Raw genomic sequence first — 142,269 nt, forward strand, 5'->3', positions numbered from 1 at the left:
CTTTGAGGATCTGGACCTTACTGTCCTGAGATGCCCTGGGGGTCATCCAGTTTGCAGCCATTCAGCATTCGGAATCTAGACTTGGTATTTCCTAAAATGTTCAGGCCCACCTGATAGCGATGAACGGGTCTAAGCTACGGAGGTGCTTGCATTGAGGATGCAGAGACGGAAAATGTTTATCAGAGCTCTGATCCGTCAAACTGTTACCTGGGAGATGTGAGGAAACTGGGACATTTCAACCAGATTCCCCCAGAACTAGCGGCTGCTGGAATAGATGTAGGTGAAATTTTGCTAGAAAGCTTTCCCCACCATTTAAAAACAAATACCTCCATACCATTGCATGAGTTGGGCAGAAGATGCTGAAGGTATATGGGCATCTCTGTGCTTGCCCACTTTTCCACAACATACTTTCTCTCTTCCTCTGCACCTTCCCCACTGTTGCTTTGAATTAACTTAACTACTACTGTAACTTACTAGAGTTGGTTTAAAATATTTCATCAAACCTTTTGGGGCAGAGGGTGAAAAATATCTTTTTGACCAAAGCAGTTTTTTTCTCTGTTTTGGTTGAAATTTTCTCCTTTTTTTTTTTTTTTTTGGAAATAAAACACTGAAATTTTGGGGGAGAGGGCTTTGGTAAAAATGTTTGGCTTTTTAAAAAAAAAACAGGAAATTTTATACTGGAAACAGTTTTCAAAAAGTGAATTTTTTCAGGTTTTATTTTTTCATTGAAACGTTCACAGGAAATTAAAAATACCCACAACCGTCCACGTTATTTTGCAAGTTTTCCACCAAAATAATTGGCATTTTTTAACCAGCACTAGAACCTGCACAGAGGGCCAGATTTCCAAGGGCTCAGCTCTCATTGGACCACATGCAGGCATATTTTCAGAATTGCTCAGCACCCAATGTTCACCCAACATACTGAGCAATTCTGAAAATCTTTTTTAGGTGCCTGAATAAGAGGTGAGGCCCAAATCCCCAGAAATATTTAGGCACCAAATTCCTATTGAAATCAATGGGAATTAGGGGCTGAAAGATCTTTGAGGATCTGAACATGAGCTCTTTAGAAAAAATGGCCTACAGACAGTACTGTTACACGCTCACCTCATCTGTTGTGCTACAGTGAGTAGTCTTTTGCTTATGCCCCAGATGTTCTTTACCCTTCCAGAGAATTTTAGTTTGTTTGCAGCTGGCCATTGTTACTACAACCAGACTCATTAATTTTCTTTAAATCACCTGCACCCCCCAGCCGGTTTGCATCAGTATTTCGGCGGCTAGGGAATAAAAACAGTGGTGCTGATTGTGTGCTAAGTGGAGGAGAAATACATCAAGCACTTGGGGTTGGATGAAAGCCAGCATGTTTTCATCCCTTGTTAAACTTTGCCCTCTTGTGCTGCTGCCCTCTGTCATAACACTGAAGGAATGTTGTCTCTCGCATTGGTGCATTCACTAGCTCTGCAAATGAGCTCTACCTAGATGTACCTGGCACCAGGTACATTGGGAAGCTGTATTGTACCTGCTTATATCTAGTCTGTTCATCTAACTGGTACGCTCAGTGCCTCAGCGGATGTGTTCTGCCTTGTCTGACCTGCTCCATTTCTGTGGCCCACCAGGTGTGTTCTAAACTCACCTGTTTTCAGAGTGGTAGCCTTGTTAGTCTGTATCAGCAGAAAGAATGAGGAGGACTTGTGGCACCTCAGAGACTAACAAATTTATTTGGGCATAAGCTTTCTTGGGCTAAAGCCCACTTCATCAGATGCATGCAGTGGAAAATACAGTAGGAAGATTATATGTATATACAGAGAACATGAAAAAACAGGGGTTGCCATACCAACTCTTAATGAGACCAGTTGATTAAGGTGGGCTATTATCAGCAGGAGAAAAAAAACTTTTGTAGTGATAATCAGGATGGCCCATTTCAAGCAGTTGACAAGAAGGTGTGAGTAACAGTAGGGGGAAAATTAGCATGGGGAAATAGTTTTTAGTCAGTGTAAAGACTCATCCATTCCCAGTCTTTATTCAAGCCTAATTTAGTGGTGTCCAGTTTGCAGATTAATTCCAGCTCTGCTGCTTCTCGTTGGAGTCTGTTTTTGAAGTTTTTTGTTGAATAATTGCGACTTTTAGGTCTGTAATTGAGTGACCAGGGAGGTTGAAGTGTTCTCCGACTGGTTTTTGAATGTTATAATTCTTATAATATAATGTTATAATGTTATAAACTCACCTGGTACATTCAGAAGTTGCATTCTAACTGGATAGATGGTACCTGGTAGACTTGATATTGCAGCAGGGACATTCTACCTGCGTGGAGCTCCCTATATTCAGCAGTCCTGCTGATACAGTTTACAGCGGGTCCCTGGTGCAGATGGTACATTCAGAAGCACTCAAGTGCTAAAGTTTGCTGGCAACTTAATTGCTGACTGGGGTTCACTTGGCCTGTGCAAATCAAAGGACATTTAAAGAAGGAGAGGGAGCCCGAGTGAGTAAGACTGAGGCAACAGCAAGTGTAAAGCATTAGTCATTACGAAGGCTGACCCTGCTTGTTCTTTTCTCTTTGCAGAACCCACATGGCCCTCCTCCCGGAGCTGTCGTTGCCAGGATGGGCCATCGTGGCCCTATGCTGTCCTTGAGGCTGAGGTAGTAGATTGAATAGTTGTGGAGTCCTACCCTCCCTTTGAGCTAACTATACAATCTACTGTCTTTCCTAAGGAGACAGTCAGGTCATCACACAACCACCCCACTGCTGCAGTGGAGTCGCAGCCGAGCGTGGACGCACCCCTGCGCCAGGTCGGGGCTGTGGAGCAGAGCAAGCCTCTGTACTGCTCTGTGGAGGTGAGGTAGTAGGTTGTATAGTTTGGTGGGAGGGATTTCATCCCATTTCAGGTGATAACTATACAGTCTATTGCCTTCCTTAAAGAGCAGCAAAACGGCTTGAGGAATGGCTCAGCCACAGAGCTCCAGGGACAATACCTCTTTCCAACAAGGGCTTCAAACCAGGATGTGAACAACTCATCAATGTTCTTCTCATGCGGTATCCAGGGTCTTGTCATTCTGGGCCTATCACTGATCTCAGGCACGGGAACAGAAAGCCATCTGCTTCAAAATTAATGCCCATTCATCCATTTTAAAAGCGTAAGGTGCCGGGGCAGCGAAAGCATAGGTTAGGGGGTGCATTACTATTCGATGGAGTCATCAGGTGCATGTGTTTTGAGCTCACTCTTTTCCAGGAGATGGGACCAAGCTCAGAAGCTTTTGAACTCCTGACTCCAACTCACTGTTCCCCAGAATTCTGGGGTGTTTGGATACACTGTTCTGCTCTAGGCCTGTTATAGAAAGTTTATGACTGGACCCAAAGTTAGGGTTTGGATCTGGGCATCTAATTTCAGCCTTTCATACAACTGTGCCCAGCTGTGAATGTTGGGTCTGGATCTGGATCCAGTTCCAAACTTAGCTAGTGCTTTGAGAGCACTGGGGACTGTTCTGGTTTGGCCTGCAGGCCCCAACTCGCAGAGTTCGGAGCTTGGATTTGGATCCAAGGGTGTGCCTTGACTGGGGTTTAATTTTCTGTGTCCCATCTCAAGTGAATATAGGATGCGTTTTGTCCTGTATTTCAGCACTATTAATTCAAGGGAATCCTGTACGGTGAGACTGCATTATTTTGTGCCATGAATATAATGCTGTGAAGGGAACTGCCCCTTGTCCGTTATTTGTTTTTTGTAGTTTCTTTTTATTGCCTTGAAACAGAGGTGGTAGGCGAAGTAGGACCTTCACACATAAAGCAACATGTTTCAACCTATTCATGATCTTAGCAGCATAGGAATTGCCAGACTGGATCAGACCCAAGGGTCGTCCAGTCCAGTCCAGTATCCCATCTCCAACACTGGCCAACATCAGATGCTTGAGACAAAGGTATAAGCACGCAGAGTAGTAAATGTGGAATAATCTGCTCCCAATGAAAGTCTCACCCTGGTCTCTAATAGTTAGAGACTGAATTAAGCTCTGAAGCACAAGGTTTAGTATTCCTTCCAAAAAACCCACTGTAATTAATTATGATGATTCTCACTATCCACATAATTGTCCCATCCCATTTTGAATCTTGGTAAGTTCTTGGCTTCAGTGCCAGTAGGCTGGTGTTCAGAGCTAAATGGACTCTAATAACTTAGAGTAGAGTTGAGCAAATAACCGATTTTTTGGTTTGTTGGCTGAAACCAAAAAAATTGTTCTGGGTCGTATGAAATGTTACTTTCAACACAGAACTATTCCCCCCCTTTCTGAGGTTGTTACATTTTCCAGTGTTTTTTACCCTTTAATTTTTTTTAAACCAAGCTAGCTACATTAACCTTTCCAAATGAAAAGTCGAAACATTTCTGTTAAAACCCAGTCAGAATGGAGCACTTTGACTTTTCAGAAAAATGTTTGGTGTCGTTTTTTAATCAGCTAAACCTGTTAGCTGAAGTCAACCCGAATTAATTGATAGCCTTGGATGCCACAAATCTGAATTTTTCAGTGAATGAACTGTTTGACTGAAACATTTCACCCAGCTGTAGCTCAGCTGGATAGCTGGCTGACAGTAGTTTGGGAGATAAATGACAACACAGATAATAAGCTGGGCACCCGCTGTATTTTCAGGTGGTGTCATAAAAGCTGACTCAGAAACAAAGGTTACAATGAGGGAATCAGAATGTAAATAGAAGCAACCATCAGATAAAACCCAGGCTAAGAGCTTGAAGGAAGCTCCAGCTGTTTGGTTTGAATCCTTCCTCCACACACCTAGGTTCTTGGTTGGGGAACAGATGCTGTTTAAAGCCACAAGGATATTCACTAGCCCACAAGAACACCTGCTGTTCGTTATTTGTAGTGATGTTCGACATTTGGTTTTGAATTAGTTGGAGAATTTCACTGAAATTTTGAATTCTAATAAAATATGAAAAGTAGGGATGCAGATTTTTACCTCCGCTCTTTTCCCCCCGTTCTGTGTTTTTCAGCTTGCTCTAGTAATTTGGTCTTTATTATTTGTCTGTTTAAAAATCAGTCCTCCAATCAGAGCAGAAACAATACCGTGTGACTGCGGTGACCAGTCACTCACTGCGAATAATCCCCGTGAACGGACTCATAGGCTGGGTTGGGTTTGTTTCAATCTATCCACCAAATCCTTATGAATAAAGCTCATTGGTGGAAAACAGGAACAGGACACAAGTGGTCACTGTTTTTATTTGCAATTGCTCAGCTCTACCAGGAGGTGAATGGCTGGGGAAAGTGAAGCACAAAGTAGTTGGAGCAACAGCTAGGCCTTATCCCCACGGGGGGGATTTGCTCTGAGTGCAAAAAAGGGCTGCTGGGCAAAGCCCTAGGCTAGAGGCTGTTTGCACTGATAGCATTCACCTGTTCTACACTGCACCAGAAGACATCACAACTTACAGCGGTTTAACCTGTTTACTAAAGGGGTTTGCCTGAGTGACTAGCCTAGGATGGCTGCAGGCGGGGCCGATTGGAGTCTTGTGTCTCTAGGAAGGGATGAAAAAAGCATGAGCCTTAAGGGGAGCCAAAAATGGGCCTCCATGAGTCCAAGGTTTCCTGCGCTCCTAAGTGAGTTGTACGTGGCTGCCAGAGCTCACCCTGCTCTCCATGGTGTGGGTGCGTGAGGACGTACCCATCTCCTGCCTCAGGCTCCCTGCGGGTGCCACCTGCTAGTCCTTTGGGCCAGCTCACAGTGGCAGGGCACTTCCGCCTCAGCCTCTCTGGGGCACAGGGGTCCTGCCTGATGAATGTCCCGGAGGCCACTTCACCGGTGCCTTGCTGCAGGCAGCCCCGCTCCGACTGGCGGTCACCATAGCAAGCGCTGTCTCCCCTGGAAGAGGAGCGAAGAGCCTGGAACGTTAGGCAGGGACTCGCCGAGCCCCAGAGCGCGGGGAGGAGGAGCGGGAGGGAGAGTGGAGCTGCTGGCCGTTAACAAAAGGGGTTGTGTTCGAAGGCTCCAGCTGCCATAGCAACATGGCTGAGGAGAAAGAGGCCGAGCTGCCCCATTCTGCAGCCTGCAGCGCAACTTGGGGAGCCGAACGCAGGCAACGAGAAGCGGTTAGTCTCCAGGATCAGGGGAGCCTGAGGCAGCGTGTCCCCGCTGCCCACAAGGCCTGGCTGTACTGGGGCGTCTGGCTCGGACGGTCGGTACGTTGGCGTCTCCCAGCCTGGTGTGGGACCCCGCTCCTGACTGACTAGCTCTGCCTCACCCCATCTCAGCAGGCTGGGGCCTGAGTGCAGTATTCTTCAGCATCCTCCCTCTGCACCCCCATGCCATTTCCCTGCCTCAGGGATGGAGCTGTGAGCTTCCCCTGCAGTGTCCTTCATCACCCTCCCCTAACCTCCCTCCTCTGGGAGTTGTGACCTGCAAACCTGTCCCTCATACTATCCCACTACCTTTAGGCCTGACCTGGGGCCTTTAAACCATACACATACTCCCCCTTTAAACCACACACGCTACCCCATGGAATTACCTGGGGCTTTACAGCCTCGCTGCTTTCTGCCTTGCTCTCAGTTTGGTCCCCTGGGAAATGACCTGGGATCTGACGTCCCAGTAGTGTGCATCCCTGTAACTATCTCGCCACCCTGAAGAATCACTTGTCATTCTGAGCACCTCAACCTAGTCTAGCCCCTTCTTCATCCCCTAGAAATTAATCTCTGCAAACCAGTGTTTGGGATGGTCGGTGACCTAAGAGCCTCATGGGGTTGCAGCCTGCTCCCCGTGCAATGATCTTATTTATTAACTTGTTAAAGGCTGGTGCATCACCTTTGCCAAGTGGCCATCTTCAAAGTCTCACCTAGGATTCCAGATAAATTTGGAATTAAAGAAACAAACAAAAAACACTTTATCTTCAGTATTGCCAAGCATTCAAAAATGGAACTATCCCCTTCTTCTCCCTGCAAAAACCATCAGATTACCTTTTAAATCATGATCCTAAAAGTAGACAAACAGTGTGTGTGTAGGGGCCGGGGGGTTGTTTTCAGGTTTCTGAGCCTTTGAGGTTCACTTTTCCAAGAAAAACCAACTATCACAAGTGTTAGCAACACTGAATCATGTTAGAAAAAATTAAGACCCTAGAATTATATAGAGAGGTTCGGGATACAATTGGGAGAGTTAGCAATGCTGTGGTTCTCTGGTAAGTGGACAGCCCTGTACTCTGATGCCTTGGTCTAGGTCTGGCAAACCTAACAGGGTTACCCAATGTTATTTATTTGGTTCTTTTGCTGATTTGCAGGGGTTTTATACCACATCTTTAGCCTTGCCCTATGCACAGATTAAAGGTTATAGGCCTGAAAGGCTCTTCCTGGTTTACCCCTCTCTAGTAGCATCTGGGCAACACCCTGGTACTTTTACCATAAGAAAATTGTAATAGCTAAATCTGTATTTTGAGGGAGGTCTCACTGCAAATAGGCCAAGGCTAGATTTTGTATTGGACACGGCTCAGCAGCTGCTCTGTGGGCACTTAGCCTGCACTGACGCCCCGTACAAACCAGGTCACTTGGGCACCAGCGTATTTTTAGCTGATACTTAAATACCTCTGATATTTCTGATTAAATAAAGCACTCAAGTCTCTGTAGGTTTGTTCAGCAATTTACTTCGAAGTGGTCCAGTTTCCGCTTGTATCTGAACCACTGCCATCTGCTGGCCACAGCATAGAACAGCTGGTGCCCATGAGTGACCTGAAAACCCCCCTCAGGCGCCTTCCTGTTATGTAACTGGAGTTTTTGATATAGGCTAGTTTTCTCTTTCTTTAATATCTCGCTCAGTGCAGCATGAACAGAGCAAAGCAGGGCTCAGAAGGATCAGGAAAAGCAAAAGCCTAAATAACAACATTTACTTACCCATATCACACACATCATATAGGCTATTATACATTTAACAGCTTTCAGCTTCACACCATAAAGTGCAATGAAGCTGATCCACTATTCCTGTTTGCAAAGCTGCTCTGGTTTAAATGTACAGTCAAACTGCTGCCGGGGGAGGGTGGAATTTGCATGTAACGTCTTTGTTTATTTTAAAGACACACACACACACAAAACTTTGGCTGTAGCACTCTGGAGTTGTGTAATTCCTTTGCTGCTGGACCACTCCCTAGGTCTTAAAGTGCTGCCATAAACATGTCGTGGGAGCAATACAAAGTCCTCCATTGCAGGAGCCTAGAGCTCCATAGTACCATAGGCAATAATGTAACGGAGGCCCTGATTCTGAAATGCAGGACAAAGGGCTGATCCAAAGTACTACTGTTTTTTAGAGCTTCATTTTAAAATTAATTTTAACATAAACTAATGAACCATTTACTTGTAAATTCTCAGAAAATCCATTCTGTACTCCAAGAGCGAGTCCTCTGTTATGCTGAGTAGGGTACAGAGTGTTCTTTGTACATAGCAAAGTGGCTGCATCCCAGTTTGTGGTGAAAAACTCAGCTCACCTTTAACTATGGACCGGTGAGCAGCATGGCCATAAGACACGACAGATGTACACACAGTTGTGACTATACTGAGAGGAAGGATGGGCCAAGGGTTAGGTCGCTAGGCTGGGATGTGGGAGTCCTGGATTCAATTCCCTGCTCTGTCACAGACTCCCTGAGTGACCTTGGGCACGTCACTTAGGTCCTCAAAGGAATTTAAGTGCCTAACTCCCACTGATTTCAGTGAGTGATATCTAGGAGTGAAGCACCTAAATATCTTTGAGGATCCGGGCCTTTGTCCCTCTGTAGCTCAGTTCCCCTCCAGGAACAGAGGATAATAGCACTGCCTTACTTCACGGAGGGGGGGCTGTGAGGAGAAATACATTAAAAGATTGTGAGATGCTCACAAATGGTGGGAACAGAGGCCATAGAAAGGGATAGACAGAAGGTCAGTTACATCAGTGGGTCTCAACCAGGGGTATATGTACCCCTGGGGGTACGTAGAGGTCTTCCAGGGGGTACATCAACTCGTCTAGCTATTTGTCTAGTTTTACAACAGGCTACATAAAAAGCACTAGTGAAGTCAGTACAAACTAAAATTTCACAGTCAATTATTTGTTTACATGGCTCTGTATACTATACACTGAAATGTCAGTACAGTATTTATATTCCAATTTATTTATTGTATAATTATATGGTAAAAATGAGGAAGTCAGCCATTTTTCAGTAATAGCGTGCTGTGACACTTTTGTATTTTTATGTCTGATTTTGTAAGGAAGTAGTTTTTAAGTGAGGTGAAACTTGGGGGGTACGCAAGACAAATCTGACCCCTGAAAGGGGTACAGTAGTCTGGAAAGGTTGAGAGTGACTGAGTTACATGTTGTGCACACCCCCATTCTCATAATGCTCGGGGATCCTGAAGGAAATGAACAAGGGACTTTGCCTCATTCCTAGCACTACTGCAAAGGGATGGACCACAGAAGCCATTTCTCTCTCCATTAAGAAAACAGCCAAGAGAGTCTTTCACACGCATGTTACCAAGCTCCCAGCCGCAGGACTCCATCCGCCACTCAGTGAAACATGGTACGCTCCAGCGTGATGGTTTCAGAACAGCGTTTATTGAGAGCAGGACCTCATGGGGTATTGGAAACAGTGTCCCTTGTAGCTAAGGGGTTACAGGATTCACGTCAGTCCCCACCTCATCTGTTAGCAAAACCAAGGGATGCTATGGGTGCTAAAAGGTTCGTATCAAGTGTCATCTTCCACTGGATCTTAACTAGACCACCTGAGGCTTGTCGTGTAGTTAACACACCTTTCTTGGAAACGTAAGATACATGGAGCAGACACGCAGAGGGGAAACAAACGTTAATGACATATATAGTGAAAGCTGCTCTATGGTAAGTCATGCTTCCAGTGGATAGCCCCTAGCAGAATGTGCTTTGAGCTTCATCACGCCACCTAATATTTGCTGGGTCAGGTTCCACTGTGCGTATAAGATACATACACCATAGGCCAAGATCTGTATCTAACTTTAATTACGTTGTACGCTTCAGGCACTCAAGAGAAGCTAGTCTAACGACATACCACAAGATACAGACGATGCCCACAGGAGGTTTATAATGAGCCACCCCCTCCTCTCTAGTGCAGAAGTATTTTTTCCCCATGCACAACAAAATAAGAGCCTTGCCACATGGAGTAACTCTGGAATGGGATGCATGCAATGGACTGAGCAAAACTGATGAGCAGGGTTCATTTCCTGGCTCTCCTGAAGGGGCATGTGCACTGTAGACATAGTTGGTGGAGGAAGCGAGAGGAGTTTAGATAGGGTTGTACCATCCATGTCTCTGCACTGCCTTTCATATAGGATTTGTAGGAAAGGACCTCATAGTCCTACAAGGATAGTAGATCATTCATCGTTTCCAGTGAGGAGGAGGGCCATGAAGCTCTGAGCCTCCAGACTGGTGGGGATCCAGGATCTTCAGTATGAAGGAGTCCCATCTCTGAGTCAGACTGGAGTAGGAATTATGGAGCTTCAGGTTAGAGTTAGAGCTCGGGGAGGAAGAGGCACCAAGGAATTTCCCCTCTCTTCACCCAGCTGCTCCTGCCCCTTCGACAGATGAGCTGGGCACTTAAAACTTAGCTACCCCCCTTATATTGGTATCCAGGGATAGTGGGGTCTCAGCGGTGCTAGTGTAACAGAATGGCCACTGCGGTTTGCCAGGCACCACTGAGTATAACTGGATTGGAGTGGACTTAGCCAGCGGCAAGAAGGCCCAGTAGGGGGTCTTCACCTGATTGATATGCCCCACATGCAGCAGAGCAGCGGGACAATCAGTACTGGAGGAGAGTTTGAGGATAGGAGCACAGGGGGTCGAGGCAGACCCTTCAGAGGAGAAGACCTGTCAGCAGGGGCGCGGCCAGTAGGAACAGAGAGAACTCCAGAAAGTTGCTGGTGGCTGAACCATTGAGCTGGTCCAAGTCTTTCTTTGTGGGGCCCGTCATCAGCTCTTCGGTCTCTCTGGCACCTGTGTGCAGAAAGGAAGGAAACCTGGAGTCAAAGCGGAAGCCACAGGCAAAGGACCGGCCCAGTTCACACTGCTCCCTCTGCGACATGCTGCCACATGGGCACGGATGATGCATAGCGCAGGACAGCAGCACAGAGCTCCTCAGAAGGCAAGACACAGCTCGTGACTGCTCGTGGGTTAGTGGGCAACAGGCCAAATCCATGCTCATGCTTCATGAACCAGGCAGCTCAGACAGCCCCTGATAATGTTAGGGGACACAGTGCAGGGGAAGGTGCGGGGAAGGGAATCGGTGCTGTGTGGGGGAGGAGTTTGAGGGCCAGTCTCCTATTGTTTCCTGCCAAGTGCATTTATGTTTCTTTGTCTATGTCCTTTACGTCCAAGACGGGACAGACAGACTCACTCCACAGCTGCCTTACCTGACAGGGCGGACTGGACATTGAGGCTGTGTCTCCCTGCGGCCTTGGAAGGTGGTAATAAGTGCAGGAGGGAGGTCACCTTAGCAGTGGCGGGTGTTGACTTTAGGGCAGGTGGGGGCTGCTTGGTATCGTCCAAGCTCAGATCGGTTTCTGGAGTCGTAAGGCTGAAGGATGGAGGTGGCTCTGAGGAGAGGGCTGGCTCAGCTCTCACGGAGGCTGCATCAGACTCCTTCAAGTCTCCCTCCATTTCTGGAGAGGCAGTCGGGCTGAGGGTTGACTCCAGGTCTAGCAAGAGCACAGCCTCCATGGTCACCAATGGGGCACCAGTCTCCTCAGAGTCCACTTGCATTTCTGGAGATGTTTTAAGGTTCAGGTCTGAGGTGGGCTCTACGGAGGATGTTGGCCCAGTAGCCTTGGTGGGGTGGGGCCTTGCTGTTCGGGTGGGTGGTGGGCTTCTGTTCATGGTGGTGCTGGCAGGTGCTGGCCTTGTGGTGGGATTTGGCCTTTTTGTGGTGGTGGTGGTGGTGGGTGCTGGCCTTAGGCTAGTGGTGGTGGTCGGGCTCGTGGGGGTGGGTGCTGGCCTTAGGCTAGTGGTGGTGGTCGGGCTCGTGGGGGTGGGTGCTGGCCTTAGGCTAGTGGTGGTGGTCGGGCTCGTGGGGGTGGGTGCTGGCCTTAGGCTAGTGGTGGTGGTCGGGCTCGTGGGGGTGGGTGCTGGCCTTAGGCTAGTGGTGGTGGTCGGGCTCGTGGGAGTGGTGTCAGTGGCGAGAGCTGGCCTAGTGGTGAGGTTTGGCCTTGTTGTCCTAGAGGATGTAGAGGCCTCTTCTGAGTCTACACTGGGTTCTGATGAGAGACAAAGAGGGCTGTGGGTTACCACCAGCTTCACTTGGAGCTCCAGTCCCCCGAGCAGTGCCAATGAAAACCCAGCAAAGGAGAGCTGGAGAAAGCAGGGGCAGGTGCTTTCACTAGGCTCTCGGGGAAACACACCCCACCTCTCTGCCCCTTGGTGGGAACTGAGCTTAGCAGGTAGCCCACTGGATGCAGGGACACCCTTTTTTCCGGGCACGTCCCAAGATTTCATTTGTTTTCAGACCTGATGTAGGAAAACGCCACCCCTCTAGAATGGTACTTCCTGGCAGCAGGGGTCCAGGTGGTTGCTATTGGGATAGGAAGCCTTTCCCATATGTCACCAGCATGAACATGGCCCAGGTTGAAAGACAGTGAGTCGTTCCTGTTTTCTGGTGGCTGAACAGTGGAACGAGCTGGGGGAGCTCCCAGTGGACAGAGCTTCCGCCATGCACAGGTGTCTGCAGCAGAGACGCGAAGGACTGCATGGGCTGCAGAATGTGAAAATGACCTACCCCAAGGAGTGGGTGGGGGGGTCCCATCAGATCAGGACGAGGCACATGGGCAAGGCAGCGTGTGTGAGGGAAGCTTGCTCTGTTGCTGCCTAGGCTATGCCTGCTCTGTAGATAAACACAGGACTCCAGTCCCAGGTCGGCCAATCCAGCTCCTTTTTGACAGTACTAATATACACTTACAAAAAGCAGATTCACCTCCAGGGAAAGCCCTGGAATCCCAACCCTGAGACCTAGGAAAACTTTGCCGGCAGGGCTGAGGAAGTGCTGGGTTCCCCACATACAGCCAGATTCTACCCCCTTACTCCTGGACTAGCACCTCATTCAGAAGCTAACCCCACTGCTTTCAGGGGGATTGTCTCATGGGTGGAACCTGCCCCCCCCCCAGTTTTCTGGCTCGTCCAGTGGAGACACTGGCTCCTCTAGTTCCCTTCACGTACCGCAGATTGAATTCCTACACGTATAGCCCTCAGGGCACTTGGAGCACGGAGGTCCTTCCTTGTACGGCTTGCGACCTCTCACGTTGCCACTGGAAGCAGAATATGCCGATGAAAAGAGAACAGCCCATGACAACAGAGAGGACTAATCCCCTCCCCATCTCAAAAAGGAGGGAGATTTTTAATTCAAATCAGATCTTGCCAAGATATAAATCAAGGGTCATTAAAAAAGCCGGGGGAGCTTTGACTGTGCTACTAATGGCACCTGGGCTTACGAACACTGTCTAGAGGCCTGAGCCTGAGCCCGGGAGCCTTTCCATTCACTTCAGCCGTGTTTTGGATCAGGCCCTTAATAATTATTACAGCTGCTCAAAAAATGACCCCTCAGTTTCCTGAACATTCATCGTTTTATTTTGCCTTTTTCCATTAAAATTTCCATGTATATTTCCATAGGGTTTACCAGACTGGGAACACTCTGATCAGCTCTGATAGTTAGCCCTTGTATTTATACAGCCCTGTCGACAGAGGACCTCAAAGACCCCTATACACATCCGTGAAGTACATTGATGTAAATCTTCACGAGGAACTCCATGGAGTCAGTGGCATGACACCAGACTGAGAGCAGAATCAAGCTCATTTTCTCCATATCACAGCTGGGGAATATGAGGCACAGAGAAGTTAACAGCCAAATTCTCCTCCTAGTGACACTGGTATAAACCCAGGGTGCCTCCGTTGACCTGTGGAGCAACTTTAGATTTACAGCCCTGTAACTATGTGGCTTTTCATGACCCACCCAAGGACGCACGGTCCATGGCAGCACCACAGATAGAGCCGAGGACTCCTCTGTCCCAGACCTGAGCTGGATTTACAAGATCGGCCTCTCTTTGTTGCCACAGGAAAATGACAAGAAAGGGCTTTCTTGGGATTGGCTTCCACGTGTTACCTGAAAGCAAGGTAAGCAGAGCCTGGGGGAGGATTTTCCTTCTCAGCCCAGGGGTGAAGGTTACGATAAGTAGATGTGACAGGGCCCGGATGGAACCAGAGCAGCCCTTGGTAAGCGCGCACTCACGGGGGATCGTAGTTGCAGACCAGCAGGTAGAGGTCAGGGTCTTCGACGCCATGCAGGGTTTTACAGAACTGCATCCCACAGCCAACCCGCTCACTGTTTGCCCAGACCACCTGAAGCAAGGGAGGAAGAGAGAAGGGTTACGTCTGTCCGCACAAGGCAGGAAGAGCACAGATGGGAGACCATGAGACACCCTGCCTGTGAGAAGAGGTTTAGACGATGAGTGTGTATGCCATATGCGTCAGCTCAGTCATCACCAGGATTTTCTCCCCTGACCTCCAGAGCTAAAGCATGAACCACTACAGCTTGGGCTAAAGGACCAACTCCCCGAACTAGCAGACTCATGGACTCTGTGCATGAAGGTCACACCATTTCAGAGTTACATCTAAGCGGAGTCAGGCCTTGTTAGTGCTTGGATGAGAGACCCCCATCAACAATTCTTCTCTGTCGAGCTGGACACAACCCACATGCTCCTGAATTACGGTGCTGTTCATAATCCAGATCTGAATTTTGGAAGAGGCCCCTGTCTTTTACTAAGCCAAATGAAAAGTCCAGATCCAAATGTCCCGGAGTAGTGGAGAGTTTAAAACATGGAGCTTGACCTGGATCCTAATTCTGAGGCCAGAGCCCATCTGCGACAGGGACTTGAAAGCCACACCAGGCTCGCTGAGTGACCAAACGGTGCAACGTTAAAATACACAAATGACGTTAAAGACTTTTTTTTCCCCAAAGGGAAACTGTTCAGCAGGCCTGTAATGATCACAGCAGCTCATGATGCCCACACAATTGAGGCATCCACACCAGGCTCGCTGAGTGACCAAACGGTGCAGCATTAAAATACACAAATGACTTTAAAGACTTATTTTCCCCTAAAGGGAAACTGTTCAGCAGGCCTGTTATGATCACAGCAGCTCATGATGCCCACACAATTGAGGCATCCATGCTGAATAAGAATCAGTTCTATCCTGGCCAGCTGAGATTCTTATACTGGGCCCATCACCATGGTATTGAAGCTTCTAAACAATATTTCTACGGTGGGTCAAGTCCCAAGCACAACTCCCTCCCAGGAATCCAGCCCCTCATGCCCTGTAGCCAGATACCTGGGTGTAGTGGCCACACATCTGTCCTACGGTGCACTTGGACGTGGTCAGGTTGTAATGCTCGTGCTCGTTGTACCACTGCTCCAAGGCCATTTCCACGTCCATCTCGTCTGTAATGGCAAAGAGGTTCTCACCCCGCCGGCCCCGCTCCTTGTTGTGGCCCCAGATGCACTTCGCTGCATAGGCTTTAGCAAAGGCTTCCAGGTCGGGGGCCCAGCTCTGAAACAAACACAAAGCTGCCACCATCACAAAGCATGAGGCCGGGTCAAGAATTGTCCATCTGGATCGAGTCCTTCCTCACATGGATGAAACGCTCTGACACGCTGAGAGACACACAGCCTATCCCCTATCCAGTGGGGCCCGAGGTTAGAACCTAGACTCCTGGGTTCTGTTCCCAAGCACTGGTAAAGGCTATGGCTCTCACATTTTCCATCTAGATTAATTGATAAGATTAAAGATTAAGGGCCCTGATCCTGCAATTGAATCTGTTACCAAAGCCTTTGTGCCCAAGCAGAGTCTCCTGGGGGCTCCGTGCAGACATAGTGACATGACACTTTCCACAAGGCTGCGGATCTGTCGAAGCACAGTTGTACCAGCTCTGTGGTACAGAAGCAAAACGTGGGTGCTGAGTGAGTCTGAAGACCCCCAGAGGGACACTTCCGATTCTTATCATGTTTGTCGGCAGGTCCATATTACATAGTAGGACAAGATCAGAAATGAGGATATTCAAAGCTCAACCCTGCACCTGCCAGCGCTGGCTCGGTTTCAGCAGTTTTCTTGGTGTGTGTGGATTATTACAATGGAAGACCAATGAATTCCAAAGTGTGTTTACCAACAAACACCGCTACAAGGGATCACATGGGCGTCAAAAGCTTTGGTTGCGCCATAAGATTGCCAGTAATAGGCACAGACTGAATATCCAGCCAGACCACCTTGAGGATCTAGCCAGAGATTGATCTGGGTGGCGCTTAATCTGCAAGGAGGCCGTGTTCCTGGGATTTGCCATGATGATAATGATGGAGTCCCCCTTAGGGATAAAAGAAAAGGAGTACTTGTGGCACCTTAGAGACTAACCAGTTTATTTGAGCATGAGCTTTCGTGAGCTACAGCTCACTTCATCAGATACATACCGTGGAAACTGTCTGCTGCAGTTTCCACGGTATGTATCTGATGAAGTGAGCTGTAGCTCACGAAAGCTCATGCTCAAATAAACTGGTTAGTCTCTAAGGTGCCACAAGTACTCCTTTTCTTTTTGCGAATACAGACTAACACGGCTGTTACTCTGAAACCCCTTAGGGATGCAACTGCTGAATTGGGGTTTTAGGATGGGGTTTTAAAGGGAACCCAAGGGCATTAGCTGCTCAAATTCCAGTGAAATTCATTGGAACTCAGTATCTAACCTCCTTAGGTTCCTTAGAACATACCAGCCTAAGGCAAATGTGAATATAAAACACTGGTTGTCAATGGACAGTAATAAAATAGCAGCCGCTCTACAGCCGCTTCCATCCCTGGATCTCAAAGCACCCCTACCCAGTTAGGAATTATCCCTGTTTTACCAAAGGGGAAACTGAGGCAATGAGCAGTGTGGTGACATTCAATGTCACAGGGCAAAAAGCTGGGAATGGAACCCAGAAGATCTGGGTCCCTTGGTGGAACCGCTGACTGCAATGAACAGGACAAACTGTGGGAATGCATGGAGAGAGGGACATGCCCAGTTCAACAGCTGTGTAAGGCCAGAGAACAGGAGCCAGCGCACACATCTGGTAACCTCATCATTTAAACTTGACCGGAGACTCAGTCTGACATCTGCCTCCCAAGTGATCCCTCCAGTGCCCGGACTGACAACAGCTTCTTGTCCAGCTGAGCTCCCCTGGGCTCCATATCCTACCTAGTGGCGGTTGCTAGGTAAGAGAGGGAGATGTTTTTGCATAAGAGAAGCATTAAAGGGAACACGAAGATACAGCTGCTTGGACTTTCTTTACATTATTTAAAGGAGGCAGCAGCTTCTCTGAAATCCAACCAGCAGAGATAGCAGGGCAGGTGGGAGGAGAACCCAGACGTACAAGCCCACTGAAAGATCATGAAAATCAAAGGATGGAGCAATGGGTGAGGAAGGTGGGTTTATCACCTGATGGGGGCAGGAGTGGGGTGTGATCCAGTGGGGAAACCCTCAGTATTTTGCGAGGAAGGTGATTACCTTAGTTGGTGTGAGGACGATTGGACGATTCCTGGTTCACTGATTCTTATGTGTCAGAGCCCAAGGGTAGGCAGCAAGGATCACAGAAGATGCAGCCTCTGTTCTCCCAAGTGGCTCTCTGCTTACTTATAAGGGGGCGGCGGCAGGGGAGAGGGGTGTCTGATGTGGCTTTGGAAAGAGGGTTGGCTGCAGGTCTTGGTGTGGGGGCTCATTATCCCCTCCCTGTAGCAGGGAGCTGGGTTCCATAAGCAGAGAACTAACCTCTGTGTTATTTGCTTCATTAAAAAACATAAGGGTTTGGTCTGCATATGTCCATTGTATAACCATTTCCATGGTAACCACTTCTGCTGTCCCAAACACAAGCATCGGGTGACTGCCGATGGGCAGTTAGCTACCGGAGTAGGTGAACTCAGAAGCTGAGATCTGCTTCTTCTGAAAGGAAAACGTCCTTGGAAATCCAGAAGAGCAATGCAGACACCCGGAGTTTAATCAGAGACTCACGGGATTGTTTCTAAACTGAACGGCTTACAAAAGTTTACCATGGAGAAGCTGCTGCTGCTGGCCATCAGGTCTTTTAAGTTCTATAATAGTAAATGTAGCACGGGTGATAAACTGTTCATGGTAAACTCAGGACAAAGGCAAGACTCTTGAGTAAACCACAGTCAAGATCAATACATTTTTCAGGACAGGATCTGAGTTAGAATCAGTGTCAAGGCGGAATGTGCTACAAAGCAGTCAAATCTGGCTTCAAGCCTTTATTTAAAACAAATAGGATTGAATGTTCTTATTGTCATATGCCTAAGTCATCATTCCATTTTTACAATAAGCAGCAGCATACTTCATTAAGCAATTTTCAAAATTGCTTAAATGAGTTAAGAGTTTGTCCAAGAGCTTGATTTCTAAAGCGCACTAATGTGTTGAGTGTTAATTGGTCTGTATAAAGGCCCCACTGGTGCACACTAAAGTTTCCCTTGTGCACTTTAATGTTTCAGACAGCACTGTATGGCTGGCTGTCGTATCCGACAATGACATCACACATTCTCAAGTGGCTGTACAGTCCAACCCTTGAGGAGCAAGATTGTAAACAGATGTCACATAAGAATGTGCAGGGTCCCACTGAGGACTTGGCAAGATGCTTGACCCTTTTTTTGATCCATTTTTCATGTATGTCTTCCCCATAGTGTTTACTGCCTTTATGGATAGTTGCTCTCCATTCAGGTCTGGCCTTGGCTTTGAAATTATCAATATTTATGTCAATGAAGGTCAGATTCTACTTCATAATGTCTTTGAAGCATTTTCATTCACCACCCCTCTTGTGCTTTCCAAGTTTCAACTCGTCCCAGAAAAATTTTCTGGGGAATCTATCATTACCCAAACAGCACTGGGGAATCTATCATTACCCAAACAGCACTGCATTAAAGTGCACCAGCAGGGTCAATTAATGTGCAGCACGCTAGTGTGTTTTAGAAATCACACCCCAGTAGAGCACATTACTTAAGCCTCATTTTAAAAAAATGAATTAAGCACTTAGGAGGCTAAGTCCCTTTGACTTTCACTGAGATTTAGACTCCTAAGTCCCTTTTGAAAATGGGACTTAGGTGCTTTTTAAAAATTTCACCCCTGAACTAAAATAGTGTCAAATTAACTTGGGTTCTGTCTACACAAAACGAGTTTAGTTAAATCAGTGCAAACTGTGTGTGCTGGCAAGGCCTAAAACAACCAGGTCATGATTAGAGGTGAGGGCAGAGGAGGGTAGTTTTCTTGTCCTGTGAATATTTTTGAGATATTGAAAAATTTTCCTCTCCCGAAAATAGGATGAAAATCAAAATCCCAACAATTTTCACAAACCAAAAATCCTCCCAAAAAAATTGGTTTGGGTCAATGGAACCATTTCGTTTTTATAATTTTGAAACATTTTGTTTCAATTCTGACCTTTTAAAAATCTTCTTTTAACTTGAAATTTACTAAAATTTCAAAATGAACATTTGTTTCAAATTGAAAAAATGAAAACTTTTCCCACCAAAATATTTTGGCATCACAAGAGTCATCAAAATTGATCCTGTTTCGTGAACAGTTTTGGTTTTGACAAATTGACATTTTTCAGTGCTCATCAAAAAATCTCCAACCGACTGTAGTCATGATAAAGAACCCGCTGCAAATTTGTCTTTAGCCAAAGAGGTAATGCAGTCCAAATATCAACACCTTGCACTTTATGTAGTACTTTCCCTCTTCAAAACACTTTACAAATAATAAGTAATTCATCAGATATGGAGAGACATCTTACTCAAATCAAGGGGTCTAATACAAGAAGCAGCATCTCCTTATGGTTAGAGCAGGGACAGAAAGAATGAGGCTCTATTTGTAGCTTAGACAAACTATATGACCTTGGGCATATTGCTTCTTCATGCGTTAGATTTTCCCATCTATAAAATGGGGATAGTACTTTTTTGCCAGACCTACCCCACAGAGGTGTTGTGAGAAGGAACATACACGAGCACCTTGGATGAAAGATGGCCAATCTTAAGATACTCATACAGCCAAAATCAATGGTTGACGTTCAATTTTATATTCCATCCTATAGACAAAAGAGTCTATCAGTAATCACAAGTATTTATCAATGAAGTGCAACACTAAGAAGAATTCTCCAAGCTCAGTTGGGATTTTGTCACTCTGGCTGGTGAATTTAAGTTTTGGTTATTTGTTCATTGCAAGTTTGTTTACTACAGCCATGATATTTACGACACATGGTGTGTAGCCCAGTCATTGCTACAGGAGGAAAAAAGAAACAATTTTTACACTGGATCTCCAGCTAGAGTCAATCACATTTATGAACTTAAACTTTCAAAGTACATTTCATAACAAGGTTTCAGAGTAGCAGCCATGTTAGTCTGTATTCGCAAAAAGAAAAGGAGTACTTGTGGCACCTTAGAGACTAACCAATTTGAGCATAAGCTTTCGTGAGCTACAGCTCACTTCATCGGATGCATCCGATGAAGTGAGCTGTAGCTCACGAAAGCTTATGCTCAAATAAATTGGTTAGTCTCTAAGGTGTCACAAGTACTCCTTTTCTTTTTTCATAACAAGGGATGCTCTTATTTTAAGAAGTGTAGGAGACCCTCCGCTATTCAATAAGATGCAGGATTCCCTTTCTATCATACAGGAGACCTCCAGACATGCCACACCTTCCTGTCATATAGAACAGTGTTTCTCAATCTTTTGGATACCAGGCTTGCTGCCAGGCTTTGATACCGGCTTGCTGCCTTAATGAACTATATGAGTGAAATCTGAGGGACTGGCACCAGTTCATGGACCAGTCACTGAGAAACACTGATCTTGAAGACCCCAGATATGACTGCAATCAGACCCTGGGTTTCCCATGGAACACTTACCATTTTCAGCATGTCTGCAGCAGGAGGGGAGACCTGGGAGCGGAATTGGTTGTGCATCTCCACAATCAACCTCTTGTCATCATCTGTAAGGGACGAGCTCAGCTCCGCAGCTGTGAGCAATAGGAGAAGGGGAGGAAGCCCAGAGCTCAGCATTGTGGCAGTCGGTCTCTGGCTTTAGCAGCCCATGCCTCTGGCAGACAGATTTAAAGCACTTCCCGAAACAAGGAACACCCAAAGCCTGAGATTAGGGGAGGAAATTTATCTCTTTATTATAATACATTTCAGAGCCACAGGGAACACACCCATGTAATGTCATTGATGAAAAAGGAATGTTGCTTAAGGGGCCAATGAGTGAGCAATGCCCACTCCTTGAGAGCTATCGTGTGTGAAATCCTGGTATTAATTTTTTCCACAATCGTAGGAGCTCCGTTTTGGGGCCCTGCTACTGCTGTAATTTCAGTTTTAAACATTAATATAACACTTTGTGATGTGCTGTAATTACTTATGTTTATACTCCTCCCCTTTCCTTCCAGAGGATCCCCAAATGTTTTCCAAATGGAAACACCGGCTACAGTCAGGGATCATTTCACCTACCAATGAAATGCAGCCACCTCTGGGGCAGAACACGGCAGCTGTTTAACAGCAAGCAGCAACAGTACACATGCAGAAATTGTAATTCTAGGTCAGAGCGGGGTCCCAGCCATCTTGTCCATTATCATGTCTTAGAGCGGCCAGCACCTAAGGAAGGTGCAGTGGGCAGTTATGGAATAACCTTCCCCACAGAAAGTTTCTTCCTGGCCCTCATCAGTTAAACTTATGCCCTTAAGCAGGAGAGCTTATAGCCCTTCAGCAGGAGAGCTTATAGCCCTTCCCAAACTTTTTGGGTTGGATAGGAAGTGAGAAAAACCTTATGAAACTGCATACGGAGGGGTGGTAAGGGAGAGTAGTAATAGCTCTATGTCTTTCATCACTATAGAATTTTGACAGGTTTCCTTGTCCCGCATCATGGCATTGTGCCAATCAGAACTCCCTATTACACTTCATGGCCCCGCCTTTTGCCCACCGCCTTTTGCCCACCCCCTTTTTGGCCCTATGGTTTTGCAAGTCCCTCCTACTCTTTCCGACCTTTCCAGGGCCCCTAGGTATCATTTTTGGAGATGTGCATTTTTGGTGCTGTCGGCCATTTTGAAAAGAATAGGGTGTTTTTTGAAAACTGTATTTAATTTTTCCTTACTGGAAGCAGTATAAATAAAGAATTTATGTCCTTTCCTCATTTTAAGAAGGAAACTTGCTTTTTGCAGTGAGTGCTATTCTAAATACAGCTGACAAAACAATTGCACAATTTTAATAACAGAGGAATTAAAGGAGAACTGTTAATATATATCCATTTAACACACACACACGTTCCCTCCCACCTTGCTTTTTTTCCTACCCTGAACACAGAAATGCCAACCTTGCTCTGGGACATTTAGGGATGTTTATGAAAAAAGTAGGAAGGAATTAGGGAAGTTACTTGGACCTCAGTCTCCTCCATTCCCTCCTGTCCATGTCTATGGCCAAGGGGGGAGGCCTGATAGCTCAGTGGTTTGAGCATTGACCTGCTAAACCCAGTGTTGTGAGTTCAATCCTTGAGGGGGTCATTTAGGGATCTGGGCCAAAAATTGGGAATTGGTCCTGCTTTGAGCAGGGGGTTGGACTAGATGACCTCCTGAGGTCCCTTCCAACCCTGATATTCTATTCTATGTCTGCTTGGATCCACCACCCAAGGCCCAGGCTGTGTGTTGTGCTCTGACTGCCCCATGTGGACTCCCAGGTGCTGGAACTTGTGGTTTGGGCAGGGTATCCAGCAGCACCCCAACCCATTCAAAATCGCCATGGCTCATCTACTAGCAACAATGATTTTTTTGGCAGGGTCAGCTGCAGCTGTTGGCAAATTTTAAACTGATCAAGGGCGGCTTCTCAACTCCAGGATCCCACCCACAGTTGTTCTTTTTGGAACCAACGTTGGTAGCACTGAGGTGCTGCAAAACAAGCACCAAGCTCCCACCCCTGTGCTGACAAGCTCGTCTCCTGCAGGGCCCATTAGGTAAGTGTGAGAGGAATGTGGCTTTCTTGTATTCAAATGCTTCAATATAGAAATGCATTGTGCAACTGTAATAAACCCATGGATCATTAGGAACAAATAATTTTGTTACATAACATATGAGATATAAAACGCACAGTGGGGTTTGTGGGTCTGATCTGACTTCAGTGGGTTCTGGATCAGGCCCAACGGCTACCGTTTCCAAAAGAAAACAAGGGCATCAGGCACCCTGATCCCACTGAAAATCAACAGGAGTTGGGCCTCAAACACCTTAGGCTCCTTTGAAAATACCAGCCTCTGGGTAACATTTTCAAAAGCACCTAAGTGACTTAGGAGCCTAAATCCAATTTTCAAAAGCTACTTTGCTTTTACTGATATAGCTATCTATGTCAGCTGATTTTTTGCTGACACAGATATACCAACAACAGCCCTTGTGCGGTTGCCACTTTAACCACAGTAGTAGAGGTAAGGCTGCAAAGCTTAAGTGTAGACAAGACTTGAGGAGACTAAATCACTTTTGCAATTGAGATTTAGGCTCAAATCATTTACACATTTTTGAAAATGTTACCCATGTGTAACGACAAAATATTGTCAGACCATCAGATATTTAATGCTGTATGCTGACTGTTGTCAACCTACCCAGCATACGCAGATCTCTATTATACCCTCCTCCACCACTTCTGCCACCATAGCATAGGCACTGACCCCATGAAAAAAATCGCCTCCCGCCCGCTGGCAGCCCCACCAATCAGTGCCTTCCCCTCCCGCCCTACTGTGATCAGCTGTTCCGCAGTGTGCAGATGCTGGAGGGGAGGGGAAGGAGCAGGGGTGGGAAGAGGTGGGGTAGGGGCAGATCAGGGGCGGGAAGAGGTGGTGTGGGGCTTGGAGGAAGGGGTGGAGAGGGGGCGGGCCCCAGGGCGGAGCAGGGGTCAAGCACCCCCCAGGAACCAAAAAGTCGGGGCCTCTACGCTATAGCTTAAGTATAGTCACAAAACCACAGCTCTTGCTCACGACATTGTTTCTTTAATAAAAAAAGAAAAATCCACATTGGGGGAAAAGGTGCATCAATGTTTGTATTTAAATGCAAAAAGTAAAAACAATTTTTAAATTCTTCTTACATACAAAGCTGATTTATTTACACTCTTTACAGGCTTTTCCCAAGTATTTACAAACTTTGCAATATATTAAATTATAATCATCCATAAAATTCCCTGCATATTTACATTCTTTAACAGCCACTTGAATGTACAGTGTACATAATTCAACAGTCTTTATGCATATATCTATAGAATAGTTTGCCCAGCATACCCCTGAGTCTTTGTAATAATGTCACAATTAACCATATTACTCCCCATTTCCCACTACACAAAGAGAGAACATTAAAAATAAATCAATGCTCCTCTGTTGGAATTTGCACAGCAAAAGGAAAGGCCAGCACTTCTCATGTTTAACTCAACACGACAGTCCCTCAATCCTTTAAGACACCTATTTTCAGGTATTCCAGAAGAGGAGAAGAGATAGCTCTTGATAGTAAATATACAAAGAGAAGAAAGCTGAATTCTCTGAGCGGTGAAAGGTTTCTGTTCATTGGTTGCAAGGCTGCTGGAATTGCTCATTACTTGTGCTCTGATCCTGGAAAGTGCTGAGTTCCCTTATTTCCCAATGAATTAACAAGGAGCCAAGGGCGCCGCAGCACACTACAGGATCGGAGCCGATCCTGCAACCCTTCCTCATGACAGCAGTCCCACTGCAGTGAGGCAGGTCTACCTGCGTGAGAAAGGGTGGTAGGCTCGTCTTCCTCATACCGTGTAGCGCGGTTACCATCCAAATCACTATTAACTTGATTTTCTTCCCCGTTCCTCTAAGGCTGTATCTAACGCTGCAATCAGAGGTGGGACTGCAGCTTGGGTAGCCATATCCATGCCAGCTTTAACCTGGCTGGCTCAGCTAAAAAGAGCAGTGAAGGCCTGGTGGCACGGACTTCAACGTGAGCTCTACAAGCCCACCTGACATCCTGGGTATGTACTTGCATTGCTAGCCCGTGCTGAGGTCCATGCCGCCACGTCTTCACCACGTCAACCCAAGCTGCAATTAGCGTAGACATACGCCAAGACAAAGTGCACCATACGGCACACCCAGTGCCTCCCCTCCCATCTGGAGAGTGGGCACTTTGCAACAGCTGTTGAGGGAGGGGCTGGTACATGCACCAAAAGCCATCTGACTCCAGTAGGATCTTACCCTAGAAAACTCTCCAGGGCTTTGCAATGGGAGTCAGAGATTCAGATTTGCAGCACTGCACAATTCTTGTTAAAAATCAATGGGAACTGGATGTCCAGATCCCTCTTGTTTCCCACTGTTGAAATTAGGAAAGTAGTCAGACTCCTTTCTCCTGCATTCAATTACCCTGAGTTCAGAAACCAGAGAGATTGAGATAGACAGTCAGTGTCTTGGATTATCGGAGACAGGCCTTAAACCAGCCTCTGCAAAGTTCTGCCTGCCCCCTTCCCTGGAGCAGGTAGTCTTTCCTTACAGGTGAGTAAAATACGACAGTTTCGTTATCTCTGGTCATTATGGGCAAGGGCAAGTGAGCAAGTTGTGCGCCTTGACTGGTGAATTTTCACAGCAGCTTTGCAAGGCCATGGCATTCAAGGAGGTACAAGTCCATCTCCAGGCTCATACACGAAGCATTTAGGCACGCAGTGAATTTCAAAAGAGGGATGAACTAGGTGAATGGGGTTGGGCCCCAGTAGAGAGTAGGGCAAGGTGTGCAACTAGCCGCACACAGGGTCTGTTTAAGACATGTTGTACGCAGAAGGGCCCACAAATGTCGGGCAACGCTGGAGGCCACTGACACCCGTGACGTAATATACAGCATCAACGACCTGATCCACTTGCTAAGATGCCTCAGTAACTGAGAAGATGGCCAGGTTGCTCCACTCTGTTACAAACTCCAGAGCCATAGGAGCCGGCTGGCTGTTTGGGGCAACATTCAACCCTTTCTCTACTAAGTCCTCGGTTTGGGGAGATTGCAAGAATAGAATTGCCCTTCCCCACCTCTCAAGCCTGTTACTGCCTTTGGAAATGCTGCTGCCTTTCTGGTTGGGAGAAGTTGTGCCCCCAAGACACAAACGGGGTAGTGGGTGGGATGGGACCAGTTCTTGCCGGCAGTCATCAGACTATCTAGCCTGGAAAGAGTTGACTAGGAGCATGCTGCATCTCAGCCTCACCAGCCTCATTCTCCTTTGGCCTTATCCACACAAGAGTTCAAACCCTGACAGCCATGCCTGTACTGAATCACAGCAAAGTGCTAACGCTATTTCCCTGGCTGCCAGAGACAGAAACCACGCTACAGACTAGGGCTTTGTACTCTAGTGCTGATGGGGCCACATTTGATTCTTCAGTATCTTAAGAAGCAGAGTAAAATCAGCCTCCTCCTGTTTTGGTTTAGCAGCTAAGTCTGCCTTTAATGTCTTACAGCTCTTGGAAGCAGAGGAGAAAGCATACTGGAAGTGTAAAAACAAATGATGTAAATTCCAAAGGCAGTGAGGTTTGGACATGTGAGCACTGTGTCTCCTAGACACAGCTCTGGAAACTTAAGCAGAGACCAAAAGTGCACTTGGAAAGCAGATTTGCAATCAGGACAGATTCCCCATCCTCTGGCCAACTGGCGTAACGCTCTGCTAGTGGTGTTTGAGCTGGGGAGGAGCCATTTTTATGGGTGCACGTCTGTAGAGTAGACATAAACCAGCTTTAGAACCCACTGCTTGTTAGAGAGCCTGACAGCTGATTGTCCTAGTGGCTGATTTCTTGTCCTTCCATAAAGCCAGGGAGCCGCATTGGCAGTGACGGGGGTCACAAAACACAGGCATTTAACCGACTACTGGCAATTTTCTCTGCAACTTTTTATGAATCACATTCACGGACACTTAGAAGCAATAGCAACACTAACTCACTCATGATCTTAACACCGAGTCCAATACAGCCCCTGTGCGTGTCTCTCATTGAATGCTCAATAAAAACGGAGCGAGACAGAGGGAAACCTGGGAGCTGATGAGGTAACCTTGTTAGCCTCCAAATGTAAATTGAGAAGCTGCCAAACTGTAAATAGCATCGGTCCCTAATTTGTGCGTTTAGGGCATGATCTGTCTGCCATTGAAATCAAGGGTAACTTGCACAGGATCCAGTCCTTCAGAGGGCTACACGTGTGTGAGAGCGTAGGGTGTGCACACAATCACTAGTATAAAACCCACCAACAAAAATTAGCAAACAATAATACTGGGAGTTGTACTACCCTAATTCCCAGTGATATTTTGCGACCAATTAAATTAGACCTTTATTGGTCAAAGCCAACTAAAATCACCCCCACCCTCTCACGTTCTACTCAACCTGTTTTGTCTTTTCCCTCTTTAGGGACTGATTCTGCAAACACCCCCCCAGAGTAACTCATTAACATTATGCATGTAGGGAAGTGTTTGCGGATCGTGCCCTTGGATTATAAATTCTTTTGGGACAGTAACTTTCTTCTGTTTTAGCTTTGTAGAGCACCCAGCAAAATGAGGCTCTGATCTGGACTGGAACCTCTAAGCATTACTGTAACAATTAATACCAGCAGCAGCTTCACACCCATTTTCCAGCTGTTAAAAACTTGCAAGAGGGTGGAGGGAAATTGTTCCACTCCGTTCTTTTAATTGACCTAAAGATGTTTACAAATGAAAAGATTCTTGTGCCTCATAACATGATTAACTTGCTTCAAAACAAAAGAGGCTCTCACGATACCATACAAACAAGTGAGAGAGTATGTCCTGAACCGCAGCCCAGGGCTATGACTTCAGTCTGACACATCTGTAAGCCATCGTCCACAGCAGGAACAAAGACCCATAGGATCAGGCTTGGGAGGAACGGCTGTAACTGCAGCCGGCACATGATGAAACTGATCCTCTCTAAAGGCACCGGACAGGGGAGCACACAAGCAACAGGAAACCTGCAGAGGAAGCTCGGAAGGGACTCAGGAAAAAAATCAACATTCATTCTGGAGAGAGATGGAGCTTTGGGGTCTGGAAGGAGTTAACACACAAAAGACTGGGGGGAAGAAGGAACTTCCAGGTAAACCAGATCCTAAAAGCTGCCCTCATTTAGGTCCTTCCCATACTGGCCAAGGAAAGCAAGCCAGCACATTTCAAACAAGAGCTGCATAGTATATGCAAGCAAGATTTGTGAGTAAGGTGCTGGTGCCGTTTGCCTCACCAATGTAGACAGGGGCCAAGATTTCAAAGGAAATCAGTGATTCTGGGTGGCCAACTTGAGACACCTCAAGGGAGTCTGATTTTCACAGCGTGGGTGCTCAGCACTGTCTGAGAGTCAGGGGGCTCAAGATCACTAGTCACTTTCGAAAATCTTAACCAGGGGTTTCCAGGTCAGACCCAGGTGGAGCCGTGGGGGGGCACGGGTGGTGCAGTCCACTCATCGATCTGGAAGGGGAAGCTTATGCAGTGCTTCCCCGCACCTCAGCCTGGCTCTCGCCAAAGCTCTTGCACTCTCAGAACCCGGACAGCCAAATTCACGCCAGTATTTTTGTTAGAGGAGGAAAAGAACATAGGGACTATTTATTGGAACCAGCAATGCTCTGAGGCTGCCATAATGCAGAAGAGGCCAATCACAACGAGACGGGGGGGGGCGGGTAAAGGGTTAAACAGCTTCATTTGATACAAGAACGCTGCTGTGTGTGGCAGTCTTTGCAACCGGGCTGTAAGGCCCATTCTTTTCCTGCAGCAGGGAGCCAGGCCTGAGTCTGTGAATGGGGGCTGTGGGGCTCATTCTCCTCCTTGTGGGGCATGGAACTGGGTTGTGATGTGGGGGGAGGAACCATGGAACATGTCAGTCATATGTCCCCTTGACAGAGCTGCCCCAATAGACAGGCCCAATGTTACCTCTCTGGGATGAATGCACCGGAGGGTTTCAGTCACGGTTTCGCCCGCTCTGGGGCTCCCTGTGAAATTCTAACAGTGCAATAGTCACAAAGGACACAAGGAGAAGCTTGTTCTCGGAAATGCATCCCCCTGCACTCAGGAAAACAAACGTGTGCACCCCCAGGGCTTACCTGAGGGGGGCGATCAGTGCAACTGCCTCTCTCCCAAGGTACGTCGGAGGACGGGCAAGTATTACCTCGGGGGCCAGGGAAACGGTTGCTTGAAACACAAGGCCTCCCACATGGTGGGCAAAGCTGCTTCCCCGGGATGTTTCAGCTGCACCAGTTTCATTGCTTTTATACACCCATTTTCTTGTCCCCCTCGTGCATTCTTCTCGCACCGGACTGGACTCCAGCTCTCCCACAGTTCTTAGCTAGAGGATCCATCGCAAATGACTATGGGCTCTGCTCCTCTGGAGTTAAAGCTCATCTTCCAGTAATCCGCGCTGGCATAGCCTTTGGGAAACACAACAGGAAGTAGCATGAGACGGGCCCACGACTGGTTATTGTACTGGACAAGCTCAGACACCACTGTGATAAATATGTAGATGGAAGAGAAGCTGATCAGGGCCTCCATTTTACATCTCTATCACAAGGCAGTACCTTCAGCAGCACCCTGGCAGGGCATCAATCAGAACAGACTCAGAGGGAATGGGGCGAATAAGTCATCCACACCATTTCCTCCAGCATCCTGGCTATTCCTGAGTGGTTTCCTCTCTAAGCAATCACCTAACCTGACCCTGCTCGTCTTCGGCAACGTGACAAGACAATGCTTTAGAAGGGACTTGATATATGCAGAGAAAATGTTAATGACCAAGGCTATGAAACTCCTCTGCCTGCAGGACCTCAAGGGAAAGGAGACTCAAATGATCCTTGGAAATCAGTGGGGGCTTGGCCAAGAAAACAGTGAGAGATCAGGACTTAGGCATGAAGTTACGTAGAGTATCTCAAGGCATTATGCCGCTTCTGCTCCAGGTCATAAACTGAGCCCTCAAAGGGGCTGAGGAGTAATTTTTCTCTCCCACTACATGAGATAGCTTGGCACAGTTGGTTGGGTGCAATTATTTGGTGCTGGAAGTAGATGCTCATCTCTGTCGGAGGCACTTGGTGCAAGACACAATCAGGATCAGGCGCCTGGCCCTGCTTCGGGAGGGGATCACCTAGGTCTACTCACTGCAGCACTGGAACTCACCGAAATCCCCAGCTTCCAGCTCCACCGACAGAGTCCTGCAGTGTCCTCTGCACTCCTTGGAAGGTGCAATATTCAGGGTTAGCTGGCCGCTTCCAACTGCAAACAGGCTGTGCAGTCTGTGGGTCTGTAACAGATGGGAAGGAGGAAAGATATAGAGGAAGGAGCTTCAACACCTCTCCCTGTCCTTTCCGGGCACGGCTCAACCCGGCCAGTGGCTGCTGTTTAGAGGACTATTTATTACGGGGTTATCAATATGAAATCATACCAAATCCAAGGCCCTGAAGGCTGCTGATGCCCCTCTTCAGCTATACAAAGCAGCACAGCCCCACCACTCCTCCGCACTCAAAGGAAAACAAACAAGACAAGGAGGAAAAATGGGCCCAGAGGTGGGAGAGAGAACGGGCAGAGGCCTAGAGTGAGGGGATACACTCAGGAGCACCCATCCCTGATCTGTGCCAACAAAAAATGGGTCGGGAGCTACTGCATTAATCCAACTTCACAATCCTCCTCCTAAGTAGCTATGGGTATGTCTACACTGCAATTAGACACTCCCTGCTGGCCCGGGCCAGCTGACTCAGGCTTGCAGTGCTTGGGGCTGTTTCACTGTGGTGTAGACATTTGGGCTGCAGCCCAAGCTCTGGGACTCTCCCACGTTTAGGATCCTAAAGCCTGGGCTCCAGGGCGAGCCTGAACGCCTACACTGCAACTAAGCCAGCTGACACAGGCCAGCCGCAGGTGTTTAATTGTAGGGTAGACAGACCCCAAGTCAGATCCTTATTTTACATAGAGGGAAACTGAGGCACAGAGCAGTCAAATGACTGGCCCCCAAAGTCACAGTGAGGCAGGAACAAAACCCAGCCATCCCAACTTGCATTCCCTAAGCTTTACTCATCAGACAAGAATCTCCATTTCCCAGTGCGCTTCGGAAAAGCAACTGATTGCACTGGTGGATGAAATGTATTCCTTTGCAGAGCACTGGTGTACAGGCCAAGCGACATGCGAGCACCTCCTGGTACATAGGCCTTACACTGGCTCTCTGCACGTGGGTGACTTTCCTGCATTAAGGCAGTCATGTACCTACACAAAAGAGGAAAGCATACCCCGGGATGGATGTCTCACCTTATTCCCTAACTCTGGGTTGTGAATGAGAAAGCAGCTTTCCAGGGAAATTGCCTTTGGGAACGCCAGCAAAGACAAGGCAGGGAAAAGTTCCTGGAGAATCTGAGTTTTATTCAGGGCTTTGTTCCTATAAAACATATTAAAGAATCACTTTATAATAATGCTTAGCGCTTATATAGCCTCTGTCCAACGTCAAAGGTCTTCGCAAACATTCATCCCTGACACTCCTATGAGGTTGGTAGCTACATATTATTAGTCTCATTTTATAGATGGAGAAACTGAAGCACAGCCAGGTGAAGGCTCTTGCTCCCACAGAGTCATTATCAGAGTTGGGATTAGAACTCATGACTCCCCAGCTCCTAGGCCTGTGCCCAGGTCACACCATTCCCTTACACAGTGATGCATATTTGAACAGGAGGTAGGATACGATGAGTGGGGCTGTAACCCACGAAGGCTTATGCTCTAATAAATTTGTTAGTCTCTAAGGTGCCACAAGTCCTCCTGTTCTTTTTGCGGATACAGACTAACACGGCTGCTACTCTGAAACCTGTAAAAATATGGTGTTGCTTCTAGATGGGACCTTATCATGCTCCTGTACTGTGTCAAAGCCTTGGACAACTGTAGCCCTTTAGCACAGGTCACAGACATGGTCAACACAAGCTGAGGTCCCTGACACACTTTAAGACCCTAGATAGTTACACCTGGAACATAGATGGTTCCTGAAACTCTGATACCCAGGTTTCCTTCGGACTGAGATCAGATTATACCCAAGAAATTGTATCATGCGACCCAAGTTCAGCCTGATCTTACTGTGAGGAACAGCACACAAAGTCCCAGCATGCAATGCTCCAACTTGATCAGAGGAGCCTTCCACATGGCTCAGGATGGAGTATTCTGCATTGAAGCCAGCATAAGAATGTAAGAACGGCCCTACTGGGTCAGACCAAAGGTCCATCTAGCCCAGTATCCTGTCTTCCGACAGTGGCCAATGCCAGGTGCCCAGAGGGAATGAACAGGTAATCCTCAAGTGATCCATCCCCTGTCGCTCATTCCAGCTTCTGGCAAGCAGAGGCTAGGGACACCATCCCTGCCCATCCTGACTAATAGCCATTGATGGACCTATCCTCCATGAACTTATCTAGTGCTTTTTTGAACCCTGTTATGGTCTTGGACATCACAACATCCTCTGGCAAGGAGTTCCACAGGTTTACTGTGTGTTGTGTGAAGAAATACTTTCTTTTTATTTGTTTTAAACCTGCTGCCTATTCATTTCATTTGGTGACCCCTAGTTTTTGTGTTACGAGAAGTAGTAAACACTTCCCTATTTCCTTTTTCCACACCAGTCGTGATTTTATAGACCTCAATCATATCTCCCCAGTCTCCATAGACTGCATTTCAATTAGTGGCAAAGGTGGGCTAAACTCTGCTTTTATCTTTTTTGGCCAATCAGCTTTAACCCTCAGGCTCCTGAGAAGTCATCAATACGTTTTTGAACTGGGCAGAGCTTGGGTACCCCTGGAAAAGGGTGGCATGCAACTTCCATGTGTTTTGTCTCAACTCACCAGGGGAAGGCAAATGGAAACATCTGTCTTGGAAGGCAGCGCCAACGTTCAGCTGAATTTTCTTCTATTGTGATCTCTGTCAATTCCGGGTACTGGGACTGAAAATGCTTCAGTTCATCATAAGACAGATACTGCCCTGTCTTAAACAACAGCAAAAGAGAAAGATCAGCAGAGTTAACCTGGCTATTTTCTCTCCCATTTCCAATTCCTTGCATCACTTCAAACAGGGACAGCCCTCTGGGCTTTGCATTCTAACAGGGAGAGCAATTAACCATTGGAACAATTTATCTAGGGATGTGGTAGGATCTCAATCACTTTAAGTCTCCAAGAAATTATGGGCTTAATGCAGATATCACAGGGTGTGGTTCTCTGATCTGTGTTACACAGATGGTTAAGACTATATGATCACGACGCTCCCTTCTGGTGTTAAAAACATACACATTACCTTGATTAAGAGGGGCTGAGGCCTCTGGAGGTTTTCTGATAATTGTCCTAGATCAGTCACTACCTGGAGGCTTTTAATGGCAGCACAGCAAGAGCAGTTGGCAGGAATCTCAGAACCATTCTGCCTGCAATCTAGTCCCCACCAGTCATGGCACTCTGGAGGAAAAAGAAAAAACAAGCTTTATATCAGGATGAGTCAAATGGAAAGGTAACGGAGTCCAAATTATACACTCATTATCTCCTAACCCAACACAAAATATTGTCAGATTACTGATGACATCCAAGGTTTATTAGCTATTAAAAATAATTAATCGGGCAAGCTTTGTTGGAGTCATCAATGTTGCTTTTAATAGACGCTTTTTCCTTTGGTGTTAGAGAAGGCAGTGAATTGATGTTTTTGGAGACAGGGTCTTGGGGCTGTGCATGGAAGAGCTTTATGGAAATTTCTCTTTGTCTGTAAATCTTTGAGGAATGTGGGCTAGATTATGCCATTACTACAGAAGTTTGGGGAAATCTGATGGGCCTTTATTATTGTGCGACTAAACTGAAACAAATCCACAAAGAAAACGTTTGGATTGCTCTTCCGTTTAAAAGACACCCAGAAGACAAAACTCAGTTGGCAGGTTACAAATGTCCTTACTGGGGTCATTACCACACCTTAGACTATGACAATCAGCTGCCTATTTACTTTTTACCCAGCCCTCAGCTTGGGCAGGTTCCACTTGTGTCCCTAGGCCAGTTTCTATTATGCAGTAGCACAGTGCTGCTAGGACTTGGCTGCAGAGCTTGCAAGGGAATGGTCTGGATTTAAACAAGATAGAAACTCTGCGGATATGTATCTTTTTAAAGCATCAGCATTTTTATTTCTATCTGGTTATGTAATTTTTTTTAAAAGATCAATTTGGGTGCTCAACTCTTAGCAGATCCCAGTCAGAAAGGAGTCTGAGTTATGGGCACGATCTGAGTTATGTCGGATGGATAAATGGGCACAGAGAAGTTAAGGATTAATGCCCCACTGACTTCAATGTTCAGGGGTCCATCCAATTGTAGGATCAGGGTCTCAGCTGGTAAAAGCTATGGTCCTGATTATACAATTTGATCAGTACAGGGAGACCCTCATTTATACCTTCATGGAGTCCCAGTGAAGTCAACAGCACTCCGCATCGGTGCAGGGGACTTCCCACACACATCAGATTGCAGAAGCAGGCAGGGCTGAGTTAAAGCAATACAGAGCCCTACACACACCTCACATGGTGCCCCCCCAGACCTGCTCCCAGCCTGCGGCCCTGCCCCCTCCTTAGCGTGCTAGCACGTTTCAGAGAGAAGACAAATGGAGCACGTCTCTTGGAGCTATTGTTTCATGCCACCTGCAGACTCAGACAGAAATTAGTGACACTTGGATGTGAAGAAACACTTGAAAATGTGATCTAAGAGGGCTGGCAACATTTGTAACAAAAGCAGAGATTCTCATCTCATGTAACTCCAACAGCTGGGATCCCAGGTACAGGCCTACAGTGCCTTCGCTTTAATCCAGACATGTGATTTTCAAAGTCTCCTGGAGGTTTGGATGGCCAGGAACTGGGAGCCCAAATCCTTCAGATGGCTTTAAAACTCACAGCCTAAGTGTTTCTACAGAACGTGCATCCAAACGATTGGAGACTTTTTTAATACTAAAATCAATAAAAAATAAGAAGCTCCCAAATGTGAATGAACGCTGGAGTTATTACATGTAACAGGTTATATCTGGTGGGCATCATACGATGGAAAAGCATTAGATTTGTTTCCTCTACTTTAGCTCCCCTCCTTCCCAACAGTCAAGGAGTAGCTTTACAGAGGTTTACGGTTCATTGAGGGATAACAATATGGGAGGGTTATTTGGAACTATTACATTATTTTTATTCATGCAGGTCCCAGGCTTCAATTCTTTATTACCTGTGAATCTGTAAGGCTTGAACAGGGCATTTCACGTATTACTGCTGATATACGGACTAAGGAGGATCAGGATAGAATTCCTGTTTCTCATTGGAAAACACAGAGTTTTTTGTTAAACAGATATGCAAGTGTAACATTTTTATTCCTAGCAAAAGATCAGTTGCACCCCTCCACATGCATGATGTTTTGACAGAAGAAGCAGCCACTTCAGTGTGCTTTTCCCATCCTCCCAGCTTACAGAAGGAAAAGGGAAAATCTTTGTTTTGTCAGCAGTAGGGAGTGTGAATTTAAAAACGCATCTAGTTGCTGATGGGAAACAAAGACCTGAACGATCTCATTGGAGTAACTGCAGTCACCATTAGCACGGCCAGAGAACAACAAAACATATCTTGGGACTAGACAATGGCAATTCACAATAAAGCAAGGGACATTAAAATAATCTGTTTATCGTGAAATCCTCTAAGCACTGTCCTTAGGTGCTGTAGCCAATTGGTCTGCTGACATTCTACACGAGACCGAGAGCGCAGTAGCCTGCAAGATTGTATGTTAATCAGCTCTCCAGTCCAGAATTTCTCTTTTGAATTAGCATGGGATATTTGCATTCTCAATTGCCCAATTGAAGAGGTTATTTATTTTTGCCACGAATAAGCCATCTAGAGAGCATTCGAGATGGATTCCCAGTGCTGCCGGCAGGGCTGGGTTGGTTTGTTTTTAATTAATCTTTTAGATTTATTGTTGAGGGTGTTAGTCTGCGTAACAGAATGCATGTGACCTGCATGAGAAGTGTGACCGGAGAGGAGGGCCCGGCCTTGCTAGGAAGGGAGGGAGTGATGCAAGGCGAGACTGCACATAGATGGGAGGACAACGCGCCTGTAAGAGCACACAAGGGATTGGAGCAGGCACTTCACAAAGTATTTGTTCTCCATTTCGATCAGACTCCCACATTCCTTTCAGATTATCACTCTGTTCAGCCACCCTGGGGAATCATTGGGGTTGTAAATGAAGCACACTGGGCGTGTGATCTGTTTGTAGATTTAACAGGAAGAGGCATCTTCATATAAACAGGACAGACTGTTACTGTCGGACTACGATTATATCAAGGTCCATTACAATGTAAAGCTGCAAGCGTGCTAAATTATTCCTGTGTAGCCTGATCATGGGATGAGTGGGAGTGGCTGTTGTATTGATATGTCCTACTACACATGTACATTAAGGAGGCAATGGTCAAGCTGAAACTCCCCTCCCCTCCCCTGCTATATTTTCATACAGCCCTCTCGCTTTTTGCGGGAAGGCAACTGACCAATATTGCCTCATTCTCACGTCACACTCCCTGCCTGCGTGTCATATCCACCTCTCGTCTCGTCTTAAATTTATGGTCGGTGCCCTGGAGACCTCCTTTAGTTCTGCAGTTGTACAGAGCCTAGCGCAATGGGGCTCTTATATGCTACTGCTAATGTAAACACACAACGTCTTTTTGAATGTTACTGTGATTAATATAAGAGGGATTTTGGGTCAACATTTCCATGACACAGAACAAGCAGTTCAAGTTATAATCGGTTTAAAATGACCACCCTACCCTCTTTTACATTTCCACAAACTGTCTCAATATTTGGCCCTCTCCTCACCGAGGAATGCAACGGTCTTTAAACCTGCAGATGCACATGGATGTCGAAGCCAATAAGGGCTTGTGTGCAGCACAGCTGGATTGGAAACTAAAAGGTTCTTAACAAGCTTGGCACTGCTGTGCAGAACCCCAGTGAAATCAATGGCAGCCCACTCACATGGATCTGATGGAAAGGCGCCGTGTTGTGGTTTAACATCAGTCAACAGCAGAAGGCTGAGAGACAAGGCCGGAAATCTAGTTCAGGGACCCTGAGCACCATAATGCAGAGAGCTAGGGGCGGCCCCGACTCTGCCGAAAATTTTATGCGTGTGGAAGCAAAGGCAGCTTAGAGCTCAGATAAGTGCTTCAGAAAGTGTAAGTATCAAAATGTTAAGAGCTGACAGTTCACTGGCTAACCTCAGAGTCAGGTGGCCTCTACAAGCTTCCCCTAGTGGCCCACAAAGCACCCAAGACTCAGAAAAGCTCCTTTAGGCAAACCAGTGGCAGTTTACTGTGCGTTGGCCGAAGATGAGTTCTCTGCATTGGAAAACCTGCTCCAAAGTCAATGGGAAGATGCCCATTGACTTCAATGGGCTTTAGATCAGGTCCCAGCTTTTTTGCAGTCACTGTTCTAGATGCTGCCTTTAGAGAAAGGGAGGGCCATCATCATTCATGCTGAATGGAAAAGAGCTCCCTGCACCAAGCAAACACGGCAGTGAGACAGTCACGCAAAGAAGCCTCACAACCTGGTTTCCGACGCATTTTCTTCTGGGTTTCCTGCCTCCTCTCTCTGAACAAGTCCTAGGAAGTCTGAAGAAACAGCACTAAACCCACCTGATCCTGGTTCCACAGGAGTCTTTCCACTGATTTCAATGTGCTTTTGATCAGGCCCTTGAAGAGTGCTGTTCTATATGCTGGGTCTACGTGCTCAATTTTTGTTTTTTTCCTTCTATGGCAATTGTGCTGGTCAGTTTCCAGTAACAACCACCCAATGCTGCAGCCCCCCCTCACAGGATGTGAACTACATTGTCAGAAAGTACCAGAATAGTGGAAATCTGGGTGGGTCGACAGATAAGCCTCAGAGATATGGGTTCCAACCAGCTGTGGAATAAGCGTGACTAATTTTAACCCAAGACTATTCAAAGGTGAATTCAGGCTTGGGGTGGATCCCTACAGGCATGGCAAAATGACTCATCTATCCTGTTGGTTTGAGAGCCAGTGGATGATTTATCTATTCAGACTTTAGGTGCACTGGATGCGATTGAGATGGACATCTGCTGATCCTTCCATAACAACATCTGTGCACAGCTGCTTAAACCACAGGCCTTTCAAAATGGCTTTAATGAGATCCCTGAACAAAGGCAATATTTTGAACAGTCCGACAAATTTCTGAGAGGGTCTCCAGTTTCTGATGATTGCTTGAGGCCCAAGAAATCCTTACTCACATTTGCAGGCCTTTTTCACAAGTACTTTTATGGATGTCAGTGGGCGAGATCACAAGAAAAAGGGGCTATTTTCCCAGACTTTAAGACCAGAAGAGCCATTATGGTCATCTCGTGTGTCCTCCTGCACAGGATTTTTAATTCCTGCACTGAGCCCAATAACTTGTCACTGAGCTAGAACACATCCTTTGGGAAGACATCTGATCTTGCTTTAAAGACTGCAAGCAATGAAGACTCCAACTGCATCCCTTATTATTCCAATGGTCAATTTCCCTCACTGTTACAAATGCACTCCTTGTTTCCAGTTGCTTCAACTTTCAGCCATGGGAGCTTGTTATGTCGTTTTCTGCTAGTTTAACGAGCCCTTCTGGAAGTAGGGATTTGCAGAACGGAGCCCTCAACCTAAAAGTGAGGTCTCTGTTCTAAATGAACCACTATTGCCATGACAGCAAAAGAAAATGTGGCCAAAGTCACAGAAACCTGTCATCATGCTTATGACCAGAATCCTTTATCTGGACAAACTACAGAGTTAAACAACAGCTTCATTAAATCTGCGGAAGGATGCAGGCCTCATCTTGGTGTTGCTAGGCACCCCGTTTCTGGGCCAAGATTGAGCACGGCTAAACAAAGGCTCTCAGTTCCTCTAGCCAGCCCTGACAGCACTTAACTGCCTTTGGCCTCCATTCCAGAGTCATTGTTGTCTCATCTCCCATCTGTGCTTGCTTCTGAGATGCGACCAGCAAATGGCCATGTTAGCACTGCTGCAGACTTCTAACCTCTATGCCCCCTTGAGTGTCTCCCTTGCCCATTTGTAGTGTGTATATTTTTGTTCTGCTGTCTCTACTGCAGTTTCTACATCCTATACCCAATGAATCAGCTTGCGAAGTGCTTTGGGAATCCATCGGGATGACAAGCACTACCTAACTGTAAGATCCTCTAATACAACTCTCTGAAAAGTCTGCTACCTACGCATCTCAAAGCGCTTTACAGATATTAATGAATGAATGCAATTTAGTCTTTGAAGAAAGCTATGATCATCCCTATTTTACAGCTGTGGAAACTAAGATCACTGAGATGAAGCGATTTGCTCAAAATCACACAACAAGACCGTGGCCAAGTCAGGGCCAGAAATCGCATCTTTGCTACAAGGACCATCCTTCCTCCACAAATAAAATGATTCATCGTGATTTTTAAACTAGGCTAAAAATTAACTTGGTCATTTATAATATAAAGTCAGAATGAGACCACATTGGTGCATTAGACATCAGCTGAGTTCAGAAAAGCCTATTTTCACAGGAGTGTTTATTATTACAGTGGAGAGCTAGCTGCACAATAGTTAAGATTGAGATGTCATTTCCGTTTAAACAAAGACTCTTCTTAGTACTCTAAAATCCAGATTGCCTTGAAATTTGGCACGCTTCATGGGGGTGCGTAGTGAACCAAATTTGAGGTCACTTAACCAACGGGTTCCAAAGATACAGCCCCACCACCCCAAATTAACAGCTTATGAAAAAGGCATATTGTTTTTTTGCCCAGACCTAGGGATGAAACCTTGGATCTGAACCTGACACAAGGGTCTCACTCGCTTGAGGGCTACCCCCAGAGCACATGGTACTCACTAGCCCTTGGCGGGGGAACAAAATTCAGAATGTTATTAGCAAGAATTTGGCTCTCCAGTTAGGCTCTGGAATAAGGGTCAAGCGCCAAACAGATCACTGAACATGTGCAGACAGCGAGGCTAAGAGGATTTGTAGGTGGAAAACTTTCACAGCAGCTGGGTAGCTTGAGGGGCTAAGCAGTAAGCCTCTGATCCTGAAGAACTTACCCAGCCAGCGTCAGGTCAAGTCTCATCTCGGTCAGAAATCTGGGAAGGGTGGGAAAGCACATTGCTAAAATCTGGCTGTGTCAGGGTTTTTTTTCATTTTGGGGGAATGTAATCAAAGTACTTTTATAAAAAAAGAAATGAGACACTGTAAAGCTTGCTGGCAGGGGAGGGAGGATTCTGGGAAGTGGAGATTATGGGGATGGACAGTAGGGGCGGTTGGAGGAGGGACACTGGGAAGGGGACAAGAGGGTGAGTGGTAGAGGAACTAAGGGAGAATGGGGGCAGAGATGCCTAAGGGAACCTGACCCTCTCCTCATGTGAGCCAGGTTCTGTTTTATGTTGCGGTGGTGCCTAAGAGAACCAGGCATGGACCCAGACCCCATTCTGTAGGCACTGTACAAACACAGTATAAAGAGATGGCCCCTGCCGAGCGCTCACAATCCTCACCCCTACCTTTGGGTAATTTGGATATAGCTCATCTCCCTTCAAAGCTGGTGGGAAGCATCTACCAAGGGAAACCAACTAACAAAATAGCCTACAGTTTGTTCTGGGTCAAATGGGCCAATGTCTCATGGGTCAAAGTCATGTATTTCACCAATGGGCAAGTGGCTGGTCAAAGAACAACTTTCACTCATAGTTAGAGTGATTGAATAATCATTCTGATCCAACTGAAAATGGGGAAATAAAATCTCCAACTTCATTTGAATGGTTGGATCCACAATTTATGTAAACAAGTGATCAGAATAAGCAGGGCAATTCTGCTGCAACAAATCTGCTAGTTGAAAGATAAAAGTTCTGGCTGGCCGAAAGACCCTTTAAGAAATCCACTCCACCCCCAGCTATGAGCAGGTGACCTGTAAGGCAGCATATACAACTCCAACTCCCAGCACAAATCGGACAGGACAATAACACCACCACTTTGCAATTCTATAGCTGCTTCCATCCAAGGATCACAACACACACATGAAGCTTCACAATAGCCCTGAGAGGCAGGTATCATTCACTGGTGTAGCACATCAGTGCTTCTCACAGAAACCTCCACTAACAAACATACGGGCAGAGGAGGGAGCCAGGGAACAGGAGAGATACTGGCGTCTTCCAAATGCAAAAACATAGCAAGTTTTCTGCATTCCACAATCCCGCAATAACGAGGCGTTCGTTTACCGTCAGCAATTTCAACCAAGCAACTCCACTGCTTGAATGAGGGCCAAAGTAAAGCTGAAAAATACAAAGAATCTACGCCAGCCACCCTTCACTGCAAAGCCAGCCTGACTTTTCCTTTTCCTTTTTTCTTTTTTAAAAAACATGAGCCAACACACATGTCTGCTATTATGTCTCATGAGCTTGCAGCAGCAACAGGATTCAGAGGAAGCCCTGGGGCATAGCGAAGTCGGTGCAAAAGCCGAGTGCCCCATTAGGCAGAAGTGCTTTTCGCTGGGAAGCGAACGAAAATCATCATCTGTCTCTGACCAAGGTTTGTGGCTGACGGTAGACAGGAAGGCTGGTCCAGTGGTCAGTGTGCCAGCCTGGGGCATGAGAGACCCAGGGTCGGTTCCTTCTCCACCAGAAAAAATTCATGCCCCTGAGAGACACAGTTAAGCTGATCTAAGTCTCGGTGTAAATGCTGCTAGGTTGTTTTGTCATGTGGCACCGTCAACCTAGTTACTGCCCCTCGAAGGGGATGGATGTACAGAAAATCTCCTTTTGGCGCTGTATCAAGTATCTACACTATAGTGCTACAATGCAACTATAGCCCTTGTAGTACTGATATACCCTCAACGCCTCAAAGTCCTTCGTCTGTAAAATGGGATAACGATACCACTGCCCTACCTCACAGGGGGCTGGGAGGATAAATGCTGTATGTTAAAGATTGTGAGGCGCTCAGATGTTACAGTAATCAGGGCCATATAAGTCCCATAGACAGACAGACACATCTGTGGGTGGCTGGCCCAGCAAAGGCTGCTCTGGAAAGGGTTAAACTCACAGGGAAGCTGGAACGTGGTTGGGAGCCAAACAAGCCTCAAGCGAAACCGAAGTGGCCAGCCAAAAGACAAACATTGCTGTTGTACTTTCTCCCAACTATTCAGGGCCAGCTAACCACTCCCTCTGTGATCTGTCCCACCACTTAGCACTCAAATGCACCCGAGCAGAGCTCTGCAACATGATAACCACCCCACTTGAGTTACATTTTGTTGCTTAAACATGACAACTGTGGCAAGGCTAATTTTTTATCAGTTTCATGAACAATCTATTTTAACACATTTTTAGACCCCTCTGATCTAGGTGGCTTGGTAGTCTGAGCATGGGACTGGGAGCCAGGAATTCCCAAATTCTAATCTCCAACACTTACTCCGCTCTGTGGCTTGGGGAGAGTCGCAGGGGCTAACGTTTCCACAAGCAGCCTCTGATCTCATGTGCTGCCGGTTTTGTGTGCCCAGCGTGAGACGTCTTGGCCCTGATTTTCAGAAGTGCTGAGTACCTGCAGATCCCATTGATTTCAATCAGGGTATAGGACACTCAGTAAGGATCAGGCCCTAGATAGGGGGAGCTCCTTCTGCCAACATGGGCATTTCATTCAGTTTCATGGCAGAAACACCCAGGAAGATTATTTTACCACAGGAGCAATGATGTAGGACTTGTCTGTTTCATCTCAGGGGTGGCTGCCTTCACACCACACTAAAATGCAGCTGCAAAGCATGTTGAGGGGTGCATTAGTGGACCCGACAGCGGGTAATATTAGTGTAAACACCATTTAGAAAGGGATATAATCCTTGAGGTTTTCTTTAACAATTTGGGGGGCAGAAAGATTTGAGAATAAAGTTCCAACCCACTTAAAATTTAAATACACACAGACAAAAAACCAACCCTTTGTTGAGTCCAAGTGATTCAGGGACAACTTGAGGGCTCCTATGGGAAATGGAGATGGTGGAAAATATTCACTATTCTTTTCATTTTAGTATGCGACCAAAATGTGAAGCAGAAAATAAGCGTCCAAAGAGAAAGTTGTTTCAGGGAGCTGGGCAGCTCAGGAGACCGCAAATGGGCAACGGAACCTTCTCCCTCAAGTTTGCTGGCTCAAGTCCAGCCTGAGTTGTGACTGAAAGTTATTAACATTCCCAGGTGAGCTTCTTGGGGCAGAGACTCGCTTTGTGTTCTGTGTTTGTACAGCACGTAGCACAGCGGGCTCTTGGCCCATGAGTCGGGCTCCTGGGACTGCAGGAATACAACCACAATCTGAAGGTTGTTTGGGGACCTGTGTGAAGTGAGTTTGGCAGGCTGGGTCTCAGGCCATTTCGCAGGCATCCACATCACAAAGACCACCACTAATGGGTCACTGAAAGTGGATTATCCACTTGCCCCTAGAGCTGCTCCCTCCAGGGCAGGTGCGTGGCAGGCAAGCAGGCTGCATGAAGGAGGCTTGAGCTGATGCAGCCCACGCTGCACCTGTTCTCTTGAGAAGGGTTCAGCTATCCACAGCTGTCAATCTGGCATCTAAATTCACATTGAAATGAGAATAAAAATATCAGAAGTATGCAGCTACTTTGATGTGGCGGGGGGGAAGGGAACCCTCTGAGAACCAGCTGGTCAGTCTGTCAAGCTATTTATGTCCCGTCCATTACCATGTATCAGCTCCACATAGGTGCTTTTCCCAGGGGCTATCTGTTTTGACTAAGTGCTTGTATGGCCCCCCATTACCATAGTATGAGTGCCTCACAATCCTTAACATACATCATCATAACACTCCCTGGCGCCTGGCAGCCCCTTGCCTCCATACAGACGCTGCCCATGACAGTGCTAGTTAGATTGGTGGGTTTTGCATGGCTGATGTTTGTCTACCAAGAACTAGACTGAGGCTGTCAGGCCTATTTCGTATAAGGTATGTCCACACTGAACATGGGTCTGAGAGACCAGGGCTTGTGAACTTTGTGTTTCCAAGCCCATGCTTGAACGTCCACACTGCATTGTAAATCTGATCCCTTGGTTAGTATTTTTCTCTGCTCCTTTTGCCTTCCCCTTTAACTGCTTTATTGCTTTCTGCCTCCCGGCAGAGTTTCTCCTTTTGGGCCATTCTTAGCAAAGGCCTAATCTTGCCTTTAGGACCATCACAACCTTCAGTTGTGGAAATCAGTAGGATGACAAACTCAGCATTATGACCTTTCTGTAGTAAGCAATAAGAAAGGCTGGAGCGCTAAGGGAATGTTGCAAGTTTAACCCAAAACAGGCCTCAGAGCTAAACGAATCATAAAAGACAAAGAGGGAAAAACCCACATGGTCATCTACTCTACCCTAGTATTACTACCAGAGCAGTGCACCTTGGGTGGGGCCTATAGATCAGAGCTCCACTGTGCAAGGCACAGTACATACTCGTAGTAAGAAACCCTAAGCCCCCAAAGAACTAAATAGATAAGAAAGTCAATGGGTGGTAGATTATAATCCCCATTTTACAGATGGGGACCTGAGACCCAGAGAGAGAAGTGACTTGCCGAGGTGTCACAGGAAATCTGCAGCATAGCCAGGCTTGAACCCAGATCTCCTGAGTCTCTGTCGAGGGCCTTAACTGTGCCACCTTCCTTCCTCCTTTGCCAGTGCAAGGTCCTTGCAATATATTTTCTAGCATGTGTCTCAGGCAAGCATGTTGCCCAGTTTTAAACGTCCAAAACGATGGTGCTTCTGCTTTGCTGGGAGACTATTCCAGTCTATCCATCTCACTACATTTCCTGATATTTGGCATGTTTCCTTTCTCCTATCTCATTGCTCCAAGTCACACACTCCTCCACTACCCTAAAGGACTCCTCTCCCTCAGTGCTGACATCCTTCCAACACACGTGTTCTGCTATTTTCTCTCCTCGCTGCCCTTTTAGTTACGTCAAGCGCAGCACAGATTTAAAAGAGGCTCCATTGAACTCACGAAGCTATAAGCTTGAAAAAAAATCAGAACCCATCTCAGACACTTGGCCCTTCCACAGAGGTCACTGGCAGAACATTTTAGGCCCCTAAACTGGTTTCCTCTTGGTCAAACTATAGCTATTAACATTTTTTAATGATCAGGGTGCCCAGTATTCCATTTGCCAAGACAAGCAGCAGCTTTCACTCCCTCTTCTTATCTATCCTGCGTGGGAACTGTAGCAAAAGTGACTAACCAAGCTGTGAACTACACTTCCTACAGAAGCACTGGGCAGGAAAGTGGACTGCGCACGTTCACAGGTTCCAGGGAACATCAAGTCAGCTAGATTTTCCCATCGAATTGCCAGGCTGGTAGGGGTCGGAGGTCTGCAGCATGGATCAACTAAGGGTGGTCTCCCAGCTACTGTCTGTGGACACCAGCTACTGTCTGAATTCCCTCTTTATCTCCCAAGCACTCCCTTGTTTTAGCGTCTCTGCACTATTTCTTACACAGCCCCAATCACACTGCGGCACTCTGAAACCGCCGATCACCACCACTGCTCATGTACATGCCACGTCAGCAATCAACATTGGCTGCCCTGGATACACAGCTCTCTCTTCCAAGAGACAGCTCCAACGAGAGATGACATCCCTATTCCTGAAGTGGGCAGAGACACTAAAGCTACCTTGCAGAGCACAAGTCTGGGTGCTCTGGTTACCATATAGGTGGCACACAAAAATAACCTCCCCAAAATGAAACAGTCCCAACAGCACTCGATCTGCAAAGCCTGGGGGGTTATCTTTGACTCCTTGCTTTCCTCCTCTCCTTACCTCTGGGATTTAGTCAAACCACACTGCTTCACCGTCTAGAACAGATTTAAAATCCATGCAAAGTTATGGTACTTGAAAAATTTTAAACAGCTCCTTCTCCCAACTTCCCAGAGTCCCTGGCTTTTCCTATTCCCTTAGGATGCCTTTCCATCTCCTATCATTCACCCCAACATAAAAAGGCTGATCCAGCTCCCACTGAACTCATAGGAAGATGTTCACTGACTTCAACAGAAGCAGAATTGGGACTTCGCCTCCTTCCTAGATATTTCCCACAGTGCCAGGAACCCTTACTGTCCTTTCCCCACTCAAGACAACCGCATACATACAAATTGCAGCATCTGAAAGTGTTTAAAAAGTATTTGGGCATTTTATTAACTAGATCATGTTAAAAAAAATTTAAAACCTAGAACTATCTGCTGTGTTTCTCTTTCTAGCAGAGAAGTCGAGACACGTTTTATGGGCATCAAGGACATTTTTTGCAAGTACACATAGGGAAAGTTAGATAAGCAGGCTACCAGTGCCAGTGTGGAATCAGAGGCCTCTCCTTCACCTCTGTTTTTTTTGCCCATGAAATCCCAATTTGCAAGCTAGGAAATGAATCACCCACATGACCCACCCACATGGGATTCAATCAATAGCCCGTCTAGTGTTTATGTCAACGGAACAGAGAGAGACACTCAGAAAAGGCAGAATGGAGCTGGCATTTCAGAGGGTCTTTTTTAGCTGATACAGGAAGTTCAAAGCCAGATAATGGAACTCGGACACAATGAACCGCCGACGCTAAATATAAACCAACTCAGGGCAAGAACTTGAGCCTTTGCTTTACAATGAGCTGCAAGATGATCACTATCACGCCACCTTCTCAGTTAGAATAACTGAAAAGTTTATTGCCGTTACTGAAGTCTGGAGGAGGGATTTATCAAAATTACCACAGGACCCTACACTACTGCCCACCTATGGTCCCCTGGGTTGGTGGAAATGGACTTAGAATGGAAATGAGAACTCAGCGCAAACTTTTCCATTCCTATTATGTCTATCTAGGCATTTACACTGTGTTCATCACTGTGACATGGACACATCTAATCACGGATTCAGTGCACTAATATCCCATGCATTGAACTGCCATTGACTTCCCTGGGTGTTCTAGGGGTACAAAAGCTGCAGTTATCAAGCCCAGAGTCTCCTCCCAACACGCTAATGGGCAAAGCTTGCCTTTCCCTAAACCAATCAGAACTGCAGGCTGGCATTTCAAACTTCTATTCACAAACACCAGGGTCTTTGATTTGCAAGTGGGAGGTCGCTTTGCTTACCTGAGAATGAAGAGGCAGTGTTTACAGGCAAATCTATCTATCAAGGCCCTCCCCGTACTTCTATCACTGCAATATCTGCGTATCTTACCGAGCCACTTCAAGCAAGGACACCATTTTTATATGCTGGTAGAGGGAAAGTGAACTTCTCTACCAGAGTCTTTGGTACTAGAAGAAGAGAACATGCAAGAAGGATTTGATATAGAAAATTAATAGAGAAGATACACCCTAGCCTAGATCTACACACTGGAAACTGCTTTGGGGAATCTTTTTCAGGCTAACTTCATGCTCTGGCTACTGATAAAAAAACAGATTGCATGTAAATATGGTGCTAGAAACAAGACTGGTACCATCACAGTAAAGTGTTATTAGTTTGGTGGAAAGTGAAACATTCAACGGGCATGTGCAGTTACTGTTCAACTCAGAGTCAATTGTCCTTCCGGCCTCACTACACCTGTTATGCAACAGCAAAGAAATTATTTCCTTACTCTCCAGCATGTACTTCTTGGCAATAGGCAAAGACAGCAGTCGGATGTGACCAACTAGGAAGCCCCAGCCATGGGCTCTGGAGAGTGTGGTTTCAGGTGGCGAAGGGCTATACGGCTGCATCATGAAGTACGCAGTTAGCAAGATTAACCCCAGGGTAAGCAGGCCCTGTGAGAGAAGACAGGCAAGTGATTAATTACACTGAAAGAAGCAGAAGTCTTCAGAATGGAAACTTTCTCCATCCAGGTACGAAGAAGGGTTCTAGTGTCGGAGTTGTGTGTGTTTTAACTTCCGCTGAGACACCTCATTTAAACAGCAATGCTAGTTGCATACAGGTGTAGACTTCTCATTCATTTCCGTTCACTGGAGCTGTATAAGAATGAAGATAATTGGTATTTAAACAAACATCTGCAGACATGGGGGGTTGTTTAACACTTAAGTACTAACGTTCTCCATCAGAAAAGCCAGGGATCTCCATGAACAATTCTAGACTCCTAGTCTCTAATCAGATATTTTGCACTTCCGTAGCACCTTTTATGCAAGGATTTCAAAGCACTTTGCAAGCATTAACCAAGCCTCAAAACACTCTGGTGGAGTTACTTCATTGGTACAATCAGCCAAAATAAGCCCCAAAGAAATCACACTGAGTTGACAGAACTAGGAATACAAATCAGAAGACCCACAGTCTCACTATGTAGCATTGTGTATTCTTGGGAATGACAAAACTGGACTTCTTTTGATGACAAAAAATGCTCTAGAGTCAGTTGTAGAAGAGGACTATAAAATTATATCCAGTTGTATTTTTAATGAGAAATTTCTTATCATTGTAGCAAATATCTGACCACTCCCTACTGGAAATTGTCTCCTTTACCCACCCCCCTACCCAATAGACACTACTTTGAACCTATATAGCACTTTCCCACCATTAAACCTCTTGAGGGTGCATCTCCATTTTACAGATGAGAAAACAGATGCAGACAGGTGCAGGATCAATGGGGACTCAATGTAGGGCTGGAAGAGACCTCACAAGGTCTAGTCCACAAGGTCTAGTCCAGCCCCTGCACTGAGGCAGGACCAAATAACCTCAACCACTGTAACACCTGTTCTTTAAAACCATCAATGAAGGGGATTCCACAACCTCCCTTGGAAGCCTATTTTACTCCTCCGGGAATTCTCTACCACTGCACAATGCAGAATTTTGCAAAATTCCCTGTTTTCCCTGCAGAATTGGGCCTACAGAGCTGCTGGCTGCCAAGATGGGCACCTGGATTCTGCAAAGCCCAGCTCGCAGTGAGCGGAGCACCCAGCCCGGCTGGGCTGGTGGCTGCTCGCTCTGCTTGATCCTCATTCTCCCAGGGACGGGAGAGGGTCCCGAAGACCCAGCTCTGGCAAAGGGTGAGGAAGGGCAGGGCTGCACCATGTCCCCTGGCAGGACAGTAAAGAAGCTGGGGGTAGTAAAGGCTCTGGGGGTGCTGGTGTCTGGGCAGCGGTGTGCCCTGTGGCTAGGCTCTAGGGGGAGAAGGGTGCTGGTGTCTGGGCTCTGGGTGTGCCCACTGCTGGTCTCTGGGCGAACGGGATGCTGGTCTCTGGGCTGGGGGGTGCCCAGTGGATGGAATCTGGAGGGGAAGGAGGTGATAGTGTCAAGGCAGGGGTGCTCCGCGGCTGGGCTCTGCAGAGCCAGGGAGTGCCCCACAGCTGGGCTCTGCGATGAGGGGGGTGCTGATGTCTGGGCGCCGCACAGAGTCCCCTCCAATTCTTTACAACTGGAACTGGGTTGTTGTTGTAAGGATTTCTTTAACTCTCTACTCCTGGGGGAATCTTTTTTGCTGCTGTCTGTATTGTTGACATACTTACTGTATTTTGAAATCAGTTACCAAAATAATTGAAACTGGAGTGATTATATTGTGTTGTTTTGACAAATAAAATATGCAGAATTTTGCAAAATTTTTAATTTTTTGGTGCAGAATTCCCCCAGGAGTACTATTTGTGCTTAACTATTCTTATAGTTAGAAAGTGTTTCCTAATATCTAACCTAAATCTCCCTTACTACTGATGAAGCCCATTACTTCTTGTCCTACCTTCTGCAGATATGGAGATCAATCAATCACTGTCGTCTTAATAACAGCCCTTAACATATTTGAGGACTGTTATCAGGTCCTTCCCTTCACTCTTCTTTTCTCAAAAGTAAACATGCCCACGTGGGTTGTTTTTTTTTTTAAATCTTTCCTCATAAGTCAGGTTTTCTAAACTTTTTAGCATGTTAGTTGCTCTCCTCTAGACTCTCTCCAATTGCCCACAACTTTTTTAAAGTGTGGAACCCAGAATTAGACAGGGTACTCCAGCTAAGGCCTCGGTAGTGTCAAGTAGAACAGAACAATTACCTCCTGTGTTTTACATATGACATTCCTGTTAATACACCCCAGAATATTATCCTTTTTCACAGCTGCATCCCATTGTTGACTCCTAGTCACTCTGTGATCCACTATAACCCACAGATCCTTTCCAGCCGTACTGCCACCTAGCCAGTTATTCCCCATTGTGTAGTTATGCATTTGATTTTTTTCCTTCCTAAGTGAAGTACTTCGCACTTGTCTTTATTGAATTTCACCTTGTTGAATTCAGACCAATTCTCCAATTTAAGGTCATTTTGACTTACCTATCCTTCAAAGAGCTTGCAACGCTTTCAGCTTGGCGTCATCTGTAAATTTTATAAGCATACTCTCTACTCCATATTAATGAAAATATTGACTATTACTGGACCCAGGAAAGGCCCCTGCAGAACCCACTAGTTATGTCCCCCAGATTTTCAGCAAACCATTGATCACTAGTCTTCGAAAAGAGTGTTTCAACCAGTTTGTACCCAGTTTATAGTAATTTAATCTAGACCAGTGGTTCTCAACCAGAGGTACACATACCCCTGGCGATATGCAGAGGTCTTCCAGGGGGTACATCAACTCATCTAGATATTTGCCTTGTTTTACAACAGGCTACATAAAAAGCACTAGCAAAGTCAGTACAAACTACAATTTCATACAGACAATGACTTGTTTATACTGCTCTCTATACTATACACTGAAATGGAAGCACAGTATTTATATTCCAATTGCTTTATTGTATAATTATATGGTAAAAGTGAGAAAGTATGCAATGTTTCAGTAATAGTGTGCTGAGACTTTTGTGTTTTTATGTCTGATTTTGTAAGGAAGTAATTTTTAAGTGTGAAGTGAAACTTCGGGGTACACAAGACAAATCAGACTCCAGAAAGGGGTACAGTAATCTGTAAAGGCTGAGAGCCATTGATCTAGACCATATTTCCCTAGTTTGTTTACGAGAAAGTTATGTTGGGCTGTATCAAAAGCCTTATTAAAATCAAGATACATCATGTCTACAGCTTTCCCCTATCAAACTAGGCCAGTAACCCCATCAAAGTTGGAAATTAGGTTGCTTTGGCATGATTTATTCTTAACAAATCCATGCTGGCTATTACTTATGACTCTATCAGCCTCTAGGTGCTTACAAATTGATTGTTTAACAATTTATTCCAGTATGTTTCCAGGTATCGAAGTTAGGCTGACTGGTTGATAATTCCCTGCCTCCTCTTTGTTCCCCCTTTTAAAGATGAGTACTATGTTTTCCCTCCTCCACTCGGACCTCACCCATCCCCCATGAATTCTCAATAATAATGGCTAATGGTTCCGAGATTGCTTCAGTTAGTTCCTTAAATACCCTAGGATGCATTTCATCAATTCATCAACTAGAATACGTCTAACTTATCTGAATACATCTATTATCCATTCCTTCTTCCTTGTTGTGAATATTAATTGCCTTAAGAATCTGATTACAATTTACTTTAGTGAAGACTGAAGCAAAACAGGCATTAAACCTGCTAGCCTTCTTGATGATATCCATCATTAGAAGACCTACACTTCTCTTTGTCCTTCTCTTGCTTCTAATGTATTTATAGAACCTCTTCTTACTGCCTTTTATGTCCCTTGCTGGGGGACATTTTGTGCCATAGCCTTTCTGATTTTATCCCTACATCCTTGTGCTATTCTCCCATACTCCTCCTTAGCAATCTGTCCGTGTTCCCACTTTTTGTAGGATTCTTTTTTGATTTTCAGGTCATTAAAGAGCTCCTGATAGAGCCACACTGGCCTCTTAGTATTCTTCCTTTCTTTCCTTCTCATTGGGATAGTTTCCCAATTGTGCCTTTATTATTTAATCATGGGGAAATACAAGCCTCAGATGCCATTATGTAGAGGAAGAACATCAAATCCTCAAAAGGCACGTATGTATAAGTGTCAACATCTCCTATCCCTGCAGGTCAGAAAGATGGCTTACCTTGTAGAGAGCCATCAAGAGAGGGTACTGGGGGGGTCCCCTTTGGGGCTCATTCTTTTCCAAGAGCTGCTTGACAAACTTCTCAATGGCTTTTTCTGACATTCCACATTGGTGTCCAGTCTGCCTCACCAGGTCAATGGTCTCCGAAAGCTTGTCATAAATGCTGAGCTCACTGGCAGAAAGCTCCATGGCCACCAGTGAAAAATCCCTGCGAGGGGATTGAACACAGTCAAGCAACAAGAAACCGTCAAAAGCTCCCCATCACCACACACACAGAGCCCAAGGCCACCCTCCACAGAACAGTGCACATCCTCAAGGTTTTAAATTAGAAAGGAAGGCAGCACAGCTGCAAAGCCGGTTGTCACCAAAGAAAGAGAGAGTTCATTCAAACATAAAGGGAGTTCATCTGAGAGCAGTTAGCTGCAGCCCTAAGCTCCTTTGCTGCATCTGTGTCTCCTACAGATCATAAGAAAGAAGAAACTACAGCCTTATGGGTCATGAGATTTAATAAGGATACTAGGCAGAAAATGGAGATAAAAGGCCAGATCCTCAGCTGGTGTAAACGGGTATAGCTTCACTGAAATCCATAGAGCTACATCCATTTGCCCAAGCTGAAGATCTGGCCCATAAAACGTACTGCTCATTGAAGGTCACTGTCAACCTTGGAATATGGAAGACAATAAGCATGTGCATTGGCCACGCTTTCTTCTGTTATAGCTTTAGTGAGTCACTTATTTTAACCAAGCAAATCTTTTGTTCATTAAATCCCTTGTCCCTCTGTCCTCTTCCTTGTTAAAAATAAGTAGCGCAGGTGAGTGAAGGGTCACGATTTTACTATTTAAATTCTTGCAATTTAATTCCAAGGCCAGCTCATTGTTGGGTATTAGCAATACGATATGTGCTAGCTGCAAGCAGGAAGAGTTCACAGTAGTAAGCTCTTCCTTTACGTTTCCTTGCAAGTGATTCACACATATGGCATCTCTATACAATCAAGTACTACAGCGAGAGACTCCTTGCAAATACAACAAAGAGACAAAATGGCTTTTGAGGGCAAAAACAACCAGGAGTTCGGTGGCAGGTGCCACCGGACTCCTCGTTGTTTTTGCGGATACAGACTAACACGACTACCCCTCTGATACCTTTGAGGGCAAATTATTCCCGACCATGGAGTTTAAGCGGGGAAGTTTGTGACATATACAAATCATATGCTACCACTGAAAACTTTTCACATGAGGACCAGCAGGATGTGTGATGAACAGTGATGAACAGCAGGATACGTGAAGGAAATTTATTCCCACAACACTGCCCCTGTCTTTCACAATAGCTGAGCCTTATAACATAAAGATATTAATTATTTGTATTACCCAGTACTTAGGATCCCTAGTCATGGATCGGAACTCCACTGTACTGGACACTGTACAATGGGGATGGGCTGTAGAAAGACATAAGGAAATAAGCCATTTGAGACTGTAACTGTTCCATCATTAGAGACTCACATAAAAACTTATGAATATCCTGCACTGGAGGGGAGGGGACTGGATATAGGGCCTTCCCCTAGCTCTTAATTCTGAGCTTGGAAAATTCTATTATCCACTAGACTAGGGCAACCAAAAATCTATTTAGAGAGAGGAAGTTTAATCACATACAGCCCAGCACGGAGGGTGCTTTCCCACATGTGAAAATCCTAGGTGTACAGATTTTTCAGGCTCACTCCAAGCTGAGAACAGAAACAGGGCTCCTGCCTCACTTTTGTTCTCAACACCACCCAACCGCAGGAGTGGATAGCTTGTCCACCAAGTCATGAAATTCCTCCTCTGGCTCCGCTCTGTCTGATACACTCCCTACAGCATTATTATGAGACCAGTGTACATGGCTAATTATACACGTATTCGCTGACCAATCGCTCAACTCATCCGGTATTTTAAAAACCACAGATCAATTCGGCAGCTTGTCCTGGAGGGCGCAAAGGGCAGTACAACACACAGTGAAAAATATTTTACATAGCAACTCATTTTTGCTAATCCTCCCCCCACAATAAAAAGAAAGATTCAAGAAATCACGTTTCCTTGTTAGGCAACCAAATTTGAAATCTGGTTGTCCTTAAAGAAGTCATCTGAAAATTATGTTTCCTAGCCTTCCAGCTTTAGCAATTAACTAGAAACAAGTGATGACATTTCTACCCTCCATTCCTGCAATATCAGAAACACTAACAAGCAATCTAAAAAAAAAAAAAAAAAGATGGAATGGGATATATGCCACTTTGCTCTGCTTCTTGTCTTATTCCAGTCTTTATTCCTCATGCTAATTTATGACCTGACCAGGCAAATGCTTACTACAAGATGTAATTAGTTCTTACTTTTATGAGTAGCGCTATTGAGTAGTAAGCATTCTGAGTGGGATTTCCATAGGTATTTAGGTGCCTCACTCCCATTGATTTCATGGGAGTTAGGAGCCTAAGCACCTTTGTGAATCCCACCGTACATCCAGGAGCTAGCATGGGGAAGATTGGATTATAGAGTGCAAGCTCTCTAGGAAAGGTACCTTTTCTACCTATGTACTAGATGCTTTACAAACAACTGGCTCTATAAAAATAATATTATTGTACTGACTCTTTCATTTATATAACACACTGATTCACAAAATAAGCAATAGCCAGAGCATCTGCAGAAAATTAAACGGTCTTTGCTCAACTTTAATGATTGTTCCAGTTGCCTTGACACTGGAACCGCAAGCGATGTACTAAATGGATTGAAAGGTCGTTGAGCTTCTCTGTAGCTCCTGTATAGCTCTTTGTATCATTTGCTGAAATGCCAGAGCTCAATCCTGCGAGCCCTCCACATAAAGAATTCCAGTGAATTCAATGAAATCTGTGCACAAAGAGCTTGCAAAATTGAGCGCTTGTTTTGTAGCTGCTGACAGCAATTCCATGCAGCAGCTCATGACAGATATCCTTACAGTAAGTGTCACATAGCGCAAGTTTTCTCCTTTCCCTAGTAGCAGAAGCTCATCAGTGTCAAAAATACTGAGATATGTCCTAAGACTAGCCCCCCTATATGAGTATCCACTATTAGGGAGCATAACTGAGGAAGACACCTACAAATCACATACTAGTATTGAAAACCTTTCACATTTCCTTAGCAAAAGTCAACAGTAATCTGTGTTCCCTACTGGAAAATAAAATACTTGTCTAACGTTGTTTTAAAAATAAACAATGCCTTAAAAATATCCATTATTTACTTTCAGATCAATGCAACATGATTTATGAAATAAGAATGACAGACTAACTCTTCTGCTTAGTTGCTATATACATGTAGGAAATAAATCTTCTATATCTTATACGGCTAAGCCTACTAGAGAAATAACAGTCTTTATGTTTTGTTTCTGGCTTTTATTTATTGGAAAGCCATCAGGTTTACTGTTATTAATTATTACTATTATTTAGTACTTATTTATGGTAGTGAGCCAGTGAGAATCAGGGACCCATTGTGCTAGGTGATGCACAAACACAGCAGCAGGGAAGGTTCCTGAACTAAAGAATTTATAGTTTAAAGCCCCAATCCTGCAAACACTTATGTATGAGATTAAAGTGATTCACACGCAGGTATTTTCAGGATTAGAGGTCTGCTCAGGCCTAACTTTAAAGCCGGACCAGGACTCAAACCCGAGCGGAGGACAACTGACCTAAACCCAACCTGAGAGTGTGGAGAGGTTTTCAGACCCGAACCTGACATTTCACCTTGAGCTTGGGGCTTGGCCTGGTAGCAGCTTCCCACTCCCTATGCCTGGTGCCAGCAATCCATCTCTGGCCACCTCCTGCAGCAGGAGAGGGGGTGTGACTTGTCAGCACACAAGAGCAGCAGCATACGCAGCAGCGCACTGATGTGGCAGCCAACAGGAGCGAGGTACACAGTAGAACAACGCGTCAAGCCCATAATCAGGAAAAGGTGATCAGAGATGACCAGACCTGAGCCAGACAGTTGCAGTCAGGTCCCGTCAGGTTCGGGTTGGGTTGCAAGGTTCTATTCAGGATCATGCCCTTAGGTTCCGATCCTGAAAACATTTAAACATCTGCTCAACTTCATGCATGTGAGCAGTCCCACTGACTTCAACGTGAATGCTTGTGCTGAAAGTTAAGCGTGTGCATAAGTGTTTGCAGAAACTGGGCTAAAGTGGCAATCTATTTTGAAACAGATGTTATTGGATTAAAAATCATTTTTAAAAGACAAGTATCAGAGGGTAGCTGCGTTAGCCTGTATCCACAAAAACAACGAGGAGTCCGGTGGCACCTTAAAGACTAACAGATTTATTTGGGCATAAGCTTTCGTGGGTAAGAAGTGGGTTTTTTACCCATGAAAGCTTATGCCCAAATAAATCTGTTAGTCTTTAAGGTGCCACCAGACTCCTCATTGTTTTTTTTAAAAGACAAGTTTCCTCACCTACATTACTAATAAGACCCAAGATTGTTAAAGCTGAACAAATTTTAAAGATCAAATTTACATTTCACCATTTATGCTGTCAGTTTCCCATCTGTGCCTCACTCTGCATGAGCAATAGAAAAAGAAAGCTAGACCCCATCCTGCACCTGAGTCCGCACAGAGCCCAGTTTAAGACCATGGGGATTTGCATGGGGGCAGGGCTCCAATTGCAGCATCAGAGCCCTTGTGAGCATTTGGCTCTCATGCAATAGCATGCTGGATTGCAAAACACGACAGCAATATGCTGAAAGGCCAAAAACAAAAAACCTAAATATTTGCCTTCAAATTTTGTTCCTTAATTAGATTACTTCTGCTGACACCAGGTTTGCTGGAAATTTTGTATTTTGGTACAATACTGAAATTTTGGACCTTCGTTGCCTGAGGGTACCCCCTTTAAGGGATCACTTCCCTCCCACCCCAGAGCTGCAGTGCAAACACTTGCAGGTTGGTTTGTTATTGCACTAAGGCCAAGGCCTTTTCTCTGCTCCGCACTTCTCATTTTTCCACAGTTGGAGCGCAGCAGGGCTAAGAAGGGAACTAGGACACCCAGCAGCTGGTGCAAGGGCACATGGGCTCCCTGACTGGGATTTGCAGCAAAGGGGCAGGGTGCCCTGGGAATCCGTCTGTACCTCCACTGGCCCAGGTGCACTTGGGCCATCAGGCTCACCCCTCTGCCCTGCCCCCAGCACCTTCACCCCTCCCCCACCCAGGCGCTTCCCGCTTTCTCTCCTCCCCCTTCACTATCCCCATTGCCCTCCCTTGCCCCCTCCAGTAACCCCACCCCTCTGATGCCCCCTTCCCTCCTGCCTCTCTCCATGTCTCTTTACCACCATCCTCGCTCCTGTCCCATCCCCCTTCCTGCACCATTACCCCTCCCCTCTGCCCCATCCCTCCTCCTGCCCCAGTACCCCTCCCCTCTGCCCCATCCCTCCTCGTACCCCTCCCCTCTGCCCCATCCCTCCTCCTGCCCCAGTACCCCTCCCCTCTGCCCCTTCCCCCTCCTGCCCCAGTACCCCTCCCCTCTGCCCCATCCCCCCTCCTGCCCCAGTACCCCTCCCCTCTGCCCCATCCCCCCTCCTGCCCCAGTACCCCTCCCCTCTGCCTCCTGACCCCGCCCGGGGCGCTCCCCTTCTGCCCCCCATGGCCCCGTGACCCCTCACCCCATCCACGCTCAGGCCCGGGTGCTCCTGCCTCCGCCCGGCTGCGGGGACCCGCCCAGCGCTTCCTGCTTCCTGCTGCCGAGGCCGCCGATTGGCCGGGACTCGGGCGCGAGGAGCTGCGCAGCGCCGCCAAGGCTGCCCCGCCCCCAGGGCTCCAGGGCCCCGCCCCCACTGCGCCCTCAGCCCCGCCCCCACCGCGCCTCCCGGCCTCTGCCCCGCCCCCACCACGCCGCACTTGCCCTGGCCCCACTGCTGGCCCCGACCCCTGCGTCGCCCCAGCGCCCCCCCCGCGCCCCTTAGTCCCACCCCTACCACACCCAGGCCCTCGCCCCACTGCCCCCTCTCGCCCCACTGCACCGCGCCCCGCGACACCCCTTCCCCACCGCGCCCTCTGCCCCACTGCACCCCTCGCCCTACTGCGCCTTCTGCCTCTATGCGCTGCACCCCATCCCGCCGTGCCCCTCTGCCCCGCCCCACACCACCCCCGGCCTCACCTCCACCACATCTCACCCGCCCCGCTGCCTCCCCACCCCCTGCCCGGCCACCCACAGCCACCCACCCTCTGCCAGCCACTCGCTGCGCTGCCCACCCCCTTGCCAGTTGCCCTGTCACCCACCCGTCTCCCACCTGTCTGCTCTGCGGGGCTGGTACCGCACCCCCGGGCTTGACCCGGTTTCCGTGATCTACAGGGTTGAGGGTTTGGTTCAATGGCTCTCAGCCCCCCCACTATTGTCCCAGCCCCTCTGCTGCTCTGCCACCCACAGCGCCCCCCACCTAGGTGCTGCCCAGCTGCCTTGGCCACCCACAGCACTCCCTGATTTGCTCTAAGTGCCCTTGCAGGGCCTACCTTCCTTTGCCAAGACTCATCCACAGCTTTGTCAACATGTCCACAGTCACCCTACAGCCTCACCCACTTTCCTCCTGTGCCTTGGCTTTGTCCACACACCGTCTCCCTCCGTAGCGTCTGGCTTCCGCTGCTTAAAGCTGTTACCTCGTTGGCTTCATACAGTTAACAGGAGTGTGGCCAGTGTCTGTTGCTTCTGGCCCATGGCAGTACATTACGCTGAGTGAAACTGAGCAGTCGCTTGCTTCCTTAGTCAGCTTTTGCACCTCTCTGCTGGCAGTGCCCTATGAAAAGTAAGCCCCCTCCTCATTTTTATGTTCAGCCGTGCCCAAACTGTACGAGGCACCGGACAGATTATACAGGACCAGTCCCTGTTGTGATGTGCTTATGGTCGATAGTAAACAACACAGATTCATAGATACTAAGGTCAGAAGGGACCATTATGATCATCTAGTCTGACCTCCTGCACCACTCAGGCCACAGAATCTCACCCACCCACTCCTGCGAAAAACCTCTCACCTATGTCCGAGCTATTGAAGTCCTCAAATCATGGTTTAAAGACTTCAAGGAACAGAGAATCCTCCAGCAAGTGACCAGTGCCCCATGCTACAGAGGAAGGTGAAAAACCTCCAGGGCCTCTTCCAATCTGCCCTGGAGGAAAATTCCTTCCCGACCCCAAATATGGCGATCAACTAAACCCTGAGCATATGGACAAGATTCACCGGCCAGATACTACAGAAAATTCTTTCCTGGGTAAAATTCTTTCCATCGTCCTCAATAGTTAACAATGTTTGTGGAATACCTTCATCACCGGCAGTCCACCCATTTCACGGCGGATAAGACACTTGTTTCAAGAGTTGAAGAATGAACAAATCTAAAATGTTGACATCATTCAAACACATGGGAAAGCCAAGCAGGGCAGTGCCCGTTAATACTATGTGGGGGCATCTGACCAGTACAGACTCTGTGTTTCTGTACAGAGACTGGTCTCAATGACTTCCGGTGGCAATGAGAAAGTATTTCCTTTTATCGGTTTTTAATTTTCCCCTTTTTAAACTGTAGCTTACGGAGAAAGCAGAGGACTCCCTGCGTCCAATGGATAGGGTACTGGACTGGCATTCAGAAAAGCTTGATTCTAATTCTCAGCTGTGCTGCTGGCCTGCTGGGTGTTCTTGCGCAAGTCATTTCATGGCTGTGTGCCTCAGTTTCCCCATCTGTGAAGTGGGCGTAATGATACTGACCTCTTTTGTAAAGCACTGTGAGATTTATAGATGAAAAGTGCTAGTTATTCTGCTTCATTTGGTGCATATTTTATATGCCAATAAGAGTAAATAATAATCCCTTAAACGATGAAAACAGAGAGAATTGGAGAAGTGGCTTTTGGAGACCGAATAGTTGTGCATTTGAACTTTTCTACAATGTTGTTAAAATGTGTCATGAGCTAAGTGCTTGTTCAGTCCAGTTGTGCTCCGCTATTAGGAGCAGCCCGCAAAGTGGTATGGCTGCGGGCACTCAGCTGGTTTGTGGTTGTTTACTAAGATTCTGTCATGCTCTGAAATGGAATTTAATTTTGAAAATTTCTCTGTTACTGGTGAAGTGCTTATAGTAATTCTGAAAGATTTAAAGAGACACAGCTTAAAAAATCAATCATATAGTACAAACAAATAAAATGTCTTTTCCTATGATATTACTATGACCGTGGACCCTGATCCTCCAAACACACATATGCATCACTTTATTTGAGTAGTCCGTTTGACTTCAGTGACTCATGTGTATGTGTTTGCATGATCCAGGCCTTATTTAAAAGTGAAAGAAATGTTAAAATGCAACATACTTGGCATTACTTCTGCTCGTTGTTAACTTTCTTGCATTTCTGTCAGCTTGGAGAATGAAAAATCAATTTGACTTTTGTTTATATTGTAAACAATTCAGTTTTGCTTTCCGGTTTAGGGCTGCAATGTTTTGAAAGTTTGCTAACACATCAGGGGGAGGGATTTTGTTTAAAAATATCTCTTTTTATCAGAATTAATGCCATTGGAGATAAAGTAGTACCATTTTTCTGTGTATGATGTCTTATAAAAGTTTGGCTTTACAGATCTACATTTTGAGCCAAATTCAGGTTATCAGCATCTCTTATACAGCTCAAATATTATGCAGTTGGAATGCATTGTTGTATTTACTACCATCTAATGGAAGAACTGAGGAAAAGCAGCTTTAACTAATTTAATCTTCTTTTGTAGGCAAATAAAGCTGTTTGCTGACCGACTGAAGCAGGAAAAGCGCCATCTTCCGTACATAATCCAAACAAGATTTAGGGTAAGAGAAACCTCTTGTGGGCAGCTTTTGTCTACGTACAGCTGCATGAAGTGAACAGGCGGTCTGGTTTGGCTGATGGACATAGCGATTTTGTTACTTTCATTGTTGATCAGAATTTCAAATGAATTTGGGTTTATACTGTTCAAGGACTTTTAAAATAGAAATAGTACAGATTGGCCCAAATTAAACCTGGATCTGAAGACCCCAGAATATTGCATCCAGAGCTAGAACGGAACTGTGCCGTTAGAGTCTCTCTTTAGTGAATATGTTCCAAAGGCTGATCCTAGTACTAGATAGAATAATATCATTTTATAGTGAAGTGTGATAAGAGAGGCTAGCCTAGAAGAAGAACTATGTAAATTGGATTAAGAAAATACAGTCCTTTTATTATTAGGGCTAAGGGACAGTTGTCTGGCATTAACAGTAAAGGCAACAGAATGCCTCTGTAAGGAAAGGAGTTAGGGCATTAGCCTGGGATTTGAGGTACCTGAGCTCATTTTCCTTCCTCAGCCACAGGTTTTCTGTGTGACCTTGGTCAAGTCCCTTGGGCTCAGATCCTCAAAGTTGTATAGGCATCTAGCTCCCATTGAAATCAACAGGAATTAGGCACCTAAATACCTTTGAGGGTCTGGGCTTTAGTCTCTCTGTGCCTCAGTTCCACATCTGTACAATGGGGCTAATAGCAGTGCCCTGCCTTACAGGTTGCGACGAGGTTAGTCCATTAAAGAGTGTGAATTGCCCAGATACAGCACAAATGCAGGTAGAGTTTAGTGCCACCTAAACAGGAATAGGAATATACCACTTTGGTCAGAGATGAGACAAGCTATGTAAATAAAAGGTTGTTAGAATTGAATAGCAGACCGAGGGCTCAAAGGCAGCCATTGAAGGAATTTGGTATGTGACAGGAAGTGAAAACAGTCAACTCCATTCAGTGTGAATTTAAACTGGTGCATACAATGGAAAAGGGAGGGCTATAACTTCTGATTAGAAGAGAGATTGTTAAAGTCTCGATAATGTTGAGAAAACAGATTATTCAGCCAACGACTTTGCAGGAGGTTCACCCCTTTGCTGTAATAAGTGTCAGGAGACAGGTAAACCTGACATACACAGAGTGTTTTGGTGATTCAGGGGAGATGGAGTTTTGAAATGTTGCAATGCTAACAGAGAGAGACAGCTGGTCAGTGAGACACTGAAACACCTGAGCTCTGACATTGTAAGATGTGATCCTTTGTCTTAATTACAAGATCCTGCCGAACCTGGCTAACCTTTGTTACCCAAACTAGCACTGGTTACAATCTGATACCATTTGTTAATGTGTGATCAGTGGCTCTCTCCATTTGCTAACCAGCTTTGCTTTCTTTGAGATCTTTTTGGTCTTGGTCTATTCTTAGAATATTCACAGTTGTCCTGTAATGTAACTATATTGGTCATTTTCCCCAACTGTAAGCAACAAATGGACAATTCCATTCTGTTAGATCCCTAAACACCCTCTGCCTTTCTGTGAAAGAGCCCCAGCTCCCTTCACTACATTTCAGTAGCTTTGCACAGAACTGACATCACCAATTTGTGTGATAGCATTATGAATAACACACACAAATAAAAAAGAAGCAGAACCATAAATAAGTTAAAATACGCTTTTATTTATAGTGTAGAGACTCATCATGTCTCTACGTTTGGACAGCACCTGGCAAAATGGGGGCCCTGACCTGGCTGAGGCCTCTGGGATATAAATGTTAAATAACACTGATGATGATAATAATTGGCCCCAAACCCATCCAAGCTATTGTTTCCAAGTCTGATACACTGAGATTTTTCAACAAAAATATTTAAATAAATCCCACTGAAGTGCTAGAGGTTACACAAATCCCCCAGCAATATTTAACGCTGCTCTACAATAACACTTAGCTCTTATACACTTAGACCCAGATCTGCAAAGGTACGTAGGCACATGATTCTGAGCTAGGATCTGGTCCTTAACTGTTTGCATCCTTAGCTCTCAAAAGCACAATTATCTACATGATAATTGTAGATTAAACTGTAATTTAAACCGGAATACTAATATTTCTGGTGCTTGTGTCACTCCCAAGTTAATAAGCACAAAATGCACTTAAAAAAAAAAAGCAATTGCATTTGTAAAAAGCTTGCAAAACCTTGCTTTCCCTATACCCAGAATTGTTCTAAGGCAGTGGTTCTCAAACTGCCTTTTTCGCGGACCACTTGAAAATTGCCGAGGGTCTCGGTGGACCACTTAATGATCTTTCCAAATATTGTTTGTACCGTTAGCTAACTATTGTAAAGTGCTTTGGATAAAAGCACTATATTAAAAAAAAACATAATAATAATTAACTTTTTTTGTTCTACAAATAAAAGCACACAACTCATATTTTAATACCAGTAGTCTTACCTTTCTAATGTGATGGATGTGCCCTCTCTCCCCTGCTGCGGCAGTCCCCGAGCTGGGGCTGGGAAGGAGCGGGGGTCTCCCCCGCTGCAGCAGCCACTAAACTGGGGCTGGGAAGGAGGGAGGTCTCTCCCTCGCTCCCCCGCTGCAACAGCCCGCGAGCTGGGGCTGGGAAGGAGGGGGGTCTCTCCCTGGCAGCCACAGCCCTGGAGCTGGGGAAAGTCGCCTCTTTCTCTGGCCACTGCAGCCCTGCACATCCCAAATTCCCTCCCCCCTTCTCACCCCACTGCCCCCTCCCACCTACCCCTTATTCCTCCCAAGGCCACCACCTCACCTTACATGTGCGTCTTCTCCAGGGTCCAGGCACCTAATTAGTGTAGCCACCCCTGCACGGCTCCACTAATTAGGTGGGTGGCCCTTCATTCTCTTGTGTACGGCTACCCAGGCATATACCTTAGAGGGAACTATCTGTGGACCACCTGAATGGAGCTCGCAGACCACTGGTGGTCTGCGGACCACAGTTTGAGAACCTCTGTTCTAGTGCAACAAACCATTACCCTGGAGGTTGTTCCATTGCTCAAACTACCCTCCATTGTTTTTTTTAATCACAATTTTAGTAGCCATTTTTGTAGGGATCCTTTATTGACGACTGGTGTAGTACAGTATGAGACGTAGGCAGGGGCAAAGCTAGATATTATAAACAGGAAGACACTTCAAACTGATGACATACTTTATAAAGTGCAATCGGAAAAATGACTGTAAAAATGAGATTGAGGCATATTGTGTATTCTTTCTGAATTGAATCTGGATCAGATTTTCTCAGTTTACACATTCTGAGTGAAATTCACCACTGTGCAGAGGCGCCTGCACTACTTAAACCCAATTGTGAGATCTCCTGCGATACATTCATAGGCCTTGCGCAGGCCCCCTGCACAAGAGTGAATGTCACCCTCCGAGAGGATTTTTCTGTCTGCTGGCTGCAAAACTCACTCTGAGATCTGAAAATCCGGCGGGGCTCTTTCCGCTTCTTGCATCAGTGGCAGCAGTGGAGGAGCACTGGTCTGATCTCTGAGTGAAAGAAATAACGTTTGCCCACTCATGTTGTAGGCCCAGACACACTGTGGGGATAGGCAATCAGAGAAACAGATTTGCTACGAATGAGACAGATTGCAACTCACGCCCTCATAACGGCGTTTGTTCTGCAACGCTGAAGGGGAATCTGTCGAGTCAGACCTGAGGAGCAGAGATGAAGGTTAAGAGAGGGCCATTTTTATGCTTTCAAGGCTGTATATTTTAATCAAAGCACCGAGTTTCTTAATCATCTGCAACAACCTCTTTTCTTCTTCGGTGGCACTGGTACCTCCACCATCTCAGCTTTTAATCTGTCTTCGTGAGTTTTCAGTGACCTGGCAGGATAAACATGAAACAAATTAGCCAGGTAATTGCCCTGCTGTTTGGAATCTACATCATCATCTGTGGTGGAAAGCTCTAGTAAAGGGCAGGGCTGGGATGTTCAAAGGGTCTGAAAAGAGTTGCATGCCTAACTCCCACAGCAATTCAATGGAATTTGGGCACCTATTCCTTTAGGCTCCATTGAAAATTCCAACCTCAATCAAGCCACAGTCAAAACAAACCTGCTTACGTCAGTCAACCCATAGGGGAGTTAAGCAACATCCTGAGGACTGGAGCCCAGGTTGCGAGCGGTCTCCAGGCAAAACAGTAAATATCTATCTAAAAAAAACCATAACCTACCTCACAACAATGTTGTAAGGATGAATTGGGTTATAAAACACCCTGGAAGTGCTAAGTATTGTATAAAAATTTGTCTTTATTTGGATATGGGCATTAAGTATGGTAAGCATTGTCAGTTTTGCGGTTCACTCGGTTGACAGTGTGTCTGATCTGTTAATTAGTTTTGTGTGGTTTAGCCATTACATCAGATATGAATAAAACAAAGAAAAAAAAAACAGCAGGTAGAATGATGCCTGGCTTGTTGCTTCCAGCTAGCTACCTACTATCTGCACAGCACCCCAGGAGAAGGAGAAATAGCTAAGGTCCTTGGTGCCCTCAGGTTGTGTTATTCTGTGATTGGGAGAAGGGATTGGATTGGCAGCATCTGGAAGTCACACTGGATGTTTTTAGTGGGGAAACATAAAGTGTAAGTGGATCTGGGCCTGGTATGCCCTTTTCCATTCTTTCTTCCAACAATCTGTTCTAGGCACAAAACCATACTCCTGATGGTTTTTTTAACCCACTTTTACAGGGCTGAATGTTTGAGGTGCATCCTGACATTGCAGTGAAGAATCCATTTAGGGCCATTTATGTGGGAGACGAAACTTTATCAGAGGGTGGGCCAGGAGGGTGGAATGAACTGCCCTATGAACTAAATACCATCACAAACCTCGCTACCTTCCACACCAAGTGTAAGGTGCACTTCTCTGAGTTTGTCTTCTCCAACATAAACACAGATCAACATATATATTTGAGGAAAAAACAACTCCCCCTGCCAAAACAAGCCACGCCACTGCACGTGCTTTTCTGCTTGGGGAGAGGATGAGAGAACAAACAAGTGACTGATGTTAGTCACGTTGCTTAATACATGACTGGAAAGTGCTCTGATACTGCACAGTATAAGAACCTGTCTCAGCTAGAACAAGACTCTGATCGTTGCACCTGTGGCTGGATCCTCAGCTGTGGTAAACTGGTGTAGCTCCAGTTTGGACAGGCCCTGGATGGGCACATAGGAACTGCGTACATTATCTATGGAGCACGGAGATATACAGCTTTCAGCTGCAGGGGTCATGTCAGCATGCAAAGCTGAAGAAGAGCAGTGGAAATCGGGACCCAAGATGTTAATTCAGGACAGTCAACAATCCCACGGCACACTGCTCACCTGGCTAAGTCAATCATGGATTCGGAGACTTTGTGGCCTGACGCGGCACTGCATTCATAAAACAAGAGCTCACACTCCTGGAAGACACAAGAGGGCACACACAAATGCAGTCCCTTCCAGAACTGTTTGGTAGGTTCAAGCCATAGATTGCATAGATTTAAAACAGGTCGAGCACAAGTGTTGTGATTTTTCCCAGATAATCCTCAAACAACAAAAGATGGGGGAGTTGGTGCATTTGGAGCAATGATATCATGGTTTGTTTAGGATTGGGAAAACAAAGCACGAGGGACTAATTATGCAAGGAAAGGTGGTGATCTGTTGGAAATGCATAGCCCAGAGTGTGTCCTTGCTGCTAAGGCACAGAATTCATATGTGAATAAAATTGTGCATTGTAATTATTAAGTTATAGGAATGTTGAGAATGAAATCCAGTGCTAGTCTTTAACAGCAAGGGAAATCCTGGCATGCTGTAGACATACACAGAGGCAGCATTGCCTAGTGGATTGAACACAGAGTTGGCAGCTAGAATGTTCTCTTTCTGGCTCTGCTAGTGACTTGCCGTGTGTCCTTGGGGAAGTCACTTCATCTCTCTCTGTCCTGGGTTCTGTAAAATGGGGAGGACGATACTTGTCTGTCTAACAGACCATTACAAGAATCAGTGCTTGGACACATAAAGCATCTTTCAAAAGGGATGAGTCAGTAATTACTTTATGCTTTTATTATTTACATAGTGCTGGAGAGGTGCCTGCATGTTACGGTACAGATAGGCCCAGATCTTCAATGCAGGAGCCTAACTCCCACTGAAATCAATGGGAAATACACACCTAAATACCTTTGAGGATCTGAGCCAGATTCCCTGCCTCAAAAACCTTACAGCCTGAGGCCCTGATCCTGTAACCTGTTCTGCTGGAGTTCAGTGCAGGACGGCCAGGGAATAGCTTGCCGGATCACAGTCTGAGTTAAAACAAGGCCAGCAGGAGAAGACAAAAAACACAAGGAGCGGGCGGGTGCAAGAAAGCAAAATATGGTTCTGTGGTCATTTCCTGGCAATTAATGACCAGTCGACGAGTTCGGGGCTTTCTGCTTTGCCTCAGGTCGTCAACTCCCATGCCAGTCGTTAATGGAAGGAAATGCCTATCCTGTCAGTCATCATGGCTTAATTAAAGTCTTGGTTTTGCTTTATTCTTTTAAACCGCCTCCCAACTAAGGATGGTGAAAGAATTTAAACTGATGGCAAACTCCAATAGATCTGTGCACATACCTTAGCCAAGCGTCCACCCTCTTCAGTAGATACCTGTCTTTCTGCTGCACAGTCTGATTTGTTACCAAGTAGAAGGATGACAATTCCATCTCCTGCTCCTTCCTGTGAAGCAGGACAGGTGGGGTGAAATCCTGGCCCCAGTGAAGTCAGTGGGAGTTTTGCCATTGACCATAATGGGATCTGCAGTTTCTTCAAATCATAACCCTACACAGCTTCTGAACACATCAGGGCAAAGACTAGCCTAACCCCACTGACCGGCATGGATTTGGTCCATCGGGGTCTGGGTTTACATGATAGAGCCTCTCTTCCAGAAAGGCATCTGGTCTTGATTTGAAGCCACGGAGAGACGGAGAATCCGCCACTTCCCTTGGAAGTTTCTTGCAATAGTTTCAGCCGACCCCAGAGTTAGGTTGAAAAATTAATTAAAAAATTTAACAAAAAAACTGCCTTTGTTTCCATTCCTCAGGGTTCAAAGCTGATCCATTTTCTTTTAAAAAAAAAAATTTTTTTTTGAAGTTTTTTAAATAAAAAATCACTACGGAAATCATTTTCAGAATCCTTCAGTTCCCCCAAATCAAAACAAAAAAGACTTGACAGCCATTTTGACAATGTTTTCAGTAATCAACATCAGGAAAATATTGTGCAAAATATGGAAAAATGAACTTGTATTGCAAAATAAATAAATTAATGATAGAATAAATGCTATTAATTAACATAAGAACAGCCACACTGGGTCAGACCAAAGCTCCCAGTATCCTGTCTTAAACAGTGGCCAATGCCAGTGGCCAATTAAAAAAAAAAAAAAATCTGAAAAGCTTCCACCTGCTCCAATTATAGCCAGCGCATGTATGAGATCCAAAATCAAGGCTGTGACCGTTCATGGTTATTAAAGAACCCATGAGACTTTTCCCTACACAAGAATAAGGGTGTTAGTGATGTAGTTCTACAGGGAATTCTTAAAGCACCCATCTTGGCAGCCACTGCATCATCTCCATAAGAGATAAGGCCAATTTGGCCCTCATATTTATGTAGGTGCCTGCAGCTGACTTCAGTGGGAACTGTGGGTGTGTGGTCAAGGGCAAAATTTGGCCCATATTGATGTAACAAGAAATGGAGTACTTGTGGCACCTTAGAGACTAACCAATTTATTTGAGCATGAGCTTTCGTGAGCTACAGCTCACTTCATCAGATGCATACCGTGGAAACTGCAGCAGACTTTATATATACACAGAGAATATGAAACAATACCTCCTCCCACCCCACTGTCCTGCTGGTAATAGCTTATCTAAAGTAATCGTCAGGTTAGGCCATTTCCAGCACAAATCCAGGTTTTCTCACCCTCCACCCCCCCACACAAATTCACTCTCCTGCTGGTGATAGCCCATCCAAAGTGACAACTCTTTACACAATGTGCATGATAATGAAGTTAGGCCATTTCCTGCACAAATCCAGGTTCTCTCACTCCCTCACCCCCCTCCAAAAACCCACCCCCATACACACACAGACTCACTCTCCTGCTGGTAATAGCTCGTCCAAACTGACCACTCTCCAAGTTTAAATCCAAGTTAAACCAGAACATCTGGGGGGGGGGGGGTAGGAAAAAACAAGAGGAAATAGGCTACCTTGCATAATGACTTAGCCACTCCCAGTCTCTATTTAAGCCTAAATTAATAGTATCCAATTTGCAAATGAATTCCAATTCAGCAGTTTCTCGCTGGAGTCTGGATTTGAAGTTTTTTTGTTTTAAGATAGCGACCTTCATGTCTGTGATTGCGTGACCAGAGAGATTGAAGTGTTCTCCGACTGGTTTATGAATGTTATAATTCTTGACATCTGATTTGTGTCCATTTATTCTTTTACGTAGAGACTGTCCAGTTTGACCAATGTACATGGCAGAGGGGCATTGCTGGCACATGATGGCATAAATCACATTGGTGGATGTGCAGGTGAACGAGCCTCTGATAGTGTGGCTGATGTTATTAGGCCCTGTGATGGTGTCCCCTGAATAGATATGTGGGCACAATTGGCAACGGGCTTTGTTGCAAGGATAAGTTCCTGGGTTAGTGGTTCTGTTGTGTGGTATGTGGTTGTTGGTGAGTATTTGCTTCAGGTTGCGGGGCTGTCTGTAGGCAAGGACTGGCCTGTCTCCCAAGATTTGTGAGAGTGTTGGGTCATCCTTTAGGATAGGTTGTAGATCCTTAATAATGCGTTGGAGGGGTTTTAGTTGGGGGCTGAAGAGTTGTCACTTTGGATGGGCTATCACCAGCAGGAGAGTGAATTTGTGTGGGGGGGTGGAGGGTGAGAAAACCTGGATTTGTGCTGGAAATGGCCTAACCTGACGATTACTTTAGATAAGCTATTACCAGCAGGACAGTGGGGTGGGAGGAGGTATTGTTTCATATTCTCTGTGTATATATAAAGTCTGCTGCAGTTTCCACAGTATGCATCTGATGAAGTGAGCTATAGCTCACGAAAGCTCATGCTCAAATAAATTGGTTAGTCTCTAAGGTGCCACAAGTACTCCATTTCTTTTTGCGAATACAGACTAACACGGCTGTTACTCTGAAACCTGTCATTGATGTAACAGTTTCGCTTAGTGGCTAGAGCTCTGTACTGAGACTCAAGAGACCTGGGTTCTATTCCAGGCTCTGGCCTGCTGGGTGACCTTTTCCCCTCTCTGTGCCTCAGTTTCCTCATCTGTGAAATGGGGATAATAATACTGACTTCCTATGTAAAGCACTTTGTCATCTGTGGATGAAAAGTGCTATATAAGAGCTAGTATTATTATGACAGCAAAGAAAGACCCTACCACCCTTCAGTTACTTGCTACCGCAAATCCCAAACCTCATGTGGCCAGATGCAGACTAATGTAAATCAGTGACTTAATGGAGTTACACCAATTTAAACCATCTGAGGATCTGGCTGGATACAGCTGCATACGATGACATTCACAAATGTTTCTTCCATCCACATTCCTAGCTTAGCACAAGACATAGGTCAAATTCATTCCTTATGTCGTTCCAGTATGTTTGATGGGGATTATATCATGGGTGAATCTGTCTTGGTAATGATACTGAGGGCTGATAAAACTTCATGGCATTTTTCATCAAGTACATGGGTTGCTTATGTCTTTTTCAAAAAACGAATAGCTCCAGTACCAATGCCCTTGTTCCTCTCTTGACTATTTACTTGGACCAATATATTCATCCTAAACATGATTAATAAAATATAGGTGGCCCAATTCTGCCCTGTTTCTGCCCCCAAGTGGCCTGGCTGAGCACAGTTGATGAGGTTTAGGTCAGGGCAGCATTTGGCCTTGTCTTCTAAAATGACTACGTGTTTCTTTTGAAGAATATAGCATTTAAAGATCTCAGAGCCTCTTGCACTAATTAATTTAGCCTCACAACCCTCCCTCTCCCGTTGAACAGCTGGGAAACTGAGGCATTACCTTCAGTGGAGCCAGGATTTCACGCATTATACCTACCTGGATACAACTCAGCCAGTACCGCACGTCCGCGAAGGAGTATTCTGAAGTGACATCATACATCAACACCACTCCGTCAGCTTTTCGGAAGAACTGCTTGGTGATGCTATGGTACCTGTCAGAAAGCACTTTTGCTTTTTACACTTATGTACATACTCTTTTTGCATCATTTTTAACAGCAATCCAGAGGTTTTAAAAAAAAAAACCCAAGTACATACAAAGCGTGTTTCAGGTAGGGGTTGTGCAAAACCATGGTAACAAAACTGAAAATTCAAATGTGCAAAAATATGCAAATATTCCCTTCTGCAAGGGTGTGAAGCAAAGACACCATTTTGCAAAGTTTGACAGACAAGTGAAACTGGGGGAGAATATGGAAGGGGGCAGGGTTTGCAGAGATCAGCAGAGATAAGTTTCAAAATTTATTATAGTTTTGCAGAGCCTTAACTGTGTGCGCAAGTGGATGTGTTTATAGATAGATAACAGGTGATTATAAGTATGTGTGTATGTGTATATACATACACACAGAGTAAATAAACACACATTATATTGTGTGTATACCATACACACACACAGAGTAAATACTTATCCCATATACATATAAACACACAGAATACATACACATATTATGTATGTGTCTATGTATATACATATATATACAGAGTAAATACACATACTTCTTATTATGTGTATATGTTTACAAATACATATACCCACAAAGTAGATATACACAATGCACACACATATGCATATGTAGTAAATACACACATATATTAGTGAATTTAGGGTAAAATCCTGGCCTGTCTGAAATCGGCGGGAGTTTGCCTTGAGTTGAGTGGTACCTAGGTTTGGCCTTCAGCCCTGGGGACTAAAGGTCTCCCTAAATTCAGTCCTGCCCAAATGAGCTTGGATGTTTATTCTTCATCTCGACTTTCTCCTTTCAAACATCTTGTGTGAGCATATATTTATGTGGATTTCCAAAGACATGTACGCATTCTTTTTTGTATATACAGCACTGTGTCTTACCTTTCTTGACCAGCCGTGTCCCACAGGCGTAGAGCGAAGCACTTGTTGTCCACAAAAAGGTTTTTGACCCGATAATCCATTCCTAGGGCATACAGCACATTTGTAATGCGGTAGAATTCAACCATGAGATATGGACATGGGGCAGGAGTGATAGGGAGACACTCTATGGCTAGACTAGATGATCAAAATAGCCTCTTCTCAGTTTAAAATCCCAGAATAGTGGCTGGGTTTTAAAAAGGTCTGGTTAGTTTTATGATGACTAATAAGAGTAACAGTTGGGCATGTTCTGCTAAATGGTGCATGGACCAGGGAGAATTTCTGCTCCATTGCCCCCCTGTACACACAGTACAATGGGCTGGTGAATTTAATGTTTATCACCAATCCTGTAGTCCGGTCAACACAGCCAGCCCCTTGCTGCTGCAGCATCCCAGTGAATCATAGAATATCAGGATTGGAAGGGACCTCAGGAGGTCATCTAGTCCCACCCCTTGCTCAAAGCAGGACCAATCCCCAATTTTTGCCCCAGTTCCCTAAATGGCCTCCTCAAGGATTGAACTCACAATCCTGGGTTTAGCAGGCCAATGCTCAAACCCCTGAGCTATCCCTCCCCCCAATGGGAGCCATTGCACAGATCAGACTGTAGGATTGGGGCCTGAGACTGGTAACATGCCCAAGCTCAAGGTATATCTGTACAAATCCATCTTAAATATGCGGAGGTGTGTCTCTCACCTTCCTCTCAAGCATCAATGATTGGCCACTCCTGGAGGCAAGAGTCTTGACTTAATCCATCATTGGTTTGATTTGGCAGGGCAAGTCCTATGTCCCTATGGGACTGTATTTATGCTTAATGGAAGCTGTGGGATTCTTACCTATAGTAGCAGTTAGGCTTGGGTTGAAGGAATCCTCATGTAACCGGTACAGAAACGATGTTTTGCCAACGTTTGAGTCCCCCACAAACAACACGTTATAAAGATGGTCTGGATCAGTGCAGGTCTCCTTGGTGCCTTTAGCAGTTCCGCCTGGCTGCTCTGGTGTCACATTACCTTGATACCCTTGGCCTCCCAGTTTGGGGATTGCATCCTCGTTCGCCTTCACGCTGCTCACTTGCTTCTTCTCTTGTTGAAAAATATCCCTGTCTCCTCTTGTCTCTTCTGCCCGGGTTGCCTCCGGTTTCTCAGTGCTTTGGGGCTGCGTCTTGGCCTGGGGCGTATCCCGCAGCTGGCTGGCTCTGAGAAGGGCTCCTCCTTGTTCATTTTCTACACCTTCCTTGTGCAGGGCTCCCTCGTGAGGGAGATAAGTTGGTGGTGTCTCCTGTTTTGGTGGCTCTCTCTGCTCAAATGTCTTCTTCTCCGGCGCTTTCGTTTCTGGAGGCTTTTCCTTCAGCAGTGCCTGCTCAGAAACAGCAGGTGGCCACACATCTGCAAGGACCACATCTCTCTTCATTGGTACCCACTTCTGTATTTCATCTGGCGCCGCCTGCTCTGTAATGCCAGGCTGTGATACACTTGGCAGGAGAACACCTCCCTCTGGTGGGTTCTGCTTGGGAATGGTGGCTTGCCTTGCCGGCTCTGAAACAGCAGGGGGCTGCACCTCTGCATAAACAATCTCTTTCTTCCTTAGGTTTGGAGCCTCATTGTGCGTTGCTGGCTCAGAGGCTGGAGCCTGCTTCGCATCCTGTGCATGCGGTTCTGCTTGAGTTGGTCCCTGTTTAAGAGTCTCTCCTTGTGACGTAGCCTGATTGGTGGAAAGGACTGAAAGCGCCTCGGACAGGGCCTTAGGTTCATTGTCATTTCTTGAGAGCACCTGATGCTCCGAATCTCTGACCTGCTTGATTCTTTGCTTCGAATCCCCACCTTGTCTGGCTGGGTGTAAAGAAGCATCCCCATACAGTAGGTCATCTGTCCCTGGTACTTGTGGTTCAGACACGTTGTCCAGAGCTGCTATTGCATTGTTCAGTTCGCTGAGCAAAGAGCTTTGGCCTGAAAATTCCTGCTGGAAGAATGCCTCTCCCTTTTTCATGAACTCTGTGAAGAGGTCTTCTTCTGTGGAGATCACTCTTGTCCTGTGTCCCAAATCAGAAGCAAACGAAATACCGTACGGCGCACTGCAAAATAATATACAATGGCACATGCTATGTACAGGAGAGAGAAAATAAGACCATAATGGGACACGCAAACACACTACATTGCACCAAGCTCTACGGACTATCCCAGTGCTGTGAAATACAGCAGAGAGCAGGGATGCAGCGCTTGTATGGAACCCTTCTGCCAGGTGAAGCCAGCAGCAGCCAGGGCCGGGTTCAATATCTAGGGGTTCCTTTTCCATTGTAAATCTGCTGTTTTACCTTTGCATCAAGCCCTCATCATGTTTTACTGATAGGCTTCTTTATCAGTGGTTTGCGCCATTTACTCTTCTTTTAATCTCAGCCAGTGCACAAGGGACTACACAATAATCCCTCAAGCCAGGTGCAATTGTTTTTATTGCTGCATTAGCATACATGATGAGTGAGTAAGATGCCTCTTACCCCCCAGCTTTACCCCCCACGCAGGGTGGGGGGTGAACTCTGCAGTTGCACCTCTGAACTCTGGGTCTGCACTGACCAGGGGCAGCAACTGTGAGTGGGGTGCACAGACGGGTCGGGCATGTGAAGGGGACTTTTGGGTTGCTGGACTTAAGAACCTGAGTGGAAAAGGACACTGCCCAATCTACTTGAGGTGGGTCTTTACTCATGGTTTATGTTTATGAACCCTCTTTGCAGTGTTTTCCCAAATTAATGCCAAGTTACTTCCCTCCTTTTATTAAAAGTTTCTTTTCTACACTCAGACGGTGGCGAGATTTACAATATACCGCTCCTAGGCCTGAGCCTTTTCACACTCCTGCTGTTTCTGCACTATGAGCCCTCTGCCACAGGGTGCTTCTGTCCACATTGGCGGCAGTTCTGATCCTGTGATGGGATGAGATCGGCTCACAGCACATGGCTGAGAAGACGGTGCAGGAAGGAAGAGGGATGTATTTGAAGAGTGGCTGTTGTTATGTAGAACGTATGATATGAATTCAAGCTGATGAGAGGGGACAGCCCTGGAGGGTAAAGTGCTCTCTCCACAGGCAGGTAACAGCCTGGACAGCAGCTAGGCAAGCGTCTTCCCCACACACTGGGTCCTGCCTCAGATGTGATCTGAAAGTCTGTTCAGACCTTAGCCTCTCTGCTGACACTGTCCCAAAGGCAGCTAATTAGTTTTGTGATGATGACTATGGTAATACCTAGCTCTCATATAACAGTTTTCACCCACAGATCTCAAAGAGTTTTACAGAGGAGGTCAGTATCATTATCCCCCTTTTACAGATGTGGAAACTGAGGCATGTGGAGGTGAAATGACTTGCCCAAGGCCACCTAGTAAACCAGTGGCAGAGCCAGGAATAGAACCCAGGTCTCCTGAGTCCCAGTCCAGGGCTTTATCCACTAGGAAACACTGCCTCCCTTGATGCTGTAGAGACCTGTCCCCTAGGGTATGGACTGAGACCCACAAACTTCTTTTCTTGTGAGCTCCCAAGCAGTGGTCAGGTGGAAATGACTCTCATTCAAGAGAGAAGGGGATTCAAGTTACTCCAGCACTGGGAGAACCTTCCTAGGAGAGGATGGACCTCAGCTTAGCCACAGGATAAGTAAGCTACTTTTCTCTTGGCATGTGTCCCCTAGGGAACGATACCACCCATGAACGTGACTGAGGAGTACTTACCTGCCTTCCTCGCTGTGCGGCTGAGATACCCTGCCCCTCATAGCACCCAGATGCCCTTGGGTCTCCTGGAGCTGAATGTGGATTTGCTGCAGCTGGTTCTCCAGGTCCTGGTTGTTTTCTTTCAGCCTCTGGTTCTCGCTGGTGGCAGCGTGCTGCTTGGTGCTGAGGCTGTGGAATTGGGTCTCGAGCTTCGAGGAAAGAAGAGGAGGCCAATTCAGGCACCCACAAAGGAGCCAGCAGGAGAGTGTTAGATTTGCCAGCTGGATACGTGGAAACCTGTAAATAATGAACTGAGCAATCCCTGGGGCCAAACTCCCCGCTGGTGTAAAATGGCGCTGCTCAAGGCACCTGTCTCCATTGCGGAAAATGCGCCAACTCCTGTTTCAAACGGGGCCTGAAGGCTGGGTCCCAAACTAATGACACAATGGAGAAGCAGCTCCACATTCTACCTTCTCCCAGGAGCTAGTGCTCTGCTTGGTTAGGGTTGGTGAGGCTGATTGTTATGGTCTGGGTTTTATTCACTAGTGTGGAATGTCCTAGCCGCCCGGTATTGTACCCCAACTCAGCAGGAGGGTAACGGTGCAACGGATGGGAAAATGTCCCCGGTGATTTGCACTGCAGACCTTGGCAGTGTATTCTGCATAGGTTCTGTGAGTGGAATTTCTACGGGCATCCATAGACCACATGCAAGACGATGCAACAGAGCTCTGCACTGAAAGGCCCGGTGCATTCAGCATCACACCAGGTACCTTCTGCCCAGGCATGTCTGGTACAGTTAGAAGCACAACTCTGTGTCTTTGCCCAGGCATGCCTGGGATAGTCAGCATCACAGCAGGTGCCTTTTGCTTGGATGTGCTGAGCATACCCAGAAGCACGACACCGTCTACCTGGTATGGTCTTCAGCGCAGCAAGTGCCTTGCATCTGGATGTAGCTGGGACACTCGAGCAGCAAGCACAGGGTTAATATGTGTTCTTTTGGTATTCATATGCTTCTGTCAGAGACCAGCTCCAATAAAAGGGGCATGAGGAATAGGATTTGATTGGCTGAGTTAACAGGCTGGGGATCCGGTTGTGACACTTGTAGCCTGGGCCAATGAAGGCGGGCACAAGAGATGCTTTTGGTGGCGGGACTCAATAGGAGCACAATACTCAACGCTCAGCATGGTGCCAAGAGGGGCTGTGCTGCTGGAGGGGCATCCCATGCAGTCCTTGCCCTCTCTGCTCTGTCTGCCACCCAAAACTGCAGTGATGTGTACATTTGCCCCTCTAGGAACTCAGCTGAGTCCTCTGCAGGCCACAGAGCATCTCACCTCACTTTGAACCACCAGCAAGCGCTGCACTTCCCCCTCCACGACGTCTAGTGCTCTCTGCACCTCCGCGGTGTGCAGGTGACTTCTGGCTTTACTCTGGAATCAGAGGAGATGTTAATGCCAGTCTCTTTAAATGACCCGTCCACTCAAGGACAATTCCCTGATGCTACCCGGAGTAACAAATCCTCTCCTCACTAGGAGCTCACTATGCTGAGCAATCCTGATGGCCTTGCGCATTTCAGCAGAGCTGCTGCACAGCTACAAGGGGGGAATTTCACCCTTTATGTTCAGGGGCCACAGGCGTAGCTCAGAGGATCGGAGCCACAATGTGAAGCTGAAAGTTAAATATTGTTTCTGTGATGCCGACCCACAAAGGGGCATCGGCAGCGGGGATCAAACCTGGGATCTCTGGAGCTAAATGCATGCGCTTCTGCTACATGAGCTAAAAGACACCTCTTTCTAAGCCAAGGCTATAGCAGGCTCATCAGTCTCTAGTGGGTCCAGCCACCATGAAAAGGGGACTGAGTGCCATTCCAAGCAAGCAGGAGTTACACTTCCTTACACCCCATAGGCAGGTTGGTGGCAACACTCCTTCATGGCAAACCTGGAGACCTGGACAGAGTGGGTCTAGTTGGCCGTCTATCCACATGGCGGCCGAGGGATTTTGAACAATACTTTTAACACCAAGAATGACTAACATGTGCGTCTAGCAGGGAGAGGTCAGACCACACAGCAGAAACGGGAATGGTGCGTGTTTCAGAGCTGGCTGAGAGACTGGTGATGGTGGAGCTGGGTCCCTGAAACCAAATCGTCGCTGAGCAGGGAAGGGGACGGGTGCTCTTGTGATGATGGCACATGACGGAGGTGCAGGAGATCTGAAGTCTGAGCTTGGGCAAGCCACTTGATCTCCCTGGGCCTCAGTTCCCCTCCAATAAAAAGGACGTGATGTCACTTCCTTTCTCCCACTAGTCTATTGAGACTGAAAGCACTACAGGACTGGAACTGCTTTATTACATTTGTAGAGCACCTACTACAGTGTACAGAACCTACCCAGATCTCACCTGGGGACACTAGGCGCTGTTGGGATACTAATAATAATCATTGGAAGCTTTGCCAGTGCATGTGCCATTTTTGTTAAGGGCAAATAGGATCCATAGACATATTATGACTAGAAGAGGTGAAGGAATTCTCCTCCCAGAGGGAATCCATTCACTCTAGAAATCCCAAACTCACGTTCCACCTCCCAAACTCAAGGAGACTCAAGAACTCTCGTAAAAATTACACACAGGGTAGGTTTCAGAGTAACAGCCGTGTTAGTCTGTATTCGCAAAAAGAAAAGGAGTACTTGTGGCACCTTAGAGACTAAGGAGAGTGAATTTGTGTGGGGGGGTGGAGGGTGAGAAAACCTGGATTTGTGCTGGAAATGGCCCAACCTGATGATCACTTTAGATAAGCTATTACCAGCAGGACAGTGGGGTGGGAGGAGGTATTGTTTCATATTCTCTGTGTATATATAAAGTCTGCTGCAGTTTCCACGGTATGCATCCGATGAAGTGAGCTGTAGCTCACAAAAGCTCATGCTCAAATAAATTGGTTAGTCTCTAAGGTGCCACAAGTCCTGCTTTTCTTTTTACACAGGGTAGGGACACAGAGAGAGATTTTTTTTGAGTGCCAATAAACAGAGTGTTTCCTCTTTCTTTAGTTCTAACCGGAGATTGCCTGTGGGCTGCATCAGAGCAGTATATATAATCCCTAGCTCCACCCCCTAATTACTGTAACAACACCCATGGGAGGGCCTCCTTTTATAAATAGGCTGCCCTGCATTTTGAATTCAGATACAGTCTCAGGTCAGAGAGCGGGAGGAAACAGGTATGTTTGCAAAGAAAGGCAGCAGGGTAAAAAACAAAGTACAGATGGAGAAGAAAAGGCAAACGTGGGGTTAGTTCAAACCTATCAGAGTGAAGTGGTTGGTGAGTCTCTGCAGAGTCATTTAATTGGGCCCCTATTCTGAATCTGTCCAGAACTGGCAGGTATATGCTGGGGGGAAATTTCCTGTTAAACAGGTTGGAGGGGTTGCAGTGGGGGACATGGAGCAGCTCGCCTGCCCTGCCAAGACCTGGCAGGGGACGACTGCCCAGGAGGGAACCATGTAGTTCTGAGCCCAGTTACTCATGGTGGTGGGTGGATTTGATCCTGCTGAGCCTCTGGTTTGAGGTTTGATGTGTCTGTGAGCCCTAGCTCACCCTTGCGAATATTCAGGAAACATGGGTGTGGCTATTTAACCACCGGGGAAGCCGATGACCCTCCCCTGCACCTGGCTGGCTCCTGTTTTTGGTCTTTCCTTTCTTAGGGAAGTTCTGGCTGTCCCGACACTCTGGTCAAACACCATGGAAAAGGCCAAATCCCAAAGCTCCTCTGCAAAGTTCTTCCCAATCCACCTGCCAAACGTGAGGCCAGAGAGGCAGTGCTTTGCTGATGGAACTGAGCCCCAGATGGGGAACACTCATGCCAAGGGAACACTCAACAGTTTGAGTTGAGAGGCCTCCCCTCAGCAGGACCCCCGAAGAGGAAATACCTCTTGTTAGGAGGGAACTATCACTCCCCCCTCCATTGCCACACATGGGAGCTGGACGTGACCAGGCCTGTCCGGGTTGTGAACCCACCTCATGCTGAAGGCGCTGCTTCTCCCGGTTTATTTGCTGCTCCATTTCCTCGTACAGCTGCTGCACCTCCCGGTTGTGATCAGTGACCCGTCTGGCACAGGAGAATGAGCGGGCAGCTTTAATATGGGTCTATTTACACCAGGTCTAGTATTTGAATGGGAAGGTAGCGCTGGTGAAAGGGGACTGATCGTTAGCCCTAAAGACCTCTCTTTCCTTACAGAACCAGCGCTACCTGGGCAACTGCTGGGCAAGCTCCCTTGTCTCAACCCGGCTTCAACCCCAACCCGGCAGGGCCACTCTCAGAAGTAAGAGGACCTGATGTGTCTCCATTCAAGGGCCTGATCTGACACACATCTAACTCCATCGATTCCAATTGGGGCGGATCGGGCCCTCAATCCTTTGTCTCACTACTGCAGCTGCCAATGAGAGGACCCGCTGCAGAGGTGGTTTTGAAATGTGGACATCTGTCCACTAAGGCCATTTCACATAGGCCAACAAAGGCCCTTGGCAACAACTGATCTGGGCTGGGCTGGATTGGAAGCGGTAACATGGAGGCCAAAAGCGCCATAGCTGGTTATTAACCTCCTGGAGCCACATCCATTTTCCCAGAGCTGCGAATGCTGAAAGCAACTCCTCCTTCCTTTGGTTTCCCTTTCTCGCAGCCCCTTTCTCTGCTCATCCTCCCCTTCTGTAAGGCTGTTTGTGGAAACGGATCCCCCCATGCCAGCTCCACCATGCCACTTACTTGTTCAAGGTCAGCTCTAGTGTCACCTTTTCGCTCTGAGCTTCCTTGATCCGGAGCGTCATCTTGGCCAAGAACTCCTCCAAGTTCCCCAACAGGTGAGGCTCGTCTTGACGGAGCTTCACCCAGAGCCTCCAAATCTCTGACTGGCTGAGGAGAGAGAGAAAGAGATGTTGATCTCCCCTCATTTGGAGGTCAGGCTAGATGATAGAATGGTCCATTCAGGCCTGAAGTTCTAGGATGTTTCATGCTTAATAGCATTCAGATCCCATCGGGTCTTGCAAGCTAAGCAAAGTCGGGGCCTGCTTTGACCTGTTGGCGATAGCTGGGAGAATCTTTGCCTTGGGTCTAGTTGCTGGTTAGATGTGCGGAAAGTTCCCCTGACAATACCTGTAATCCCATAAGAGAGAGCTAAAGAATGGCACAGCTGCCATGCAGAGACTTGAGCTCCTACCTATAGCGCAGTTACACTCAGACTGAGACTTGGGAGCCACAAGTGGATCTTTAATGGCTCCCCTCCGGCTCTTTGCAGCACATGATAGTAAAGCCCTGTGTGATTTAATTATTAACCAACCTAAGTAATTAACCAGCGAGGATGCTCTTACTGTGTTATTGACCAGTGGTAGAATGCTTTGTCAGTCATTTTGCTGTGAGAATAACATATAGCTATATAAAAAACGTAAATGAAATAATGAAGTCACACGACTGTGGCTCTTTTGGGTCATATTGATCACTAATTTGTCTCCTGAACCACTGTATCACTGCCATAGTGGCAGGTGGACAGATGGGTTGTAAAGACTGGAAGAGGTCTGTTAAAGGACTTTGCTGAAGGCTAGAGGAAAGGTTTTTAAAAGAATTTAGGGATTGTGGATAGGGAACATGGGCAAGGGTGAGAATTTGGCCTCGTCAAAAAGGGGACAACTTCTCCACCAAAGTTTCCAACAAAAATTTTTGTTTGCTCATTCAAAATTTTTCCTGCCATTTTCCAGCTTTTTGGATGAAATTGTTCGTGCTGTTGAAAAGTTGAGCGATTGCCAGCAATCCAGAAATGTCTGTGTTGTTCAAAAAGGCAATTTTCATTGGACAAAATGTCTCAATGAAAAGTTTGTCTACAGCCATAGACAGTCCATTGGCAGCATGGACCTAGAACAGAATTGGGGTACTTTGCAGAACCTGCTAAGGAGTGGGGGGTACATGCCCTTCCACGAGGATTCAATCACAACACATGTAGTACACTGGCCAAGTGTATCTCTGTCCCCCTCTGGTGCTGAGCCATGTCAGAGATTTGAGTCTGCTACTGCCTCTGAGCTAATGGAATTGGTCCTTTAGCTCGAGCACTAGGAGGTCATGAAACTGGAGGTCCCAAGTTCAACCCCTGATGATGACCCTCCCCTGGGAAAGACAAGCGGTAAGATTGTGTTTATGCTCAAGGCCTGATTCTCAGTTCCTCTGTTCCTATCTTTGGAGCAGGGATGGAGAGGGCAGGTGAAGGTGGCCTTAAGCCATTCCTGAACTCCCTAGATTCACACACATGGTAGCCTGTATGGGGAATTGAGCTTGGCCAGCATATTACATATGGATTCCACCCTTCTCACAAGCTTTAACCATAATATCATCTAGCCCCATCCCAGCCCTGAACCCCCTGCTAGGTGCTAAATGAAGGTGTGGCTGGTGCACTTACTCTTCAAAGATATTGTCTGCTCCCAGTTGGTCCATGAATGCTCTGAAGCATTTTCTTTCCTCGCTGTCTGCTTCCTCCAGGGAGTAGTCCGTGCGGGACATGTACACCCTCCTGGAAGCTGTCTTCCTCCTCCTGTGCTGCCTTGTTGTGGTCTGCAAGCTCAGGAACTGCTCTGCCAATAGACAACCAAAACTACGTCAATGGCCAGATGCAATACAACAGTGAAGCACTGAGGCCAACATCTGTCCATGTGGTGCTCAAAGCTAGACACCTAAATCTACCTTTAGATGCCTACGTAAGGTGGTTTTCTGGGACTCTGAGCACATGTGGTTCCCTTTGGTTTCTGCGTGCACAGCACCTCTGAAAATCATGGGGGAGGGATAGCTCAGTAGTTTGAACATTGGCCTGCTAAACCCAGGGTTGTGAGTTCAATCCTTGAGGGGGCCATTTAGGGATCTGGGGCAAAAAAAAAAAAAATGGGGATTGGTCCTGCTTTGAGCAGGGGGTTGGACTAGATGACCTCCTGAGGTCCCTTCCAACTCTGATATTCTATGATTCAGCCCTCCTGATTCAGAAGCCCAGGGTGTCATTTCAGAAAGCTGGTGGAGAAGCAAACTGTCAGACTAGGACATCAGTCTCGCCTTCCTCATGTGAAAGAAGGGAGCAGCTGAGTGAACATTCGCCAGCCTCTCAGCACAGTCACGCTTGGATTGGATTGATGGATGGATTTAGAATGGAAGAAAATGGTGCATTTTGGGAAGACATTCTGAACAGGGGCCTAGGGCAGCAGGCGGACCATGCAAGGGGGTTTGGGCCGGTGAGCCATGCTGGGCAGTTCAGATACTTGGGCAGCAGGTGGCCAACCCCCGAGGTTTGGGTAGGTGTGCCATGCTGGGCATTCGAGGCACATAGGCAATGCGTGGTGATTCCAGGCACCTGGAGCAGAAGGAGGACTATGTTGTGTACCTGGGGCAGCCTGTGGGCCATGTCAGGCACATGGGGTGGATAAGGGCTAAGTGAGGGGAAAAGCCTGTTGCTCTTATGAAAGAGACAGCAAGGCAGTCTGACGTGTTTGGCAAATATTCTCTGTGCACTAATAAAATCATTGCAGCAAAGCGTTGCCCTGCTATGGTAAGTGAACCTAAAATCTTCACTAGCCTTTTAAGGCTTTGAAGCACAGGACAGAGCGCTGCGTCTTTGCACATGCTCTGAAATCACTGCCCTAGCGTCCATCCATGCTCCTTAAACTGGGAGTAGCACCAAGCCTTCTACCATGATCGCTGTTGTTTGTACCGCTGTAGTATTAATTCTTTGATGAGTTCCCGTGTCCCATCAGTGAAAGGAAGTAAAGTAGCACCTACCGAGCCCTGTGGTGAATTCCTCCGTAGTTAAATATCCGTTCCTGTCGGTATCGAGACCATCAAAGACCAGCTCCAGCTCCTCTGCGCTGCATGGGAAATCCTCTTTCTTCAGTTTCTAAGACCAGTGCAAACGTCTGATTAGATAGAGATGTGATTGACCTTGTGAAGGAGCTCAGGTGTAGGGACCTGTTTTCCCATCGTGGAGGCACTAACTTAAAGCAACAAGGTGTGATCGCGGCTTTAGAAATCTGGTCTGTTGTATTGCTTGGGCCTGATTCCACTTCCTCACTTGTTTTACATCATTAATTTCAAGAGAGGCAGCTTGATCCAGTGCAGAGGGCACTGGCCTGCATCTCAGGGGGCCTGACTTGAATTCCTGGCTCCACCACTGATATACAGAGTCATTTCACCTCGCTGTGCCTCTGTTCTCCCCTTCTCCACTGAGACTGGAAGCTCCTTGGGCTTCCAGTCTAAATAGACGCTGTAAGTGTGACGTATCGCGACCAAAGCTGAACAATAACGAGGGGTTACATTTTGCCCTTCCCTAGCACTGCACATGCAAGGGTCTCCCGTATTAGTTCGCTCTCCTAGTGACCTGTTTTAGACCTGTTTTACAGTGGGGGAAACTGAGGCATGAAGTGATGTAACTTGCCAAAACTGTGAGTCCATGGCAGCCCCCTGGTCTAACCACAAGCCAACACGGCCTCCTTTGCTCAATGTTTTTTAGCTCAGACTTTACTTGGGTGATTTGCTGAACATGGCCTGACCCTGAGAGGTGTTAGTTGCCCTCAACTTGTACTGAGGGGAGCAGAACACCTTAGAGAACCAGACATTATATGATGAATAGTTTCATATATCTGTACCTGCAACACAATAATAATGATTAATGATTACATAGCACGTGTCAACCTTAGATTTCAAAGTGCTTTATGGAGGCAGGAAAGTTGCATTCTCCCTGTTTCACAGATGGAGAAACTGAGGCACGGAGCAACGTGATTTTCCCACCACAGCTCAATGGCAGACCCAGAAACAGGACTGAGTCCCATTCCCACACGCTGTCCATCAGGGCAGTCCTGCTCTCAGTTATACCTCGTTGGCTTCTATCGGCTTTTCACTGATGCCCGAATTTGGCCCAGTGAGGTCATTGCATAAACCCGCAATTTACCTGCATGTCGGCGCGTGTGATAAAACCTTTCTGGTCCTTGTCACATTCCTGGAAGAAATCCTGAATCTTTTCCATTATTTCGGGTGAGAACGGCTCCTCCTCCAGGATTGGGGATGTCTTTGCACCACCAAACACGTCTCGCAGCTGCTTTCGTCGGCTTGAGCCCAGCTTCCTGGGCCTCCTCTGCTCCTCCATGGCTCTTTCAGTGTGTGGCTCAGCCCTTTGAAGGGAGAAATCAGAGGGCACCGTGCTCCCCTTCATCTTCTCGAGATCTCTTAGCAACAGGCTTTTAATTAGATTAGCTCAGAGGGTCTTAGAACTCTTACACTGAGCGGGGGATCAAGCCTGTTTTGCTATTGATGGGAAGAAAAGGGGAATGGACTACATCTGAATGAGAATAGCCTAATGGGAACTGAAAGGCTGAGGGTTGGCAGTGGGACAGTCTCTGATTGCCCAGTGCAGACCTGGTCCTGATCAGTAGGGAGTAGAAGCTCTCATCGTGTGATTGTGGCCCCTGTGTGAGAGGCTACGTCTAGACCCCTATGGCTTCTTCACTGCAGCTGGCAAACCTAGGCCTAAGGGACTTGTTCAGTCACACAGGACATTCAAGGCAGAACCAGGAATTGGACACAGATCTCCTGACTCCCAGGCTCAATGGTTTACTTCCAAGACCACCCTACCACTCTGCCAACACAGACAGGTTCATCTACACAGCAGGAAAGAACCCACGGCAGCAAGTCTCAGAGCCCAGGTCAACTGACTTGGATTTGTGGAGTTTGCACTGCGGGACAAAATATAGCAGTGTAGATGTTCCCACTGGGGCTGGAGCTGGGCACTGAAACCCGGTGAAGGGAAAAGTCTCAGAGCTCAGGTTCAAGCCCAAGCCAGAATAACTACACTGCTGTTTTTAGACCGGTAGCGCAAGCCCAAGTCAGCTGACCTGGGATCTGAAACTTGCTGCTGTGGTATGGGGTTTTTTTTTTTTGCAGTGTAGATGTATCCAGAAGGTCCTTGATTTTGTCCCATTGCCCAAGGCCCTGCTTCGGCCTCTCTCTTTGAACACTGTGAATCTTAGGGCTTGTCTACACTTACTGGGGGATCGACGCATGGCGATCGATGAAGACCCGCTAAATCGACCGCCGATGACTCTCCCATCAACTCCTGTACTCCACCAGATCGAGAAGAGTAAGGGGAGTCGACAGGAGAATGTCTCCTGTCAACTTTGCGTAGTGTGGCCCCCGCGGTAAGTAGATCTAAGCTACGTCGACTTCAGTTACGCTATTCACTAACTCCAATTGCGTAGCTTAGATCGACTTTTCCCGGTAGTGTAGACAAGGCCTTAGTGGTGTAAAAATGAACAGCTTAGGACGGGCCAGCTTTGCTGAGGTTCATGAACTGTTAGGTGACCTTGGTCTGAATTCTGAGTGAAACTGGCTCTCGTGAGGGCTTCAGAATGAAATGAACGCAGCATTGACTCCATGTGAGTTCAAACCCCCCGACTCAGGCCACCAAAAATCAAGAAATTGGCTTAAAAAATTAGAATTTAAATATATAAATTTGATAATCTTGGGAGAGGTTTAAGGCGCACCCATGTCATGTTTCCAAGCTTGTCACAGCTGCCATCAGGGTTAAAAACTTACTTTAAAAAAATGAAAGCTGAGAGTCCTACAAAAAGTGGAAACTCGGTCAAATTACAAAGGATGAATATAAACAAATAATACAAGTATGTAGGGACAAAGTTAGAAAAGCCAAGGCACAAAATGAGATCAAACTAGCTAGGGACATAAAAGGAAACAAGAAAACATTTACAAATACATTAGAAGCAAGAGGAAGACCAAGGACAAGGGAGGCTGTTACTCAATGAGGGGGGAAAGACAATAACAGAAAATGTGGAAATGGCAGAGGTGCTTAATGACTTCTTTGTTTTGTTTTTCATCAAGAAGGTTGGTGGTGATTAGATGTCTAACATAGTGAATGCCAGTGAAAATGAGGTTGGATCAGAGTCTAAAATAGGGAAAGAACACGTCAAAAATTACTTAGACATGTTAGATGTTTTCAAATCATAGAATCATAGAATATCAGGGTTGGAAGGGACCCCAGAAGGTCATCTAGTCCAACCCCCTGCTCGAAGCAGGACCAATTCCCAGTTAAATCATCCCAGCCAGGGCTTTGTCAAGCCTGACCTTAAAAACCTCTAAGGAAGGAGATTCTACCATCTCCCTAGGTAACGCATTCCAGTGTTTCACCACCCTCATAGTGAAAAAGTTTTTCCTAATATCCAATCTAAACCTCCCCCACTGCAACTTGAGACCATTACTCCTCGTTCTGTCATCTGCTACCATTGAGAACAGTCTAGAGCCATCCTCTTTGGAACCCCCTTTCAGGTAGTTGAAAGCAGCTATCAAATCCCCCCTCATTCTTCTCTTCTGCAGACTAAACAATCCCAGCTCCCTCAGCCTCTCCTCATAAGTCATGTGTTCTAGACCCCAATCATTTTTGTTGCCCTTCGCTGGACTCTCTCCAATTTATCCACATCCTTCTTGTAGTGTGGGGCCCAAAACTGGACACAGTACTCCAGATGAGGCCTCACCAATGTCGAATAGAGGGGAACGATCACGTCCCTCAATCTGCTCGCTATGCCCCTACTTATACATCCCAAAATGCCATTGGCCTTCTTGGCAACAAGGGCACACTGCTGACTCATATCACCCACTGTCACCCCTAGGTCCTTTTCCGCAGAACTGCTGCCTAGCCATTCGGCCCCTAGTCTGTAGCGGTGCATTGGATTCTTCCGTCCTAAGTGCAGGACCCTGCACTTATCCTTATTGAACCTCATCAGATTTCTTTTGGCCCAATCCTCCAATTTGTCTAGGTCCTTCTGTATCCTATCCCTCCCCTCCAGCGTATCTACCACTCCTCCCAGTTTAGTATCATCCGCAAATTTGCTGAGAGTGCAATCTACACCATCCTCCAGATCATTTATGAAGATATTGAACAAAACCGGCCCCAGGACCGACCCCTGGGGCTCTCCACTTGACACCGGCTGCCAACTAGACATGGAGCCATTGATCACTACCCGTTGAGCCCGACAATCTAGCCAGCTTTCTACCCACCTTATAGTGCATTCAGCCAGCCCGTACTTCCTTAACTTGCTGACAAGAATACTGTGGGAGACTGTGTCAAAAGCTTTGCTAAAGTCAAGAAACAATACATCCACTGCTTTCTCTTCATCCACAGAACCAGTAATCTCATCATAAAAGGCGATTAGATTAGTCAGGCATGACCTTCCCTTGGTGAATCCATGCTGGCTGTTCCTGATCACTTTCCTCTCATGCCAGGGCCTGATTAAATGCATCCTAGAATACCCAAAGAGCTGACTGAGGAGATATCTGAGCCATTAGCGACTATCTTTGAAAAGTCATGGAAGATGGGAGACATTCCAGAAGACTGGAAAAGGGCAAATATAGTGCCCATCTGTAAAAAGGGAAATAAGGACAACGTAGGGAATTACAGACCAGTCAGCTTAACTTCTGCACCCGGGAAGATAATGGATCAAATAATTAAGCAATCAATTTGCAAACACCTAGAAGATAATAAGGTGATAAATAACAGTCAGCATGGATTTGTCAAGAACAAATTGTGTCAAACCAACCTGATAGCTTTCCTTGACAGGGTAACAAGTCTTGGGCATAGGGGGAGCGGTAGATGTGGTATATCTTGACTTTAGTAAAGCTTTTGATACTGTCTTGCATGACCTTCTCATAAACAAACTAGGGAAATACAACCTAGATGGAGCTACTATAAAGTGGGTGCATAACTGGTTGGAAAATCGTTCCAAGAGAGTAGTTATCAGTGGTTCACAGTCATGCTGGAAGGGCATAACGAGTGGGGTCCCGCAGGGATTGGTTCTGGGTCCGGTTCTGTTCAGTATCTTTATCAATGATTTAGATAATGGGATAGAGAGTATACTTATAAAGTTTGCAGATCATATCAAGCTGGGAGGGGCTGCAAGTGCTTTGGAGGATAGGATTAAAATTCAAAATGATCTGGACAAACTGGAGAAATGGTCTGAAGTAAACAGGATGAAATTCAATATGGACAAATGCAAAGTACTCCACTTAGGAAGGAACAATCAGTTGCACACATACAAAATGTGAACTGACTGCCTAGGAAGGGGTACTGCGGAAAGGGATCTGGGGGTCATAGTGGATCACAAGCTAAATATGAGTCAATGATGTAACGCTGTTGCAAAAAAAGCAAACATCATTCTGGGATGTATTAGCAGGAGTATTGTAAGCAAGACATGAGAAGTAATTCTTCCACTCTGTTCCATGCTGATTAGGCCTCAGCTGGGATACTATGTCCAGTTCTGGGCACCACATTTCAGGAAAGATGTGGACAAATTGGAGAAAGTCCAGAGATAAGCAACAAAAATGATTAAAGGTCTAGAAAACATGACCTATTGAAGATTGAAAAAACTGGGTTTGTTTAGTCTGGAGAAGAGAAGACTGAGAGGGGACATGATAACAGTTTTCAAGTACATAAAAGCTTGTTACAAGGAGGAGGGAGAAAAATTGTTCTTCTTAACCTCTGAGGATAGGAAAGGAAGCAATGGGCTTAAATTGCAGCCAGGGCGGTTTAGGTTGGACATTAGGAAAAACTTCCTAACTGTCAGAGTGGTTAAGCACTGGAATAAATTGCCTAGGGAGGTTGTGGAATCTCCATCATTGGGGATTTTTAAGAGCAGGTTGGACAAACACCTGTCAGGGATGGTCTAGATAATACTTAGTCCTGCCTTGAGTGCAGGGTCTGGACTAGATGACTTCTTGAGGTCCCTTCCAGTTCTATGATTCTATGATTCTCACATAATAATCACAGGAGTCCTGGAGCAGGGCAGTAAGAAAAACACCAAATATCACAAGAGTTGTGATAGATTCACAAGAGTAGGCAACGCTGGAAGAGTCCACATGGTGGCTTCAGCTCCCCAACTGAGTCAAAAGCTAGCAGTTCGGGCGGAGTTTTATCTTGAGTTTGTTAGGTTGATTTGAAACTGAAAGTCAAAATAAAACCAAGAGGCTGATCTCATGGTGTCGTCATTAACTATGCTCACTGTTACCGCCCCTGAATATGTGCTAGATAAGGCAGGAAAGTTACAATGGAAGGTTCGTGCCTAAAGAGCTGACAGTTTAGCTTTAGACTGACTTAAGGAGAGGGGATAGCGAAGATGAGGGTTACAGCAGTAAAACCATGTGGATTCTGAGGGCCTGATTCTCAATTGGTCCATTCCCACCCTTGGGGAAGGGATGACGAGGATGGGGCAAAGGTGGTTTTAAATCCTGTTTGTGCTCCCTGTAATCTTTGGCCACGCAGGGGCCTTCCCAACCCCTACTATAAATTACAGCGATCTCAGGGCTGCTCTAGTGTATGCTCTGCCTCCGATGGACCCTGGGAAGCAGAAAATAGGCACAGAGCAGTGTTCACCCGCCACACCCCCTGCGGCAGGACCTGGGTGCACAGTTGGCGCAGAGCCCTTTATGCCATCTCTGCACCCGCCAGGGAAATCCTCTTTACAGCGGCTATTCTCAGGGGTTCAAACCCGAGTGGGGCCTTAGTGTGAATGAAACCCAAGCCCTTTGGTTAAGCCTCTGCCCAGTTTGATGGTGGTGTTAATTTGCTCATTTTGTGTATATCCTTCTTCTTCTTTAATCCCTCTTACAGGCTTGACAGTTCTGAGCCTTCCCGAAACAGGAGTTATTGCTCTGAAATATAAGAGAGGTTCTACAGGAGGTATGGCTTCCCCCTAAATTCTGAGGGAGCATCTTTTGGGGCCCCCATCCTGCAAAGACTTGCATGCTGAACTCTGTGTGTGTGCATGAGTGTTGGCAGAACTGTGGCTCTGAATCTCCAGATCCCTCTGCTCAGAGTTGCTCTGTCTTAGGGCCTGCTGTAGCCCCATTACCTTAGTATCTGAGCGCCTCACAATCTTCGATATACTGACCCTCACAACGTCGCTGTATGGTAGGGCAGTGCTGTTCTCTAGCTGTAAAACAGGGATAAAGATACTGACCTCCACTGCAAACTGCTTGGAGACCTGCTGATGAAAAGCTCTAGATAAGAGCTCAAGATAATAATTATCCCCACTTTACAGATGGGGAACTGATGGTGCGTCCACACTGCAGAAAAATACCCCACAGCAGCGAGTCTCAGAGCCGGGGTCAACTGACTCGGGCTTGTGCTACAGGCTAAAAGAATAGCAGCATAGACATTCCCGCTCAGGCTGGAGCCTGGGCTCTGAAACCTGGCAAGAGGGGTGGGTCTCAGAGCCCGGGCTCCGGGCTGAGTGGGAATGTTGGCGCTGCTATTTTTAGCCTCATCACACAAGCTCAGCTCAGCTGAACTGAGCTCTAAGACTCGCTGGCGCAGGGTTTTTCTTGCAGTGTAGATGTACCCTGAGGCACACACAGACTATGGTTTCAATGGGAGTTAGGCACCTAAATACCTCTGACAATCTCAGCATAAGTGACTTGCCCAGGGTCACATAGGCTGTGTGTGGCAGGGAAGAGAATTGAGCTCCTGAATACAAGCTAGCACCCTACCCCACGAGCCACCCTTCCTCTCATTATACATCGCCTGAAGCTGTCCCCAGAGGCTGCTCTTCTCTGTTCATTCTAAACAAATTATATTTGCATGGGAACTAAAGGAGTTAACCGTTTCACACTAAGAGGGGGAGGTTAGGAGGGATGGGGGAGTGATGGTGAGATAGCACGTTAACTTCATCACGTTGTGTGTTTTGTAACGGTTAGACAGAGATGCTGATAAGCATCCAGACTTCATAGGAAATGAGTTACCAGGCTAGAAGACTGTCAGTACAAACTAAAATAAAGATCACCCAAACAGGAACTTTTAGTCCAATTTTTCCAGGCTTCCCTCTAAAAATATATCGACATAAAAGGGTTCCGATCTGCAAACCAGCACTGCTATTTAGGGACTGGCCCAGTCCACAGAGTTTGGCTCCTAACTTCGGGTGTCAGAGTAGCAGCCGTGTTAGTCTGTATTCGCAAAAAGAAAAGGAGTACCTGTGGCACCTTAGAGACTAACCAATTTATTTGAGCATAAGCTTTCGTGAGCTACAGCTCACTTCATCGGATGCATACTGTGGAAAGTGTAGAAGAAACTTCGGGTGGTTTGTGATGTGAATCTGTCCTCTGCCCAGAATTAAATGAAACAGAAGCTTCTATGGCAGATCTGGTCATGTGGCTTTAATGACAGTTAGCAAATAGGCCCGTTGTGTGGGCTTTATGGACAACTTATCTTCACACCACCACAGTGAGGTAGGGGGAAAGGTTGTGTTATCCCTGCTTTATAGATGGAGAAACTGAGGCACAGAATGGGGAAGAGTTTGCATTTAAAAATGCCTAAGGGGGTTAGATGCCTGAGTGAAGGAGAGGAAATTAGGTGCCTAGTTCCCTTAGAAGCCCCACCTAAAGTGAGTGGGCCCAAGGTCACACATCAGGTGAGTGACAGAGCCAGGATTAGAACTGGAGACCCTCCCAAACTCATGTTTGTTTCTCCAGCGCATGCTGCCTCCTCAGTCTGGTTTTATTGAGCTGTCCTGCACCGATACCTATCCAAGGAAGAAAGGGGAGACAAGCAGAAAGGCAGGCTACCCTGACAGCAAAGAGCTCTCGTGCGGGATCCTATTCAGCTAAAGAGCAGAGTGGGTCTGGGATCTCTCTGGTTGTTACTTGGGTTTTTCAAGTAGCAAGACATGCACTAACTCAGCCGTAGCAGTTAGATGACGGATTGCATTTGAGACACTTGCACGAGCCTGTTACTATCAAGATCAAAACATTTCCACTAGGGCCCTGATTTTTGGAAGTGTTTGGCACCCCTGAAAATCCAGCCTTGATTAAATCAAATTGGGAGCCAAATTAGACAAACTTTTTTTTAAGCAACATGAAAACTATTTCTTTGTGAGGAAGAGTAGATCAGTTCAGGGTTTTGCAGCAGATTTTGGGGCTAAATCTGCTTCAGGAATAAAAAAGCAACCAAGCTGTAAAATGCACTTACCTTTCAGCAGTGCCTCTGGGAGAGGGTTTCAGACGTTGCAAAGTGCGGCGCACCTTCTCTGAAGTGAGCTGGTTCCTTTATTTCTTGCGGGAAGTTGGCACAGTAAGTGCAGAGGAGGGGTCTGCTTCTGCTGTTATGTTTCATCAACCTGGCTTGGGCATGATCTGACATTTTCTTTCTCTTGCTCAACTCACTTTTCCGCTGTTGAGTTAAATATAACAGTTAGAGTTCCCTGCGTTTCCTGTTCACGAAACATTGCTTTGTGACCTTAACATAGGAAGCCAATATTTAAAGGGACACCGTTGATATAAAACAAAGAGATAGGTTCCAGATTTTCCAAAGTTCTCAGCTTCTATGGGGAACAATTGAGAAGCCCCCACTTATAACAAAGGTAGCTACTGCTGAGCTCCTAAAAAATCTGGCCTGTAGATTGTAAGTGCTTTGGGGCAGGGATGTGTCTTTTTAATATGCCTGTAAAGCGCCAAGCACTCTTTTGGGTGCTATGTCAATCATTCTAATTTAAATGGCCTTTGCCTGTATTTTCAAACCCCAACAAAGTCCAGATGCTTTTAGCTCTGGGGTTTTGGTTCAGTCCCACTCTCTGGCTGGGAATTTCAAGGGAACACAAGGGAGGTAGGCATCCTTTGAGTCTGGAGCGTCTAACTGCCTTAGGTTCTAGAGAAATTCCCCACCTGCCATTATTAACCTGAATTTTAAAAAATCTAAATTAGTTTTCACCTTTTGGGCTGTACTTTGGGACAGTGGAACTAGACTGGTCAGTGTCTCTTTTGCGGAATTGGAATTAATTTGCAAACTGGACACCATTAAACTAGGCTTGAATAAAGACTGGGAGTGGATGTTTCATTACACAAAGTAAAACTATTTCGCCATGTTTATTTCCTTCCCTCCCACCCCCGTTTCCTCACAAGTTCTTGTCAACTGCTGGAAATGGTCCACCTTGATTATCACTACAAAAGGTTTTTTTTCCCTCTCCTGCTGATAATAGCTCACCTTACCTGATCACTCTCGTTACAGTGTGTACAGTAACACCCATTGTTTCATGTTCTCTCTGTATATAAAATCTCCCCACTGTTTCTTCCACTGCATGCATCCGATGAAGTGAGCTGTAGCTCAGGAAAGCTTATGCTCAAATAAATTTGTTAGTCTCTAAGGTGCCACAAGTCCTCCTGTTCTTTTGCTTTGGTTTCCCACATCTGGTGCAGAGAGGTTTCATGACTTAGATCAGTGGTTCTCAACACAGGGTACGCAGACCCTTAAGGGTGCACAGAGGTCTTCCAGGGGGTACATCAACTCATCTAGATATTTGCCTAGTTTTAAAACAGGCTGCAAGCACTAGTGAAGTCAGTACAAACTAAGATTTCATATCATGACTTGTTTAAACTGCTCAATATACTATGCACTGAAATGTAAGTACAATATTTATATTCCAGTTGATTTATTTTATAATTATATGGTAAAAATGAGCAAGTCAGCCATTTCTCAGTACTAGTGTGCTGTGACACTTTTCTATTTTTATGTCTGATTTTGTAAGCAAGTAGTTGTTAAGTGAGGTGAAACTTGGGGTACGCAAGACAAATCAGACTCCTGAAAGGGGTACAGTAGTCTGGAAAGTTGAGAGCCACTGACTTAGATGATGTGTGTAAAGTACGTTGGAATTGAAAAGATAAGTGCTAAGTATTATTTTATTCAGGGACCAGAACTGAAGTGCCATGCCCAGTGCCTGTTATGACTCTTAGATCAGAGTTATTCGTACCAAGCACTGATTCTTGCTCTCCAAAGCTGAGCTAACTGGAACATGAGCTTTGCACTGACCTGCCTATGGGTGGGGTGAGCGTGTCCCTAGGACCTTTGCACATAACTGGACACATCCAACAGATCCTATCTTCCTCCCCGCTGAGGAGATCAAAGCCAAGCTCATGCACTTACCCGTGAAGTGTTTTAATGTTAGAGATAGGGCAGGTACCGTGTTCTCCACCTCCGAGGGCCTACCTCCAGCTGTAGAACGTACTTGGCAAGCAGCTTTGTTTGCTTGTGCATTGTTCTTAATGATAAGTTGTGCGTAGTTCAAAATCTGGACAGCTGTTGCAGCTATGGGGCTCTTTGGACCATTTGGAGAACCCGAGAGGTGACGGAGGTGGTGGTGGGGGATTTTAGTGTGATGCCAGCACACAATGGAAGGATTGTGACATGTAGTCTTATTCCTTGCTGTCTGATTTGCAGTGTTATACGTGCCAGAGAGTTCAGCTGCTTCCTTCAGCAGGATTTACAGAAAGTGGCAGGATTTGTGAGAGAATCCTATCGATTAAGTTGGGCAGGCAGCGTGGCACTTGTAGTTATCAGGAAATGGGACACCTGTATGAGAGGAGGTGAATTGCGAAAACAGTCATCACAGAAGACCTGCTGTGGCCCTTCTGCAACAGATGAGTGGTTGCCAAGCGTGCATTGTAGCTAAGTGCCTCAAGAGCCTGAGGAAGATCCTGCTTAAATCTGTCTCCGGCTACACCTGACTGAAAGCTGTCTAACCTCCTGTGTGATGAGGAAGAGCAGCTGAGGAAATGAGCCCGGCTCATTTTGAGAGGTGTTCAGATCTCAGGGGATATTTATCTACTGATCTGTTTATGTGCTCAGTATCTTTTCCTGCTGACAACCTGCCGGGAAGCAGTGACAGTCACTGGAAGAGTCGGACAGATTGACGTAGGAGGAAAGATTAAAAGGGCTAAATCTGTAGAGCTTGGCTGAGGAACAGCTAAGGGATAGTATGACAATGCTCTGCAAATATTTGAGGGGTGTTAACACATTAGGAGAGGGAAGAATGATTTAGCCTGGAGTACAGGGGTGTGAATTAAGAAAGGCAAAACGCCCGGCTAATGAGGTGTGTTAAGGTGTAGAATTCATTCCCTCAAGGAAGCGGTAAAGCCCCATTGTTCTGTTGCAGCAGGGACAGGAGCTGAGTGGGTGACAGAAATGATGTAAGGGCCCAGATCCTCTGCTGTTGTAAGTCTGCACAACTCCAGTGCCATGAATGAGTCAGGCTGATTTATAGCAGCCAAGTTGTGGCCCATGATCTTCATTGGAGCTCTGATGGAAAGAAGTGGTGTTGCAGAGTAGGATACCAGGGCTTGGTAGATTAGTTCTAAAGCAGGGGTTGGCAACCTTTGAGAAGTGGCATGCCAAGTCTTAATTAATTTAAGGTTTTGCGTGCCAGTAATAAATTTTACATTTACAGGGGCCCCCTGATGGAATCCCAGACTGGCAGCGGGCTGAGCGGGCCGGCGGCCAGGACCCTGGCTGGAACCCCAGACCAGCAGTGAGGTGAGTGGGGCCAGCGGCTGGTATCCCAGGCCAGCAGCAGGCCGATGGCTGGGACCCCGGCTGGCAAGGGGCCAGCGGCCGGAACCCCAAACCATCAGCAGGCTGACTGGGGTGGCGGACAGAACCCCAGACCAGCAGCCGCTCACCTGCTGTCGCTGGGGTTCCGCCGGCTCCTGCCCGCTGGGGTCCTGGCCGCCAGCCCTGCTCAGCCCGCTGCCAGTCATGGGTTCCGTTCACCCAGGCCAGCAACAGGCTGAGTGGGCCCGGCAGCCAGGACCCTGGCTGGCAAGGGTCCGGCGGCTGGAACCCCAGACCGGCAGCAGGCAGAGCGGCTCAGCCCGCTGCCGGTCTGGGGTTCTGTCTGCCAGCTCCTGCCAGCCGGGGTCCCAGCTGCCAGCTGGGGGTTCCATTCACCCAGGCAGGCAGCGGGCTGAGTGGGGCTGGTGGCCAGGACCCCAGCTGCCAGCAGCGTGCCAGTAAAAGTTGGCTTGCATGCTGCCTTTGGCACGCGTGCCGCAGGTTGCCGACCCCTGTTCTAAAGGAAGGGGAAGTGGTTTTTTCAGACTCAGTCATGCTTGGGAGCCCTGAATAAGGTCTGTAAATTGTTTATGATTGAGGGAGTCCAGTCTCAGAGCCTTCAGTGACCTCAGCCTGACTGCAGCCCATGCATTTGCTAGGCAGCTAAGGCCATGCTGCAAAGTGTGTCTAAATACTTATGTGGCCCCACACTACCCCAGCCCATGTCTACACCACAAAATTAAGTTGACCCAACTTATGTCAGCATACAGCCACCACAGTAATGACATCATTTGTGTGGGTCTGCCCCTTGCTCCGTGTGTTGGTGGTGCACATCCTCCCCTGGAGCGCTTGTATTGATTGTACGGTCTTGAGTGGGGGATTGTGGGATGGCTCCTGAAAGCCAGTAACAGTCCATCAAGATAACTGCACTGGCCTTGACTCTACACCACTCATGGAGATAGCGGTGTAGTGGAGCAGTTACATCAGCAGGAGTGACATTTAAGTGCAGACACTGTGACATTCTGTACCCTGGGGGAGCACCCTATAGCCCCCATATTCCTAATTTATATGGGATTGTGATCTTGCATACAAAGCGTGCCTTGTGAGGTATCAGGGGAAAGGTTATGATCTGCTGAAAGTCATGTCTCTAGCCATATCATTAATGCATATGAAGTTCTGAGAAGTGTGTTGTATGGTTGTCATGAAAACATACTGTAAGTTGAGCAATCAGCCAGATATTAGCTCCCCAGAGGCAACAGCAAGGAAAGTCACCAACGCCCAGGCAGGGTGTCAAACAACCATTGTCCAGCAAGGGAGCTACAATTCAGTGACTCACCTGCATGAGGTTACACCAAGGGAATTGCTCAACCTTGCCTGGAGACTCAGCAATGGCCCCAGACATGCCTGGACTTGCATTCAACAAGCACATGGACTGAGGAGATCAAACTGAACACAGGGGGCCCAGCCTTGGCCCATCTTCTTCACCCACTTACGCTGCAAGCAACAAGGACAGGCTGAAGACTCCAGTTGAGGGGACTGGCCCAGATTTCAAGGGTGAAATTTGTGTACTATGAACTGCAATATGCAGTGGGGTGAGAAAAAACTGCTTAATCTAAATGTTGCCTAGTCTAATAGGGTTGAGAGTTTAAACTGCATACTTACGTTTTATTTTCATTTGGTAACTAACTGACTTTTTGCCTATCACTTAAAATCTACCTTTTGTAGTCAATCAATTTGTTTTACTGGTTGAGTTTGCCTGAAGTGAATAGTAAATATGCTCAGGTTTTAAAAAGGCTGGTGTATGTCCACTTTCCATTGATGAAGTGGTGAACCAATTAATAAATTTGCACTGCTTACCCTGAGCAGCACAAGATGCTATATTCCTGAGGTACAGTGCTGGGGGGGATTTGGCTGGTGCCTTTCCCTGTGTGATTCATGAGTGGCTCTGGGAGCATTCATGCAATCTCACTGGCTATGGGGTGCCACATGAGGTTATGCTGAGTGATCACAGCACCTGGAGGGGTTTGTGGCTTGTCACTAGCAAGGGATTGTGAGAGATAGCCCCAGCTGGAGAGAGTTCAGTAGGTACAATGGTCCCACAGTCCCAGACTGCACCCCGGGGAACCAGTCACACGTGCTTCTATAGTTAGGTCATCACAAGCTGCCTTGCATTGACCTAACCCTGTTGTGCAGGCCAGGCCTTAGTATATGAGCTGCTTAATGTGTTTATCCTCAAGGCCCGTGAGGCAGAGTAGTGCTATTATCCCCATTGTACAGATGGGGGCCTGGGGCCCAGAGAGACCAAGTGACAGGCCCAAGTCACATCTCCATAGCAAAGCGAGGAACGGAACCCGGATCTGAGTCCAGGCTTACACCTGCACCATCCTTCATGCAGATAGTGACATGGAGTGCATTAATAGCATACTTGGTTCTGAAGTTACTCGCACCCTTCAGAGCAGGCAAAGAGAAGACAAAGGACGAGCAAGCCTCATTTATACATAGTGTTTATTCATAATAAAGTTACATTTTTAAACTAGATTTTTCCAATAAATGCAGCAACATTTTATTTACAGACACAAGTATTAGTGCTGAAAGTTTGCTGGCGTTACCCTGAACGCAAAGTGCAGCAAGGAGTGGGGGTGTGAAGGGATCTGTTCTGTCCAGGGTTAGAAGTCCAACTCCATTAGCAGAGGGGATGAACCCATCACTGAGAGAAAGTGCCTAAGAATTTGATGTTTCTTGAGACCATTTCGAACAGAGATTGCAGCCTTTGTGGACAGACAAACCGGCCATGAGAACCAGCAGCAGGAGCCACGAGAATTTGGCCCCTAACACAAGAGGACGACATGCAGTGAGTCGAACTGCTGAAGCCATGACATGAACCACCACATAATGAGGGAGACCAGCAGCTAAACCTCCTTCTGGAGGGGGAAGTGGGAAGGGAATTAGCCCTGCTGTAGAGTGGTGCTGCAATTCTACTGTAGCAATCACAAAGTCTAGCAATTGTTGAGTAGATGGATCCCACACAGAACACACCCTGCAACAGCCTAGTGGCAGGAGCTGGTGGTATATTCTGACAAGAGCAGGGGGAACTAAAGGTGAGTCTTAGACAAATTCTGCTCTCAGGCTAGTGCTGAAATCTGCCAGTGCAGCATTTGGGCCTGGGCACAACCAAGTGGCATCAGTAGTCTGTTTCCACTCAAGGGTGCATCAAGCAGCTTTACAAGTAGTGAACAGGACTGGCAGGTATTAGCAGAGGAGATGTCTAACCCTGCCAGAATCCACCCCCCTCCCCCACAATCCTCAATCCCCATCTCCTACTGCCAGCCTCCCTGTAATGCAGAAGAACGGCCCAAGGAATGGAGCTACAAATTATTCCGTTCCTCAAGTCAGCAAGCAGAGGGCAAAGTTTAAACACCAAGCAGAACTTGATCTGAGCTAGCCAGGGAGAAAGCTGGATGTGCCATCCGGTTACCCAGCTAAGTATCCACTCCCTGCTCATTCAGGTAGGCCCTGCAGTCAGGGATGCTTGTTTTATGGGCAACACACATCTCCTTTCCCACCCCCACCTTAAGTATTCCTTTTCAGGAAGCAGAGCCCCAGCTTGAGACAGATACCCTTCTACCAGTGCAGGCCCACTGCACTCACAGCTAACTCCTGCCCAGGCAGCTGGAGAGTGTTGATGCTGCCCAGGAGCAGGAGTGAGGCTTTAGAAGAGCATGTACATAAGCATCCCATGGCCATGAGGACCAGCTGCCATGGGCCAGAGCCTCAGCTGGGGAGCTATGCTCTTTTACACTTGACTTCAGTGAAAGTAAAACACTCTTTACAGCAGCTTAAGATCTAGGCCCATCTCTCCTCCACCCACCCCTTTTACCCTGTGGTCCTGAGGGCAAGGCTATAGCTGGTCAGGGGGGTTGAGACTTACCACTCTCATTCCTACCCCTCCTTGTTGAGCGTCACACTGGCCTGTTCTGAAGGCTCAATTTTCAGCATTTATCATTCCCTCTTCTCCAAGGCCTACGAAAGGAGGTAATCAAATATTCCACATCTATTTTAAATAAAGCCTTCACAATACACATTGCACACAAGTGGGTCCTTAGACACCTAGCCCTATTCATAAATACGACACTAAACTCTACATCACTTCATAATAGACAGATCCAGTAGGCAGCATACAGTACAATGCAGAGGGAGGCCTCTAACTAAGTCTTCCTGCCGCTAAGTCCTTACACAGACTTCATTCAGCCCCTAAGGCAACCCTTCCACAGACTTCAATAGAAACGGTCTTCCTAGAGGGCTGCAGAGGACCAGTAGGGTTAGTAGTTGAAGACACATCCTGATGACTGTGCCCCAGCCAAGAGGCACACAGAAGCAGAACAACTTGTGCTGTAGCATCATGGATTTGGCTTGCAAGGGACAATCCTCCGCTTCGAACTGTAGAAATCTGGAGGGAGAAAGAAGACTACTGAGCGTGCTCTCAAGTGAGAGGGCAAATGAGCCCTTCCAATAAACTGTGGCTGGAGGAGCTTTATGAGCAATAAGCATCTGTATTTGTTTTGGCAAGAGTAATCCGGAGTCATGCTTCAGATTGTCTGGCTGATAGTGAGAAAAGGCCCATCTGTGCAGAGTTTTAACAAGTTCCCTTTGGCTATCTGGTTGAATGGCTATGGGCTGCTGGTTTGATTTTTATCATCTGCTCCAGTCTTGTGATTTATTGACCTGAGATCTAGGAAATTGGATTTGGATTCCCAGCTCTGCCAGCCACCCCGTGTGATGTCATTTGAGATTCCTTTCCCCAGATGTAGCAAACAGAGAATACTGGCCTTCCCGCCGCACTGTAAGCTCTCCAGGGTAGAGATTGCCTCTTACAACATTAGCTGCTTTCTTTACACCTACTGCCAGGAGATCCTGATCTCAGCTGGAGCCTCAAGGCAATGCTGTAGTGCGAACAGGTGAACTGACGCTAGGTGCCCTGTGCCACCCCACAGATCCGACTGGACTGGTCAAGCTGCCACTGACATTCTATCTCTTGCTCTGGTAGCCATTGGGGGTACTTGTGAACTAGGGGCAGGACAAGCATTCGTACTTACCTTTTATGCTGGTCTGCTTGCGTTTCAGGTGCCGTGGGGGGCTGGTCTTGCGGGACTCAGAGCCCGTCTGTACTGCTTCACTTGAGAGGGCCACGTTAAGATCCTTTGTAGAAATCTTACGTGCTGGAGAGCTCTGGTTCTTCTCCCCATCATTCCCTTTGGAGTGGCTCGGGTCCTCAGAAGGCAGGCAAGCAGGAGACATGTCAGGATAGAGGACTCTCTCCCACTTGAGCTTGCCTTCCAGCGGTGTTTCCGTCTCAAAGTCAAAATTCCACCTGTGCTGAGCTTCTTCCAGATGTCTCCTCATCAAGTCCTGTAAGTCATTCTGGAGCTGCTCATGATCCACCGGGCCAAAGAGGTTTCGGCAGATCTTCCTGTTGCAGGGGGCCTGATGCATGTTACTCTGTGACAGAGGCATGTTTCCAGCTGGAAGGAAAATGAGCAACATATGGTTACTGAGCTGCAGCGCAAGTGATCAAAGTTAGGCTACTAAGTGAATTAGTAAATGATCACAAAGGTCCATGGGGTCAGGCATCTCCTGGGACCACACCCGGCATGCAGCGCTGAGCAATCATTGGCTAATATAATCCATGCAAGGGCCAAGCACTTGTCTCCCTCTAGTGTCTGGTTTACATGAGGGTTGAATCTGCTACAGTTTCCCAGCTATAGGACTTAATCCTTGAGCTCAAGTGGTAAGGGCTGATCCATCTAGTGCTCAAAGTCCTAGGTTCAAACCCTGCTGTCAGCCCTGTGGTCCAATAAGAGATATTACCTCACCCACCTTCTATCTCTAATACCCTGGGACTGACACTGCTACAACAAGACTGGATCTCAACTTGGAGGATATTTAAAATCAGAATTGGATCTGAATTCAAGTTTGCATGAGACAGATTCATGTGTGAGCAGATGGCAAAGCCAACAGGAAATATTAGGTGAATTTCTTAAATCCAAGTAGTAGAACATAGCAGCAAGGAACTATGCTTTGAACAAGCTGCACAGAACAAATTACAAACTTGTCCATTTTGGTAATCCCTTATCGGTAAACCTCTTGGATAACCATTGATAAAGACCCTGCTTTGCAGATGGAGGCAAAGAGCAGCCACACTTGAAGTCTATAAACAGCAGATGCACCTAAGTGGTAAAGAAAGTTGCCAACTGCTAATGAAAATCCCAAAAGGGTTCTAACCTCCCACCCTCCCGCTGATGTGGACATGCAGGATTATAAAGGAATCCCTTTTCAGCTTGTAATTATATAAGGAGACTTGTTTTAAAGGGCACAGTGATATTTTAAAAAGCATTCATCCAAGTTTGAGACCATGAATTTATTCCCATAGAGTCTGATGGGAAGCTTCTACTGACTGCAGCAGGAACAGAGGATGCTCAGTACAAAACATCCACCCCACAATGGACAGAGGGCAGTCACAATAGGCCCATGAGCAGAAAGCTAGAGCCAAGTAAGTTATTAGCAGTCAAACGGGGCAAAATTTTCACCAAAGCTTTATGCCAGAAAAAAAAAATTTTTTTTTAAATAATAATGCAGATTTGCATCAACCAAAACAATTCAGGAATTTGACAATTTTAATAAATGAAAATCTGAACACCGAGTTTGAGGTTCTCTTTACTGTTATATGCCAACAAAAAACCAACAATGTTTTGGGTTCAACTCAAAATGAATTTGATTCCAGTAATGCAAGGGGGAAAAAAGTTATTTTCACCGCTTTAATTAGCCGTGAGCTGTTTGCTCATCTCAGCCCTCACACTGTCCTTTGGCAGCAACAATTTAGCCTTTATGCTATTAGTCTGGAAGACATTTAGGCACCACAGAGGCTAAAGGCCACATTTGGCTTGTATATCTTGAACCTTAACCTTTAATGGCCTCAGTGACTATAATATTCTATTGATCCAGCTTGTCCTGTTCTTGCCTTTTCACCCAGAGAGGAAGAGGCTAAGAGATTAAAAATAGAACTCAACCTTCATATCGCCTGACAGTTCACACCCTTGTAAACAGTTCAGTGGAATGACATCATTGTGAGTCAGTCAAGTTCCAACATGTCCAAACAAGCCCTGGCAGGTAACAAGTTTCAACTGGCTGCTGCATCTGAAAGCAAACACCCACACCCATTAGAATGCAAGAATACCCACTCCTGAGAGATACTGAGCATTCTCAACACCTACCACTAAAACTTAAACCGGAGTCTAAAGCCTGGTCTACAGTAGAAAGTGAGGTCGGTTTAACTGCATCAGTCAGGGATGTGAAAAATCCACACCCCTGAGCAGCGTAGTTAAATACACCTAAGTCCTCATATAGACAGCGCTAGGTCAACAGGAGAATTCTTCCGTCTACCAAGCTACGGCCTCTCGGGAAGAGCCTCTCCCATCAGCGTAGGTAGTGTCTACACTGAAGTGCTACATCAGACAAGCCTGCAGCTACTCAGCACTTCACAGGATCAGTGTGCCACAAAACTGCACAACCTCTCATTAAGACTAATGCTTCATCCTTTGCTTCTGATTGTGTGTGTTGGAAGCTGCTGAGTACGGACGACACAGGGCTGGTCTTTACTTTTAATTTCCTGAATAGTCAGTTTGATGACTTGAAGAACCATTGAAGTCATTTTCATTTCCTGTCATACAATGAAGCTTTCTTGCAAGTCCCATTAAATTCTGCTACAGAACCCTGCAGACTTGAACAAGCAGCTGATACAGGGCAAGGTTTGTGGTCACCAGTGGGTGCCAGGGCAGTGCTGAACAACTACGCAGCTCTAGGCAAGTGCTTCAGGTAAGCAAAAGGCAACTTGTCACTGGCTCGGCTCACCCTGAGCCCTCTAAGAAACAGGAGTCATCGCTTCCCTAAGCCAGTTTCTTACAGGTGGCAGGATCTCAATAGGAAATTAAGTTGGGTGCAGTGATCAAGTCAATTGCACTCAGAGTGCAGAGAGCCTGCTGCGTGACCTTGGCAAGTCTTACATGTCCCAAAGTGACACGAGAGACTGGCCTAGCACAAGGAGTATAGGGGGAGGTTTAATTACAGTAAGATTTTGACAGGTTTCAGAGTAGCAGCTTTGTTAGTCTGTATTCGCAAAAAGAAAAGGAGTACTTGTGGCACCTTAGAGACTAATTTATTTGAGCACAAGCTTTTGTGAGCTACAGCTCACTTCATCGGATGCATTTTGGGGATCCTTTGAAGAGCGCTCTGTATGTTCAAGCTAAACATCCAAATCTTCAGCCACAGCAGGATTTTGGTTTCGAGAGAGACAGCAGAGAGGAGATCCTGGAAGCGAGTGAACTTGACAGCAGGATTTTTGGGCTCAGTGCAGCCCCTTCCTTCCCATACACCCATGTTGCGAAAGGAAATTCTATGGGCAAAAAGAACAGCAGCAAGGAAACAAGTTTTAAAGTCCATCTGTCTGCAGCCCATTTATTGCAGATCTCTAGAACGATCTGAGGCTTGGTCTCATTAATATTGCAGTTTCTAGGCAAGGCATGTCTGGAGAGGGAGGAAGTGGAACTATTCTGGGTGACTTGCAGGCTTCACTTGCCTTACTTGTGAGCTTTATGGCTCTATTGCTCCCGTCAACCATCTTAACCTAATAAATTAAAGTAGCTTTACCTGGATAGCCACTTCCAGCGATAACTGCCAGCTTTTTACACCAGACATGCAAGTGTTCAGTTTATTAACAGTGTACCACTTTGTCCACCAGGGGGGGTTTGTCACCCAGGAATAAACATCTACCCACCCCTCACTGCAGTAGCCTCCTGGAGCTTCTATTTCTTGTTCATACCAGAGGCAGAGTGAGGGATTATTTGCAATCAGAGTGAAACCTAGCGAAGAGCCCGCCAAAATGACACATCCTGGGACATGCAGAGTGACATGTCTAGGGGAGGCTGGGATTACATCATCTTGGACCAGCCCAAGGGGCCGATGAGTACAGCGGGGAATGAATAAAATTGTGAAATATCCCTTTAGACACAGGCGCTCAATCCACAAACAGCATTTGCGCCTTTCAGCCGGTTACACTGGCTGGAGCCTACCGCAAGGTTCTTTTAGTTTCTGCCGGACCCACAGGGATCCTTGCCGGTGGTGGAACAAGCCTGCAGGGAGGAGCGAGCACTTCAGCTGCGAGAGCGCTGTCCACATGCAAACTGGACGGCAGATCAGCGGCGGGGCTGAGCGGAGGACAACTTGGCCAGCCCTACCGCTATCTGGGCGGCTTCTGCTGCTGTCCTGTCGGGCTCTGCAGCAGCCAGTGGCCAGCACAGACTCGCCCAGCTCTTATCAGCCTGATCCTTCTGTTCCTCGGAAGTGCCCGGGGGACATCGAGTTCCAGCGGAGCGAGGCAGTCCCCGATGGGGGCGGTGCTGACGCAGCCATCCAGCCGGCCTGGGAGTGGCTTGGCCCCGGTGGGTCCTCGCATGGCTCTTCCTGGACGTGTTTAGACCAGAGCTTCAGGGAAGTCCCGGCCCGACGTGCGCTTGGCAATGACTCGCGAGCCCGTGCAATGGGGCCGGTCCCTTGCATCACGGCGACCGTGTGACTATTGCGAGCCGCCGGCCGCCCAGACATGCCCGGGCAGCTCCCCGCCCCACCGGCCGGCCCGGGCGGCCGCCTCCGCAGCGCCCCCCGCTGTCGAGCCTGGCGAAGGCCGGGCGTTCCTACCAGCTGGCGTCATGTGTTTTAGTGTCCCACGCCATGGCACCGCGGCCAATCGCCCGCCCGCAGCTCGCCTGCTCCTGACACCCGCGGCAGCCGGCCCTGGCCCCGGGCCCGCGGCTCTCACAGCCCCCTCCGGCTGCGAGGCTCCCGCGGCCCCGAAAACGAAACGTTTCCCCGTCGGGTCCCCCCGGCGGGCTGTGGGGGGGGGGGGTTGCTGGGCAGATCGGTCGCCTCTTGCCGCCGTCATCCGTGGCCATATGGCCCGAGGGTCTAATCCAACATACGCCACACTCGCCCCATCCCCTAGGCTTCACCTCGCTGCGCTTCGGAAGGAGACGTGTAAACCCAAATGACAGCCAGCACCGCAAAGGCGACGCTCCTGGCGCCTGTGCGCTCCCAGACCGGCCTGGCAGGGCTAGTGGCCGTGGTGGTGGGGGGTCCCCCCAGCAAGGGGCGCCCCCCAGTTCCAGCCCTAAGGGGTCATTGGGTATCCCAGCCCTTCCAGTGCAGATACTGCCCCTGTTCCCAGCCCTACGGCGCGTTAAGGGCACTGCTCCGGGATCTTCGCATCCTCCGTGAGGGTGACCAGCTCACCGATCGGTGCGGGTCAGGAGGAGGCCGGCGGCCGGGGGCGCCGGGAAGGGAGTGGGAGGCTCCCCAGCAAGCGAAACCGATAGAGCCAGAGCAGCTTGGGATGTAGGAGGAAGAAATCCCCACCAGCAGCCGGGAGGGAGACACCGGGAGCCCCTGACCAAGGGGGAAGCGGGGTCTCGACTCCTGCCTCGCTTCTCGGGAAGCCCCCCGGTGACCCCGATCGGTGCGGGACAGCAGTAGGCTCCCGGTCGGCTGGGCTTCGCCCAGGGCACTCCAGAGTGGGGGCCCCTCCGACGCCCCTTCAGCTAAGGGGAAGAGCCCGCGCAGATGTCGCGAAGTGGGGTGGGACCCGCGGTACCTGGGGCCAAGGAGCCGTGCAGACGCCTCCTCTCCCATCGGCCCGGAGTTCGGGTCCCCAGCGAGGGGGTTGTCACAGATCGTGCGCGAATCCACGCTGCAGAGGGGGGCGAGGAGACTCGGGGACAGATACCCGGCGGATAAGGGGATGCACGGACCCGCCCCAAAGGACGCGGGACAAAGACACGCCCCGATCCCCCAGCCCGTCTCACCTCGCATCCAGCCACCGCCTCCCAGCCCAGCCCAGCCTAGCCTGGACTCTGCCCGCTGCTGCTGCGTCTCTGCAAACCTCCGGCAGCGGCTCTGAGCGCCGCGCCTGGCTGCCAGCCCGTATATAGCCGGGCGGAGCGCTCCGCCCCCGGCCCTCCCCACCTGCTCCGCACAGCGGAGCGCACCCGCCGCTCAGCGAGGGACTCCCGCGGCGCTGCCCCGCGCAGGGCTCTGCCGCCCGGCTCCTTAGCCCCGGGCTGCAGGGAGGCTGGCGGCGACCCGCTCCGCTGGGGGCGGAATTAACCCCCGCGGCCCGGCCCGCCCCGAGCTCTGCGCCCAGGGCGCGGGAGAAGCGCCTGGACCGCTCGGATCAGGTGCCATTAGCAGCCGCTGCCCTGGGCTGAAATGCGCTGCTGCCCTAGAAGCGAGGGTCCGGATCCCCTTGCCAGCCCCCTAGGCCAGCCAGTGTATCTGTACCACAGGCTCTTCCAAGCCACAGGATTACAGGTGAGCTGCCCGACAAGCCCCGCCTCTGCTACTAGTCACCCCTCCGGTAAATCTGGCCATAGGGTTTGTTACCCCTGTCCCCGATGACTGGTTGCCCCTCATTCGTGATCTCAGCTCGACCGTCTTTATAGTTCATGGTAAGAACTTCGGGCCAGCCTTTGCTCTTAGCTACCATAGTGCTGCCCACTGATAGCCCTGGGGCTTCACTTGTTTGGCTCTAGGGGGTTGAAAATTGATTCCTGGGACGGGATTTCCATACAAGGGCAGACCCTGGGTCCACTTAGTTCAATCCCCTACTTTTAGCAGTGACTACCGTAGCTGCTGCTTCCGAGCAGAGCCAGAAAGCAACTACCCCTCCATGGCCCAGATCCTCAAGGGTCTGGAGGCACCTAACTCCCATTACAATACATAGAAATTAGGCTCTTCACTGCGAACCCCTCACGTAAATGCAGGGTGAACTCACTGGGGCAACTTAGTTTTCACACCCAGGCACTGTCTACCTTGGTGGCTTTCAGCGGTGCAGCTACAGCAGAGGCCAGCAGCATTTAACACCTATTGTGTGGTCTCTTTTGGATCAGAAATGTAGGTACGTGTTAAAGCATCCATCTAATCGCCTGTTTTCAGGATGCTCGGCCCCCACCGAGCCAGCTGAAATCAGGGGGAGCTGTGGGTGCTCCACCCTTCTGAAAATCAGGTCTTCAGTGTGCAGCCTGTTGATGGATTTAACCCCTGCCACAATGCAGAGTTCCTAGATCTGCAGATTTCAGGCTGGCCTGTTCGAAGAGAGAATATGCTTGGGCATGTTCTGCTGGAGACTGCCTCATGACACAGGGCAGATCTCTCTCCTGCAAGTCCCGTTACACAGGATGCAAACACAGCCAGGGAGCATGAAATCAGCTAAAATATGTTATCATCTGTGGCACAGAGATAGGCCCTGAAAAGCTGTGATCGGGTGGTGAACTTTCCAAAGGTCAGGGGCTATTTAAACGACGGGTTTTAGATTGATTCGAGCTTTAATGTAGCAGTGACTAAAGCTTACCCGTTGCAGTTTAGTGAACAAACCCGGCTGTCTGGCATGCTCTTATTAACCGGCCCAACTCTGATTTTTCAATTCATGTATTTTAATTAATTTTGAAAGCAACGGCTACAAATGTATCTTGCGTTTTGCCAACCACACAATTCAGAGAGAGGCTTTTCAGCCAGAATGGCCTTTACTTTAGATGGAGAACAGCAGCCCCCAAGAGAAAGAACAAGGGTAAAGTCTCCACCATAACTTAGAGAACACAGTGTGCCTTCTCTGACTATATTGAGCTGGGAAAACAAAATGGCTGCCAATTCTGCATGCAAGGAGTAGATTTAGAAACTGCAAAGTTTGTTACACAGAGAGCAAAAGCGTACCTGTTCCATAGCTAAGAGTGACGCAGTTTATCATCTGTATGTTATTTGCAATTCTTAACACATATCACAGTGTGGCTGGCTCCTTTAAGAAGGTGCAGAGGGGATCCAGTGCACCTGTGATTGATTACCTGCTGCTCAGCTGGGCTTAAGGGAAGACACCTGGGCCCTATAAAGGCGGAAGCTGCAATAGTGAGTTAGAAGGTTATAAAAGGGTTTGAGACACCAGGAGAAATAAGATTCTAGCTAGGTAGGGTAGGAAGTGGCCTGCTAAAAGCAGAAAACTGAATTAGTCTGTGGACTTTATTTTGGGACACTGAGTTCTGGTTATATTAATAACATCAACTCTAGGGAGGGGTGTTTGCACAGAGAGAAGCCTGTAGAGCCTTAAAAGAAGGGAAACTGAGGTAAGCTACTACAGAACTACTGCTGTCCATAAAGGGGTGCTTGGAAAGTGACTGCTGCTGCTATATCACTGTAGATGATGAACAGCTACCAAAAAATGTTTAACTAAATAACTCTTTTTTAAAGATACAAAAATGAAGAGAATGGAATAATCATACCCACTTAAAATTTCACCAGGTATCTAAGTGTAGCAGATGAAAGAAAAGACTTCTGTACAAAATGCACAGTTAATCTGTGGAACTCATTGCCACAAAAATTGCACTGAGGCCCAGAATGCAGGATTCAAACAAGCATGAGACTTCCTGCTTAAGGGCATACATAAACCCGTCTTTTACTAATGTAGCTAGGAAGAGGATTTCCCTAGGGGTAAGCTATTTCGTAATTGTCAGCTATGGAGGTTATACCTGGTTCTGAAGAATGTGATGCTGGCTGCTATCAGAGACGGGATACTGGACTATTGGACCATGGGTCTGATGCAGTCTGGCAGTTCTTATGGTTCTATGTTAAACCAAATGGCAGCTATTTCATTAGAAGGTATTGTAGCAATGATTCCCCTTCATCTGCGAACATCCCTACTCTCTGACACAGCTACATTGTGGTTAATGACCTCACAAATCATATTCTGGGAGCCACTCATTCTGATTCTGCAGCTGTGGAATTTACCCCTGGCATGGGGCCCCAAGGAAAACGGTTCCCTTGTTATGCCCAGCTCTTGCTCTGCCAGACACAGCAGGGAAGTTGTGCTGATGGGAGAGGCAGGGGCATACATTCTGTGGGCTGCTCATTCTCTCCTTAGAATCATAGGATATCAGGGTTGGAAGGGACCTCAGGAGGTCACCTAGTCCAACCCCCTGCTCAAAGCAGGGCCAATCCCCAATCTTTGCCCCAGATCCCTAAATGGTCCGGTCAGGGATTGAACTCACAACCCGGGGTTTAGCAGGCTAATGCTCAAACCACTGACCTATCCCTCCCCCTGACTGATCTTAGCTCCTTGGTACCCCTGGATGCTACATGTTAGTCCTGGATACTTCAGGGTGCAGACGATTCAGTGGCATATGCGTGGGAAACATTCTGAATCAGAAACCCTTAGGGAATTGACTATTACAGTAGCAGCTGTGGTCTTCATTCTCCTATTGATAAAATGAAAATCTAGCCAGGCCTCATTGTCCAAGGTGTGGAGCACCCCCCACCATCAACTAGGGTCAGCAGGAGCAGAGATGCATAGACCTCTGCAGCTCAGCTCATAAGGAGAGAAGACCTGCTATCTGGCTAACCACAGATCCGGCTGCAAGGATCCCCTACCATACATCCCAAAGCCTTCTTGCCATCAGAGAAAAAAAACCTGGGAAGGATGCATCCGATGAAGTGGGTTTTAGCCCATAAAAGCTTATGCTCAAATAAATATGTTTGTCTCTAAGGTGCCACAAGTACTCCTGTTCTCTTTGCTGATACAGACTAACACGGCTGCTACTCTGAAACCAGGAAGGACTTTTCTTTAAAAGGCCCAGTAACCCGGCAGGACTGTTAGAACACCGGAGAGGCAAAGAGAAGCATGTGCTGTAAGGTCTGATTCTGACAATGCTTTTCAGATCTTAGCTGCCTACATAGGGCTCAGGGTCAGATTTTTCAATGGCTCTTGGGCCCAGATCCTCAGAGGTATTTTAGGCTCCCCTTGAAATCAATGGGAATTCATTGCCTAAATAGCTTTTGAGGCTCTGGGCCTCAGCCCCCACAACTGAGGGCAGATTTTCCAAAGTGCCCAGGAGCAAAGTGCTCCCCAAACTTGAGTTCAACGCGTTTAACCATGGGCAGAAGTGTCCTCTTCTTTCTGCCCTAACTGGCTCATAGAATTACTGTGTGCTGCTGAACAACTGCTCCGCTCCCCACCAGAGGTGGCCGAGAGGTGACAGGGATTAGAGCTGTAGGTATTAGCTGCTGCTTGTAAAAATGTTTTGGCGTCTTCTACAATCGTACTGTCCCCTCTCTCCCAGCTTTCTCTGTGGATGCTGTCGGTAGAGCATAGAGAGAGATGAATTTTAAGACCAGGAAGGTTTGTTACGATCATCTAGTCTGTGCATGACACAGGCCAGAAATTCCCCCCACAGTGATTCCTGCACTAATCTTTTAATAGTTTCATAGTTCAAGGCCAGAAGGGACCATTAGAGTATCTCATCTGACTTCCTGTATATCACAAGCCCCATTAAATTTCACCTGCATTCCCCTCTATTGATCCCACTACCTTATCTGACCTAAGCATATCTTCCAGCTTTGGTTTGAAGACTCCAAGAGATGAAGAATCCACCTCTTCCCTTGTAATTCAAGGGGTCCTAGCCATAGCCCCGCATCCATGGGATTTGAATGACTCTCTGAAGTGACACACACAGCTCTAAGCTCCTGGGCTGCTTATCCCATGAGCTCTCCCTGAGGTTCTCCATCTCTTTACAGCCCCCGTTCCCACTGTCCCTGGTGGTTACTTTGCTGAGTTCCATACAGACTGTCTACTCGGAGGGGCAGGGATGTAGCTGTCCGCATGTAGGTACCTCTGATGATTTTTGAACCTCTTACTAACTGGTGCCCTGGGAGTCCAATGGTTGTATGAGAATCTCTCTTTAAAAAAAAAAAAAAAAAATTCCAGCCTTCCTAACTTGGGAGTAAAATTTGAAAATATGACCCCTGAAAGCTCAGAAGGCAAAAAACCTCTAACCCTGCAAATGTATTGCTTTAAGAGTTCATGATTCTTAAACATAACTCATGATTCTGGCGGGACTGAGCCATGATGTTTGGATGCTTGATGTTGGCACCACTGTTCCATAAAGAACAATCCTATTAATCCTTTGACCGATGTTTTTCTTTACGCTCTGCGTTCGTTACTCTAACGCATATTTAGCCTCAAGATGATCAAGTTATGGAAATCGCTCCAGACTTATGGGTAAATGCAGAAGCCTGAGACTTGATAATTGAAGACAGTGTGTCTTGCACCACCGTGTCCATGAGTCACCTGCTGCTCATCAGTGAGACAGTGTTGGACTCGCAGCAGAGTCTAGCAGTAAAACATGCCTGAACTTATTTCCTCTAAAGCCCAGTTTCATTCCCTTCCAGAAACATGTGTGACAGGCTCCCAAACATCTCACTGGGCAGCGTGGACAGGAGTCCCAGGAGCGCTGAACTTCCATTCGAAATTGACTTAGATCCAGATTTGAAGCATAAGGCAGAGGGGCTTTAAAAAGGGGAGGGTGGCTTAGGGCTGTAAAAAAAATTCACGTGAAGGTTTCAGACACCCTGAGATTCAGTTGGTTTGGGGCTGGGCTTTTGGTTCAGCCCCTCTCTAGTAAAGAGAGAAGCCAGGTCTCTGCTAGAATTGCTTTGCCGATATAGCTATACCATTATAATATACTGGCAAAATGAGCCCACTGTGGATGCAGCTATACCAACAAAACTAGTGGTTTTGCAGTCTAGCTTTCCCACCCCCCCACCCCCCCCCCGAGGGAAACCTGATAGGTATAACTGCATCTGCACTGGGGGCTTTGGCTGGCATAGCTCTGCCAGTCACTAATCACACCCCTGCTACGGTGGCAGAAGTCTGTGTTTTAGACTGGGCCATGCAAGCTGGAGTCTCTGCTGCTTTGCACCTTGTGGAGTCATTTACCTCTGTGCAAAGTGGGGGTAACACTCTCCCTGGCCAGAATTGAAGGCCAGATCCTCAACTGATGTAAATCAGTGTCGCTCAATTTAAGCCAATGGACCGACACCAGCGTAAGCAGAGAGAGAATCTGGTCCCAAGTGTTTTAGCGGTGGTGATGCTGGATGGAAGGCAGAGAGAAGAATCACACCCTGTGTCTTAAGTCCCATCTGAACTGTAGCAATCACTATTTTTAAGCTTGCTTGTCCATACGTGTCTTTTAAGGACTTTACATTTAAGGAATTTAAGGCTGATTTTTGCTTGAATACAAGATGTCATTAATATGTAACAACTGGATAACTTGGAGTGTCTCCAGGCTAAACTCTGCTTGCACTGAATATGAAAACTAACTGATCCTCGAGTCCTCTTCCGCTTTTCTCAATGGGAGTTTCTCTCGAGTGAGGACTGCAGGATTGGGCCCCCATCTCCAAAGCAGAGTGCAGAAAAGGCATTTGATTAGTTAAGGACTTGATCCTGTAAAAAGCTCTGTTTCCATGCTCAGCAGCTTACAGGATTGGACTGGGATGTACCCAAATTCATACCTCTCTCTAGTAACAGCAGGAGGTTGTTTGTTTTTTTCCTGAGACAGACTCTACTTGGCAGAATATAGTTATGGTCCAGTTTGCCCATTCCCCAGCATCTTGTCATCCCTCGTGCCTGTACAGAATAGGTGTCAAATGCCACCAGATCAGTTGGGCAGTGTTAGACCTCTACTTTGCACAGGTATACATGGCTCCACAAGGGGCCAATCCATGAATGTTCAGGCTCTTAAAATCTATTCAGCGAGATTAAAAATCTCCAACATTTTCCATTCTCGTGGCTAATGAGCTTTTATTTTCTTTAACGTAGGAAATGCGAACACTCTTAATGAAACTCTCATGCTCCAGCAAAAGTCTAAATGAATCCAGTGTTTGGCTGCATGGCGTTTATAACTGAGCGAAGAATGTTTTCCCATCAGCTCTTTGAAGTGCCCTATTAAGTGATTTTATACTAATAGGATTTTCCCAGGAAAGAAAGACACGAATGACAAAACGCTGAATGCTTGATTAACTCTGCCCCTAAAAGAACTTGGATCGTGGTAATTGACTCTTTCCCTGCCATATTCAGCCATTGTTTGCTCCGTTTATGAAGGCATGTTGATGAGACACCAAACCCAGTAGAGTGTAAACAGAATCCTGCCAAGCACAGATGGTTGTGTGAGGCATTCTCTAACGCAAGGCCTTTGGGTTACTGGAAATATTTCTGGATCCAGAGAGTCTGGAGTATGAATTGTCCATTTCATTTGCTGCCGAACTCATTTCCACCCGAGATCGGTTTTGAGGCTCATTCATAGTCATTAACGTAATTGCTTCAGGAACTGTCCAGGGGGAGCTATGGAGACTCTTTGGCTGGATAGAAAAGAACCTCATTGTTACGACGTCCTGAAATCAGGCTGCAGGAAGTACCTGCAGGGTTTTAATATTTTATTTTGATTTTACTAATTCATACTGTTTGCCACAGTCAGCCAGCAAACCATGCCTATGCAAAATGCCCTGCACCTGCTTGAGGCACCTGCTGTGGAAGTGGCAGCTGGAATCAGATGTCTGAGCCTTGGAACAGTTGCAAAATGTTTTCAATCTCTCTGCCTCCAGATCACTGCCAAAGCTTTATGAACCTGCTACAGGGTGACTGGCCCCTTCAAGAGAGAGTGGGATCCAGTGCACCTGTGACTGATTGATTACCCGCTGCCCAATTGGGCTTAAGGGAGAAGGCATCTGGGTCCTTATAAAGAGGGACACACCAGCAGGGGAAGGAGAGCTGCTGACCTCTCGCAGCCTAGAGAGAAAGCGAGAGAAGCCTGGGAGGTTGTGGGAGAGACAGAGCTAGAGCAGGACTGCAGGGCAGTAGATGACTCCTGCAAGGAAGGGTGGGGAAGGATGAAATTTGGACTTTATTTTGAGTAGAACAGTTTGATAATAAACCCATGTACTGTGTGGAGTTTTTAAGGAACCCATGAAGAGAAACGAAGGCAGGGCGATGAAGAGACAGCCCAGGCTCGGAGGAGGCACTCATGCGCCCAGTTACAGGACTCAGTCTGGCCTGGTGCTAAGCACCCTCAGCTCCCACCTGAATCAAGAGGAGTTGAAAGAGCTCAGCACCTCATAGGATTGGGCCCTTAAACACAGCTCTGGGGCCTGGCTCTTACACCAGTGTTGATCCATTGGTTTAGATGGATTTACTCCAGTGTAACTGACAGGAGGCAGCCTTTGGAGCACAGTGGGTGAAAAGATTCTGCTTTTCAAAAACTGAAATGAAATGAAAATTTCGGATTTAAAAAAAACTGTCTCAAATGAAATTTTTTTTTTTTTTTGGTCAAAACCCTGTTTTTTTGGCAGGAAAAATTTTCAGGCAAAAAAATGCAAATCCGCTCTACTCATCCATTTTCCTGTCCTCTAACCACATCAGGATGTGTGTGAGGTACTTTCGTTTCCATGGCCCTTTCAGTTCTGGGCTTCTGGGCTGGGACTGTGTCTAAAGGTTTTTGTTTGTGGCTTTGCTGATCTGACTGTTAAGAATGAGTTTAGACCCACTAAGCTGATTTCATGCAGCATCACCAAACAGCCATTAGAGGGCGAGAACTTTTTGGTCACTGGTCTGGATTTACAAAGGTCTTCAGAGAATGAGTTAGGTACCTCAAATTGAAGGCCAATGGGACTTAAGCTCCTGATCCGTCTAGGCCCCTTTGTAAATCCCACTAGACACTTTTCTGCATCCTTAGGCACCTAAATACCTTTGTAAATCTGGTCCGAACTCATCTGGACTGAATTTGAACTGACCACCCAGACACTGGTACACCTTTTTTAACTTAATGTGATCTCCTCATCCCTAAAATAGTGTACATTAAAAAATAAAGCCCTCCCTTCCCATACCTCTGCGAGGTAAGGCAATGCAGGTGCATGAAACTTCTGGGCCCAAGGCTGCCACCCTTACTTGCCACAAGTAGCACCTGACTTGGCCAATAGTCCCATTGATTTCAATGGATGAGACTAGGACTTGGGGAGTACACGCCCACCAAGGGAAATGAGGACAGGGAGAGGAGGCAGTGTTGGGGTTTTAAATCCTCACCACACCCAACCATGGGCATGCAGGACCATGTGTGCCTATTTATTCCCTCTGGCACAGGTGGGCAGAGAACTGGCTCTGTCCCCAACATAGCGGCAAGCACATAGCAGCTGATCTGGTGTAGGGAATGTCAGTAGATTAGTATCTTCCTAGATCAGGGAGAAGGGAATCGTGTGTCCTGGGGCCACTCTTGGTTAGTGCATCTTAGGTTCTGTCCCTCATACAGGCTGCATACCTAACACTGCAGTCTAGCCTAATAGCGCTGCTGGCGGTGTATGGTAAAAGAGTGGCAAGATGTGGCCTTCCTTGTTTACACACTAGAAGGATGTTTCTATAGCAAGCTGTTGACTCAAGCTTGCTCATGATCTTTGTGGTTTAAAAATAATCACTGATGCCCTGCCCTCCGCCCATGTTAACAAAAGCCTGAGCCTCTCTAGTGCAAGCCCCTCCAGGACTGTTTGCAAAGCCTGACTCCTTCACATTATAGACCTCCCTGCAAAACCAAGACGTGGCCAATGCCTGAGAAATAAATGCCCATGATTGGGTGGAAATTTGATTGACCTCTGCTGCTTTCACCCAGTAAGAAAGGGGCTGATCCTGCCAGGAACTGAGTGCCTCTTGAGAATCAACAGGAAATAGAGGCACTGCGTGGAGGCAGTAGAAGGCAATCAAAGTTCATATGCTAAACTTTACAGGGATAAAATTAACCTGGGTGGGAGGGACTCCCTGCCTCTTCTGAGGGCTGTGCGGGGTCTGTACAAGGGGCCCTGCTGTCTGAAGGGGGTGCACAGGCATCTGGGTGTAGACATAAGTGCCCAGAAGGCCACACTAGGGGCAAGTTAGTGATAGGCCTGGGGAGGGGATGCAGATCTGTGTTTACTTGCTTCATTGGCCCTGGTATGACTGGCATGGGGGGTTGCTCTTAGCCTGAAAAGGCACCTGCAGGAGAGGGCTAGATACTGACTGAGACTGGCCCTGGTCTGGGGGATCAATTTCACTTTCCCTTCCACACTCCACCCACAGAAAGCTTGAATGTTTGGTCTTTGAGAATGAGGAAGCTTTCACCTGCCAATAAACAAAGTAGTTAGTGTGCAGGGGCACAAATCTCCAGTAACATTGTGCCAGACCATAAGTGGATGCAAATTGACATAGACCCACTGACTTCTCAGGAGCTCTGCCAGTTTTAAGGCACTGTACAAATATTAATCCGCTAATTCATTGACTCTCGCAATGCCCCTTCAAGGCAGTAACATCCTTTCTCTCATTTTACAGATCTAGAAAGTGAGGCAGAGAGGGTAAGGCTAAAAGTGTACAAGTGTAGGATTAACAGCCAACCAGGACTGGCCTGGAGTCTCCCGGAATCGGCATCAGTCTCCCAGTGACCATTGAAAGCAACCTGGGAGATTTTAATAGGATGTTTTAAGAAAATGACATTCTGTCATTGGGGGGTGGGGGGGTGTTGGTAGAAATCTCCTGGAATAGCTTCAGTCAAAGTTGGCAACCCTATACAAGAGTGGCCACGGATTTGGGGGGGCTGAGTTTTTGGGTAAGAAAAACATCAGAAGTCACTTCTGAAAATTTCTCGGCATGGGACATGCCCGTGACTGCAGAGGGCATAGATATTAGCACTCAGGAGTGCCTGGCTCCCGGTTCTGCACTGATGCCACTAGTCCATGCCTCCGTCTGTAATATAGGGCAACTATCTGCTTGTTTATACAAATCTTTATCCACGTTGAAAGACCTACAGGAAACTGACTCAGACTAGAGAGAGCCTAGTTTTACATAATGAGGTAAATTAGGATATATTACAGCTGTGCAACTCTCATTGGCCCATAGTTTGTTATATACATACTAACTCTGAGTCTAATCCTGCATCAGAAAATCAATAGGAATTTTGTCATTGACTTCAAAGAAAGCAGGTTCTTGCTCTAGCTATATAGACTAGGGGCTCTCACGGGATTTGTTGTGGCAAGAGTTGTCTCAAGGGGCTTGATTCTGCTTTCTTACGACAGTGTAAATCAGGAGTAACCCCATTAAAGTTTACAGTCATGCCTTTGTAAAATACATGAGATCAGACCCAGGCCCTTGACTTTTTGTAAGTGTAAAGCACCCAGGGAAGATCCAAAGTGCAGTGAGGCTTTTTTTGGATCAGGCCCCAGGCAAGTTTATTATAATCTCACGAAAAGAGCTGATCCATTTAATCTGCCTTAAAATTTGATTTCACTGGAAAATACTACCCTGTCTCCGCCGGATAAACATTTCTTTCTAGATCACAACCTCCTGGTAGCATTGTTAATGTGACACCAAATAGCGTCTGGATTAATCATAAATTAATGATATTTTTAACCACTGTTAGGGCCTGAGAAAATCTGAGCGAACACTAGATCTAAATACTGCACCGGCAATATTTCGGTTCCCATAAGGCGCTCGGCTGAGAACGATGCTGCTGGATTGTGGATACAGTGCAGCCGGTATGGTCACGGTAGTTTTCCGCTGGTTCCTGTGCTACGCAGCATGTATAGCCTGAGAACTTCATGTGAAAGCAATGTTTTTAATTACAGCTGGCAATCATGATTTCCATCTCGCTGAAAAGCGACACCCACGGGTGACCCTCCACCCCACCCTGATACTGGTGCCACACCCTGATACTGCTGCTGACGAAATGTCTCCAAGGGCATTTCTCTCTGACTATAAAATGAACAGGAATGCATTGTGTTGATCACACGCTTTTCGGATGGCACTGACAATCAGCACAGTGCACCATGACATTTATAAATACACTGCAAATGATCAGGGCCAATTTATTCTTATTTACACATGTGCAACTTCATAGTCTTCACTGGGGTAGCTTGGGTCTAAATAAGAACAGAATTTCTGAGCCCTGATTCTGATCCAATTTACATTGTTGTAAATGAGGAGTAACTCCACTGAATTCTAGAGATACAAGGGTATACATTTGCCACTTATGGTTGGGTTTTATATATGGTATCCATCCTGGAATCCGATATAAAATCATCTCATGCAAAAAATGGTGGCAGCTAAAACTCTCCTGATAGCCTGATCGAAATCCCACTTAAGCTGATAGATGGGCTTTGGATCAGACCCTTCAGCAGTAGCCTTGTCAACTCCTAAATAATATAAATGATAAAGTAACATATGAATAAATTAGGTATGTTTTGTTCCAGTCTCTTTAGTCTGTATTTGCCTGGATCTGGCATAAGATCAGATTGATTCTAAAAGGCATGCTTGTTCGGATGGCAGTAATAAAATAAGCCGAGTAGCACTGAATCGATATCCCAGCATGGCAAGAGGGGGCTCTGCGCTGCTCCCGAAGTGCGGTCTTTCAGATGAGACGGAAAACTGAAGCAGTGGCTACTTGTGTCTGTTAAAGGTATCCGTGCACTTTTGGCAAGGATTGAGATATTAATCCTGGTGTCCTGGCTAAACTCCAAGTTAAACGACCGCTTTGTTAAATTTCTTCTGTAGTTTAGACGGGAGAAAAATTTCTTCACTTTCTTGGCTTACGTTATTGTTCAGTGTTGCGGTGCCATGTTAAACAGGTGGTATGTTTCACCTCAGAGCTAGCTGCATGGGTGAAGTCAATCCCTGTATCTAATTTAGCATGAACACACTGAAAATCTTTAGGACAGGTCCAGCATACGACCCCAAGTCCTGGCTCAGTCTGAGCCCTGCTGTGATGTCTGTCGGGACGGTAGGGTCAGCCTGGTGTCAGCAGGATTTTTTTTGCCTTTTCCTTGTTTTCATTAAGTTTCGAAGCTCCACCCTTTTGGAGGATGTCCAAAGAGATTTGCGTGGCATTGGCTGATGGAGTTTGTGCTGCGATCGTTCACTGGGTCGCTAAAATGAGAGAGCTTATTCTGTGAGGAAGTTTCATGCAGTCCTCACTCTCCAGAAAAACCATGCAACAGAAAGCTCATTAGGCAGAACTCAGCACACGTTTTCCAGTATTGGCTCTGCGGTCCAGGATAATTAAAAAGGGCGAGTGTGGTAGATGAACGTCATCTTTATTTGGCCTTTAAAATATGTCTGCTATTGAGCTGCGTTGGGTACCACTTGGGCCAGCAGCTGGGGCACATGGAGTTTCAGAATATAAGAGCGGCCCTACTGGGTCAGACCAAAGGTCCATCTAGTCCAGTATCCTGTCTTCTGACAGTGGCCAGTGCCAGGTGCCCCAGAGGGAATGAACAGAACAGGGAATCATCAAGTGATCCATCCCGTCGCTCATTCCCAGCTTCTGGCAATGGGATCCTATACTACAGAAATACAGGAGAGGGCCAGAATTTTCAGAAGGGTTCAGCGCTCATAAATGGGGTTAGATTTTCCGAAGGACTCAATTTAGCTCCCATTTTAGACACCAAAATATTTTTTTTCTAAACCCACATTTTCATTTGAAGTGTTCTGAGAATGAAGTGTCACAGTGGGAGCTGTGGGGTACCAAACTCTTTGGAAAATCTGTTGCCAGTTGTGGATGTTGAGGCCTTGAAAATCCAAATCCAGGGGGGCTTCAGGAAATCTGTTCAACTGTGCTGAGCTATCTAAACTCAGAAGTGCACGTGCGGCGGGAGAGGCTAAATGTACAAGCCTTAATTTGGGGTTTGGCAGGTGGACTCTTTTAGGAGCCTGGATGATTGTAACTGTACTTTGTTATCTATCCTGAGCTCTTTTAATGGTAACTCTTTGGCTGTTAGCATTAAACACAGGGCAGTGGAATCTGTTTTGACTTGACGCGTTACCTGTTTTCCAAGTTCCTAAATCCCTTATCTTACATAGATGCAGTAGCTATACTCCTGCAAATCATGTTTGAATGTATTTTTTTTTCCAGCCATAGTCACTTCCTTTATTTCCATTGCAGCCACCTAGGGCTGTCATGTTATAAACGAAGCAGTGTTGTTGTAGGTCAGTACTTGGAGAGGAGACAGGTGACTCAGCAGCTTATGGTCCATTTCCTCTGCGTCATTATGAGGGGGAGGTGTGTGATTTGAGTAAAAGGAAATCAAAATAGGAGGGGGAAGTGGTCACCAGTTCCAGGGGCCCTCGTCACAGTTTTCAATGTCATCTGATGATGAGGCTTTGCATCATTTGTGGTGACGGGACACGGCAAAGGGAAGAGAAGGGAAATGTATTTTAAAAGATTTCATGTCTCTGAAAAGGCCCACAGCAAGGAAAACAAGGAGGTGGTGTACTGAGTGCTTTCCACTGCCATTTCTCTCAGGATGGAGGACAATGAGCAGGGTGCATAGATTTAAACACAGAAATGGGGAGAGCCAGGAAATTTTAAGAAAAAAGGCTAGTGCTGACAAGGCCAGAGAGGAAGACCGTGGACTACAATTTCTAGAGCGGGGAGGAGGGGATTTTTCTTCATCGTTTCCAGGAGAGAGTAGAGCTCAAGGTCATTATTAGGCATTTCGTGATTTCTGGATCGAAAGGGGCATGATCCAATGGCAACACAGCTTCAGAGCAATAGACCAGCAACCTTGGACATTTGTGCCGCTTCCGTGGGCACTGCACGCTGACTCAGAAAGGAGATATTTGTACCTTTCCTTAGCGATGTCTCCTGCATTTCCAGTGTGCTTTCAGGGTGGAAACCAGCAGGTCAACAAGCAATAGAAATGGAAAAAATCCTATGTCCAAGCGGCAGAATTAGGAAAGGTAGGTTACTTACCCATTAGCGGAGCCCTTCGCGATGAGCTGCTGCACATCCACACTTGTGGGATCAAGGCACCTGTGCTGTGAGCGTCCAGAACCTTCTGGAAAGTAGTGTCTGTTGGGTCCCCTTCCTGCCCCTTCCATCCTGGAGGGTTCAGAGGGTAGGAAAGGGGGAGTTGGCCCCAGCCTTCCATCAATTCCTTCCGTTAATTACACTGAGGGTAACTGACCATTGAAACAGCTTTCTAAGGGATGGGGTAGATGCTCTATGAATCTATGAAGTGTAGGTGGTGGATGTCTCAACCCTGAGGTGATTCCAGTCAAAGTTAGGTTTACTGGGAGCTTCTGAAATGCTGGGCCAGCTGCTCCATTGGAGTCATGCACTCCACTGGATCCAAGGGAGGCTTGGTAGAGCTAAGGATGGGAACCCTTGGGTATTTCTATGCCTATGCTGAGGGGGTGGCAGCTACCAAAGGCACTACTGAATCCTTGACACTTTGTACTCCATGGTGAAACCACTCCAGAACCAGACTTGAAAAGTCTCCTTCCTGGTTTAGAACTGGGAGCTAGGAGGTCAGTAGCCCAGATCCCAATAATCTGTATAATATTCCAGGAATATCACGCCATGTGTCACTCTGAAGCCTAAAATGTTTGTCCGGGAGAAGCGATGGAAGAAGCTACAAGCATGGCTGAGAGCTCTTTTTGTTCAGAATATCACCAGGTTCAGTCATTGCTGGGTTTCCCGGGTCCAGTTTAAGTTCTCGGCCATTTTGACTTTGATTTACGTCTGTGCTATGTAAGGCACGTATCCATGCCATGCCTAGAGACCATTGTGATAGCCAGTCACCACCCTTACTCTACAGTTAATTTGCATGCACCAATTTCAGTGGTTGTCTGAGGGAGACTGCCCAGATAGTGGATTACCTGGCCCAACTGTCACACCCAGGCACCCAACTGCCATCCCCACAGATCAAAGCAAATCTCCCAGCACAATACAGCCCCCGACACAGATCAACACAACCAGCAAACAGCAAAACGACACAACCAGCGCATGTAACCCCAAAACCACCTTTGCCATCCACACAACTCTCCCAGCACAATACAGCCCCCGACACAGATCAACACAACCAGCAAACAGTCTCCTGACTGGAATTTGTGGTCTGTTACCATCCTTTTGTTAAGTTCTCAGCCATTTTTGGCCTTTTTACACACATGATTTTACAAATTACACCCATGAGACAGCACAGGCTTTCAGTGACTAGTGTCTTAACAAAATTTCCTTCTCTAAGAGATCAGACACACAGATCTGTCAGGTTTCAGAGTAGCCGCCGTGTTAGTCTGTATCCGCAAAAAGAAAAGGAATACTTGTGGCACCTAGTCTAAGGTGCCACAAGTACTCCTTTTCTTTTTTACAGATCTGTCAGTGTATCTATTATGGCAGATCCAGGGAATATCTGAGTGGGTCTCTTGGTACCTCATATACTGCCCTAAATCTAACTTGAGCCTACGGCACTCTCTTTTCTGCAGAACCTTGGCAATGTGTCTTTTAATTCCCTGAAGAAGAAAAAGCATTTCAGGTGTGTCTCTGCCTTTGCATTCCTTGGCTACAAAGAAATGCTGAAGTCAATAAGTGGTCCTTTCTGGATAATCAGACAGATCCTGACACCGGAATCTGTTTCTCATGTCTACAGAGATCACACAGTATGGAAATCTTGGGATCTGTGAAATCTATCGATTCTGAGAAGTGAGGTTTGGAGTACAGTACCTTCATGTCCTAGGGACTGGCCAGGAGCCCAACCAAACCCTAATGGCTATGTTGTCTAGCAGAAATTCAGCCACCCAAAATCAGGTTTCTGAGCATACACCTGCTGAGGATGTGACTGGCTAAAAAGGTATTCTAGTCATGGGTGGCTAAATTTCTGCTACACAACTGAGCTGTTCAGAATGGGCTGGGAGGACTCTCTCCTCAGGGGGACTGAGTCATCTATCTGCCGCCCCGACCGGGAAAACTGAGAAGTCACGTCAATCACCCTGATATCTGCTGGGAGAGCAATACAGCGGTGCACAGACAATCCAGGAAGTTTTTGGAAAGGGTAGGGGACAATTTCCTGGTGCAAGTGCTGGAGGAACCAACTAGGGGCAGAGCTCTTCTTGACCTGCTGCTCACAAACCGGGAAGAATTAGTAGGGGAAGCTAAAGTGGATGGGAACCTGGGAGGCAGTGACCATGAGATGGTCGAGTTCAGGATCCTGACACAGGGAAGAAAGGAGAGCAGCAGAATACGGACCCTGGACTTCAGAAAAGCAGACTTTGACTCCCTCAGGGAACTGATGGGCAGGATCCCCTGGGAGAATAACGTGAGGGGGAAAGGAGTCCAGGAGAGCTGGCTGTATTTTAAAGAATCCTTATTGAGGTTACAGGGACAAACCATCCCGATGTGTCGAAAGAATAGTAAATATGGCAGGCAACCAGCTTGGCTTAACAGTGAAATCCTTGCTGATCTTGAACACAAAAAAGAAGCTTACAAGAAGTGGAAGACTGGACAAATGACCAGGGAAGAGTATCAAAATATTGCTCGGGGATGCAGCAGTGAAATCAGAAAGGCCAAATCACACCTGGAATTGCAGCTAGCAAGAGATGTTAAGAGTAACAAGAAGGGTTTCTTCAGGTATGTTAGCAACAAGAAGCAAGTCAAGGAAAGTGTGGGCCCCTTACTGAATGAGGGAGGCAACCTAGTGACAGAGTATGTGGAAAAAGCTAATGTACTCAATGCTTTTTTTGTCTCTGTCTTCACGAACAAGGTCAGCTCCCAGACTACTGCACTGGGCAGCACAGCATGGGGAGGAGGTGACCAGCCCTCTGTGGAGAAAGAAGTGGTTCGGGACTATTCAGAAAAGCTGGACGAGCAAAAGTCCATGGGGCCGGATGCGCTGCATCTGAGAGTGCTAAAGTAGTTGGCGGATGTGATTGCAGAGCCATTGGCCATTATCTTTGAAAACTCATGGCGGTCTGGGGAAGTCCCAGACGACTGGAAAAAGGCTAATGTAGTGCCCATCTTTAAAAAAGGGAAGAAGGAGGATCCTGGAAACTACAGGCCAGTCAGCCTCACCTCAGACCCTGGAAAAATCATGGAGCGGGTCCTCAAGGAATCAATTCTGAAGCACTTAGAGGAGAGGAAAGTGATCAGGAACAGTCAGCATGGATTCACCAAGGGCAAGTCATGCCTGACTAATCTAATTGCCTTCTATGACAAGATAACTGGCTCTGTGGATGAGGGGAAAGCGGTGGACGTGTTGTTCCTTGACTTTAGCAAAGCTTTTGACACGGTCTCCCACAGTATTCTTGCCAGCAAGTTAAAGAAGTATGGGCTGGACAAATGGACTATAAGGTGGAGAGAAAGTTGGCTAGATTGTCGGGCTCAACGGGTAGTGATAAATGGCTCCATGTCTAGTTGGCAGCCGGTATCAAGTGGAGTGTCCCAAGGGTCGGTCCTCGTGCCAGTTTTGTTCAATATCTTCATAAATGATCTGGAGGATGGTGTGGATTGCACCCTCAGCAAGTTTGCAGATGACACTAAACTGGGAGGAGAGGTAGATACGCTGGAGGGTAGGGATAGGATACAGAGGGACCTAGACAAATTAGAGGATTAGGCCAAAAGAAATCTGATGAGGTTCAACAAGGACAAGTGCAGAGTCCTGCACTTAGGACGGAAGAACCCCATGCACCGCTACAGACTAGGGACCGAATGGCTCGGCAGCAGCTCTGCAGAAAAGGACCTAGGGGTTACAGTGGACGAGAAGCTGGATATGAGTCAACAGTGTGCCCTTTTGCCAAGAAGGCCAATGGCATTTTGGGATGTAGGGGCATTGCCAGCAGATCGAGGGACATGATTGTTCCCCTCTATTCAACATTGGTGAGGCCTCATCTGGAGTACTGTGTCCAGTTTTGGGCCCCACACTACAAGAAGGATGTGGAAAAATTGGAAAACGTCCAGCGGAGGGCAACAAAAATTATTAGGGGACTGGAACACATGACTTATGAGGAGAGGCTGAGGGAACTGGGATTGTTTAGTCTGTGGAAGAGAAGAATGAGGGGGGATTTGATAGCTGCTTTCAACTACCTGAAAGGGGGTTCCAAAGAGGATGGATCTAGACTGTTCTCAGTGGTAGCTGATGACAGCACAAGGAGTAATGGTCTCAAGTTGCAGTGGGGGAGGTTTAGGTTGGATATTAGGAAAAACTTTTTCACTAGGAGGGTGGTGAAACAATGGAATGCGTTACCTAGGGAGGTGGTGGAATCTCCTTCCTTAGATATTTTTAAGGTCAGGCTTGACAAAGCTCTGGCTGGGATGATTTAGTTGGGGATTGGTCCTGCTTTGAGCAGGGGGTTGGACTAGATGACCTCCTGAGGTCCCTTCCAACCCTGATATTCTGTGATTCTAAGAGACAGTCAACAGATCCTACCCAGAGCCAAGGGAACAATCCCAAAACCGACTAAATTTGCTTCTAAGACTTCTGATAGTAGGAGTCTAACGATGGCTCTCTCTTCTTGCCTTCAAAACAGAAGGGTCTCATAGATGGAGCATCAGAAGTGGAGAAACCGTCTCCCAGACAAGCAGGACATCGAGTGTATGCTTCTGAAAATGGCCAAATGAAGCAAATGTTAAAACTCTCCTCTCTCAAGAGAAATCCTGGATCCGATCAGAAGTTTGTAATGCATTTCCCCTGTCCAATGTTTTGAGGACTTAAGCACTTAAATACGTTTTGAGGATCTGGGCCTCCCATGCTGGACCTGCGTGCTCTGACCACGATGTTGGGCATGGAATCAGTAAGGTAAGCGGTTCTGCAACGATTATAGTGTTGGAATTGCAGTACTAGACTCCCCAGTGATGTGAGTAGATGTGGGGTCTTAGTGGTACAGAACCACTAGTCAAGTGACTCTCAGTACTCAAAGGTGTCATTCTCATACTGGCTGGATCCCAAGCACCTGGACCTCTTCTTGCCAATTCTGCTTGGCAGTCATAAAACGGCCAGACTGGGTCAGACCAAAGGTCCATCTAGCCCAGTATCCTGTCTACTGACAGTGGCCAATGCCAGGTGCCCCAGAGGGAATGAACAGAACAGGCAGTTGCCCGTTCCCAGCTTCTGGCAAACAGAGGCTAGGGGCACTTCAGAGCATGGTTTTGCATCCTTACCTATCCTGGCCAATAGCTATTGGTGGACCTATCCTCCAGGAACTTATCTAGTTCTTTTTTGAACCCTGTTATAGTCTTGGCCTTCACCACATCCCCTGGCAAAGAGTTCCACAGGTTGACTGTACGTTGTGTGAAACACTTCCTTTTGTTTGTTTTAAACCTGCTGCCTATTAATTTCATTTGGTCCTTCCTGTTTGCCTGTCAAATCTGAATCCAGTCTCTGGCCCTGGATCCATGTTATCAGATCCAGATGCAGGCTAGGTTTCTGGCTCTATAGCTGTCAGCTACAGGCTTGTACTCAGCTGTCAAATCTGGATATTTTTCCTTTTTAAAAAAAATACAGCTCAGGATCTGTGCACTGTGGATCCAGGTATGGCTTTTGCAGCTCCAGGACCAGTGGGTGGCTGTTAAATGGAGATCTGAGTTTTTCAGCTCCTGATCCAACCTTGGTTGCCAAACCAGGATCCTGGTTTTACAGCCCTGGCTCCATGCTTTGCTGAAGGACTAGACCCTTTGGAAACTGAATCCGACAGCCAGTCAGTTTATGCACATAACCAGGCCTTCTAGGTCGACCTGGAGACCAGATCCTCAGGTAGATGTGGAACTTAGACAACCAGCCTTTTATCAGTAGAGATTTGTGAGGCACCCCCAAACAAAGCCCGTGCCAGCTTTTTCTTTTTAAAAAAAAAAAAAAACAAATCTGACTGAGCACTTGACTGAACAAAATGTGCACTCCGAGCTTGGAAAAAGGGGTGGGGAAAGGAAAATGTTGAGGACAGTGTGTGCAATCCAAGCTTGCTGCACCTTTAGCACTGTGACTGAAAGGTGGTTGGAGTATCTCATTTTATATCCTGGGAACTCTCCAGGATTGGAAGGGGAAGGAGTGGCCTCAAGACACTACTTTCTATAAATCACTGTGCAGGTGCTTTGATTCCACAAGCGTGAACAGGCAAAGGCTACTTGAAGATGTGCTGAATTTAACAGTCTTATGGAAGGAATCAAATTCCCTTCAACACATTCTTCATGTTTTACTGGTATTTTTTGTTTTACATCCAGCTTAGCCAATGAACACCAAAGTTGATTATAAAACCAAGTCACATGTTCTATATATAGTTAACTAGTTGCTTAAAGCCTGTATTATCACATGGGTGTAACTTGTAAAATTGTGGGTTTTTTCTAAAAAAGCTGAAAGTCAGAACTTAAAATTGGCTGGTAACAGACTGAAGCCCAGTGATGATTGAACTTGATTACAAAAAGAGCCCTCAATCATCTTTTAGTAGTTTTATGGCTTCATACCGACTATGTTCTATGCTTCAGAGTGGTGATCAGGGGTTACTGTGTTCTGGTTGTGTTGATTTGCACATGGGTTATCCTGTGCTGGGAGACTGGGGTAGATGGCAAGTTCAGGGGTTATGCATGTGTGGGGTGGTGGATTGACTTTTGCTTGCAGCTGCTTCCATTACTTCATGCTGACTCTTGGAATCTTACTACATAGGTTCCAAAGGGACCATGTGGAGTCTTTTTTTCCCTTTTTTAAAGGCAGCACTGGCAAATCACAGCTGATCCACATCCCTTTTGTCTATTCCATAACTAGGCATGAAATGCTGAGTTTGGTGTGGAAAACATGCATTGTTAGAGAAGAAAGCATTACAAATAAGGCACTGTCAAGTAGTGCCTCCTGGTCAGATTTATAGTTGTCCCTTTATAGTGATTCTAGCACCTTCCTCTAAAGCACCTGACTTGGTTTCTATCAGAGATATGCCAGAGGAAAAAGAGCCACTGGTCTGATGTAGTAGGACATTCCCTACCTAAATAAGGGTCAATTTGTTTGTAGTGATTTCTAGGCAGTATGTGAAAGGCAGGTTGAGTCAGAAAAATTCCCATCTACACTGTGGTGGGGGAATCACACAACCACCCTTCCTGGAGTGCACTGCATCTCTACAACTTCACAAAGTAGAGAATGCATTTTGTTTTATTGAAACTTTAGTGGTTTTAACTACCCCCTCAAAACTTAACCCCTAGAAGAACCCACCTGTAGCTGGAAAGATCACCCGCAGGAAGCTGTGAAGACAAAAACTGTAGCTGTAAGTATCCCAGTGGCAGCCCCTGTATGAAGTGCTGAGAGCAGAGGAGGGAGGAAAGGTACAGCTGTTCATCCAGGTCAGTGGTTCCATGGGGTGCCTCAATTCATCTAGATAACTGCCTAGTTTCACAACATGCTCTGTAGAAAGCACTAGCAAAGTCAGTACAAACTAAAATTTTATACGGACAAAAGCAAGCCATTTCAGCAATGTGCTGTGACTTTTGTAAGCAAGTGGTTTAAGTGAAGTAAAACTTGGGGTCCATAAGAAATTACCCCTGAAAGGGGTACAATAGTGTGGAAAGGTTGAGACCCGTAGATCCAGGTCACTTCCACAGTGGTGTCTGGGTGCTTTTCTAATAGTATAAAATAAGTCTCCCCAAGCAGAGACCAAATGAAGAGTAAGGAGTATTTGACAAAGGATATACCAAGAACTAAAGTTAGTAATAGTAACATGGTACTACAATACAGAGGGTAACCTGCCAGCTAGCTAATCCATGCATACTAGCTGCCCAACATGGTCATCACATGAGACTGCCTAATTTGAGACCCCCAGAATCAAACTCCAACTCAAGTCTACAAGACCTGTATGTTCTCTGCTCTTCTGGATGAGACCAAGGTATCATGCTGGACATGCAAAAAAATACCCATGCTCACTGACCATTTTTGAAAACTTGGTCATTTTTAGACTCTCTAATCTTGAGATTTTAGATAAATTCATGCACAGATGCTGCATTGCACTAAAAGCTGCAATTCATTTCCTATAATATCTTTGGATTAGTCAATCATATCCAGAAAAGCATGTGGTTTAATAGTAACCACAGAAATATGGAGAAGTACATGACTATCCCATTTGTGTGTACTGTGTTTAGGATTTTAAGGAGGAGTTAAGATTTTGCTCTGGCTGACTGCAATCTTAAATTGAAAGTACTTGCCTACTTTGTTGGGTGCTATCAGTTTATGCAGAAAGATTAAAAGAAAGCAACTGTGAGCAGTGTTTTTGCTCAATTACCAGGGACTACCTTTATTTTTAGTCAGGAATAAGCCCCATTACATCAGATGGGTGAGACTTGGATGCCACCTGAGAACTGAAGCTGCTACTGATGAGTGATTATTTATATCCTGTGCATAACTCTTCCATTCTATTAACACTTAACATCTGTATTTTCCTTGTGAATAAAAAAAGTCCTAGAGTAGAATGGCACTAGTATAACAATTCCTTGCATTAAAACTTCAAGATTAAAGTAAATGATGCAGCACCCTTCTTTCTTTTTATAGACATTTCAGGAAATTAAACCACAAGATTGTTCAAAGTATGATGGATTTAATCTAAATGCACAAAAAAAATCAAATGTACCATTCCCCCCAAACATAGGAAGAAAAGGCGCATTATGCAGTTTGGTGCTCTAATTACACTTGAAGCATGCCATGAAGTATTTTTACACCCTGTGTGAAATCTCCATGCAAGACTTCAGTTTACAGACAAGCAATTTTAAGTCTTATGGACATACATGATAGAAAGCTAGGCTGATAAATGCTGAATCCCTGATTATTAAACAGGTTGTCAACTCAATTATGGGAAATGAACACCCTAGATATACTTAATGTTTTTGGAACTATTGTTTCATTACTGAGAAGCACAACACTAAGCACTGAATTTAAGAGTAATCCTGACAGACTGCCCAGCCATCATAGACCCAGCCTCATTAAGTCATGGAGCACAGTTAACTATTTTCCGAGCAGCAAGTGGCTTCTCAATTACTTGTATTTTAAAACTGAAATGTAGTACTGCTGACTAATTATTCCAAATATATTAAATTTAAATGGCTGTAATTTAACTCCCTTTACCTTGAAACAGTATTACATTAACTAAGATGTGCCTAATCCATCCAGATTTAAATGTTCTGCATGGAAATGTGTCAGATATTCAAAAGTTAAATGCTTACAACAAATTTGTAACCAAAACTTTAATCCCAAGGATTTCACAAAAACATTTTACAAGCGACATGAAAATTCTTGCACAGTAATGTCTTTCACTTCTACAATGTACCCATATGCACTCAAGCCATCCACTCCAGTTGTGTAATTTGGTCTTCTCAGAAATTCTGGAACATATGGTTAACCAAACAGCTTGCATTTTAAGCTATCAAGTATTTTAAAAAATGCACTAATCACATTAAGTACAAAAATTACCTGGGCCCAAGGGATAATCTACATTTTATACAATGTAGCCCTTCAGAGTTCCAATGTGGGAAATCAACAACTTCCCCAAAAAGCTCATTACAAAACTGCCTGCAATTCAGTCATTCCCTTTACTTGCTACTGGTTTGCAGTTTGCCTTCTTTCCAAAAACTGTACTAGAAATCACCATCTTGTTCTGGATAAACCCAATAGTCTGATGTTGTAACACGTTTATTAGTGAATATTCACTGCAACTTTCCTTTCAAAAGTTATCTACATTTGCTCCCCAGAAAAGATTCCAGGACACAATATGGAAACTAGAAATATTTGTCTATGCAAGACAAGTTGAATACCACTCAAAGCAAATGAAAGTTAAGCATACGGGTACATTGTAAAACAAGTTTTATTACAAATCATATGATCTGCTCAGAACCATATACAGATTCACATCTTTACATTTGTCACCTGTTACAAGATACAAGAAACAAAGCAAGTTCAACAGCTAAAACATTTTAAAAATGCACCAAGCTTTATGAAGTCTCAAACAAAACACAATGTTCTGTACATACTCCTCCCTCCTGTGCTCAGATCTAATGACTTCCTGTACACAGCTCCTCCTGAAGTCCTATTTCCTCTCATTTGACCTGGAACGACTAAATAAGAGAATGAAAGTCAGTTTATTAGAGATGGAACAAATATTATTTTACTTGGGGAAGTTACTTCCAATCCAACTCTAAAATTACATACTTAAAGTTTTTGAAAGTGCTTTATAACTTCATCCTACTCAATACAGTTTTTAAACATATCAAAACTGATCTTAGGTTACAAGTTCCTTGAGAAAAGCACTTATCTAAAGCACTAGAGAAAAATGTTAACTGTAGCAGAGCTTTCAGTTACTGCATTGATATGGCATAATAAGCCTTTCAAAATTAACTAGAAAGTGAAATCTGCAGATACAACATTCTTACCTACGAGACCTGGAAAAGGAACGGGAAGGCTTGTGATTTCTCTCCCGTGAAAGTGATCTCTCTCTTCTTCTGTCTCTAGAGAGGGACCTATGAGATTACAATAAAAGATGACTATCCAGATGAGGGAAAAGTTTAACTGGATTATATTACAAGAGAATGTTTGAATATGCATGAATGAGCATTACTGTGCAAAGAAATAGTGTAAAGAAAGTTCAAGTGTATTTAAGTGTCTTACAACTGAAGCGAAGAAGAAAACTGCAGGCCTTTCCATCTTTGCAATGTACTATTTGAGCACATTACTTTTTTATATCAAATGACCTTTTTCAAATATCACTGCCCTTATGTTTAGCATGGCTAGTTCAGCACTGCATTAAGTGTACAATTCTATTACACCTCATTAAAAAGAATCACATTCTCTGTAATGTTTCGAACTATTTAATCAGGAAACTTATCCATTAATAAAGGCAGTTGTGACAGTAGCCTCTTCCTCCTCATGTAGTCAGAGGAATAATCAGCTTGAATTCTGATACTGGTTAAAACTCCTATTGCATGCTTATGTTTTTATATTTAATCAATAAATTTTAAAAATTACATGCACAGTACTGTAGTACTAGAGGCCCACTGGTTTCCATCTGACAGTTTCCTGTGCTCAACCAACCGCTGTATCATGTACCTACATGCTATTAAAGCAGCTTTATGGTCCAAGAAACTAATGCATTTTAGTGACGCAACTTTTCCTATGAGTGCTCTGAAGGAAAACAAAAAACTCTAGAGGCAGTCCATTTCATGAGTAGGACAGCTTTGGGGTACCATCAATTTCCCCAGCAGTTTGTGTGAGTGTCTCAACACAGCAGAGGGAAGCAGCGTGCCAAAAGGAAACAACATGTATTACTGCCATGCATGCAGTAATGCTAGAAACCAAGCAATGATGGAGCAAACCCAAAGTAATGGAAATGCTTTCCCTCCCCCATCCCCATCAACCCTGGAACCTATTAAAACAGTCTTTAGGTAAGTGTTCTTCAGAACATTTACCAAATCTTAAAACTGTTTTATGTTTTCTATCACAGAACTACTTTAAATATGAAACTTGTGAATAAAACCAAGGATTTTACTAAGAAAAGATTCCTTAGAAAGTACTCTGGATAAAACAGAGCCCATGTTTAACCAACTGTTGCTTACCTGCTGCGGCTACGAGAAAAGCTTCTCCTTCGTGGTGATCTAGAACCAGAAATAGAAAAATGAGGCTTTTTATCAATTTCGTTAGCATTAATGGGATGAGGTATTTCCCAACTTGTCAAACTCACTGTTGGGCCCAGTGAACGTGCCAAGAAACATCTGGCACCCATCGTCCAGTAAAAATGTATGGAAAGATTAACACAGTAAAACAAAGCTCAGTGTGAACAGCACTTTTGCAACCAAGAATTCACTTTAACTAAATACTTCACAGCAGACCTGTCCAATGCAACACTTCCATTTCAACTAAATCCACTGCCCAGAACACCACACCAAAGTCCCACAAGTGGTTCCAAAAAACAGCATAGACCAATGTTTTGGAACCCATGCAAGCCAAAAAGGTCCATGACAAGACAAGAGATACCAAGTGAAGAAAAAGTGAAAATGCGCTCTGTGTAAATACTGATATGCCATTAAGTGCTACATTAGAACTGCATATTTGTGACAGGCATTCTCTGAAATGCCATAGAGTGTGTTTAGACTTAAAAACCTTAGCTTGGCCCAGTTCATCCCAAAAAAGTAATTGTTTTAAGTTTTGAAAACTGTTAGTAAAACCATTTAAAGGTGATAGGACTTGGCAGATTTGCAAGGAAAAGCTAAATTTGTTAGAGCTTTATTAAAAATTTAGTTCGGCATCTCACATGCAAATATACCTCATTTACTTTTGGTTCCATTTACATTAAAAAAGTTTCCTTATCACCCTTAAAAGTTTTATTCAAGCAACATATGTACGTTACCACTCAATTATGCACAGCCAGCCTTTGATTGAGAAAAATAATTACTTATAAGCCGCTTACTCCTTATTTTAACCAGCAGTAAACTGTATAACCAGGAAAAACTTACTAGTTTTTGGTTTCAACAAGCTAGAAATGGTGAGGTGAGGCTGCCGGACTGACTGCCAAGAAGAATTTGCTGAAAAGGTTTTGCCAGATGTTGCGTTGTATTTAGTTGGTTGGCGAAGGGGGTGTTGTGGATTTTTCCTGCTTTTTTGTTAGCCGAAGGCTGCTGCTGTAGTTGTTGTGAAGACATTTGGTAAATAAACAGCTGAGCTGATTGGCCGGGAATGTGTGGGCGGTCGAGGTGGCTGCTGCCGATTTGGTTAAGGTTGGAGAGAAGGCTGAGAGAAAACAGCATGCTCGGGAACCAAAGGGCGGTGCAACCTGACGACTGGCCATGCCTGGGTCATGTGAAACGACACCAGCCAAGCTGAATGGGGCGCGCTGGTCACATGACGCTGAAAGGGCTAGTTGACTGGCTAATGCAGACTCAGAGGGTGGTGAGAAGAGACATGATGGTGACTCTGTAACGGGTTCATTTTTATTAATAGATGGACCAAAAAGCATAAAAAAATGAAAAACAAGCCATCAGTACAACCATCTATCAGCTAACATCCTCCTACTGTGGGGTTTTTTTAAACAGCAAAAGGGACATGGTTTCAAGCTTATCCTGCGAGGACTTCACTCACCTGCAATAGGTAAATTCAGTCCTGTATGAACCATGTTGTAGATGTGATGTGCATGGTTTTACAACATCCAGACAAGTTAGTCCGGGTCCAAGAATATAGGCAGTTAACAAAAACCCTGCTATATTTTAGATTTGGGTTTGCAAAACTCAAATGACATTGTCACAAGACGTTTTAAATTCTTTACTAGTGCCAAATTAGATTTGTACATTTAAATGCAACTGTTACTTGTTTTAACATTATTAAACAGCTGCCTGCATGGCAAATATTTGAATTGTTACGAAGTGGAGAAATGCACTTGCATGGAAAAGCTAAGTTGCTGTATGTAATGTTTGCCATTATGGAGTAAAGGAAAGGGAACAGCCTAAGTAGATGTATGGGAAGAAAGGGAAAGTGACTAGAAGATGTGTAGATTTTAGGAAGAAAAAGGATAAGTCCAGGGCAGAGGGCGCTGACTATCAACTTACACAGTGACCTAAGGACAAAAGCCAACGTTCAATACAATTTATGTTCACCTTGTTTTTTTATATAAAGTGTCTGGCATCTCCGAATTGTGATCAGGATGTTTAAGATGTTACCCATCAACATGCTTTAAAGAAAGCCTGCTTCTATGATGCTAAATGGTAACAATTTCAACAGCTCTATGCATGATCTTTGACCTAGGGTACCTGCGGCGAGGAGGAGGACTTCTTCTGCGATAATCATCTCGAGGACGCCTACCCCATGACGGTGGCGGACCACGATTACGACTCCGTTTTTCACCATTAGACAGCTCCACCCTGACACGGCACCCGCAGAGTGTTCTGGAAAAAAAGGCTGCTGTAAGCAACAGATCTGTGTGCACTGAAGACACGCTGATATGCGCTGGAGAAGGGAAACATCTGTTCTGTACAGTTAGTCAAATACATAAGGTGCTCGGATACTACCATAATGAGCACAATATAAAAAGGTCTAAACAAATTCACAGGTGACCAGAGCCTCTCATGTCCAAAGCTACTTAAACAGGGAGACCCAGTGTCTTCTGGCCATGGATTTTGGAGATTTGACTCCATTAACTCAAACTGTAGTTTTTATATATATCTGATACAACTGGAAACTAAAGAGGATAGATTTTAGTGAACACTGCAGTTTTATACCTTCACAGCATTTCTGTCTTATGTCAAGATAAAATCTGACAATTAATCGAAGCAGATTTTACTGTATACTCTAGAACAAAAATGGCTTCCCTACTACCATTTCTGAGAGAACAAAAAATCCTGCATCTCCTCTCTCCATAGAGGATTTTACAAGAAAACTAAACCAATTCATTTTTAAATTCGACTGAAATGAAGGGATAGCATTTAACACTCAGACACAATTTATGGAAGTGTCAATTGCACTATGGCAGGGGTTCTCAAACTGGAGATCAGGAGAGGGGTCGCAAGCTGTCAGCCTCCACCCCAAACCCTGCTTTCCCTCCAGTGTTTGTGGTTACATATATGAAAAAATTAACAAACAGGTCACACTCATAGGCTTGCTATGTGAAATGGGTCACCAGTATAAAAGCTTGAGAACCACTGCACTAGGGTTTTGTGTGAAGTCTGTACTCAGTTGTAGCTAGAGACATATGAACTCAAAATCAGGGTAGGTTGCTCAGCTGTTAATAGGTTTAAATCTGGCTGGCTGTCAAAATGCAAATATTTTAGTATCACTATTTTAAAAGATTTAATAGCTCAAAGCTAAACTCTATTTTTGTTCTCATGCATTTCAAATTTTAAACTTAACTCCATCTTAAAAGCAATGATCGAACACTAGACACTTCTGAAGTATTGTGTGTTTCTAAGTTATTTCAGAAAAATCTAAAAATTCCCTTCAACTCAAAATGAAGTGTTATTGACATAGATGTCCATCTCTTGTGCCCCATATGCCAGGTAAAGGTGGACTCAAACTAGTCTGAGCTCTAGAGGCTCAAGTATTTCTCCTAGATGTGTTTTTAGGTATTTCGAATTTCCAATCTCAGGCCAAGTCTATACTAGAAAGGGTTTGTCAGCATACCAGCAAGTAATATCAGCTTATACCAACAAAACATTTCCTTTACCAATTCCCCAAATGAAAAACTATAGCAGCAAAAGGACTGCTTTGCAGAATAAATACCTCTACACTAGGGCTTTGCCAGTATAAAAACAATGAATCACCCCCCCAAACATTACACCAAAGGATCTGGCTTCAATGACCAAAAATATGAACATTGAGATTATCGGGGAAAAAAGCTTATTTTTACATAGTTAACCACTTCACTTACCGACTAGTTTAATTTATAATGCAGAATAACTATTTTAATTAATACTAACCAACAACTGCATGATTGGTTAAGAAACTCAAGACCATGATGTTTCAGTATCACTGGATCTTGGTCAGTTTAAGTTAGAATACAAGTTGCTTAACACTGTCTATATTGTTTAGTTTTAATTAAATTAACTCCATAGCCTAAAAAGCAAATTTTACCTTCCATCTAGTTCTCTCACTGCATCAGCTGCATCTCGGGGATCTTCAAATTCAACAAAAGCAAAGCCAGGAGGATTTCTAGCAACCCACACACTGCGCAGCGGTCCATAGTAGCCAAAAGCTCGTTCCAATTCAGTTTTGTTGCCATTGTTTCCAAGGTTACCTACATAAACCTTGCAGTCCAGCGGACAAGAGTCACGATGCATCACTAGAAGAGAAATACTTAAAGTAAGTTTTTTTTTACTTCCATTCAACCTACAGATAAGTGCCTTATTTTGGCCTTTGGTCCAGATCCTCAGAGGTTGTTAGGCTAACATCCACTGAAATCCATAGGAATTAGGTGACTAAAAACTACTGCACCCAAAAACCACAGCAATGGTACATAATGAAGAGTAAAGATTGGGCTCCCCCACAGGTTAACATGTGTTAAAATTACAAACGGACTGGTCTTCACTAGGATTTTAACTCAAGTTAGCCAACTCCAAGAAAGAGCAGCCTTCTTGGGGAGGAAGCCAGGACCTGTGGTTCTTTAACCTCCGGCCCCGGAGACTAAGCCAGGTACAGGCGGACTCGAAACTAGGCTGAACGCTAAAGGCTCAAGTATTTCTTCCAGAAGAGGTGTTATTAGGAGACTCGCGCCCCCGCGACAGCGTGTCAATGTCAGGTCTGGAACGCTGGCACCAGCAAAGCCTGCAGGGGGCGCCGCCGCCCGCGCGTGCCGAGGGCTCCATTGTTCGCGGGGCAAGCGCGCGAAGCTGACCTGCGCACGGAGGGCCAGCAGCGGGGCAGCCCGCCGCGGAGGGGACCCGGATCAGGCCCAGGCGCGCGCCGCAGAGGGGACCCGGATCAGGCCCAGGCAGGGCGTGCACGACCAGCCTGCCCCCCCCGGAGCTGCACGGAGAGCGGGGACACCCCTCCCCGCGCAGCTCAGCGGGAAGCCACGCGCTCCCCAAGCCAGCTCCGGCGACGGGAAGGCGAGATGGGCAGGGGGCTCCATCCAGGCCCGCCCCGATGAGGATCTTCCCCCCCGGACCTCCGCGGCGCCTCTCGCCCAGCCACGCCTCGTCTGGCCGCGCCCCCATCGCGCCTCGGGTGCTCTCTCCCCGCTGCGCCCCCGCCTCGGGGGCCCCGCGGTCCGATTAGCGGGCGGCCGCCGCCCGGGCCCGGCCACACAAAATGGCGGCGGCTCTTTGTTCGGCGCGCGGCGGGCCCTGACGGCTCCATCCGCCCCGCCGCGGAGCCGGGCCCCGGTTCAGCCTCGCCCTGACCCCCGGGGGAGGCGCTCACCGACTCCCGGGGTGGGCGTGAGAAGGGAGCACGCGCTACGCCGCAGCCGACTCGATCCCAAACACGCTCCCGCTCCCCGTCTCCTCACTGGACAAAATGGCGGCAACCGCTATCCCTGCCCGGATTTATATAGCCCCACCCTGCCCCCACGTGTCCAGCCGGCTGTCAAATCACAGAGCGCCGCTCAAAGGAGTGACAGTTCCATGGAACCCGCCCCCGCCCGCTTCCTGAGTAGGGCCCGGGCCCGCCCTTCCCCCTCCCATCGTCCAGCGGGGCCGGGGCCAGACCCCAGCCTTGGGGCCCATTGGGGACCCAGAAAGGGGGCGGTGGTTAGCGTGCAAAGCCGTGAGGGGAAGATGCTCCCTCCACCCTGACACCCCAGCATCAGGGGGTCCAGCCCCAGACCCCAACTGGTTTGTCTGTAAGGGGCCAAACCAACCCCCCCATAGGGTGACCAGATGTCCCGATTTTATAGCGAAAAGTCCTGATATTCGGAGCTTTGTCTTATATAGGTGCTTATTACCCCCCATCCTGTCCCGATTTTTCACACCTGATATCTGGTCATCCTCCTCTCGCCCCAGTCCAAATCCCCCTGAATCCCATCCCTCATAATACCCGTCTTACGTCTAGGTGGGGCCTTCCATCCCACTCAGTCCCCCAACGTATTTGCCTCTCATCTGGGCACTCCTGGGTTCACTCCAGCTCCGGGACTGGAGGAGCGTGATTGTGCCTTCAAGGCATAAAAGGTAACTGTCTTATTAACAATTATATCGCACTTTACAAACATTAGTGACCCCTTGTTGCCAACCCCAGTCCTTCACAAATCTCATGTGTCAGGCCACAGCAACTCAAGAGACTGGCTTAAAAATCATGAGATTTAAAAAAAAAATAACAATAAATACTAGGTTCTTTTTCTTTTCTCTGGTCACATGTTTCAGTTTTTCTGCCCAACCACTTACTTTTCTTTAATGAAAGCTGAGAAGCTCACATAATCAGTTATGTCTAGGAGCCGGGGCTATACGAAAAACGAGAAATGCCGTGATAAAATCACAAGAATGGGCAATCAGAAAAAATTTCATGAGTCATAACATTGGAAAGCAATGTTCAAACTGGTAACAGCTCACCATGCCTTTTTTGTGTTTGTTGAGGGAAAGCAAATTCAGCTGTTGCAAGTTTGAACGTTCCTTTCCAATGTTATGACTCAAAGTGACATTTTTTCCTGTGCAAGTTTGTTAGGTGCAAACTTATTTATCCATTCATCCATGTATCTATCTACAGCCTGGTCTACACTAGAATTTTACGTTGGTGCATCTACTTCTCTCAGGGGTGGGAAAAATATAACCACCAGTGTAAACAGCTTTAGGCCAATAAAAGAATTCTTCCACGATCTAGCTACTGCTTCTCAGGGAGGTGGATTACCTATGCAGACAGGAGAATCCCTCCCGTCGGCATAGGTAGTGTCTACAACATAAGCCTTACCCAGCCATCATTTAGCTGCCCGAGTGTGGCTTCTGTAAAGGAAAATAGTATCGCTCCAATCTAGTAGAATTCTTTCAGTGGATCCACAACATTTTGGATAAAGGATGACTGGCTGACATAATTTATTTTGACTTTCCAAAAGCCTTTGACAAAGTCCCTCACAAGACGCTATTAAGGAAATTAAGTAGTAAGATCAGAAACTGGCTAAAAGACATAAAACAACAGGAATTAATGATCAGTTTGATGCATATTGAGGATGATCAGTGTTGTGCTGTACTGTAATTCCAGTGTCACAGTCTGGCAGCATGAAGATTGCAGCATCTTGACAAACTCACAAAGGGGAAATCCCTACATCAGCCCAATAAAGAGATTTGGCAAAATTCCATTTTTATTTTTTATAACATTGACGGATAATATTGATGTTTATATTTAAGCACTTTTTTCAGTTTGTCTCCATTCAAATTTTAACATTTGTGCAAAATTATGAGGGATCAGGCAATAAGGACAGTAGACATGGAATTCAAAAAGTTCAAGCTTTCTTACAGTTAAAACATAAACTGTCAACCTCACATGTCAAAATATGCAAAGTAAATATCGGTAAATCGAACTCTAATAGGTTGTCAAGCAATTTTTCTCACTTCATAAATTTCAGTTATTTTCTCTGGAAATATTTTTGTCAGTTTGTGTGTGCAAGGTGAAATCAACGTTTACCAACATTTACCCCTAACAATCTAATCATCCCAAATATAGATAGATAGATAGATAGATAGATAGATAGATAGATTTGGGATGAATATATATATATATGAATATTGTAAGTGTGCCGTCAATTTCTCTTCAATCCCCAAAGTTTGCAAAGTACTAAAATGGCTTTGGAAAAATCCTGTTGACTAGAGTTGTTAAAAGAAAGAAATATATTGCTTTTCTCCCTTTTCCTGCTATCATAATATCATATAGCACAGTGACAAATATATCACTCGTGGCTGTTATATTGATGATGCCTTGGGGTGATTTACTTTCTTCATTCACATTTTCCTGAATGTGGCAGGCAAAACTGACATAAAAAATTAGCTCAGGGCCATTTTACAGTGATGGGTAAAGATCATACTGTCTCTGGCTGAAAAAAAGGGGGTGTAAAGCTTATTCTGCCGCTCCTGAGGAGGCGTCACGGATGTGAAAGGATTCATCTGTTTAAAACATTGCAAGGAGTATGGGAGACATGGGTTTGTACTGGGCCACTATGCAGATCTGTGGCATACTAGTAGCAATTCTTTCAAGCTGCTATCTTGTTCTAAGAAAAGGAGTACTTGTGGCACCTTAGAGACTAACCAATTTATTTGAGCATGAGCTTTTGTGAGCTACAGCTCACTTCATCGGATGCATACCGTGGAAGCTGCAGAAGACATTATATACACACAGAGACCATGAAACAATACCTCCTCCCCCCCCACTGTCCTGCTGGTAATAGCTTATCTAAAGTGATCATCAAGTTGGGCCATTTCCAGCACAAATCCAGGTTTTCTCACCCTCCGCCCCCCTCTCCCCCACAAACTCACTCTCCTGCTGGTAATAGCCCATCCAAAGTGATCACTCTCTTCACAATGTGTATGATAATCAAGGTGGGCCATTTCCTGCACAAATCCAGGTTCTCTCACCCCCTCACCCCCCTCCAAAAACCACACACACAAACTCACTATCCTGCTGGTAATAGCTCATCCAAAGTGACCACTCTCCCTACAATGTGCATGATAATCAAGGTGGGCCATTTCCAGCACAAATCCAGGTTTTCTCACCCCCCCCACCCCCATACACACACAAACTCACTCTCCTGCTGGTAATAGCTCATCCAAAGTGACCACTCTCCCTACAATGTTGGATGAGGGAGTGAGAGAACCTGGATTTGTGCAGGAAATGGCCCACCTTGATTATCATACACATTGTGAAGAGAGTTGTCACTTTGGATGGGCTATTACCAGCAGGAGAGTGAGTTTGTGTGTGGGGGGGCGGAGGGTGAGAAAACCTGGATTTGTGCTGGAAATGGCCCAACTTGATGATCACTTTAGATAAGCTATTACCAGCAGGACAGTGGGGTGGGAGGAGGTATTGTTTCATGGTCTCTGTGTGTATATAATGTCTTCTGCAGCTTCCACGGTATGCATCCGATGAAGTGAACTGTAGCTCACGAAAGCTCATGCTCAAATAAATTGGTTAGTCTCTAAGGTGCCACAAGTACTCCTTTTCTTTTCGCGAATACAGACTAACACGGCTGTTACTCTGAAACCTATCTTGTTCTACAGAATCTGAGCTTTCATTTAAAAAAATGAACGCCCTCTAGCTGTTATGGTTGTGAAGAAAACCTCAGAAATATGAATCACGTGTAA

General features: G+C 46.4%; 5 protein-coding genes across 12 annotated transcripts; all 5 read right to left on the reverse strand.

The window, feature by feature from the left end:
• Positions 1–10,808: 10,808 nt before the first annotated feature.
• On the reverse strand, positions 10,809–21,136 carry PI16 (peptidase inhibitor 16). The gene is made up of 6 exons (XM_077839440.1): positions 20,909–21,136; positions 15,323–15,541; positions 14,226–14,335; positions 13,160–13,248; positions 11,365–12,204; positions 10,809–10,948 (listed from the first exon to the last, which is right to left on the reverse strand). Exons 1-6 carry the CDS (start codon positions 21,059–21,061, stop codon positions 10,809–10,811), a joined length of 1,551 nt encoding a protein of 516 aa, XP_077695566.1. The 5' UTR covers positions 21,062–21,136.
• A 2,862-nt stretch (positions 21,137–23,998) lies between these two features.
• On the reverse strand, positions 23,999–57,639 carry C21H6orf89 (chromosome 21 C6orf89 homolog). 2 transcript variants are annotated; one of them, XM_077839212.1, is made up of 9 exons: positions 57,560–57,632; positions 53,289–53,356; positions 51,925–52,132; positions 47,586–47,751; positions 33,275–33,429; positions 32,830–32,969; positions 31,268–31,394; positions 30,149–30,272; positions 23,999–29,412 (listed from the first exon to the last, which is right to left on the reverse strand). In XM_077839212.1, the coding sequence occupies exons 3-9, from the start codon at positions 52,111–52,113 to the stop codon at positions 29,327–29,329; spliced, it is 987 nt and encodes a 328-aa protein (XP_077695338.1). In that variant the 5' UTR covers positions 52,114–52,132; positions 53,289–53,356; positions 57,560–57,632; the 3' UTR covers positions 23,999–29,326. The 2 variants fall into 2 exon arrangements, with proteins under 2 accessions (XP_077695338.1, XP_077695337.1); XM_077839211.1 differs by lacking the exon at positions 53,289–53,356 and having other exon boundaries at positions 57,560–57,639.
• A 5,802-nt stretch (positions 57,640–63,441) lies between these two features.
• On the reverse strand, positions 63,442–92,662 carry RAB44 (RAB44, member RAS oncogene family). 4 transcript variants are annotated; one of them, XM_077839426.1, is made up of 16 exons: positions 92,510–92,662; positions 84,440–84,659; positions 83,275–83,389; positions 81,914–82,085; positions 80,236–80,382; positions 79,491–79,581; positions 76,828–76,923; positions 75,518–75,705; positions 72,650–73,884; positions 71,781–71,862; positions 70,758–70,872; positions 67,274–67,375; positions 66,014–66,090; positions 64,453–64,526; positions 64,299–64,353; positions 63,442–64,188 (listed from the first exon to the last, which is right to left on the reverse strand). In XM_077839426.1, exons 2-16 carry the CDS (start codon positions 84,632–84,634, stop codon positions 64,107–64,109), a joined length of 2,826 nt encoding a protein of 941 aa, XP_077695552.1. In that variant the 5' UTR covers positions 84,635–84,659; positions 92,510–92,662; the 3' UTR covers positions 63,442–64,106. The 4 variants fall into 4 exon arrangements, with proteins under 4 accessions (XP_077695552.1, XP_077695554.1, XP_077695553.1 ...); XM_077839428.1 differs by lacking the exon at positions 76,828–76,923; XM_077839427.1 differs by having other exon boundaries at positions 63,442–64,353.
• Positions 92,663–98,347: 5,685 nt separating this feature from the next.
• CDKN1A (cyclin dependent kinase inhibitor 1A) lies at positions 98,348–106,845 on the reverse strand. Of its 4 annotated transcripts, none has more exons than XM_077839186.1 (3): positions 106,768–106,845; positions 100,954–101,379; positions 98,348–100,307 (listed from the first exon to the last, which is right to left on the reverse strand). In XM_077839186.1, exons 1-3 carry the CDS (start codon positions 106,772–106,774, stop codon positions 100,258–100,260), a joined length of 483 nt encoding a protein of 160 aa, XP_077695312.1. In that variant the 5' UTR covers positions 106,775–106,845; the 3' UTR covers positions 98,348–100,257. The 4 variants fall into 4 exon arrangements, with proteins under 4 accessions (XP_077695312.1, XP_077695313.1, XP_077695314.1 ...); XM_077839187.1 differs by lacking the exon at positions 106,768–106,845 and adding an exon at positions 106,557–106,708; XM_077839188.1 differs by lacking the exon at positions 106,768–106,845 and adding an exon at positions 102,925–103,051.
• A 23,901-nt stretch (positions 106,846–130,746) lies between these two features.
• On the reverse strand, positions 130,747–138,542 carry SRSF3 (serine and arginine rich splicing factor 3). Its single transcript, XM_077839011.1, has 6 exons — positions 138,410–138,542; positions 137,123–137,330; positions 135,307–135,441; positions 133,123–133,161; positions 131,944–132,030; positions 130,747–131,628 (listed from the first exon to the last, which is right to left on the reverse strand). The coding sequence occupies exons 2-6, from the start codon at positions 137,326–137,328 to the stop codon at positions 131,601–131,603; spliced, it is 495 nt and encodes a 164-aa protein (XP_077695137.1). The 5' UTR covers positions 137,329–137,330; positions 138,410–138,542; the 3' UTR covers positions 130,747–131,600.
• Between the last annotated feature and the right edge of the window lie 3,727 nt (positions 138,543–142,269).

Source organism: Eretmochelys imbricata, chromosome 21, assembly GCF_965152235.1.
Source record: "Eretmochelys imbricata isolate rEreImb1 chromosome 21, rEreImb1.hap1, whole genome shotgun sequence".
In the NCBI taxonomy this organism is placed as follows: domain Eukaryota; kingdom Metazoa; phylum Chordata; order Testudines; family Cheloniidae; genus Eretmochelys; species Eretmochelys imbricata.

Excerpts from the sequence above, each read along its gene's own strand:
- RAB44 (XM_077839426.1), bottom strand. The coding sequence starts at position 84,634 with ATGGAGGAGCAGAGGAGGCCCAGGAAGCTGGGCTCAAGCCGACGAAAG. Across the intron at positions 79,582-80,235 it reads CTAGAGCTGACCTTGAACAA|ACGGGTCACTGATCACAACC; the intron begins GTAAGTGGCATG and ends CTCCTGTGCCAG. Across the intron at positions 71,863-72,649 it reads AAGCCTAACTGCTACTATAG|GAATGGATTATCGGGTCAAA; the intron begins GTAAGAATCCCA and ends TGTATGCCCTAG.
- C21H6orf89 (XM_077839211.1), bottom strand. Across the intron at positions 33,430-47,585 it reads CAAGAAGTACATGCTGGAGA|AGTGCCATGACTGGTGGGGA; the intron begins GTAAGGAAATAA and ends TTTTTCCTCCAG. Across the intron at positions 30,273-31,267 it reads ACCCAGAGTTAGGGAATAAG|ACCCACAGACTGCACAGCCT; the intron begins GTGAGACATCCA and ends CATCTGTTACAG.
- PI16 (XM_077839440.1), bottom strand. The coding sequence starts at position 21,061 with ATGCTGAGCTCTGGGCTTCCTCCCCTTCTCCTATTGCTCACAGCTGCG. Across the intron at positions 14,336-15,322 it reads TGTGTGGCCACTACACCCAG|GTGGTCTGGGCAAACAGTGA; the intron begins GTATCTGGCTAC and ends CCCTTGCTTCAG. Across the intron at positions 10,949-11,364 it reads TGTCCAGTCCGCCCTGTCAG|GTGCCAGAGAGACCGAAGAG; the intron begins GTAAGGCAGCTG and ends TTCTGCACACAG.
- SRSF3 (XM_077839011.1), bottom strand. The coding sequence starts at position 137,328 with ATGCATCGTGACTCTTGTCCGCTGGACTGCAAGGTTTATGTAGGTAAC. Across the intron at positions 133,162-135,306 it reads AGTCCTCCTCCTCGCCGCAG|ATCACCACGAAGGAGAAGCT; the intron begins GTACCCTAGGTC and ends TTCTGGTTCTAG. Across the intron at positions 132,031-133,122 it reads TTTTCTCGTAGCCGCAGCAG|GTCCCTCTCTAGAGACAGAA; the intron begins GTAAGCAACAGT and ends GTAATCTCATAG.
- CDKN1A (XM_077839185.1), bottom strand. The coding sequence starts at position 101,401 with ATGTTGCTCATTTTCCTTCCAGCTGGAAACATGCCTCTGTCACAGAGT. Across the intron at positions 100,308-100,953 it reads CAAGCAGACCAGCATAAAAG|ATTTCTACAGTTCGAAGCGG; the intron begins GTAAGTACGAAT and ends TTCTCCCTCCAG.